Raw genomic sequence first — 144,179 nt, 5'->3', positions numbered from 1 at the left:
TAAGGCCAGATTAAATGAGTGCTTACTTTGTTGTGCACCTGAAACATTGTAAGTCAACTATCCTTCAATTATATTTTTTCTTCAAGGAAAAAAAATGAGTGCAGGCCCTGCACACACCTTTGAGGGGCACAAGCCTACTGTGTCCCTCTTTGCCTGGCAAAGCAGTTGTTGTTCAGTTGCTCAGTCGTGTCTGACTCTTTGAGACCCCATGGATTGCAACACTCCAGGATTCCCTGTCCTTCACCATTTCCTGGACCTTGCTCATCAAGTTGGTGATGGCAAAGCAATAAAGCTATTCTTTTCTATGTCACCCAAAACTCTTGTCTCCAAGATTCAATTTGGCACCAGTGCACAGAGGCTCAGGTTTTGGCATCAAAACTGTGATGTAATAAGAAATATGTATTTGGTCTTCCTCCCTTTCTTGGTACAGAGCTTCTAAAACCTTTGGAAATTCCAGAGTGGTAGGGGTGAGAGGAGGTTGTTATTCATAACAAGCCCCTTTCAACCACACCTGAGTTTATGCTAATGGGGTGACTCCTGAAAGATGTTGGACTGGTTGCCAGAGGAACCAATCATAAGATTAGAGAGGGTTGGAATTTTTGGTCCATCCCTTATCTCTGGGAAAATACAGCAGGGCTTGAGGCTGACTTAATCTTCAGTGGTCAATGATTTAATCAATCTTGCTATGTAATGGGGCTTCCCAAGTGGTAAAGAACCTGCCTGCCACGGCAGGAGACAGAAGAGATGAGGGTTTGATCTCTGTGTTGGGAAGATCCCCTGGAGGAAGGCATGGCAACCCACTCCAGTAATCTTGTGTGGAGAATCCCATGGTCAGAGGAGCCTGGCGGGCTACAATCTGTAGAATTGCAAAGAGTTGGACACACCTGAAGTGACTTAGCACATATGCATGCATGTCTATGTAATGAAACCTGCATAAAAACCCTTAACCAAAAGGATTTAGAGAGCTTCTGGGTTGATAAAAATATCCATGTGCTGGAAGATGGTGCACCCCAACTCCATGCAGATGAAACCCCTGCATTCAGGACCCTTCCAGATCTTGCCTATGTACTTCTTTATCTGGCTGTTCATCTCTATCTTTTATTTTATCCTTTATAATAAACAAGTAAGTGTAAATAAGTGTTTCCCTGAGTTCTGTGAGCCATTATAGCAAATTATCTAAAAGGGGGTTATGGGAACCCTAGACTTAATAGCTGATTAGTTGGAAGTACAAGTGACAACTTGGGATTTGTGACTGGCATCTAAAGTGGTGGCAGTCTGTGGGACTGAGCCCTTAACCTTTGGGGTCTGCTGTAACTCCAAGTAGTTAGTGTCAGAGAACAGGTGATGTAGAAAAAAAATCCATACATTTGGTATCAGAAGTGTGAGTAGAGAGGAAACAGCAGTTTTTTCTTTTACTAGTACTTAAAGACTTTTCTGATAAGATTAGTGATGATAGTAACATATGTGATTTTTCAACATTGTATAGTGAAAACATGCTAAAATTTGGAAGATCTGCATAACTCAATCAATATTTTCCAAATGACAAATACACGATGTTATAAAATCATGCCCATATAAAAGATTCAAAGTGCCAGGCAGAACAAGATATTTTAAGGTAACAGAGGATGAAAAATGTCCTTGCTATGATTTCAGATTCTACATTGCAACTAACCTTTAAGAAACTTCCACTTGTCAAACTTTGACGTGCTATCAAAGAAGAATTTCTGCAAAAGTCTATTAGAAGGTTCCTCCTTTTTCTAGCTATATATCTTAGTGACACTGAATTTTCTTCACTTTCTTCAACCAAAACAATGCATCGCAATAGACTGAATGTAGAAGCAGATATGAAAATCAAGCTGTTTTCTACTAAGCCAGGGATTAAAGAGGTTCTCAAAAACAAAACAAAGCCATTCTTGTCACTAATTTTTAAAAAACCGTTTCTTTTCGTAAAAATGTTCCTTATATTAACAAATAATTGGTTTATTATATTTATTTTTAAATGATTAAATGATTTTTTTAAATGATCATTTTTTAATGATCATTTTTAAATGATTAATATGTAAATATTTAAAAATTTTCTGAGTCCCTGGTGGTCAAGTGGGAAGGAGTCTGCCTGCCGATTCAGGAGGCCTGGGTTCGATCACTGGGTTGGAAAGATCCCCTGGAGAAGAAAACGGCAACCCACTGCGGTATTCGTGCCTGGGAAATCCCATGGACTGAGGAGCCTGGCAGGCTACAGTCCGTGGAGTTGCAAAGAGTCACATGACTGAGCGACTAAACAACAGCAACAATTTCTAAGCCTTCATCAACAAAAGGGCTTTGGGGTTTTCAATAATTTCGAATATAAAAGGGTTCCAGAAAAGTCTGAGAACTGCTGCAAAACAGAGTGAATGTCTTTGTCTCACTCCTGAATCTCAGTTCTGCATCTTGTTCTCCTCAGTAGGAGAATAATGGACCATAGGAACTAGTCCATATCAGTATATACATAGCCGCTATGTTCTTTTTAATGGCTGCATGTCTGCCTATTTAAATTTTTTAAAATAAATTTATTTATTTATGATTTATTTGGGGCTGTGCTGGGTCTCCATTGCTGCTTGGGCTTTTCTCTAGTTGTAGTGAGTGGGGACTACTCCCTAGTTGCGGTGTAGGGGTTCTTACTGCGGTGCTTTCTCTTGTTCCAGAGCACACACTCTAGTGGTGCATGGGCTCAGTAGCTGCAGCTTCTGGGCTCTAGAGCACAGGCTCAATAGTAGTGCTGCAGGGTCCTAGTGGCTCCACGGAATTTGTGATCTTCCCTGACGAGGAATCGAAACTGTGTCTCCTGTGTTGGCAGGCAGATTCTTTACCACTGAGCCACCAGGAAAACTCTTGCATGCCTATTACATGAATGTGATATATTATTAAACTGTTAATTATTAAACTATTAAACTGTTCCTCTATTGCTGAACATTTGTGATTGTTTCTACTTTTTATTTTATTTTTAAAATAATCTAAACAATGATACACTGAACATCCTTAGAAAGGTTTTAAACAACAAAGTCAGGGGCTTCCCTGGTGGTCCAGTGGTTAAGACTCCATGCTTCCAATGCAGCGGGCACGGGTTTGATTGCTGGTCAGGGAACTAAGATCCCACAGGTCACTCAGTCAACAAAACAAACAAACAAAGGAAAACCAAGGAAGTGATATGATCAGGTTCATTTGTTTAAAAAGATCATGTAAAATGCTGAAATCTGAAGACTGTTGGATTGTAACAATTTCAATTTCCAGGGTGTAGCTATCGTACTATTAACAGATGTCATCACTGGTGAAGGCTGGAACCAAATGAAAGAAATGTCTTTATTATTTCTTATAACTGCATGTGAATCTACAATTATAACAAAATAAAGAGTTTAATTTTTTAAAAAAAAACGGACACCATTAGGATGGACACTACCAAAACAAATAAACAAAACAAAACAGAAAATAACAAGTGTTGGTGAGGATGTAAAGAAATTGGAACTTCTGTGCACCACTGGTAGGAATGCAAAATGGTACAGACACTGTGGGAAACAGTATAAAAGTTCCTCAAAAAATTAAAAATAGAGTTACCATGTGATCTAGCAATTCCACTTCTGGGTATACACTAAAAAGAATTTAAATCAGGGTCTCAAAGGGATATTTGTACACTCTTGTTCATAGCAGCATTATTTACAAAAGCTAAAACGTGGAACAACTTCCCTGGTGGCTCAGTGGTAAAGTATCCACCTACCAAAGCAAGAGATCTGGGTTCAATCCCTGGGTTGGGAAGATCCCCCGGAGAAAGAGATGGCAACCCACTTCAGTATTCTTGCCTGGGAAATTCCATGGACAGGGGAGCCTGGTGGGCTCCAGTCTGTGGGGTTGCAGAGAGTTGGACCTGATTGAGCAAGTAAACAACAACAAAACACAGAGGCAATTCAAGTGTGTATCAGCAGATGAATGGGTAAACGAACTGTGGTATATACATCCAAACGAATATCACTCAGACGAAAAAAGGAAGGAAATTCTGACATATGGTACGACTTGGATGAATTATTATGCTAAGTGAAATAAGCCAGTCACAAAAAGACCAGCGTGATTCCACTGATAGGAGGTTTCTAGAGTGGTCAAACTAATAGAAAGAATTGTGGTTGCCAGGGACTTGGTGGGGGGTGGGAAATGGGGAGTTGTTATTCAATAGTGTGTATGGAGTTTTGGTTTTGCAAGATGAAAAAAATTTGGAGACTGGTAACACAACAATGTAGACATATTGTACTTAACACTATAACTGTATACTTAGAAATGATTAAAACGGTCAATTTTATGTTATGTGGGTTTTTTTTTTTTACCTCAATTAGGAAATAAAAATGGAGAACTAGTGAAAAAAAAAAAATTACTCTGACTGAAGCAAAGTTTGGAATAACCAGACTAAAAGGCAGGCAGGGTTCCTAGCAGAATGTTCCTATAGTCCAATGCTGGGGCTTGAACCAAGCAAGCGGCATGGAGCTAAACGGGTCCAAGTCTTTGCTCCCCTGTAATAGAATTCTCCATCCACACCCTTGTCATAGTGGGCAGTGAATTCTTTCCCACTTTTGACTTTGTGTTTGGCTAGGTGACTTGCTTTGGCCAGTAGGAAGTTTGTGAAGCTGACAAGAGAAGCTTTGAAATGTGTTTGCTCAATAGGACATGCCCTCTTGTGCTGCAGTTATCTGTCACGATAAGAACATTCCCTGAATAGCTGCTGCTCCTTCAGTCTGGGTCCTGGAATGAGTGTCCAGGAACAGGCCATCTGCCCTGGGTAGCCACAGATCCAAGGAGAATGAGCAATATGCAGAGCGCACCTGAACTCAGTCTGGCTTGGAGCCTGAAGCTAGATGATTCAAGATACAGCTGACTCACAGACGCATGAGCATGACAGTGTGTGACTATTGCTTTAAGCTTCTGAACCGGTTTGGTTTGGTTTGGTTTTTGGTATAGAACAAGTAATCATTTTATAATGGCACTTTAGGTACACCTTCAACTTTATACGGTGTTGTATATTAATTACATCTCAATAAAGCTGGAAAAAAAATAATGGCATTTAACAGACTTTTATAAATTTAAGCACCATTTTGCTGATAGCAAAGCTTACCATCCAGCAACATCCAATCCCCAAACACAGAAGACATTCCAAAGGTAGTCAGGAGAGTGCCGAGATGGTTTAACAGACAGCTAGCAAAAGCACAGAGTGAAAAATCCCAGGAGATCATTTCACAGATGGGAGTACAGAAGCCTAAGACCTTAGCTGTAGTTCATAACAGGGTGTTGGTATAATTACTGTAGGAAAACACAATCAATGTGTTTAGAATAATCTTTCTGGAGTGACCTGAGTCTGGGGATTGAAATGAATATAAATATTTCTTACTGGTTGGGATTATTTGGTTCAGTTCAGTTCAGTCACTCAGTCGTGTCTGACTCTTTGAGACCCAGTGGACTGCAGCACGCCAGGCTTCCCTGTCCATCACCAACTCCCAGAGTCCACCCAAACCCATGTCCATTGAGTCGGTGATGCCATCCAACCATCTCATCCTTCATCGTCCCCTTCTCCTCCTGCCCTCAATCTTTCCCAGCATCAGGGTCTTTTCAAATGAGTCAGCTCTTCACATCAGGTGGCCAAAGTATTCGAGTTTCAGCTTCAACATCAGTCCTTCCAATGAACACCCAGGACTGATCTCCTTTAGGATGGACTGGTTGGATCTCCTTGCAGTCCAAGGGACTCTCAAGAGTCTTCTCCAACACCACAGTTCAAAAGCATCAATTCTTTGGCGCTCAGCTTTCTTTATAGTCCAGCTCTCACACCCATACATGATCACTGGAAAAACCATAGCCTTGACTAGATGGACCTTTGTTGAAAAGTGATGCCTGTGCTTTTTAATATGCTGTCTAGGCTGGTCATAACTTTCCTTCCAAGGAGTGTCTTTTAATTTCATGTCTGCAATCACCATCTGCAGTGATTTTGGAGCCCAGAAAAATAAAGTCAGCCACTGTTTGCATTGTTTCCCCATCTATTTGCCATGAAGTGATGGGACTGGATGCCATGATCTTAGTCTTCTGAATGTTGAGTTTTAAGCCATTTTTTTCACTCTTCTCTTTCACTTTCATCAAGAGGCTCTTTAGTTCTTCTTCGATTTCTGCCATAAGTATAGTGTCATCTACATATCTGAGGTTATTATTATTTCTCCTGGAATCCTGATTCCAGCATGTGCTTCATGCAGCCCAGCATTTCGAATGATGTACTCTGCATATAAGTTAAATAAGCAGGGTGACAATATACAGCCTTGACATATTTAATTATTTGGTTAAGATTCTATTTAGAATAAACGTTATCCTTTGTAATGAATCACTGGTCCTTGAAGGATGGAAGGGGCTCAAAATAGTTAACTTGCCCCCAGCAAGGCAGTTGGTCTTCTGGAGAAATGGTGTTAAATGGGGGACTTGGCATTCATCTCTGTTGCTGGCAGTTCAGATATTCGTTAGCAACAGTAGCTAAGACAGCCTTGGTTAGTGGGAACCTGCACTTTCTGTTGGGTTCATGCATGGCCTCCATCCCTCTGACTGTGGCTACTTCCTTCATGTGTCCATTGTGACAGCACCAGGGTGGCCAGTGACTGAAGTTGGCTAATGTCAGATGGCCAAGTCATCTTGGTGCCTTCTCCATGGTGAACAACTTCTGCTTCTGAGTTTTAGGGAGTCATTTGTTACACAGCTCCATTTTAGCTCTAACAGACTAATATAGAGGCATTAAAATTTTATTATGAAAAATTTCAGACATATACAAAAGTAGAAGAAATAATATGATGAAACTCTGGTTACCCCTATCTCATACGGTCAGTCTTGTTTTCACCTATACCCTTGCCCACTTTGCCCTCAACTCTGGATTATCTTTTTTTTTAATTAATTAATTAATTTAGTTTTGGCTGTGCTGGGTCTTCCTTGCTGTGCAGGCTATCTCTAGTTGCAGCGAGTGGGGGCTACTCTCTAGTTGCGATTTGCGGGCTTTTCATTGTGGTGGCTTTTGTTGCAGAGCATGGGCTCTAGGGCGTGCAGGCTTCAGTAGTTGCAGCATGTGGCCTCAGTAGTTGTGGCACCTGGACTCTAGAGCACAGGCTCAGCAGCTGTGGTGCATGGACTTAGTTGTCCTATGCAGCATGTGGGATCTTCCTAGACCAGGGATTTAACCCATGTCTTCTGAATTGGCAGGCAGATTCTTTACCACTGAGTCATCAGGGAAGCCACTGGATTATCTTAAAGCAAGCTCAAGAGATTATATTATTTTCTCTGTAAATATTTCAGTATGTAGCTCCAAAAGATAAGGAATTAAACAAAATAATACAAAAATCGATAATAATTCATTAATAGAAACAGCAATCTATTCGGTGTTCATACTTCTTCGATTATCTTATAATTTTCTTCTCTTTGATTTTCTTTTTTAAATTGTTGTTTGAATTGGGCTCCAAATAATATCTGTGTACTGTGCTTGGTTGATGAACCTTAAATCTCTAAGTTCCCCCACCATCTATCTTGTAACGCTGTTTGGTTAAATAAATTGGTTCATTCATCACTGTAGTTTGCCACAGTCTGGACTTGGCTGATTTTATCCCTGTGGCCCCATTTAATATGTTCTTTTATCTTCTGTATTTTCTGTAAATTGAACAAATTAAAAAAAATTTTTTGAAAGATTGCTTCTTAAGTGGTGATGTGTGCTTCCATCAGGAGCATCTAATCTCTGGCTGGCTCTCTTTTTTTTTGACATTTGCAGCCATTAATGTTCATTGCCCGGATTCATGAGGGTCTGCAAAATGGTGATATTTTAACCAAATCATTTATTCTTCCTTTATGGCATACTTCCACAAAGTGAAACTTCCCCTCATTGATTATTTAGTTATCCGGAGGGGGAGATCATATACAAAAGGGAGGATAAATATTTGATGCTTTCTTTTATTTCCCGGTTGCCTAGCAGCCTCCTAAAGGGACTGTGGGGACATTAACAAAATGGCGCCAGTCAGGCTCTCATGCCCTCTTGCCCCACATTCTGTAAATAATGACTTTGCATGGTTATGTAGCAGCTGAGATTACTTGTAGCACTGCACATGCACATCATGAGGTACTCCTTTGGTCACGGGCTACTTTGTGTGGGTATCATGGTTATGTCATGTGAGGTTGTGTTATGGCTACGGTTCAGCTCAGTTCAGCCACTCAGTCGTGTCTGACTCTCAGGCCTCCCTGTCCATCACCAACAGCCAGAGCTTACTCAAACTCATGTCCATTGAGTCGGTGATGCCATCCAACCAACCCATCCTCTGTCGTCCCCTTCTCCTCCTGCCTTCCATCTTTCCCAGCATCAGGATCTTTTCTAATGAGTCAGTTCTTCACATCAGGTGGCCAAAGTATTCGAGTTTCAGCTTCCAAAGAATATTCAGGACTGATCTCCTTTAGGATGGACTGGTTGGATCTCCTTGCAGTCCAAGGGACTCTCAAGAGTCTTCTCCAACACCACAGTTCAAAAGCATCAATTCTTTGGTGCTCAGCTTTCTTTATAGTCCAACTCTCACATCCATACATGACCACTAGAAAAACCATAGCCTCGACTAGATGGACCTTTGTTGGCAAAGTGATGTCTCTGCTTTTTAATATGCTGTCTAGGCTGGTCATAGCTTTCCTTCCAAGGAGCAAGCGTCTTTTAATTTCATGGCTGCAGTCACCATCTGCAGTGATTTTGGAGCCCCCCAAAATATAGTCTGCCACTGTTTCCACTGTTTCTCCATCTATTTGCCATAAAGTGATGGGACCAGATGCCATGATATTAGTTTTCTGAATGTTGAGCTTTAAGCCAACTTTTTCGCTCTCCTCTTTCACTTTCATCAAGAGGCTCTTTAGTTCTTCTTCACTTTCTGCCATAAGGGTGGTGTCATCTGCCTATCTGAGGTTTTTTATATTTCTCCCAGCAATATTGATTCCAGCTTGTGCTTCCTCCAGCCCAGCGTTTCTCATGATGTACTCTGCATAGAAGTTAAATAAGCAGGGTGACAATATACAGCCTTGACGTACTCCTTTTCCTATTTGGAACCAGTCTGTTGTTCCATGGCCAGTTCTAACTGTTGCTTCCTGACCTGCATACAGGTTTCTCAAGAGGCAGGTCAGGTGGTCTGGTATTCCCATCTGTTTCAGAATTTTCCCCAGTTTGTGGTGATCCACACAGTCAAAGGCTTTGGCATAGTCAATAAAGCAGAAACAGATGTTCTTCTGAAACTCTCTTGCTTTTTTGATGATCCAGCGCATGTTGGCAATTTGATCTCTGGTTCCTCTGCCTTTTCTAAAACCAGCTTGAACATCTGGAAGTTCACGGTTCATGTATTGTTGAAGCCTGGCTTGGAGAATTTTGATGGTTGAGTCATATTCTATTGTACATATGTACCACATCTTCTTTACCCATGCCACTGTTGATGGGCATTCAGGTGGCCTCCATGTCTTGGCCACTGTATACAGTGCTGCAATGCAAATTGGGGTGCTTGTGTCTTTTTGGATCATGTTTTTCTCCAGATATATGCCCAAGAGTTGGAGTGCAGAACATATGGTAGCTCTATTTTTAGTTTTTAAAGAAACCTTCATCCAGTTCTCCATAGTGGCTGTATCAAATTACATCCCCATAGGAGGGTTCCCTTCTCTCCACACTGCAGGGCCACTCAATCAGTGGAAGACAGGAGCAAATAATAAATGCTTCTCTAGTCTCCATTTCGCAAAGCTCCCTAGCTGATCCTGTGAGAATCCAGATGTATCAGAGGTCCCCTTGAGGAGGCGATCCTGTATTGCTTTTGTTTCTTTGCTTCACTCTCATCCCTCACTCCTCCTCCCTGGTGTCAAATTAACTAAATGCAAGTTTTTGTCTGAAGCTCTGCTCTTAGGAGAACCCAAACAGAACAGGAAAGAGAAGAAAAGGTCTTAGGTCTAGGCCTGGGAAAGGAGGTTACCAAAGACCCCTCCTCTCCCCCCAATTTGGAACTTTTCAAAAGTCAGTGCTCTAGGAGAGAAACAGGGTGAGAAAGTACCCACTCACTCACAGAAGAGTTTCCTATACTCACTTGGCTTTGGGTGGAGTAGGAACACCGAATAAAAAAAGCCCACTAGGATTCCTGATATAAACCAAATTCATGCAGAGGGAAGCCCTAAATCATATTCTTTGCATACTGCAAAAAAATCCAAGCCGAAAATTTATTTAAGTAGTTCTGAGGTGGAAGTACTCCTAGGTGATGGACAGAAGCAAACAAAAACCCTCTCTGGAAGAACATATTTTAAATATAGATCTCAAAGAATTCCAAAGAATATTAAGCTAATAATCAAAAGTAAAATAACAACAACAAAAAAGTCATGGGAAACAAACCACGAGGATCATGAATCAGCACAAACAGTATATAGAACATATAGAAGGTGAGACCTATGAATACTGCATAAAATGGAATGATGAGATTCAGAACAGGAAATAAATATTTTAATATGTCTGAAGAAGTTTAAAAAGATATTGAAAATATGATGACAGAATAATAACTTAACAAAATCAGCCATGTTTGAATACGAATCAGATAAAATTTCTAGAAATGAAAATTGTAATAATAAAAATTAAAAAAATAATTGAAATTATAAACATCAAAGGACAAGGTGAAAAGCAAAATAAGACACAGTTGAAGAAAGAATTAGTAAATTGAAATACAAAGCTTAAGAAATTACCAAGAATTCAGCAACGAATGATAAAGATGTGAAGTAAGAAAAAGAAATTAAGAGGCATGGAAGAAATTTAACATTTATTCATGATAAAACATCTCAGCAAACTAAGAATTAAAGGGAACTTCCACAACTCAGTGAAAGACATCCACCAAAAACCTACACCTATTGTCATATTTATGGTAAAAGACTGAATGCTTTCTATTCAAGATCAGGAAAAACCAAAGATGTATGCTCTTGGGACTTCCCTGGTAGTTCAGTGGCTCAGACTCCAAGCTCCCAGTGCAGGGGACCTGGGTTTGATCCCTGGTCAGGAAACTAGATCTCATAAACTGCAACTAAGAGTTTACATGTCACAACTTCAATTTTGCATGTCACAACTAAAGATCCCATGTGCTGCAACTAAGACCCACTGGAGCAAATAAATATTTAAAAAAAAGATGTACACTCTCTTCACTCCTATTGAACATTTAACTAGATGTCCTTACCAGTGCAATGCCAAGGAAAAGAGATAAAAGTCATGCAGGTTGTAAAGGAAGAAATAAAACTGTTTCTAATACCACAAAATCATAATGACTGTATATAAAAACACAAATATCTACAAAAAACTATTATAACAAATGAATTTAGCAACCGTACAGGATACAAGGTCATCATAAAAAGAGCTATTGTATTTCTCTCTATTTATTTATTTTTTTGGCTGTTCTGTGTAGCATGTGGGATCTTAGTTCCCCAACCAGGAATTGAACCTGTACTCCCTGCAGTGGAAGTATAGAGTCTTAACCAATGGACTTCCAGGGAAGTCCCAACAATTGTATTTCTATAAATACTAAAATTTTTAAAAATTTATATAGTATCATTTACAATAGCATAAAAAAAACATGAAATACTTGGTATAATTCTTGGTATAAATACTTGGCATAAACCATGCAGGAAACGCAGGTTTGATTCCTGGGTCAGGAAGATTCTCTGGAGAAGGAAATGGCAACCCACTCCAGTATTCTTGACTGGAAAATTATGTCCATGGGGTTGCAAAGAGTTGGATATGACTTAGCAACTAAACAACAACAAAATTTACAATAGCATAAAAACTTGAAATACTTGGTATAAATCTAGCAAAATATATGCAAGCTTGGCATGCTGAAATCAACATGATGAGAAAAACTAAAGAAGACCTAAATAAATGTTGATGGATTAGAAACATCAATAGACCAATCCTTCCCAACTTAACCTATAGATTTAAGGCAATTCCAATAAAAATTCCAGCATGTTCTTTCATAGACATCAACAAGATGATTCTAAAATAAGTATAGAAATACAAAGGACCTTGAATATCCAAAACAGCTTTGAAAAAAAAAGAACTTTGCCACCTTTATTTCAAGATTTACTATAAAGCTACAATATTCAAGAGAGTATAGTATTGACTAAAGGATTGATACAGATGTCAGTGGAATTGTTAAAGTAATTAAACAAAGAGGCCATTAGATTGAGGTGGGTCTAGTGTCTTGTAAGCAAACCAAAATCTAATCCAGAGTAAATTCCTATAAGTGCCTCAAGGTTAAGAAATTGAAACTAAAGAACAACCAATCACAAAGAGCCAAATAAGGCAACTGCTTAAGTTATAGCATATCAAATAATTTCCTTGCTTTGCTTCCATGTATGCTCTACAAAAGCTTTTGTGCATCGCTCCTGCTTGTAGAGAGCTCCTAACCACTTGCGTTGATGCTGCCCAATTTGAATGAATGTTTGCTCAAATAAACTTCCAAATTTTACTGTACTTTATTTTATCTTTTAACAGGTTAGAACTGAGAATAAAAAGATAAGCTCACACATATATGGTCAACTGATTTTTGATAAAGATGTCAAGTCAACTCAATGGACAAATAATATTCTTTTCAACAAATTATACTGGAACAATTGGACATTCATTTAAAAACAAAAAGAAGAACCTCAACCCATAAATCACACCATATTTAAAAATAACTCAAAATGGACCATAGATAGAAATGTAAACCTAAACTATAAATATTCTAAAAAACAGTAGAAAAATCTTTGTGAACATAGGTCAGGCAAAGCTTTCTTAGATATTATACCAAAAGCACAATCCATAAGGAAAAAAACAATAAACTATATTTCATAAATGTTTTTAAGGTTTTGTTTTTCAAACACTATTAAACAAATGAAAAGGCAAGCCTCAGTCTGAGAGAAAATGTTTGCAATATATATATTTGTTATGGGACTAGTATCCAGAATGTATGAAGAATTCCCAAAACTCACTAACAAGAAGGGGAATTTCTGTCTGAGGTGGCATGAAGAGGTTGGCAAATACTTTCCCCAAAAAACAAATATAAAACTGGACACATAAAAAACAAAAACAAAACAAAATAACCTTTGCAGTGGTTCGATGATCAGCTAAAGGCAAACAACAAATTGAGAATCATATATTCATGAAAAAAATGCTACAACTTTGAGCAATAACAGTAGGATTTTGCAGTCTTTTCACCTGGGGCTGCACCCATTGCCCCCTAGCTTGGTCATTGACAGTGATAGTGTTACCAGGGTGTGGATAGCATGAAAATCAGAAATATATCCACAAAAGGGGATACACTTCAACTGAAGTAGGCAAAAACTTAAACCAGCATCACTGCTAATAAAAGTAGGTAACAAATTGGAAAATCTGAAGTTTTGCTAGCCTGGTTGGGAGAGCAGCACACCAGCAAGAAACTTAATGGGGAGATTCTGGAAATCGGACAGCTATAGAAGGGCTAGATCAGTTCTCCATACAAGCCTGGCTGACGGGGAAAGTAAGTGCATTCACAGAGGAGATCTACAAGAGCCCTAGCAGAAAGTGAAGACCAAGGCAGTCTTGAGAACTAGATGAACTTTGAATAAACTCCCCAATACACACACAGATCAACTGGCAGGATGGAAATCTTATGGATTCTAGGGGTTTGTGCACATCCTCATATAAATGGAATAAAAGGACAGTATTTGTCCTTTGGCAACTGATGCATCTCACTTAATTTCTTTTAGAAAGCGTAAAATTAAATAAAGCAGTAATTATAACATTGTATCATCAAGTTCATAACATATGTAAATTACATATAAAACTAGGAACATGCGAGAGGAGAGAAGCAATGGAGCTGTATTGGAGCAAGTCGCTATATTTAAGCAAAATTAAGTCAATATAAAAGTAGATAGTGATAAGTTAGGATCTTAATCCTTAAGAAACTACTAAGAAAATAACATTAAAAATGTAGTTAAAACAAGCAACAGAGAATGATGACAGTACATTAAAAATATTTGTTTAACACAAATGAAGGCAACAAAGAGGAAGAGAGGAACAAAAAGGACATAAGAAAATAAATAGCAAAATGGACTGACATAAATAAAATCATATCAATACTTACATTAAATATGAATGTCTAAACATTCCAGTAAAAAGATGTAGATTGTCAGAATATCTAATAAAGCAAGATCCAGTTGCACACTGTCTACAAGAGGCACATTTTTAAATTTTTTATTTATTTATTTTGGCTGTGCTGGATCTTTGTTCCTGCACACCAGCTTTCTTTAGTTGCAGTGAATGGGAGCTACTCTCTAGTTGTGGTGCACAGGCTTTCTCATTGCAGTGGATTCTCTTGTTGCAGACTATGGGCTCTAGAGCTTGGGCTCAGTAGTTGTGGCACATGGTTTTAGTTGCCCCTTGGCATGTGGAATCTTCCTGGATCAGGGACCAAAACCATGTCCCCTGCATTGGCAGATATATTCTTAACCACTGGACCACCAGGGAAGTCCAGGAGTCACATTACATTCAAAAAATATAAATAAATTGAATGGAAAAGAATGGAAAAACATACATCATGTAAAAAGTATTATTAATGACATTAATATCAGGCAAAATTAGACTTTAAAACAAGAAACACTACTGCAAACAAATAGATACTCCATAATGATAAAAAAATCAATGCATCATGAAAATAAAACAATTATAAACAAATAAGCAGTTAATAACAGAGGACCAATACTTGTGAACCAAAAACTGACAGAAATGAAGGGAGATATAGACAGCTCAACAACTATAGTAGGGGATTTCAATTCACCTCTCTTGGTAACTGATGAACAAATAATCAGAAAGTCAGTAAGGATATAGAAGACACGAACAATGGTCTCAAGCAATTTGACCTAACTTTGATAGAAAATCCAAACAAATAGCAGTAGAATACACATTATTTCCAAGCAAACATGTAACATTCTCTAGTCCCTAAGACTCTATAAATTTTAGTCCAGAAAAAAGACTTAAGAAACAACACAATTTTTACCAGAGATGTATTACAGCCACAGGCATTAATTTCTGCAAAAATCCCCTAGTCAATAATATGTTAAAAAGACTGAGGTCACACAAGGTATGTTCTTCATACACAACAGAATTAAATTAGAAATCAAAAAGAGCAGAAAATTGAGAAGCCTCCAAGTATTTGGAAATTAAAGAAGATACTTCCTGTTTTAGAGACATTTTATTATTATTTATTTTTGGTCACATTAGGTCTTTGTTCTGTGCGCTGGGTTTCTCTAGTTGCAGCAGCAAGGGCTGCTCTTCGTTGTGGTGCACAGCCTTCGCACTGCAGTGACTTCTCTTGTTTCAGAGCACAGGCTCTAGGTACACGGGCCTCGGTAGTTGTAGCACTCAGGCTCAATAGTTTCGGCATGCAGGTTCAGTAGTAGTGGCACATGGGGTCAGTAATTGTGGCACAAGGGTTTAGTTGCTCTGAGGCATATGGAAATTTCCCAGACCAGGGATTAAAACTGCGTTCCCTGCATTGGCAGGTGGATTCCTATCCACTGTACCAATAGGAAGTCTTAAACAAGACACTTCTTAAAAAAAAAAAAAAAGAAAACAAAGTGGAATAAATTGAATTGAATGAAAATTCAAACACAGTATATCTATATTTATTGCATGTCATTGAATCAATGCTTAAAGAATAATTTATAGTTTTAAATGCTTAGGTTAGAATAGGAGAAAAATAAAATATTAATAATCTCAGTTTTTGCTTCAAAGAGTTCAAAAAAGAAAAGCAATTATTATACAATGTATTAATAGAAAAAAGAAGAAAAACTGTATGATCATTTCAATGATGTGGATAAGCCATTTGATAAAATCCAACACTCCTTCATGATAAAAAATACTCAGAAAACTCTAAATAGCAGGGAACTTCCTCATTCTGATAAAGGGCATCTATGAAAAACCCATATTTAGTGGTAAAAAACTGAAAGCTCTCCCCCTAAAATCAGGAACAAGACAAAGATGTTCAATTTCACCATTTCTACCAGGATAATTACAAAAGTAAAGGGTGGAGGGAGAGGAAGAGGATTCTTTTGGAAAGGAAGAGAGTAAAATTATCTCTATTTTCAGATAATATGATCTTGTATATAGAAAATCCTATGGCAGCCACAGAAAAACCTATTTAAAATAATAAATAAATTCAGAAAAATGTCTTTGAACAAAATTCAAGTGAATTCAATAGCAATGACCAATTCAAAAGTGAAACTAAGAAAGCAATTCCATTTACAATAGCATAAAAAAGAATAAATTACTTGCAAATAAACTTAAAGCAAAGTACAAGATTCACACACTGAAATCTATAAAACATCACCGAAAGAAATTAAAGAAGACCTTTATATGTTTATGGAAAGATATCTCATGATCATGGATTGGATGAAGACAATATTCTTAAGATAGCAATACTCCCCAAATTGGTCTACAGATTTAGTGGAATCAAAATCAAAATCCCAGCTGTGTTTTTTGCAGAACTTGAAAAGCTGATTCTAAAACTCACATGGAAATGCAATGACTCAAAATAGTCAAAACAATCTTGAAAAAGAAGAACAAAGTTGGAGGAATCACACTTTCTGATGTTAAAACACTTACAACAAAGCTACAGTAATCAGGACTGTTTAGTATGACATAAGAATAGACGTATAGATCAATGGAATAGAATTTAGAGTCCAGAAATAAACCCTGACATTTATGGTCATCTGATTTTCAGCAAGGGTGCCTAGGCATTCAGTGTGGAAAAATAGCCTTTAAAAAAAGTGATACTAGGATACTGGATAACTACATGTGAAAGAAAAAAATTAACCCCTTCCTTATACCTTACAAAAAAGTTAACTCCAAATGGATTATATTCCTAAGCAGAAGAGCTAAAAATCTAAAACTTTTAGAAGAAAACATGGGCATAAACTTTCATGACCTTGGATTAGGCAAAGAGTTCTAAGATGCAACAGCAAAAGGATAAGCAACAAAAGAAGAAACTCCTCCTGTACTTCATCAAATTTTAAAACTTTGGGGTTCAAAGGATACTGTCAAGTAAGTGAAATGATAACTAAGAGAGAGAAACTTTTTGCAAATCATGTATCTGCTAAGGTACGTGTATCCAGAATACATAAAGAGCTCTTACAACTCAACAATAGGCAGACAAACAATCCAATTAAAAATCTGGCAAAATGTTGAAGAGATATTTCATCAAAGAAATAAAACGTGTACTTAATACACAATCAAGCATTTCTACTCCTAGTTATCTACCCAAGTGAAATGAAACCAATGTTTACCACACAAAAACTTGTTTATGGAGAGTTTCCTGGTGATCCAGTGGTTAAGATTCCATGCTTCAAATGCAGGAGATGTGGGTTTGAGCCCTAGTCAAGAAACTAAGGTCCTGCATGCTGTGTGGTGTGGCAAAAAACAATAACAACAACAAAAGCTTATTTATGAACATTTACGGTAACATTATTCATAATAATCTAAAACTGGTAACAATCCAAATGCTCATCAACTGGTAGATGAATAAACAAAATGTGATATAGCCTTATAATGCATTCAATTCAGTTCAGTTCAGTCGCTCAGTCGTGTCCGACTCTTTGCTACCCCATGAACCACAGCATGCCAGGCCTCTCTGTCCATCACCAACTCCCAGAGTCCACCCAAACCCATGTCCATTGAGTTGGTGATGCCATCCAGCCATCTCATCCTCTGTCGTCCCCTTCTCCTCCTGCCCTCAATCTTTCCCAGCATCAGGGTCTCTTCAAATGAGTCAGCTCTTCGCATCAGGTGGCCAAAGTATTGGAGTTTCAGCTTCAACATCAGTCCTTCCAATGAATATTCAGGACTGACCTCCTTTAGAATGGACTGGTTGGATCTCCTTGCAGTCCAAGGGACTCTCAAGAGTCTTCTCCAACACCACAGTTCAAAAGCATCAATTCTTTGGCGCTCAGCTTTCTTTATAGTCCAGCTCTCGCATCCATACATGACCACTGGAAAACTCATGGCTTTGATTAAACAGACCTTTGTTGGCAAAGTAATGTCTCTGCTTTTTAATATGCTGTCTAGATTGGCCATAGTTTTTCTCCAAGGAGCAAGCATCTTTTAATTTCATGGCTACAATCACCATCTGCAGTGATTTTGGAGTCCAAGAAAATAAAGTCAGCCACTGTTTCCACTGTTTCCACTCTTTCCCCATCTATTTCCCATGAAGTGATGGGACCAGATGCCATGATCTTAGTTTTCTGAATGTTGAGCTTTAAGCCAACTTTTTCACTCTCCACTTTCACTTTCATCAAGAGGCTCTTTAGTTCTTCTTCACTTTCTGCCATAAGGGTGGTGTCATCTGCATATCTGAGGTTTTTTATATTTCTCCCAGCAATATTGATTCCAGCTTGTGTTTCTTCCAGCCCAGTGTTTCTCATGATGTACTCTGCATAGAAGTTAAATAAGCAGGGTGACAATATACAGCCTTGACGTACTCCTTTTCCTATTTGGAACCAGTCTGTTGTTCCATGGCCAGTTCTAACTGTTGCTTCCTGACCTGCGTACAGGTTTCTCAAGAGGTAGGTCAGGCGGTCTGGTATTCCCATCTCCTTCAGAATTTTCCCCAGTTTGTGGTGATCCACACAGTCAAAGGCTTTGGCATAGTCAATAAAGCAGAAATAGATGTTTTTCTGAAACTCTCTTGTTTTTTCGATGATCCAGCGGATGTTGGTAATTTGATCTCTGGTTCCTCTGCCTTTTCTAAAACCAGCTTGAACATCTGGAGGTTCACAGTTCACGTATTGCTAAAGCCTGGCTTGGAGAATTTTAAGCATTACTTTACTAGCGTGTGAGATGAGTGCAATTGTGCAGTAGTTTGAGCATTCTTTGGCATTGCCTTTCTTTGGGATTGGAATGAAAACTGACCTTTTCCAGTCCTGTGGCCACTGCTGAGTTTTCCAGATTTGCTGGCATATTGAGTGCAGCACTTTCACAGCATCATCTTTTAGATTTGAAATAGCTCAACTGGAATTCCATCACCTCCACTAGCTTTGTTCGTAGTGATGCTTCCTAAGGCCCACTTGACTTCACATTCCAGAATGTCTGGCTCTAGGTGAGTGTGAGCGATCACACTATTGTGATTATCTGGGTCATGAAAATCTTTTTTGTACAGTTCTTCTGTGTATCCTTGCCACCTCTTCTTACTATCTTATGCTTCTGTTAGGTCCATACCATTTCTGTCCTTTATTGAGCCCATCGTTGCATAAAATGTTCCCTTGGTATCTCTAATTTTCTTGAAGAGATCTCTAGTTTTTCCTAATCTATTGTTTTCCTCTATTTCTTTGCACTGATTGCTGAGGAAGGCTTTCTTATCTCTCCTTGCTATTCTTTGGAACTCTGCATTCAAATGGATTACTATATATAATGCATTAATGCATTACTATATATCAATAGAAAATAAACTATTGGTAAATGGTATAACATTAAAGAATCTCAAAAACATTATGCTAAATGGAGAAAAACAGAAACAAAATATTACTTACATATTGAATCATTTCATTTGTGCAAAATTCAAATAATGCAACTCTATAAAGATATAAAACAGATCACCAGTTGCCTTGGTCTTGGGGTGGGAGCAGAGACTGAGGACAAATGGGCACAAGGGAATTTTTGAAGTGATGAAAAATTTCTAAAACTATATGGTGGTGATAGTAGTATAAGTTTATTCTCTTTTTTTTCTTTTTTTTTTGGTTGTACAAGTTAAAATGAGTAAGTTTTATGGCCTGTAAATGAAAAATTCTTAATTAAAAGCCCCAAATCACACAACTTTAAAAATGTGGGAAATATTTTAATAGAAACCTCGTCAAGGAAGATATGTAGATGACAATAAGCACAGTTTAAATGCTCAATATCATCATTAAGAATATGAAAATTAAAACTACAATATGATGCCATTACATGCTTGTTGGAATAGCTAAAAGAAAAATGGAGAGAATGAAGAGTATTTGGAATTTTTATATGTTACTGGGTGAAACTGTAAAACAGTGCAATCATTTTGTTGGGTGCACTTGGTGCAGCCACTTGGTGCAGCCACTTGGAACATAATTTGGCAGTTTCTCGTAAAGTAAAATATACACTTACCATATGCCCCAGCAATCTGACTCCTAGGTATTTACTCATGAGAAGTGAAAATATACATCTACCCCTTAAATTCTGTATACTAACATTTATACCAGAGTTGAAGAGAAAGTTGAGAATTTGGGAAGTTGAAGGTGGCTGGAATATGCAGAGTACTGGAATAAGAAATCTTTACAGAGAAAGAGAGCTCCCATAATCTGTAGTCTTCAACTGAGTACTAAATAGCACATTACATGAGGATGCTACCAAAGCAAAGGACAAGAGGAATGATAACCAGAACCAACAAAACTGGGAATAGTTCATGTTCTCAACAGCTGGGTGCAAGGATCTCTTGACAGAGTAGACATCAGAGAGATGTCTCAGAAGAGTATTGCCAAATGAGTCCTAGAATAAAGACTACTCTGACTCCATGAGAAAAAAAAAGAAATCACAAGCAAGTCTCAAAGGAGTCATATTGTTACCAAATAACTAACTGCATGTAAGATCAAAATCAAAGAAATACAAAGAACTCCAAAACACAATTTTAAATGACAATATCTGGCATCCAATAAAAAAGCACCAGATATAGAGGAAGATTCTAGGACGATATCAAAATAGGAAGCACCAGGAATCTGTCTCTCCACCTAGAGTTGCACCAGCAAATTCTGTCTGATGTATCTGTTTTGGAAATCTGGAATCTGTTGAAGGCTTTCAGTTTCTAGGGGAGGACTTGGATGGTGAACTGTAGCTAATTTCAGACAATTTTAGCTCTTAGCACAGTAGCAGCTACCCATCTTCCACCCCACAGCCACATGGCAGGCAGCTGTGCACATATTCCTGCAACAGCTTGCATGCAGTAAGTAGAAGCAAATATCAGAGATCCTGTCCTCCACATATTAGGGTCTCTTTTGTGATGGCTGATTGCTGTTTCTGATTATACAGGTAGAGACAAAGAGGTTGGCAGCCATTGTTGTTGCATCTCTCCTATTGTTGCGAGCTCCTCCCTCTCTAGCCAAAGTGACATCCATAGGATTTAAAGGTATGGCATCTTTTTATCCACCCTTCATTTTTATCTTTTCCCACTCTCAGGAACCAGACATTAAAGACTAGGATATTAAAAAACATATGCATATACAAGGAAAATTAGAAAATGACCATGCATGCCCAGGGAGTCTCAGAAAAGATATGAGAAGACATTGAATTTATACCTCAGGCTGATCCTGAGCACAGAGACAGCCTAAAACAATTAAAAAAATAAGTAAAACAAAAAACCCCAGTAAACTCTTGGAAAAGGGGATAATCTGATTTTCAGAATTATCATATTAATTGATTCAAATATCCAGTGTTCATAAAAAATGACAAGGCACACAAAGAAACAGTAAGTATGGGTGACTCAAAGGGGGGAAAAAATCAATGGAAACTATCTCTGAAAAAGATATAATGGCAGATATACTACACAAAGATTTCAAAACAATTGTCTTAAAGATACTCAAAAAACTAAAGGAAAATGGGATAAAGTCAAGAAAATGATGTGTGAACAAAACGGAAATATCAATAAAGAGACAGAAAACTTAAAAAGGAACCAAAAAGAAATTCTGGAGCTATAAAATACAATAACTGAAATGAAAAACTCACTACAGGGATTCAAAGGCAGATTTGAGCAGGAAGAAGAAAGAGTTAGCCAACTTGAAGATAGGACAATGAAAATTATTGAGTCTGAGAAGAAGAAAGAAAAGAGATTGAAGAAAAGTAAACAGATCCTAAGAGACCTATGGGACACCATCAAGAGGACCAAAATAAGCACTGTGGCAGTCCCAGTAGGAGATGAGAGAGAGAAAGGGGTGGAAAGAATTTGAAGACATAATAACTGGAAACATCACAAATTTGATGAAAGACATAAATATTAACATCCAGGAAGCTCAACAAACTCCAATAAGATGAACTCAAAGAGAATCACATGAAGAGTCATAATTAAACTATAAAAAGCCAGGCAAAGAGAATCTTAAGAGCAGCAAGAGAGAAGCAAATCATCACACACAAAGGAAACTTAATAAGATAATTGTCAGATTTATGACAATTTTTGAGCCATAATACAGTAGGCTCATACATTTGAAGTACTAAAAGAAAAAAGTGTCAATCAAAAGTCCGATATCCACCAAAACTGTTCTCTAAAAGTGAGGGAGAAATCTAGAAATTCCCAGATAGTTGAAAATTGAGGGACTTTGTGACCAATAGACTTGCCCTGCAAAGAAGGGATAGTTGGGGAGTTTGGGATGGGCATGTACACACGGCTATGTTTAAAATGGAGAGCCAACAAGGACCTACTGTATAGCACATGGAACTCTGCTCAATGTTGTATGGTAGCCTGGATGGGAGGGGAGTTTGGGAGAGAATGGATACATGTGTTTGTATGGCTGGGTCCTTTTGCTGCTCATCTAAATCTGTCACATTGTTTATTAATCTGCTATACTCCAATACAAAATAAAAAGTTTAAAAATAGATACATAAAAGAAAAAAAGAAAGAAATGCTCAAGACAGTCCTGCAAGTTGAAAAGAGGATACTAGGCAGTAACTTAAAGTCATAGAGAGAAATAAAGATATCAACATATGTAAATACATGGGCAATTATAAATGCTAGTATTGTTGTAACAGTGGTTTGTAACTGCGCTTTTTGTTTTCTATGTGATTTCAGGGACTAAAACATTTAAAGAAAAAATCAATTGTTACTACAAATGCTAATATTAACATAAATACTCTGTAATTCAAATCAGAGTATCTTAACTTTAAAATGTTAAATGTAATCCTTTGTAACCTTTGTAATCCTTTGTAACCACAAACAATAGCTATAGAATATATATGAAATGAAATGAGAAAGGAATTCAAATATTTTACTACCAAAAAAAGAACTAAACACAAAAGACAAGAATGTAGAAAATAAGAAGCAAAAAGGCTATAAGGCATATAGAAAAAAAATAGCACAATGACAAATAATTAACTCTTATATGTAGTTACATTAATATAAACATTCCAATCAAAGACAGAGATTGGAAGAATGGATAAAAATATATGATCCAACCATATGCTGTCTACAAGAGATTCACTTGAGATCCAAAGACATAAACAGGTTAAAACTGAAAGGATGGAAAAAGATTTTTCATGCAAGTTGTAACCAAAAGAGAGCAAGAGTGGCAACACTAATATCATACAAAATAGACTTTAAATGAAAAAATTATAAGAGACAATGAAGGATGTTATGCATTAACAAAAGATTCAATACAGCAAGAATATGTAACCATTATAAACATTTGTACACCTAATGACAGACCATCAAAATATATGAAACAAAAATGACAGAATTGAAGGGAGAAATAGGTATTATTACAATAATAGTTGGAGGCTTTAATATCTCATTCACCATAATGGATAGAATAACCAGACACAACATAAATAAAGAAATAAAGGATTAAACAATACAATAAACCAACTAGATCTAACACACATATATAAAACACTCTACCTAACAGCAGGATACACATTCTCCTCAAAAGCAGATGGGACATTTTTCAGTGTAGACTATATATTAGGCCACAAATTAAGTCTCAATAGATTTTAAAAAATAGATATCATACAAAGTATCTTCTCTGCTCAAAAGGGGATGAAGTTAGAAAGAGGAAAGTTCACAAATTTGGAGATTAAACAACATATTTTTAAACAACCAATGGATCAAAGATGAAATCCCAAAGGAAACTGGAAAATACTGAGAGGGACTTCCCTGGTGGTCCAGTGGTTAAGAGTTCACCTGCTAATGCAGGGGACATGGGTTCAAGCCTTGGTCTGAGAATTAGGATCCCACATGCCACGGGGCAACTGAGCCTGTGCTCTAGAGCCCGTAAGGTGAAACCACTGGAACCTGTGTGCCCTAGAGCCTGTGCTCTGCAACAGGAGATGCCACTGCTATGAGAAACTTGCCCACTGCAACTAGAGAGTAGCCCTTGCTTGCTGCAACTAGAGAAAATCCCCGTGCAGCAACAAAGATCCCGTGCACTGCAATGAAGACCCAGTATAACCATAAATAAACAAACAAAAATAAAAAGAGAAAATACTTGGAGATAAATGAAAATACAGCATGTAAAAACATAGGATGCAGCAAAAGTAGAGCTAAGGGGAAATTTACAACTATAAATGCTTACATTAAAAATACAAAACAGAAAAGAGTTCAAAACAACCTAACTTTATAATTTAAGGAACTAAAAAAGAAGAACAAACTAAATGCAAAGCTAGCAGAAGGAAGGAAATAATAAAAATTAGAGCAGCAATAAGCAAAACAGAATAGAAAAATAACAGAAAAGCAATGAAACCAAAAGATGGCTCTTTGAAAAAAATCAACAAAATTGTCAAACTTTTAGCTAGTTGGACTAAGGAAAAAATAGAGGAGATTCAAATGACTAAAATCAGTACAGTAAAAAGATTATTACCAATTTTATAGGGGAAAAAAGGATTATAAAATAGTACTATTACAATTGTATAGCAATAAATTGGATAATCTAGATAAAAATTTCCTAGAAACACAAAACCTACCAAGATTAAAGCATGAAGAAATAGAAAATCTGAATAGACCTATAACTAGTAAGGGGATTGAATTAGAAACCCAAAATCTGCCAACTGAGAAAAGCCCTGGACCTGATGGAGTCACTGGTAAATTCCATCAAAGATTTTAGAATATGTGCTGCTGAAGTGAGCACTCCATCAAAGATTTAAAGAACTAATACCAATCCTTCAAATCTTTCCAAAGAAGTGAACAGGTGGGATGCTTTGTAGCTCATTCTATGAGATCAGGATAACCCTGATACCAAAGACAAAGATACTATAAGAAAAGAAAACTACAGATCAACATCCCTATAAACATTCTGCAAAAAGTCCTCACAGAATTCAGTAGCATATTAAAAAGATTATATATCATGGACAAGTGAAATTTATTTCTGGAATGCAAGAATGGTCCAACATAGCAAAATCAATGAATGTAATATCCCACATTAACAGAATGAAGGGAAAAAAAAACAACACATGATCATCTCAATTGACGCAGAAAAGAATTTGAAAAAATCCAACTTTTTTACAATGAAACAAACTAAGAAACTACCTCAATGTAACAATACACAGTAAACATCATACTCAATTGTGAAAGACTGAAAGCTTTTCCTCTAAGATCAGGAATACAGCAAGGATGTCTGCTTTTATCACTTCTATTCAACATGGCACTGAAAGTTCTAGCCAGAGCAATTAGATGAGAAAAAGAAATAAAAGCATCCAAATTGAAAAGGAAGAAGTAAAATTACCTGTTTGTAGATAATATGATCTTATATGTTGAGAAGCCTAATTTTGTTGAGATTTAACAACAACAAAAAATCCTGATAGATTCAATAAGTTGATTCAATAAGTAGCAGGATACAAATCAACACACAAAAATCAATTGTGTTTTTATACACAATGACCAATCTGAAAAAGAAGTTATAAAAATAATTCCATTTACAATTGCTCCAAAAAATAAAATACTTTGGAATTTACTTAACCAAGGGGGAGAAAGATTTGTACAATGTAAACTACAAAACACTGAGGAAATAAACTAAAGATATAAATAAATGTAAATACATCTCATACTCATTGATCAGAAGACTTTATATTGTTAAAATGTCAATATTACCTAAAACAACCTACAGATTTAATGCCAATGACTTCTTTGTGAAAATAGGGGGGAAAAAATCCTAAAATTCATATGCAATCTCAAAAGACCCTGAATGCCCAAAACGATCTTGAAAAAGAAAAACAAAACTAGAGGACTCACATTTCCTGATTTCAAAACTTAAAGCTACAGTCATCAAAACATGTGGTATTGGCATAAAGATAGACCTGAAGACCAATGGAATAGGATAGAGACCCCAGAAACAAACTCTGATATATATGATCAAATGATTTTTTATAAAGGTGCCAAGACCATTCAGTGAGGTAAAGTACAGTCTTTTCAACAAATGGTGCTGAGAAAATTGAATAGCCACATGCAAAAGAATGAAGGTAAATTCTTAACACCATATGTAAAAACTCACACAAAATGGATGAAGGACCCAAATGTAAGACCTGAAACAATAAAACTCTTGGAAGAAAGCATAGGACCAAACCTTCACAACACTGGATTTGGCAATGATTTCTTGGCTATGACACTAAAGGTACAATAAGAAAAGAAAAAAAAAATAGACAAATTAGACTTCATGAATATTTTTAAAGATGCATCTCTTGCCTCTCCTGCATTGGCAGGCGGATTCTTAACTGCTGCGCCACTTAGGATGCCCCAAAGCAACAGGAGGGAATTATAAACAGGCAGACCACCCTCAGTGCATTTTCTCAACCTCAGAGAATGCAGAGTATGCAGGCTGCCCATCCTTCAGTTTGCAGACAAGCAGATCTTCCTGTGCAACGTCATTTCTTGGCTGGAATCCCTATCCGTGCATCACTGTGAGTGCACTGGCGAGGGTTCTGATGCACCGCAGCAGCCCACTTCTGTTGGTTTCACCTCAGTGTGGCTCTCTTCCTGGCAGCCCTCTGTGGTCCATTGCCACTTTCAGGGTGAGGGCATTAAAGCCTCCTCCAGGTCTGGCTCCAGCCCAGATACAGCATCTCTCTCCTGGTGCATCCCTTCTGCGTTCTGGCAGCATACAGTCTCTTGGTGCCAGACACCTTACCTTTCCTCGCGTGATCCCTTCCACCAGCCCCAAGGCCCATACTGGACCCTAACGGTCAGATTCTGTGGCACAGTACCTGCCCTTCCTAAGTATTTAGTGAGTGGACAAGGGAAGAAGGAGAAATGCTTTTACAATGGTATTAGATAAACAGCTTCTCTTCTGAACTCTTGTTGGGAGAGTAGGATTTGATGAGCATGTGTGGGATCCTAAGAACTCTTTTTCTGTTGGTGATGGTCCCTTCTGAAAAATCTTGATTGCTCTCTGCCTTTTTCTTCTGCAGGCCTACCATTTTTCTCTCCCTAAATCATTGCCTCTCTCCCACTCCTTGCCTTCCTTTCTCCTTCCCTTTCCTTTCCTACTTTTTCTACTTCTCTTTCCCCTGAGTTCAGCTTCTTTGTGCTCAGCTTCTAACAGGTTGCTCCATCCACTCCACCTTACATGCTGTATTTCTGATGACCATTTAAAAAATGTCACAACTAGTGATGTCTGCAGAAGCATCTTGCTCTGACTTTGCAATGGAATTTTTGAACCTTTCCAGCCTTACCTCTGTTCTTCTCAGCCTGGCCTCCTCCAGTCTCCCTAGGAGCCAGGCTCTTTCTCTCTCCTTCTCATCATTACTAAATTGTCCTTCCAGACACACATGGAAATCTTCTATGCAGCCCACTGTGTTTGTAGTCCTACAGGGTAGCCCCCAAGGTTCTCCAGTTTTGTGATTTTTTTTTTTATTGTGGTAAAATACCCATAATATAACATCTATCATTTTAACCATGTTTAAGTCCACGGTTCAGTGATATTAAGTACATTCACATCGTTGTGTAACCATCACCAACTTTCATCCCCATAACTCTTTTTATCTTGTAAAACTGAAACTTCAGACCCTTTAAATAATAACTCCTCATTCTTCCCTAGCCCCAACCCCTGGTTAACCACCATTTTACCTCCCATCTCCATGAATTCAATTCCCCTAAGTACCTCATCTAAGTGGAATCATACAGTATTTATCTTTTTTGTGATTGGCTTATTTCATTTAGTGTAATATCCCTGAGTGTCAGGGGACATTCAGCTTTAAGGGATCCAATATGTTGCACTCTCGTCCTTTGTGTTCCTGGAATACAGGAACGAGTAGAGCTGCACACAGTTCTCAGGATGGAGATCACAGGAAAGAGCACCTGCTTGGATTCCCTTCAGCGACTCTCTTCAGCGACCTTGTATGTATTAGACTATCCATTTTGTTGCAACTGGTGGAATTTCATTCTTTTTAATAGCTGAGTAATCATTTTACTGAAGATATATAAGCATGCATTTCTGCTAATAAAATACCCTTGTTCCACTAGAGACTTGGGTCTCCCGCGTCCTTCTTTCTGTCTCTGGCTAATTCTTCGGAGCATGGAAACCTACCAAGCTCACTTTCTCACCCGGGCTTTCAAGACCTCCTTGAGAGGACGCCCTGTGCCTTCGTGAGCGGCACAAGTCCTGTGTATGGGCTTTATTGGTTTTCCACGTAACCCGAGGGATATTGCTCTTTCTCTCTCTTTCTCTCTTTCTTTTCGTCAACTCCAGTCCCCAGGTCCCGGTCTGTAAAAGACTGCAACACCTGAGGTTTATCTATGTTATAGCATATTGCAGAATTTCCTTCCTTTTTAAGGCTGAATAATATTCCATTGTGTGCATATACCACATTTTGGTCATCTATTCATTCATCAGTGCAGATCTGGTTTGCTTCTGTGTTTCAGCTATAGTGAATAAAGCTGCTATGAACATGTGTGTACAAATATAGTTTTGATACCCTACTTTCAATTATTTTGGGTATATACCCAGAAGTAAAATTTCTGGGTCATATGCTTCCCTGGTTACTCAAACAGTAAAGAATCTGCCTGCAGTGCAGGAGACCCAGGTTTGATCCCTGGGTAGGGAAGATCCCCTGGAGAAGGGAATGGCAACTCACTCTAGTTTTCTTGCCTGGATAATCCCATGGACAGAAGAGCCTGGAGGGTTACAGTCCATGGGTTACAGTTGCGAAGAGTCAGACACAACTGAGCAACAGAGCACGCACACACACTTGTTGCTCTGAGGCTGGCTGCTTCTCTGGGGCGACACTGTTTCCTGCCTTCTGCTAATTGCCCAGTGAGACACATCTGGGGTGGGGGGGGAGATGAGCTTTGTGGTTTCAATTCATACACAAATGTGGCTGCTCTTGATGGTAGGTACCTCAGACCACTTGCCACAAAGGCCCTCTCCATGACAATTGATAAAATGATAGAGACCTGATGTTGCTACCATCTTGCCGAAAGACCCCACTCTCTTTCCTGCTTAGGCAACATTCCATGTAGGTGGATGGTCTGTGCCCCTACTATCTCACTCCTCCTCCTCATACCCTCTCTGAAAGAGCGTACTTTGGTCATCTTGCTAGTTCCTTGCTAGCAAGTTAGTAAATTTGACATATTCTCAAGAAAAAAAAATCAACAGGTACATGAAGAAGTATGAAAATATTACCCATAATGATAAGAAAAGTCAATAGAGACAGACTAAAATATGACAGGGACGACAGAATTAGTAGACAAGAACATTAAAACTAAAAACAGCAATTATAAATATATCCCATATCTTTAAAAAAAGTAGACAAAGTCTGAGCATAAAAAGAGACCTGAAAAGTAATTCTAAAAATGCAAATTTAATTACTAGATAAGAAAAATATTATATTGATGTTGTTATTCAGTCACTAAGTCATGTCTGACTCTTTGAAACCCCATGGACTATAACACGCCAGGCTTCCATGTCATTCACTATTTCCCAGAGTTAGCTCAAACTATGAGCCATACTGTGTAGAGCCACCCAAGACGGTAGGTGAACTCTCCACCATGGCGGAGAGTTCTGACAAAACGTGGTCCATTGGAGAAGGGAATGGCAAACCATTTCAGCATTCTTGCCTTGAGAACCCCATGAACAGTATGAAAAGGCAAAACAATATGACACTGAAAGATGAACTCCCCAGGTCGGTAGGTGCCCAATATGCTACTGGAGAAGAGCAGAGAAATAGCTCCAGAAGGAATGAAGAGGCTGAGCTAAAGCAGAAACACCACCCAGCTGTGGATGTGTCTGGTGGTGAAAGCAAAGTTCGATGCTGTAAAGAACAATATTGCATAGGAACCTGGAATGCTAGGTCCATGAATCAAGGTAAATTGGAGGTGGTCAAACAGGAGATGGCAAGAGACATTTTAGGAATCATAAAATCGATGGGAATAGGCAAATTTAATTCAGATTATCATTATATCTACTACTATGGGCAAGAAACCCTTAGAAGAAATGGAGTAGTCCTCATAGCAAAAGAGTCTGAAATGCAGTATTTGGGTGCAGTCTCAGAAAGACAGAATAATCTGTTCATTTCCAAGGCAAACCATTCAATATCACAGTAATCCAAGTCTATGCCCCAACCACTAATGCCAAAGAAGTTGACGTTGAACAGTTCTATGAGACCTATAAGATCTTCTGGAACTAACACCAAAAAAAGATGTCCTTTTCATCATAGGGGACTAGAATGCAAAATAGGAAGTCAAAGAGATACCTGAAGTAACAGGCTAGTTTGGCCTTGGAATACAAAGTGAAGAAGGGCAAACAGAGTTTGCCAAGAGAATGTACTGGTCATAGCAAACACCCTCTTCCAACAGCACAAGAGACGATTCTGTACATGGACATCACCAGATGGTCAATACTGAAATCAGATGATTATATTCTTTGCACCCGAAGATGGAGAAGCTCTATACAGTCAGCAAAAACAAGACCGGGAGCTGACTGTGGCTCAGATCATGAACTCCTTATTGCAGAATTTAGACTTAAACTGAAGAAAGTAGGGAAGACCACTAGGCCATTCAGGTGTGGCCTAAATTAAATCCCTTATGATTATATGTAGAAGTGACAAATAGATTCAAGGGATTAGATCTGATAGACAGAATGCCTGAAGAACTGTGGAGGGAGGTTCATAACATTGTACAGGAGGTGGTGATCAAAACCATCCCCAAGAAAAAGAAATGCAAAAAGGCAAAATGATTGTCTGAGGAGGCCTTACAAATAGCTGAGAAAAGAAGAGAAGTGAAAGGCAAAGGAGAAAAGTAAAGATATACCCATCTGAATTCAGAGTTCCAAAGAGTAGCAAGGAAAGATAAGAAAGCCTTCCAAAGTGAACAATGCGAAAAATAGAGGAAAATAATAGAATGGGAAGGACTAGAGACATCTTCAAGAAAGTAAGAGATGCCAGAGGAACATTTCATGCAAAGATGGGCACAATAAAGGGTAGAAACAGTATGGACCTAACAGAAGCAGAAAGATGGTAAGAATACACAGAAGAACTATACAAAAAAGACCTTAATGACCTGGATAATCACGATGGTATGATCACTCACCTAGAGCCACACATTGGAGTATGAACTCAAGTGGGCCTTAGGAAGTGTCACTACAAACAAAGTTAGTGGAAGTGATGGAATTACAGCTAAACTATTTAAAATCCTAAAAGATGATGCTGTTAAAGTGTTGCACTCAATATGCCAGCAATTTTGGAAAACTCAGCAGTGGCCATGAGACTAGAAAAGGTCACTTTTCATTCCAATCCCAAGGAAGGGAAATCCCAATGAATGTTCATACTATAGCACAATTGATATCATTTCATATGCTAGCAAGTTAATGCTCAAAATCCTTCAAGTTAAGCTTCAACAGTATGTGAACCAAGAACTTCCAGATGTTCAAGCTGGATTTAGAAAAGGCAGAGGAACCAGAGATCAAATTGCCAACATCCACTGGACCATACAAAAAGCAAGAGAGTTCCAGAAAAACATCTACTTCTGCTTCGTTGACTATGCTAAAGCCTTTGACTGTGTGGATCACAACAAACTGTGGAAAATTCTTCAAGAGATGGGAATACCAGACCATCTTACCTGCCTCCTGAGAGGCAGGTTTCCTGAGAAACCTGTATCCAGGTCAAGAAGTAACAGTTAGAACTGTACATGGAACAACAGACCAGCTCCAAACTGGGAAAGGAGTACATCAAGGCTGTATATTGTCATCCTACTTATTTAACTTATATGCAGAGTATATCATATGGGATGGTGGGCAGGATGAAGCAAAAGCTGGAATCAAGATGGCCAGGAGAAATATAAAAAATCTCAGATATGCAAATGATATCACCCTTATGGCAGAAAGCAAAAAGGAACTAAAGAGCCTCTTGATGAAAATGAAAGAGGAGAGTAAAAATGCCAGCTTGAAACTCAACATTCAGAAAACAAAGATCATGGCATCCAGTCCCATCAATTCATGGCAAATAGATGGGGAAACAATGGAAACAGTGACAGACTTTATTTTCTTGGGCTCCAAAATCACTGCAGATGGTGACTGCAGCCATGAAATCAAAAGATGCTTTCTCCTTGGAAGAAAAGTTGTGAAAGCCTAGACAGCATATTAAAAAGCAGAGACATTACTTGCTGACAAAGGTCTGAATAGCCAAAGCTATAGTTTTTCCAGTAGTCATGTATAGATGTGAGAGTTGGACCATAAAGAAGGCTTGATTGCTGAAGAATTGATGCTTTTGAACTGTGGTGTTGGAGAAGACTCTTGAGAGTCCCTCAGACAGCAAGGAGATCAAACCAGTCAATCCTAAAGGAGATCAACCCTGAATATCCATTGGAACGACTGATGCTAAAGCTGAAGTTTCAGTCCTTTGGCCACCTGATGCGAATAACTGACTCATTGGAAAAACCCTGATACTGGGAAAGACTGAAGGTGAGAGGAGAAAGGGGCAACAGAGGAAGAGATGGTTGGATGGCATCACTGACTCAATGGACATGAGTTTGAGCAAGCTCTGGGGGATAGTGAAGGACAGGGAATTCTGGCATGCTGCAGTCCATGGTGTTGCAGAGAATCAGACATGACTGAGCAACTGAACAACAGCTCAAACTCATGACCATTGAGTCAGTGATGCCATCCAACTATCTCATCCTTTTTGCCCCCCTCTCCTCCTGCCTTCAATCTTTCCCAGCATCCGGGTTTTTTCCAATGAATTGGCTCTTCCCATCAGGTGGCCCAAGTATTGGAGCTTCAGCTTCAGCATCAGTTTTTCCAATGAATATTCAGGACTGATTTCCTTTAGGATTGACTGATTTGATCTCTTTGCAGACCAATGGACTCTCAAGAGTCATCTCCTGCACCACAATTTGAAACCATCAATTCTTTGGTGCTCAGCCTTCTTTATGGTCCAACTCCAACTCATATTTGTATATGACTATGGGAAAAACCATAGCTTTGAGAGAGAGAGAGACAAACATTTGAAGAATCCAAATTTGATGAAAATTACCAATAGCTACAAAAACACTCAATGAATCCCAAATAGAAGAAATATGAAGGAAACCACACTAAGGTACATCAATAATTGCTTAAAATCAGTGATCTTCAAAATGCACTATTTACAAAATGAAAAGTCAATTGACAGCCTGGGAAAATATATCAATCCAGTTTCCAATAAATATGTCTAATGAATTTATAAACATCAGCAATAAAGTCAGAAAACACAGTTAAAGATTTACAATAGCAATGAAAAATATAAGGTCATTGAAAATAAATCTAACAAAAGATGTGCAAAATATTTATGTAGAAAACTAAAGGACCTTATTGAAAGTCAATAAGAAAACCAAACGGAGCAACACTATGTTCATGGATACAAAGTTTCAATACTGCAAAGTTGTACAGTATTGTACAAATTGATGTACAGCTTTATTACTTTTCCAATCAAGTCTTAACGGAATTTTTTACATAAAGCTAAAAAAGATTAGTAGCCAGATCCTATAAATCAATTAGAAAGACAAACGATTCAATAGAAAAAGTTTCAAAAATACAAACAAGCATTTCACAGAAAACACAAATGGCCTGTTAAATTTATGAAAATACACTTGGCTTTGTTAGTAGAAAAGGAAATGCAAATAAAACCACAAATTACCATTTCATGCCCACTGGTTTGGAAACATTTTTAAAGACTGACAAAATGTTGGCAAAATGTAACTAGTACACCACTGTGGGACTAGAAATTAGTGCACTCACTTTGAAGAAGAATTTTACATTATTTGTGAAGGTGAACATTCACATAGCCTTTGACCCAGCAATTCCACTCCTGGAGACATGAACAGAATATTCCCAGAAGCACTGCTTAAAATAGCAATAAAAATGGAAACAACCCAAATGTCCTTTACAGCAGAATGAATAAAAACTTATGGTTCAGTCACACAATAGAATATTGAGATGAAACAGAAAACTACAGCTCTGGACAACATGAGTTGTATTTTCTAAGGATGACCGTCACAATATATCCTGTCCTACATGTTCTCTCCTTCTTAGATGCCAATGACATGAATATTAGATCTTTTTTTATAGTCCCCTGGGTTTCTGGGGTTCTTTTCACTTTTTTTCCCAGTTTAGTTCCTTTATGTTGTCCAGATTGGGCAGCTTCATGGATTCTTTCTTCTGTCCCCTTCCATTTTGCTACTGAGCACATCTACCAAGTTTTTATTTTTGGTTATTGAATTTTTCAGTTCTAAGATACCCATTTCGTTCTTCTTTGTATATTTCTTTGCTGAGATTTTCTCTTTTTCCATTTGCTTCAGATGTGCTCACAGTCACTTATTAAAGCATTGTATGATGCCTGCTTTTAAATCTTAATCAGATAACATCCCTGGAATCTTGAGTGTGGTATCTATTAATATTTCTTTTTTCCTTCAGTGTGAGATCTTCTTGGCTATTGGTGTGACAAGTAATTTTCTAATAAAACCTGGGTGTTTGTGCTATTATATTATGAGACTCTGGATCTTATTTAAACTTTTGGTTTTAGCTGGCTTCGTCTAACACTGGTCCCGCAGAGGAGGGGAGATGCTACCTCATTAAGGCAAGGCAGGGTTAGACATCCAGGCTCCCCACTCTGCCTCCATATTAGTCAGCTCAGGCTTCCAGAGCAAAACACCACAGACTGGGTGTCTTAAACAACAGAAATTTATTGTCTCACATTCTGGAGACTGGAAAGTCCAAGATCAAGGTGTTGGAGTTTGATTTCTGGTGAGAAGTCTCTCCATGGCTTGCAGCTGGCCACCGACTCACCCTGTCCTCACATGGCCTTTTCTCTGTGCATTTACATCCCAGGTGTCTCTTCCTCTTCTTATAAGAACATCTATTGGACTAGGACCTCACCTTTATGACCTTGTTTAACCTTAATTACCCCCTTAACAGCCCTAGCTCCAAATATTGTCTTATCAAGGGTTACAGCTTCAGCTTATGAATGGGGGTGGCGCAATTCAGTTCATAACAGCCTCCACTGACTCCGGAGTGGGAGGTATTATCTGTTATTGCTGGGAGGACGTGAGAGTTTCTGGCTTCCACTAGACCTTCCTGGCTACGAGGAGTGGGTGTGTCTCCTACTGCCTCCCACAAGACCTCTGCTTACACTATACTGTTCAGGATAGTGGCAACCTCTGGAGTGGTGAGAGAAGATATGATTTTGGAAAAGACACAGAAGGCTCCAAGGAATTGGATGTGTTTTATTTTCTAGTTGTGAAATAAGTATCTTGGTATTAATTATATTATTATTATTTAAACCTTAAATATGTTATCTATGGCATAGTCTTTTTTCTTTTTAAAATTTATTTATTTTTTAATTCAAGGATAATTGCTTTACAGAATTTTGTTGTTTTCTGTCAAACCTCAACATGAATCAGCCATATGGCTGATTATGTTACAGAACGACAAAATTCTGTAAAGCAATTATCCTTCAGTTAAAATATTCCAGAATTCAAAAAATAGAAAAACCCACCACAACAAAATAGAAATATGGTCTCTCTACTTAGAATATTTATAACATAGCTGAGGTGCTCAGAAATAACAATCTGCCATCTGTGGTCCTAAGCATTATCTATGTGCCAGACAGGGCTTCCCAGGTGGCGCTAGTGGTAAAGAACCTGCCTGCTAATACAGGAGATCTGAGAAACTCAGGTTAGACCCCTGGGTTGGGAAGATCCCCTGGAGGAGGGCATGACAACCCACTCCAGTATTCTTGCTTGGAGAATTCCCATGGACAGAGGAGCCTGGCAGGCTATAGTCCATGGGATCATAAAGAGTCAGACACAACTGATGCAACTTAGCATGCACGCACACATGGGCCAGGCATTGTGCTGAGCACTTCACATATATCGTTTTACTTATTCTACACAATCCATTTTACGGATGAGGACGCTCAGGCTCAAAAGAAGTCAGAATCACAGAGATGGAATTCAAGCTCAGGCCTGTCTGCAGAGCCCATACTCTTCAAGCTCACAGCACCTTGAATGAGGTTAAAACTAACTAATATCATTTATCACAATCGTCATGTGCCACTCACCTGCCACCACTAATAAAATCTGACAGAGAACATTAGACTCCAACAGGATAGATAATGTCTCTTGAGAGAATATTGGGGACAAGTTGACTACAAGTCATGTCTCTACCAAAACTAGCCCAGGTCATCATCTGAAGTGGGTCAGGACCTTCCCAGGTGAGCAGGGATAGGGACTAGCCAGGCAGGCAAAAGCTGTGGCTAAGGCCTGTCAAGACCTGTTGGGGAGCTGTAGGTCCTGCCCTATGCAGCCTGCCCAATAAGTGGGCGACAAAGGCCTGCCTGTCCACTGTGGTGAGGGAAGTGGCTGAGCCATAGTCAGGAGCCTGCATAGTCACTGTCCATGGGAACAGTGGCTAAGGCCAAACAAGATAGGATTTTTCAGGGGCTGTCAACTTCCAGTATAAGGCCACAGGTCCTGGGATGGGAATCCTGGCAAGACTACATTTCAAAGTCAATCTTGGAGTGTTGTACACCCCAGATTCAGGCTGAGATCTTATTAACTGAGTGCCTGCCCAGGGTGAGGGAGGCCTGGTCAGTCACACCTGGGTACCCTTTTGAACATTAAACATGGAGAGGTCAGGAGCAAACCTGACCCACACCTTCCCTCCTTGGAGCTGCTGAAAGGGCAGCTCTCACAAGCCCCAGTACATCCTGGGGATGGGCAAGGGCAGTCAGTTCACAGCTAGTGATTTATAACCTGGTCTGGCTGTCTGTGTGTGTGTGCTCAGTAGTTCAGTCACATCTGACTCTTTGCGACTTCATGGACTGTAGCCTGACAGGTTCTTCTGTTCATGGGATTCTCCAGGCAAGAATGCTGGAGTGGGTTGCCATTTTCTACTCCAGGACATCTTCCCAGCCTAGGGATTGACTGCATCTCTTGCATCTCCTGCATTGGCAGGTGGGTTCTTCACCACTGTGCCACCTGGGAAGCTCCCTGTCTGGCTATATAAGTTTGACCAAATGGATAGTACCTTAGGAATTTGGTTATTATGAAATCGTTTTCTTTTTCTAAGACTTTTTAACTTAAAAATTTCTAACGTTCATGTGTCCATATCAGCTTTTGGGGGGTTAGTATTTATATGACACGGAGAAGGCAATGGCACCCCACTCCAGTACACTTGCCTGGGAAATACCATGGACGGAGGAGCCTGGTAGGCTGCAGTCCATGGGGTTGCGAGGAGTCAGACACGACTGAGCGACTTCACTTTCACTTTTCACTTTCATGCATTGGAGAAGGAAATGGCAACCCACTCCAGTGTTCTTGCCTGGAGAATCCCAGGGACGGCAGAACCTGGTGAGCTGTCATCTATGGGGTCGTACAGAGTTGGACACGACTGAAGCGACTTAGCAGCAGCAGCAGCAGCAGCATCTATATGACATTGCTTTGTAAGCTTTAGCTTTCACCTTCCTGGGTCTTTCTATTTAAAGTGAGCCTTTTGTAAACAGCAGGGTTAGATTTTGGTTTTTATTTAGTCTGATAATCTTTGTCTTTTAATTGACATATTTATATTATTCACATTAATTATAACTACTGGCACAGTTGGATTTACCTTGTTATTTGCTTTCTATTTATCCTTTGTACTTTTAGTCCTCCTTTTTCACTTTGAGTTAATCAACTTTTAAAATTTTTTTATTATTTCATTTTGCTCTACTGTTAGCTTTTTAATTGCTTATTTTATTATTATATTAGTGGTCATCCTAGAGATTATGTCAATTTACTATAAATTAGTCCTTTCACAGTTAGTATTTTAATGCAAATACCTTAGAAGAGTTAACTCCCATCTTTGGTGCTGATATATATATATATATATATACATATATTCTGTCCATGGGATTCTCCATGCAAGAATACTGGAATGGATTGCCATGCCCACCTCCAGGGGATCTCCTTGACCCAAGGATTGAACCTGAGTCTCCTGCATTGCAAGCAAGCGGACTCTTTACCATTTCAGCCACAAGGGAAGCCTCCAAGTTTAGGCTGTGTTGTGAAAGTCGCTCAGTCACGTCTGACTCTTTGAGATCCCATGGATCTCTAGCCTGCCAGGCTCCTCTCTCCATGGAATTCTCCAGGCCAGAGTACTGGAGTGGGTAACCATTTCCTTCTCCAGGGGATCTTCTCAACCCAGGGATTGAACCCAGGTCTCCTGCATTGCAAGCAGATTCTTTACCATCTGAGCCACCAGGAAAGCCCGTGTGTGTGTGTGTGTGTGTGTGTAATTTTATTTATATATTTAAATATATATTTGTATTTTTATATACTGACATGGATTTACTTTTATGTTAAAAATCTTATGAGACATATGCACTACCAAATGTAAAACAGATAGCTAGTGGGAAGCTCCTGTACAGCACAGGGAGCTTAGCTTGGTGCTCTGTGATGACCTAGAGCAGGAGAATAGGGGGTAGAGATTAATTGCTTTACAATGTTGTATTCATTTTTGCTGTACAACAAAGTGAATCAGCTCCAATAAAAACTTAAAATTAAAAAAATTTATGATATTATTGTTAGTTTTAAGTTGTCTTTTTTTTAATTAATTGGTTAATTTATTGACCATGTGACTGTGGAATCTTAGTTCTCTGACTAGGGATTGAATCTTGGCTCTTGGCAAGTGAGAATGTGGAGTCCTAACTATGGGACTGCCAGGGAATTCCCTATTGTTATTTTAGTCAATATTCATTTATAATTATATACATTTTTATCTTTTGTTATGCCCTTATTCCTTCCTGCAGTTCACTCAGGGATCATCTTCCTTCATCCTGAAGAATTCCCATAAAAATTTCCTGTATTGCCAATGTGTACCAGTGACAAACCAAATTCTTTGAATTTTTGTCCACTTGACAAAATTTTGAACACATTTATTTTCTCTTCATTTCTGAAGGATAGTTTTCTGGGCATAGAATTCTAGATTGGTAGGGTTTTTTCTTTAGCACTTTAAAGATGTCATTTCATTGTCTCTGGCTTCCATAGTTAGCCATCAGTTGTACTGTTAACTGGTTAGTAACCAGTAATATGATCATTTTAACAAAGAGCTAATGTGCCTCAGTGAGGACCCAGTGTAGCCAAAAACAAATTAATTTTTAAAAATATGGTTGCTTTTAAGATTTTTGATAGGCCTAGGTATAGTTTTCTTTATACTTATAATATTTGGAGTTTGTTTTATTTAAGTTTAGCTTTGTTTTATTTAAATTTAGGTTTGTTTTATTTAGGTTTCTTTTATTTAAGTTTAATGTTAATCCACGCTGTGTTTCAGTAAGAACAATACAGATTCTGTATCTATGGCTCCAGTCAGATATCCAGTAGTACAAATTAGTTTTAAGTTACACATACTGAATAAAGAGGCTGAGGGAGCAAAGGAGGGAAGGGGTGGGGCCCAGTGGGAGAGGGAAGAAGAAACAAAGAATTGAACATGCATGCTAGCTTTTCCATAATACCTTCAATGCTAACCTGCTTCAGAGGAAGAGTAAAAGTAGGCAAGAATGAGCAGCCACAATTGTTAAACTGTTACCAGCATCGTGTTTTTCAACAACATTTCAACCGAGTTTGAAACACTTTTTAATAGCAAAACCATCACAAAAAACTCCCCAGACAACCTTTAACCACCTCAAGCTAACATCCAATTAATTTTAAACATTGGTTTAAAATTCAATTTAAAGAATTAGAAAAAGGGAAAATGATACCACATACACCTCAGTAGTGTGATTAACCTTTCTCTTAGATGCTTGCATCACATAAAATTCTAATAGCTTTTGAATGTGATTTCCATTGCTAATGGTGATCTTGCCGCATCTGCAAGAGATAATACAGTAATGCTGGGAAAGCCTCTATGCAGTCCTGTTAGTGTTCTTAAAGATCCTAAAAGCTGGGACCAGTAAAATCCAAAGAAATTCACTCTTGCCTTTAAGAACTTTAGAAAACCATTAAAAAAAAAAAAAAAACCCAACAGGGCAGGAACTAAAGTCTAAGGCCACATGTAAAAGTCAGATTTGGTGGTTCTTAGTAACAATGGAGAAGGAAATGGCAATCCACTCCAGTACTCTTGCCTGGAAAATCCTATGGACAGGGGAGCCTGGTAGGCTGCAGTCCATGGGTTTGCTAACGGTCGGACACGACTGAGCGACTTCACTTTCACTTTTCACTTTCATGCATTGGAGAAGGAAATGGCAACCCACTCCAGTGTTCTTGCCTGGAGAATCCCAGGGACAGGGGAGCCTGGTGGGCTGCCGTCTGTGGGTTCGCACAGACTCGGACACGACTGAAGTGACTTAGCAGTAGCAGCAGCAGTAACAATGAGGGAATTTCCAAGATGGGTAGGATGGGAATGTCTGGGGTGGTCAGAGATGGTTTCTCATGTTGGCTTTTATGTTTCACTGATTATCATCTTCCACATCCTGCAGTGCTTCTTTATTCTGCTCTTCACCATCACCCTGCATATCTGAAGTCCACAGTGTCAGATTATCACTAACAACTGTGTGATAAGTGTAGAGTCCTTATAGCTTTGCTCACTCAGTGTGTCCAGTTCTGCAACAGCATCATTAAAAGCTGCTTTTGTCAACCTGCAGGTATGCTCAGGGGAATTAAGAATTTCACAGTAGAATATGGAAAAATTGAGAGCAAGACCTAAATGAATGGGATGTGTCGATGGAGGTCCTGTCATTGCAATAGCACTAGCAGCTTTATAAGCCATCAAGCTGTTCTCCACAGCCTCCTTCCTATCATTTCTTGGGGCAAATTCAGCCAGATACCTGGGGTAGCCCCCTTTCATTTTATAATAGAAAAGCTTGGACTCAGCCATTGTTAGGGGCTGGAGTGAGGTGTTTGTCCAGTATACCCAGAATGTCACAACAGATTAACTGTAGCTCAGTCTCAACCATTTGCCGATATTCCCAAATCATTTTTAATTTGTCTTCTCCTCCCTTGTTTTCCTCTTTGTTGCTGATTATTCTCCAGGAAGCTCTTCTAGTTCTAATCACATTTTTAATATGCACAGATAGGAGGTTTCTTTCTTCAACTGTCGACTCCACATCCATCCTTGCTACTTTCTTCATTGATTTCACCATTTCGTCGTATTGCTCAGCCTGCTCGGCCAGCTTCACCTGGTACACCAGATTGCGAAGGATGGAAGCAGATAGTGTCTCCCACTCTCAGCCTCTCACTCCACGTCTGAGCAACAAAAATGGCAGTGTCTCAATCCTCATTGATATTCACGAATCTGTGGCTTGATGCCTTTCATCATATTTAGAAAATTCTCAGTCATTATTTATTCAAATATTTGAGCATGTCCTACATATCTCTTATGCTCAGCTCCATTTACTCCTCAATTCCTTTTCACTCTGTGCTTCAATCCAGATAATATCTATTGATTGGTCACCAATCTTGTCTTCTGCAAGACTGTATACAGGGTCCTGTTAGACCCATTCAGTGAGTTCTTAATTTCAGATATTTTGCAGTCTAAAACACCAATTTTTTTCATTCTTATAGATTTAAGTTTTCTCTTTAAATACTCAAGCTTTTCACCCATTTTGTCCATCTTTTGCTCTATTCTCTTTAATATATTATCCTTACTTATTTTAAAACCTTTGTTTGAGACGTCACCTCCTGTTTGGTCTAGCTTGCTGCATCTCAGTTTGGAAAATGGCCTCAGGAAGAAAGTTGGTTAAATATGGGGCTCACTTTGTATGTCCTCCATCTGTCAAAGATCATAGCCCTGTGTTGCCTGATGTCTAGTCTCTGCAAACTACTGTTGTTTATACTGCTGTGAGGAAGAGAAAAGTTGAACATATGGCATGGGGTTGGGGATGGGGACTGTGTAAGAGAAGTGGACAGACCTTGAAGGATCAGGAAGTGCCATAGAATTATCCACCATGCCCCGCTGTCCTGACTCCATAGTGCCCTGAATCCAGAGCCATACTCCAGCCCCAAGGCCCACACAGAAGGGAGGGTAGAGTGGCAAGGAAGTGGCGGGAGCCTGGAATCCAAGTCTTATGGCTCCAATGGGCCACAGGGGTCTCTGCAAATGACTGGAAGAGGGAACAAGGAAGCAAGAACAGTCTTTGGGCCTAAGTTTCTCAGCCAGAGGGGCCATGTGGGAGACCCTGGGAGGAGGATGGGGCAGCTTTCTTGGAACTACCATCCAACCAGAGGAAGCCAGTATTCCATGTCTACCCAGAGCACTAGGGCCCTCACTATTGTCTTCATTTATTTGCATCTTTTTGCATGTCATTTGTCATTTGCATAGGGTCTCATTTTATGTCAAATTCACAGTCTCTGCTTATTCCTCCCTATTTGGGTATAGGGAAAAGTGGACCTTCAGCTAAATCTTCCTTGGGGAATTTCATTTTAACTCTTAGTATACCACCAAAGTCATTTAGACTGAATTTTAATTTTTAAGCTCCTTTTCTGAGCAGCTTTAACTATTAATAAGAATTGATTATTTTATGACTTTTATCCTTTCACAGGGGTCTTCCAAAAACCAAAGAGAGATTTCAATTATTTTTTAATAGAATAAAGCTTGTTCTATCTTACAATTACCAAAACGATCCACTGGATTCTTTATAAGTCCAAAATATATCAATTACTGTATTGATCCATTGGATCCTTTATAAATTCAAAATATATCCTAGATCTTAAAACATTTGCTATTTCATCCTCTTAGGAACTATTTTTCATCATCACTCATTAATTATTCTCAACCATGCTTTTTAAAAACAGAGACTAAAGTAATAAGAAAACAGAAGAATGATGGAATTGCCTGGAAGGCAATTCAATGGTGATATGAATCATTGCTATTCTACCATCTTTCAGTTTTCTTATTGCTCTGTCCAAAGCGTTAGATGTCTTTCAAGAAGGTGTAAACAAGTCGGTCTGGAAACATTATCTTTGTTCATTTGTTTGTTTTAGCTTTCATCACACAAGATGAGAGTTCAGAATATTTCATTTTCCTACAAAGAAGAAAGAGAAAAAACCAGACATTTCCCAGTTACTGAGGTATCAGTAGATGAACGCAATGTCAAGCAGCCTCTCGAGACTACAGTGATGATGGTGTGTGTGTGCTCAGTCACGCAGTCATGTCCGACTCTCTGCAAGTCCATGGACTGTAGCCTGCCAGGCTCCTCTGTCCATGGGATTTTCCAGGCAAGAACATTGGACTGGGTTGCCATTTCCTTTTCCAGGAGATCTTTCCAACCCAGGGATCGAACCCAGTTCTCCTGCGGCTCCTGCATCGACAGGCAGATTCTTAACCACTGAGCCACTTGGGAAGCCTAAAGATGATGGTAAATTTATATATAAGCAAAGTTGAAGTCTATGAATCTTCAGATATCTTAGAAGAATTTTCTCAAATTAAAGAATTGCCCCCATTTCTCCAGAGAATGGGGAGCTGGAGACCAGAGAGGAATGGTTCTTTTTCAGGGTCACCCTGTTCTTGGTCTGTCTTGTTTCACAGAAATGCGTGACTCAGCCTGCCTTTATCATAGGCATACGGTAGGTGCTGCCCTGCAAGCTGGAACAGCGCTGGCCCTAGGAGTAAGAAGCCTGGCCGAATCCCCACTCCTGAGACCTGGCACTCGCCCAGCTCATCTGCCACCCTTCCTTGGGCCTTGGGGCTCTTGAAGCTGTGGTTTTCCTCTGGGTGGTGACTCAGTGCCCAAGGCCTCCCCTGCATATGAACCTCCCCTTCCCTGGGCCTCACTGACTGCCCTGAACCAGAGGCAGCTGTGGTTTCCTCTAAAGCAGCAACCACAAACTGCCAAGCCCACCCCACCTACCCTCCACTACCCACTCCACCCTTCAGGGCCCTAGACCCAACCTTGGGGTGTCAAAGGAAAGAGAACGGAAGGGAGGCTGCAGACTTCCATGAGACGTGGGGTTTATGATGAGCTTTGCCTTTTATAGCATGAGTGTCAAAGATATACCCATTTCATAGATGGGGAGAATAAGGCCAAAATGTTTTAGGGGCTTCTTTCAAATTAATCTATTCATTCCTTCAACTAGCATTCCTCAAAAGCCCACAAGAACACAGGACAGTAGACGCTGAGATGTGATGCCCACATTTCCCTTCAGGGAAGGACTTGGTGTCTGGGGACCAGGGCAGGAGCACTGTAGCTGTCAGCCTGTCCAGGGATTGCTTCAGCTACAGATACTTGCTTTACCCTGGGCCATGCCCTTCTCTGGGCAATCTGTATCCAAATACTAATCTAGCTGGGTTGCAAAGGCCCAGCCATTTCAGCTCAGTGTGGGACCGTGAGGGGCCATTCCATGCCAAGCTCCCAGTGAGAAGCCCAGGCTGGGTGGGGCCTGCAGTACAGCTCAGCTTCTCCCTCTGACAGTGATGCCTCTTCCCCCTCCCTTCTACACTCATCAGTCTCCAGAGCTCTCCCTGAAGAACATCCAGCATGCTACACTTTGAGCCACAGACTGCTTCCCGGAGAACTCACCCTGCAATACTTGGCTTTCAAAGAGCTGCCAGCCCAGTGGCAGAGAGACAAGTAAGCAACCAAAGTGCAGGAAGGCCAGCCCCAGGGGGACACAGCCAGCAGAGGCCCTGAAACAGGCTTTGGTGCACAGGCAGGGAGAATCTGGGAGGCCCTGGCTAACAGCACTGAGGCAAGAGCCTAAGTGCCTCTCACTACCTGAAAGCTGCAGCGCAGACCCTTGGTTTGGAGGAGGGACACCTACCTACCACGATTTTCTCTGACCTTATCTGTTCCTGTAAGAAACACTCCCCAAGGTGGCCGTCTCCCAACTTTCTTCCTCAAATACATACTCTAACTGTGGGTCCAGGTGCCTCTTACGTCTTCAGGGCCTTGTGGCCAGCCAGAGGCAGCTACAGAGCTCTGGGGCTGCTCATGGGAGCTGTTCTGGATCTTGAGGGCTCAGAAAGGAGAGCAGGCCCTTAGGTCAAGCAAAGGAACCCTAGGATTGTGAGGAACACTACTTGGTTCCAGTCCCACAAAGAGAAACATGGCCAACAGAGCAAGCAAGCTCCCCTCACTGTGGGCACATTCATACAGTACAGTCCAGCCTGCATCTTGCCACGCATCTGGTGATAAGAAACAGTGACCCTACGTCCCCTCCAACCAGAGGTCCCAGAGCTGACAATTCAGATAATCAGGAAGGTCTTCCTTCCCTGGAGTCTTTCCTCTGTCTCCCCGGGGCCTTCTTCAAGAGTCCTACACTGGCTTTAGGGGCTGTGGAATCTGTGCTGTCTGCCCAAGGCTGATCCTCAGCATAAAGAATCCACCCTTTGGGCCCCTAATCTGATCCCAAGTCATTGTGGGATCTGGGGAACATTCCTCTGCCAGGGACCTCATTTTTCCATCTGTCTGACACAGGGGCAGGAGAGGAAGTCTTTCAGCTTCCTGACTGGCCTGACATTTGTGACCCAGTAGTAAATCAAGTTTATCGAAACCATGATCCTATGCCTGCCCCCCACCCATCCCCTTTGTCTCCCCACCCACCCCCCAACTTTCCCAGGCCCAGCATCTGCCACTGCCCCTTTCCTGACCTTTCACCTCTCCTGGGACTGATAAGAGATGAGAGGGTTTGAAGTCAGCCTTGCTTCCCATATGACCGTAGAGGATGCTCAGAGGAGGTGCCGGTCACTACGTGCAGAGAAGCAGCTACAACAAGCCAGTGTTCCAGGAACTCCTGGAAATCATGTTGGAGAAATGCTTCCTTGGAAATGGATTGGATTGAAGAGTCCAGGGTGGCAAATAGCCAGTTCAAGGCTGTACTTGAACACGTGGATTTGAGACGTTATTCCCTTGCAGCAGAGAAGTCAGAAAAAGTGCTGTTCATGCCAGATTCCTTTGTTGTGAGCAAGTATGACTCATCACAGACAATCTCTGCTCAGAGTGTACCATGGGCCCCACCATCCCCCACAAGGAGGACCAGTGGGAGGGAAGAGAAATGGACTGGGCACAGGCGGTGGCTTTGAGTCTAGTCCAGGATGAAGGGAAACCATGCCAGAGAGTTTAGCCAGGCCGCAGCTGCACCAACCCTGCCGAGAGGAATGGAACCCAGCCATCCATCCTTCTCAGCCAAGCCCAACTTAGGTTTGGTTGTGAACATTACTAAGGGAGTTAGTGACAAGGGATGGAGGCTCAGTCTGCAACCAGCACCAGGGATCAGTCTATGACCAGGGTCAGTGCTCAGAGTGCCGCCAGAATGAGAACTGGGCCTTGATGACATCAAGGGCCCTCACATTAATCTCCCTCCAGGTGGGGCTCAGAGCCAGGTAAGTTGTGGGAAGTTTCGGGTGGAGGGGAGGGTCTCTGTTTTCCTGTGTACAACATGGGGATATTTATTTCTGTCCTGCCTGATAACCACAATCTAAACCATACGCCAGCTTCATGCTTTACAAAACACCATCCTTTTTGACCCTCACAAGAACCCTTATCAATACCTGCCTTGCAGGGTGAGATTGCACTTTATGAGATGGCTGAAAAGATGGGTGGGGTTGTTTGCTCAGTTTTTTTCTTTGCATAGATTATGAATCTTTTTTAATTTGGCTGTATTGGGTCGTAGTTGCAGCTGTGGCATGTGGGATCTTTCCTTGCAGCATGCAGGCTCTCCAGCACGAGGGCTCAGTAAGGAATTGAACCAAGTTCCCTGCATTGGAAGGTAGATTCTTAACCACTGGACCACCAGGGAAGTTCCCTGATTGCTGTTTTGAAAGGAGAATTCAGAGGATGGGAGCATCTCAAAAGGGAAGACCCCTACTGTTACCATGGTTTCTTTTCATCTGTCTTTCAGTTAATTTTTATCTTCCCAAACTCATGTGCAAAAAATGTTTGCAGAGTCAAACTGTGCTAAAGTGTTAGAACAAAGACAGCACTCTCCTATGTCACTCCATCCTGCTCTTTCGAAGTGACCACTTCAACTCATTCAGTTATTTAGGAGATAAAAATCAGAAGACAAAAATCTCTGCAAGGAGATGAAACCAGTCAATCCTAAAGGAAATCAATCCTGAATATCCATTGGAGGGACTGATGCTGAGGCTGAAGCTCCAATACTTTGGCCACCTGATGCAAAGAACTGACTCATTGGAAAAGACCCTGATGCTGGGAAAGACTGAAGGCAGGAGGAGAAGGAAATGACAAAGGATGAGATGGTTGGATGGCATCACTGACTCAATGGACATGAGTTTGAGCAAGCTCCAGGAGATGGTGAAGGACAGGGAAACCTGGTGTGCAACCGTCCATGGGGTCGCAGAGAGTCAGACATGACTGAGCAACTGAAAAACAACAACAAAATGAAGCATTTATTGCTATTATTTCTATCTCAGAGAAGTCCAATTTAGATACCGTCTCTTGGCATTCTTCTCATGACAGATGAGATTCACTTACACTCTTTCCTCTCCTTTTGATATCATAACACCCCATTTCTTGGTTACATTCACAATCAGTAAATAGTGCTCACTGCTAAGCCAAGTAATATGCTGTCTTTTTCTTTCTTCATACCTTTCTTTTCCTTTCTTCATAAATACCTTTGCTCGCTTTGTAAACTTCTTTTCTTCAGAATTAATTGTTGACTCATTTTTTCATTTACTTTTTTTTTTTCTTTTGACACATCCCACACCCTGCAAAAGTCCTGTAAAATGATTCTCGATACACATTTTCATTATAATTCCTTCTTTTTTTAACTCTGACACACCCCTCCTGGGGCCCCTGGTTCTCCCGCCTCCATCTGAACTAATAGCTCTAGATCAGCCCCACAGCTGTCATCCTGTGCTTCTTCCCTTGATGATCTCTGTTTTTCCTGCATTCTATTTCTTCTTTTTTTTCTTCACAACAAAGACCACACCATTTATTTACAAAGGCCAGTGTGGGAGTTGGGTGAGGTAGGGAGGGAAGGCCACACAGACATCCTCTCTGGATTGCTTGGGACCCTTGCCCACTTACAGAAAATTCCATTCTTCTTGGCTCCATATTCTCAGTAGTGGGTCCTTATTTCTTCTTTCTTGGTTTACGCCCTTCTGTGGCCTGGAGCACATCCTCCAGTAGCTTCCTGAGGAAGTTTGCATCTGAGATAAAGTTTTTCAAACCTTGTATATCTGAAAATATCTACATTCTCTTCTCACACTGTATTGATACCTTGGATGGGTATATAATTCTCAGTTGAAAATAATTTTCCTTCAGCATCTTTAAGGCATTGGTTTGCGGACTTCTGGCTTTGAATATTGCTATTAAGAGATCTGATGCTGACCTGATTCCTGATCCTTTGTATAAGATCTGGTGTCACTTTCTGGAAGCTTCTAGGATCTTCTGTCCATTTTAAAATATATGTTTATTGAGGTACAATTCACATATCATAGAATAGAATTCACTTATTTAAATTGTACAATTCAATGTTTTTTAACATATTCATGGAGGTGAACAACTGTCACCACAACTGATTTTAGAGTATTTTAATCCCCCAGGAAAGAAACTCTGTATATTACCAGTCACTCTTTACTTTCCCACTAACCACTCAGCCCTAGGCAACCACTAATCCATTTCTCTCTATACATTGTAGATTTGCCTATTCTGGACATTCAAGTAAATGAAATCATATACTATGTGGTCTTTTGTGACTGGTTACCTTCACTTAGCACAGTGTTTTCTAGGTTCATTCATATTGTGTTAGGTACCAGCACTTCATTTCACTTTATAGCTGGATAACATCGCATTGTATGGATACACCACATTTTATTTATCCATCTATCCATGGATTAACATTTGAGTTTTTCAATTTTTTGGCTATTTTAAATAAGGCTGCTATAAGCATTTCTGTACAAGTTTTTGTATGAACCTATGCTTTCATTTCTCTTGGGTATATACCTAGGAGTGGAATTGCTGACTTATATGCTAAGTCTGTTTATCCATTGGAAGAACAACCAGACTGTTTTCCAAAGCAAGTGTACCATTTTACATTGCTACTAGTTCTAGATGAGGGTTCCTATTTCTCTACATCCTTGATAACACTTGCTACTATCATTTTTATTATAAGTGGATGTAAACTGGTATCTCATCATGGTTTTGATTTGCATTTTTCTAATGGTTAATGATGTTGAACAAGTTTTCATGTTTGCCATTTGTATAATCTTCCTCCTTTGCTTCCTAAAAAATTGGGTTTAACTGTCTTTATTATTGGGTTGTAAGAGTTCTTTATATATTCTAAATAAAAGCCCCTTATCAGATACATAATATGTAAGTACTTTCTCACATTCTATGGGTTGTCTTTTCACTTCTGACAGTGTCACTTCTTTCTTAAAGATTTTTATTTTTGGTTGCGCTGGGTCTTCATTGTTGCACATGGGCTTTTTCTACTTGCGCCAAGCAGGGGGCACTCCCTATTTGTGGTGCACGGCTTCTCACTGTGGTGGTTTCTCTTGTGGAGCATGGACTCTAGGCTGCACAGCCTCAGTAGCTGTAACTTGGGGGCTCTAGAGCGCAGGCTCCGTAGTTGTAACACACAGGCTATACGGGCTTAGTTGCCCTGCAGCACGTGGGATCTTCCTGGACCAGGGATCAAACTGGTGTCCCTGCACTGCAAGGTGGATTCTTAACCACTGGGCCACTAGGGAAGCCCAATAGTGTCACTTCTGATAGAGGTTGAATTGTGCTCACCAAAGACATCTATTGAAGTCCTAACCACTCCACCCCCAGTTTCTCAGAAGGTGACCATGTTTACAAATAGAGTCATTGCAGATACAATTAATTAATTAGCTAGGGTCACATTGGAATTATGCGTGCTTGCATGCATGCTCAGTCATGTCTGACTCTTTGCAACCCCATGGACTCTTTGCAACATGGCCTGCCAGGTTTCTCTGCCCATGGAATTTTCCAGGCAAGAATACTGGAGTGGGTTGCCATTCCCTTCTCCAGGGGATATTCCCAATCCAGGGATTGAACCAGCATCTCCTGCATTGGCAGGTAGATTCTTTACCACTAAGCCACCTGGGAAGCAAGGGCAGGGCTTAATTCACTATGACTGGTATCCTTGTAAGAAGATGTTGGAAAGATACACGTGGAGTCCTGTATCCATTACCAGTCACTGTGATGCCAGAGAGCACCATGTTATGAGAGAGGCAGAGGTCACCATCTTTTTTTTGGTCACCATCTCCTGTATCACACCCAGCGGCTAGCCTCCACCAATTGCTGGCTACTTGCTCTATTGTTTTCAACAATGCGCTGGGGCATAGATTGCTCCACAGTATGATCCAAAGAAATGAAGTCCCTTTGCAGGAGTGAAACAGAGTAAGGCCCTGTGGGGCTCCCAGGCAAGGAGGACTTTCTGTCCCTCATTTCTTGTAGGCAAGACTCCAGCCTTCATGACCTTCTCTGAGTTCCAAAGGGCAAATTTGTACAGTTGCTAATCAAGGGAGGAGAAGCCAAGAAACCACCTAAAGCCAGATTAAAGGGACCACAGAAGCTCTTCAAGATTAGGAGACCTGATCACTTGAGACGGGATTAAAGGCGTGCAGGCCCTACACACACCCTAATCTTGTCAGAGATCCCACTTTTGAATCACTGTTATAAAACCCTTTATCAAATCCTCTCAGGTTGGGACACATAGTTTTTCAAGGCAGAAGCTTAGTGTGTCCTCCTTTGCCTGGCAAAGTAATAAAATTATCCTTTTCTATTTTACCCAAAATTGTCTCCCAGATTGGATTTGGCATCAGGGTACAGAGAGGCCAAGTTTTTGGTGACTGGAGGCTAGTCTCTGAAGTTTGTTCTGATCTCAGGAGGGTTTTTCTCAATTAGCTCTTTGCTTCTCTCTACAAACTTCTAGATGGTCTAATTTTTAGCTAGCTTTTTTCAAAGCACTACCAGACTTAATTTCTTACCACCAATATCTCCATTGTTTGGAGAGCACTGATGTGCTTGAATTTCCCCACACTCTGTGCAAATAAAGCCAGTTCCCTTGAGGAGAGCATCAGAGTTTTTATGGACTTCCTCGGTCTTTGTACGAAACATCTGTATCACTGCTCTGAAACGTGTCTTGGAGTGATAGCCTGCTTTATAAGGATGCTGGGTTGGGGCAGTAGCCTTTGGTCTTCTAAACTAGCCTCTCCTAGAAGTGAGAGAGTCAAGGCCTCAGTATGCTCTGACTTCCATGTCTAGGGTAGACATTCCACCTTGAGTTGGAAATGGGTTGAGGAAAAAGGCCCCAGGCTTCTCAGATACTCTTACCTGGAATACACCTCAACACAGAGGTGAGGGAGATGAGACATGCTGCTGGCCTGCCACTCCCAGGGAGATCCTGTACCTCTCAGCTGGGCACTGGGGATAGAGAGAACCCTGTGTTCTTGACTGCAGCTGCCTAGAGTGCAGCTTCTTTCCCAATGACCTGGGAGGGGAGAGAGAAAGCAGGGCTCTAGCTCTTCTTACCGTTACCAAAAGCTCAGCCTCTCTGTACATTGGTGCCACCAAATCAAATCTCAGAGACATTCCCCTTTTCTGTTGCTCTGGCCTCTCTTACACGTTGAAGATGTCCCTCAAATGTCTGAAAACTAGCTCTCTATTTGGCGGCTGACATCCCATCCTGCAGGCATACTCATAGCAACTGGAGATCACTTTCCATGGAGAAGAAAGAGGGCCAATCTTGGAGTTGGCCACACCTGGCTCAAAACCTATCTCCACCTTTTTTACTCCAATTGGGTAAATCCTCTGTGCATCATCTTCCCTCTTAGTAAAATAAAAATAATAATATACCTGCTGATCATACACAAGCAAGTGCTTGGCACACTGTAGGTCCTCAGGAAATGTTCACATCCTAGCCTCCCCCATTCAGAGGCTGATCTAAGACACCTCAATCCCTATCATCTACACTGACAGTTGGTATGCACTTCTGTTCCTTCTCTTTCTCCTTCCCTATTAACATCATATGCTTGTGATCATGCCTCTACTAATCATGGAGGGACAGCCCATCCCTCATAATAAGACGTTGCCACTATGCTGCCTTAAAGCAAATTTTGGTGTCAGATGGACCTGGGAGTTAACAGATATGATGTAAAATCAGATTCTGACCCTTGAGTTAACAGATATGATGTAAAATCAGATTCACCCAGTATCCCCAAGCCTTGGGTGAGACCCCTGAATATTTATTACAATCAAAAAGATAAAAGAAGACAGGAACAGGATGATCTGAGGGACTCAGAACCCATGCAAGAGGAAGACCCTCAGTGACAACCAGCATCTGGACCTCAGAGAAGAGGTTCCTCTCTGCCCAGAGCAAAGAGGGAGTGAGTCTTCAAGTCTTCCAATAGACTGGAGACACAGTTTTTCAGGACAGCTGTTGAACTTCATGTACCACACCCCATTCCCACATTACCATGCCTCCCACTTCCCTCCAACTCCTTCCTGCTGAGCCTATTTTTCTGCTCAAGCCCAGGCCATGGCTCTGTTTCCTGGAGGACACCATCTCCCAAGGCCTTGAAGCAAGAGGAGCCAGGGACAGACTCCCTTAGGCCAGCAGTGGGGGTCTTGGCCTCCACCGAGAACCTGTGTGTTCTCACCTCCCTCAGAACATTCTGCACCAGGCATCCGACTTCAAAGGCTCCCCGGAGCTGGGCCTGGCCCTCTTCCTTCAGCTATTTGATCCTGCCATGGTGGGTGCTCAAGCCTGAAGTCCCAGGGCCCAGGATGAGAGCTTGGCCAGCCCCATGCTGTGGCCAGTGCCCTCTAGAAAGGGCATTCCACACACAGAGTTCTACACACCTGAACCTTCTGCTGGGAATGTGTGCCTCCAGGCCTACACACATCACACTGGGGTGGCCGGTCACCTGAACAGAACCAGCACATTCGGTGCTCAGAGCTTTTCTTGCACTCCCGTGACCCCATCGTTCACCTGTCACCTCTCCCGCATTTCTGAGGGGGCAACTGAGCACATATGCTAAGACACACCTGGGAAGCTAGACACTCCCCCATCTAATGGGCCTCAAGGGGCACCTCCGATGGGCCTCACACTGTGCTAGGTCAGGCCGGCAGAAAAACAAACAGCTCCCAGAATGCTTCCCCCTCCTGCAGCTAGCTGGAATAAAAGGCAACAGCTGCCAAGTGTCCAATAATAAAGCTGTGGGATTCTAGGGGATCGAGTCATTTTAAAAGGATGGACCTGAAAGTGTTCTCTAGCTTAACCTGGGTGGCATATTATATGTTCTACCTCAATTTAAAAAATCGTGACTGGCCCTAGCCCCTCAAACTCAGCAGAGACTAGACAGGCCAAGCGGAGAGTAGAAGACAGGGAGAGAACCATTGACAGGGCCAGGTCTGGAGGCTGGTGGACGGCAGTGGGAAGTTGCAGTGGACGTGGGTTGGAGCCCTTGTCAAGAAAAAGGGCAAAGTCTGGGGACTACAGAATGTCAGAGACAGAGAGGATCAAGAGTGAGAGTTCTGAGGTGTGAGGGCCAGGGAAGCCCTCTCTTTAGGGAGATCAGGGTGCTCTGGGAAGTCTTGGTGTCCACACAGGTGATGGGGACGGAGGGCAGCAGTTTGTTGGCTTCTCCTAGGTTCTGATTGAGTGGGGACTCCATGATGGGAAGCTGGAAGGTCCAGGGCACTAGAAAATATTCAGCATTCTGAAAAAGGTGACCTCAGATAGGCCAGCAGCGGCCAGTTCACAGGTCCGAGACCTCCACCATTTCCAATGCCTGGTTTCCCCAAAGCAGTCTAAGCAGAACAGCAGAACAAACTGAGCCCAGCCGAAGCTAGGCAGGGTCAGCCTTGCCATCTGTGTGGCCTAAAACCCTGTGTTTGAGGGACATGTGTGGTGGAAAGGTGGACACTATGTGCTCCATCAATGTGAGGCCTCAATCTAGACCACCTGTTAGGCTAGGCAGGAGCCCTCTCCGCACCTCGGGTCCTCCAGCCTCTGCTCCCAGCATAAGAGGCTCACTACCTCACATTTTTCACTCCATTTTCATAATTCCTAAGTTCCAGGATGTTTTTCCCACTATGGGCTTGAACTCTGCCTCCAGGAGATTCCTCAGAGGTCTAGGATATACCAGTCTCCCCAGGCTGCTCCTCCCTGTCCATCTGGCCTGGTACAGTGTGCTGGCTCTTCTGTGGCTATTAGGCAGTGGGGGCCCTGAAAGGATCCTAGCCCTTCAGGTAGAAGGAGGAACAATCCCCTTCTTTGACCTGCATGCCATGTCACTATTTATACAGCCCAAACTTTGGGGGAAGCGAAGTGCATTGTTTTATGTTCACTTCAGCTCATGAGAAAGGGAGAAAGTTCTCATTTCACAGGCACCTGCCTTGGTTTCCCACAGCCAACTGCTATTGGCCCCAGGCCCTGTCCCGTTGGGCCTCTGCTCACCTTATTCCCTTCTACCCACTACCACCAGTTTGTGCCTTTGGTGAGTCACTTCACCTCCCCCAGCTTCAGTTTACTCACCACTAAGACGGGGATGGTAGCAGTGCGCACCTCACAGGATGATGGATGAAGTACAAGTCATGTGTGCAAAGGGCCTAGCACACAGGGCTCAGCACAGGTGAGTCTCCTCCCCCGAAGCTCGTGAGAGGTGCGTGTTCATGGCCCAAGACCTCTAACAGGCAGGTTCTCATCACCAGGTGGGGCTCCTTGGCTGCAGGCAGAGCCATGGGGGCGGGGAAGAGGTTTGGCTCTTACTGCAGGATTCCTTTGGGAATTCTCTGGTCTAGTCTAGTCCAGGACTATCTTTGCTCTCTGATGACCTCAGAGTCCCTTCATCCTCATTCCTCTTTCAGAGCCACAGGAAAAAGGCATACTTTACTGTCTGCACTTTCTAACCAAGTGAGCAAGGCTCTGAGGCTCGGTTGCACGGGGCATTCTCCTCTAATCCGGTCCTGGTGGCTGCCCCTCCCAGGGAGCTCAGGCGCTGCCTCCTGAATGCTGCGGACAGGGGTCCAAGTCCTTGCTCTCCCCGTGCCTTGGTCAGCCTGCTCTATTAGAAAAGGCTTCCTTTTCCTCGTACCCCTCTTTCCTTGGAACTACCACCAGGGATGAATGGAGAAAACCTGACATGATCCGAGAAGCCCTTCTAGGCCCCTGACTTTTGCCAGGTGGACTTTGCTTCCTTGTGAGATGTGAGACTGTTGGTCAAGGCTGTATCTGGGCAGAAGCAAAGCAGGGGTTAGCCCTGGGCCACCAGAAAAACCCATCCTGTTCTCAAGGGGCTGGTACTTGAGGCAACAGTGAAAAACCCTGAAGCATCTTCAGGACACATTTAAAGCCACAAATTGCACAATTCAGTACCTGAGCTTTCTAACTCTTTCAAGGGCCAGTGCTGGCCCCACCCACACTGGTAAGCCCCTCCCACCGACTCTGGCCTACCTGGACCCTTCCTCCTCAGACTAAACCGGTTAGCTGTGGGCTTTACAGAATCTGGGTCAGGTGTGCCTTCTGGCCCCAGGCCTTTGTACGCACTGCATCCCAATCCTGCCATCCCTACTCTTTGCTAATGCCCACACCCTTAGAATTCAGCCCAGGTGGAACCTCCTCTGGGTTGCCCGGTTGGCTCAGATGGTAAAGAATCTGCCTGAAATGCAGGTTTAATTCCTGGGTTTGGGAAAATACCCTGGAGGAGGGCATGGCAACCCACTCCATCATTCTTGCCTGGGAATCCCATGGACAGAGAAGCCTGGTAGGCTACACAGTCCATGGTGTTGCAGAGTCGGACACAACTGAGAGACTAACACTTTGGGAACTCCCTCTGAGGTCCTTCCTCACTCCTCAGACCACCCCTGCAGGCTGGGAGGACTGTTCTGCTGGGCTTCCTTGGCACCCTAGGCCTACTTACCTCCATCCCTTCCTCCCTCCTTGTTCCTTGATGATAGGGCTGGGCCTTTGGTCCAGGACAGTGTGTGGAACACAGAATTTGAGAAATGAATGAATATGGGGAAGTTGTGCGTGTAGAGGAGGAAGGTGTATGGAAACTCTCTGCACTTCCCACTCACTTTCCCTGTAAACTTAAAACTGCTCTAAAAAATGAAGTCTATTAATTTTTTTTTGATCTTTTAATTTTATTTATTGCTCTTATTTTCTTATTGTTCCTTTTTTTTTTATTACCCAGTGAGTAAAATGATTTACTCACTTTTTTTTTTTTAATTTATTTATTTTAGTTGGGGGCTAATTACTTTACAATATTGTAATAGTTTTTGCCATACATTGACATGAATCAGCCATGGGTTTACATGTGTTCCCCTTCCTGGACCCCCCACCCACCTCCCTCCCCATCCCATCCCTCTGGGTCATCCCATTGCCCCGGCCCTGAGCCCTTGTCTCATGCATCGAACATGGAATGGTGTTCTGTTTCACATATGATAATATACATGTTTCAATGCTATTCTCCCAGAATGTCCCACCCTCACCTTCTCCCTCAGAGTCCATAAAATTGTTCTATTAATTTTTTTAAAAGATTTTTTATGAACGAAGAAACATGATCAGCCCTTGATTATGCAACATTAACTTGCAGAGGCCACAGGCTACTGTACTTGAGGGAAGTACCCCAGGCCGACTCATCATCCCTGAGGGCAGGGACTTCTCTTCCCTTATCAGCCCTGCCAGCCCAGGTCTGAGAGCACACAGGTGGTGTGTTCTGACTGGCGGGATGACCAGTGTCCAATTCCCTGCCCATCCACCTGTGATGCAATGAGTTAAGGAGCCTGCAAAGTCATCTGAGGTTTGGACCGGGCCCTCCATTGTCTGTGTTATGGCTGCTGACCCATTCCTGGAATGTCAGGCTGGCTGGAGAACGGAGTAGGAACTAACCCCAAGGCTCACAAACCCTCCACATGTGTGTGACCTTGCAGGCTTTCTGCCCCTGACCTAGAGTATTCCTGCATCCCAGACCCCTACGGTCTCTCCAGGAGGCCCAGAGGGACTGAACTGGAAGGAAAAGGGGTCTATAGACCAGAGGGGACAGTCCTGACTCCAGGATACCTACCATTCAATTTCTCAGTGTTCCTGTTCACTAGTCATAGACATACGGCAACACAACGATGACTTTTTTTTCTTCCTAGTAATTCTGGCTTTGGCCACTGCCCCCTGAAGGTCCAGGAAGATCAGGGCAGGCTGCAGAAGCCTTTGGGGCCTCCACCCTGCCCCAGCACCCCACTGTCCCCAGCCACTGCTCACGTGAAGTCCTGGAAGAGGCCACAGAGAGGCTGTCACATGGTCTGTCACACTCCAAGACCCAAGCCCTTTACCTCTGCTTCTCCAGTTGGCCTCTGTCTCTGGTCTTCCTCCAAAGGCCCTGAGCCTGGGAGGCAGTGTGATTCACAGCAAGAACCAGGACTTGCAGCCAGCCAGATCTTCCCCACTTAAATGTTGTGGGACGTTGAGAAAGTGAAGTGGTGCTTTTGAGCCTCAGTCTGTTCATCTGTCAAATGGAATAATACACTCTCCCTTAGGGATTGCTATGAGGATTACATCATAAATGGTAGCTGTGACTTCACAGGGCGCGGCTTCTGAACAGTACTTCCTTCAGCTGCTCTGTGGTAAGGGGGCCACGCATCCTGGTTTTCCCAGGACAGTCCCACTTGATGCCTATTGTCCTGGCATATTTACTGCCCCTTTTCACTCTCGTAAGAGCCCGCCTTCGACAACAAGATGCGTGGTCAGCCTACCTGCACCTCTCTCCACTCCCAGCTCAGGACCAGCCTATGTGAGCAGCTTCATAACACGTTCTCCTTTCCCTTCTAAGAGGCCATGGCTTGGTATGCAGTTGGGAGAATTTTTATTTCCTTCTCTCTGAGCTTCAGGTTATTATTGTTATTTTTAATGGGGATAGCAATGCCTATCTTGAAGGCTGCTTAGAGGATGAAATGAGATAAGGTAAGCAAAGCATGTGTCTGGCACAGGTCAGGTGCTAGATAAACACGAGCACCCTTCCATGGCCTTCCCTCCCTGGTTCTCATGATGCCAGCTTCCCCTCCTCCCCCCACTGTGGGGCTCCAGAGCTCAACTTCTCCCCTACCAAAGAGAGTGGTTTTCAGAAGCTCCCAGTGACATATGAGCCCCCAAGCCCTGATCTCTCCCCAAAATAAGAAATGATCTTTACCTCCACCCCCAAGCTCTCCACAGGCCCTGAGGAGCATTCCAGCCTCTCCTTCCTGCGTGCATCCACGTGTTTCTGCAGGCGGCTTCCAAGCCAATCGCTATAGCCGGAAACCCTTCAGCCCTCATCTACCTTGTCGACACAAACAAGGCACTTTTGAACTCTCCCCACCTTTTCCAGGAATCCAGAGGCCCCAAAAGGAGTCTGCGGGGCTTCCAGTCTCAGTGACCTGCTATCTGGGCCAGCAGGCAAACAGTAACCATGTCACTGCAGCAGATAAAGCTACCATGAGGCCAGCCTGTTACAGCAAGTAACTGACATGCTCCTAGATCACACCTGGATTAGCAGCTGTCCTCTAAAGGCCCGGAAGTTCTCATCTCCCATCTGGCTCTTGCCCTCAGAGCCACCTACTGCTGGCATTCCTTTGCTATTAGACAGCTAGCAGCTCTCCTGGCCTGCTCCTTCCCCTTGCCTTGCCCCAGGCAGCACCAAGCCTGCCTTGAATATTATGGAATATTTGGTTCCACCAGGAAGCTCTTGGTGTAAACAAGCTGTCAGTCACTGGGAGCTGACTCTAGGGCTCTTTGTTCAGAGGCAGTTGCGTGACATTTCGGATTTTCGTGCTGCCCAAGAAACCACAGTGTATGTATGAGGGAAGCTACAGGATGGGAAATGTAAAGAAGCAGTTGCTAAATTGGGGCTGAAAAAAGGTATCTGGTGGTGGTGGTGTGTGGCGGAGGGGGTGTTTACACAGGTCCCAGGGAGGTAAATGCTAACGAGGATGGAAATTCTGTTCTGAAGCCGCAGCAGCCCACTTACAGGTGGCTTCAGGGCAGAAAGAGAAACTGGCTGGGTGACCTTCACTTTCCTATCTATAAAATGGAATTAAATATACTAGTTGATTCTATTATGAGGCTTTGTGTTTAGGAGGGTGATGTGAAAGCAGTGAAACTCTCAGCAGTATAAGGACCACACAACACATACACATAACCCAGATATAATCCAGGGCTTCAAATGGCTCAGCCCTGCAATGTCAACACACCAGAGAAGCACACATTGGCAAAGAAATGTAAAAGACCTAGTATTCTAGTGATTTCCAAGGGGGAAAGTAGGGAGGGAAAAGATAGGGACAGGGGATGAGGAGGTGCAAACTGAAACTGTAACTCAGATTGGGACTTGGACTCATGGTCTTTTAACTGAGATCACTCCTGGTCTCAGGACTTAATGAAGTTCAAGTTCATGATGTCTCATCACAGAAAGGATTCAGTGAGAGACAAAGTGATAGGTAAGAAGTATTTAGAGAAAAACACACTCTACAGAGTGTGGGCCATCTCAGAAGGCGAGAGCAGCACCAGGATATAGGGTTGTCAGTTTTTATAGGGGTGAGTAATTTTATAGGCTAATAAGTGGGAGGAATATTCCAGCTATTTTGGGGAAGGGGTGGGAGTTTCCAGGAATTGAGCCACCGCCTACTTTTGACCTTTGTGGTTGGCCTTAGAACTGTTATGGCCCCTGTGGCTGTGTCATGTAGCATGCTAATGTGTTCAGTTCAGTTCAGTTCAGTCGCTCAGTCATGTCCGACTCTTTGCGACCCCATGAACCGCAGCACACCAGGCCTCCCTGTCCATCACCAACTCCCAGAGTCCCCCCAAACCCATGTCCATTGAGTCAGTGATGCCATCCAACCATCTCATCCACTGTCGTCCCCTTCTTCTCCTGCCCTCAGTCTTTCCCAGCATCAGGGTCCTTTCCAATGAGTCAGCTCTTCGCATGAGGTGGCTAAAGTATTGGAGTTTAAGCTTCAACATCAGTCCTTCCAATGAACACTCAGGACTGATCTCCTTTAGGATGGACTGGTTGGATCTCCTTGCAGTCCAAGGGACTCTCAAGAGTCTTCTCCAACACCACAGTTCAAAAGCATCAATTATGTGGCGCTCAGCTTTCTTTATAGTCCAACTCTCACATCCATACATGAACACTGGAAAAACCATCCATAGCCTTGACTAGATGGACCTTTGTTGGCAAAGTAATGTCTCTGCTTTTCAATATGCTATCTAGGTTGGTCATAACTTTCCTTCCAAGGAGTAAGCATCTTTTAATTTCATGTCTGCAATCACCATCTGCAGTGATTTTGGAGCCCAAGAAAATAAAGTCTGCCACTGTTTCCACTGTTTCTCCATCTATCTGCCATGAAGTGATGGGACCGGATGCCATGATCTTAGTTTTCTCAATGTTGAGCTTTAAGCCAACTTTTTCACTCTCCTCTTTCACTTTCATCAAGAGGCTCTTTAGTTCTTCTTCACTTTCTGCCATAACGGTAGTGTCATCTGCCTATCTGAGGTTTTTGTTATTTCTCCCGGCAATCTTGATTCCAGCTTGTGCTTCCTCCAGCCCAGCATTTCTCATGATGTACTCTGCATATAAGTTAAATAAGCAGGGTGACAATATACAGCCTTGATGTACTCCTTTTCTTATTTGGAGCCAGTCTGTTATTCCATGTCCAGTTCTAACTGTTGCTTCCTGACCTGCATACAGATTTCTCAAGAGGCAGGTCAGTTGGTCTGGTATTCCCATCTCTTTAAGAATTTTCCACAGTTTATTGTGATCCATACAGTCAAAGGCTTTGGCATAGTCAATAAAGCAGAAGTGGATGTTTTTCTGGAATTCTCTTGCTTTTTCGATGATCCAGCGGATGGCAACTTGATCTCTGGTTCCTCTGCCTTTTCTAAAACCAGCTTGAACATCTGGAAGGTCACGGTTCACACATTGCTGAAGCCTGGCTTGGAGAATTTTAAGCATTACTTCACTAGCATGTGAGACAAGTGCAATTGTGTGGTAGTTTGAGATTCTTTGGCATTGCCTTTCTTTGGGATTGGAATGAAAACTGACCTTTTCCAGTCCTGTGGCCACTGCTGAGTTTTCCAAATTTGCTGGCATATTGAGTGCAGCACTTTCACAGCATCATCTTTCAGGATTTGAAATAGTTCAACTGGAATTCCATCACCTCCACTAGCTTTGTTCGTAGTGATGCTTCCTAAGGCCCATTTGACTTCACATTCCAGGATGTCTGGCTCTAGGTGAGTGTGAGCGATCACACCATTGTGATTATCTGGGCCGTGAAGATCTTTTTTGTACAATTCTTCTGTATATTCTCGCCACCTCTTCTTAATATCTTCTGCTTCTGTTAGGTCCCTACCATTTCTGTCCTTTATTGAGCCCATCTTTGCATAAAATGTTCCCTTGGTATCTCTAATTTTCTTGAAGAGATCTCTAGTCTTTCCCATTCTATTATTTTCCTCTCTTTATTTGCATTGATCTCTGAGGAAGGCTTTCTTATCTCTCCTTGGTATTCTTTGGAACTCTACATTCAAATGGGTTACAATGTGTTACATGAGCCAATGTGTTACAATGAGCTTTTACTGAGGCTCAAGGTCTAGTGGGAGTTGTCTACCACCTTGGACCTATTTGGTTCTAATCAGTTTATGTCATATCCTTGGGCTATGTCATTCTTTTAAAGGTTGTGCTCTGCCCCCTTCCCTCCTGTTTCAAAACTGTAGTGAAAGTCACTAAGTTGTGTCAGACTCTTTTCGACCCCATGAACTATACATACAGTCCATGGAATTCTCCAGGCCAGAATACGGGAGTGGGTAGCCTTTCCTTTCTCCAGGGGATCTTTCCAACCCAGGGATCAAACCCAGGTCTTCCACATTACAGGCAGATTCTTTACCAGCTGAGCCACAAGGGAAGCCCAAGAATATTGGAATGGGTAGCCTATCCCTTCTCCAGTGGATCTTCCCAACCCAGAAATCGAACTGGGGTCTCCTGCATTGCAGGCGGATTCTTTATCAACTGAGCTATCAGGGAACTACAATGTATAAAATAAATTAGCCACAAGGATATATTGTATGGCACAGAGAACATAGCCAATTTAGATAATAACTTTAAATGGAGTATAATCTACAAAAATACTGACTCACTCTGTTGTATCCCTGAAACCAATATTGTAAATCAACTATACTTCAATATAAATAAATACCCAATCTTTACTTGAGTTTCTTGAAGGACATTAAAGTCTGTCAAACTCACAATCCTCAGCAACCATCCTCAAAAATCCTTTTACTCCCCACCCCCACCTCCTTGTACCTCTTAGCAGTTTGGAAACTCTATTAAAGTCAATTCCCAAACTGTAGCCCAATTTCTGGCCAGCCTGCATGGCTCTGATGCCCTCCCCCTCCACTCGGCCCCTCTCAGCTCTTCAGGATGAAGTTCCCCAAGTCTCTGCTCCATGCTTTCCTTTTTTTCTCCCTTTACCCATTACCAGAATTTGTCACAGTAAAGGAGACTCTGGGACCAACCCCAAAAGTAACGTTCCTTCCCCTTTCCTCCCATCCTCTCAGTTCTATATCTCAATCCATTTTTCTTCCAAATTCTACACCACGAAATGCTCAGGAACCATGAGGGCAGGCTGAACAATTCTGAGAGGAAACACTGTGATAAGCCGGTCTGGGGCTGGGTCTTCATTGTGGCGAGCAGGCTTTCTCTAGTTGTGATGTTCTGGCTTCTCCTGTTGCAGAGCAGGGGCTCGAGTGTGCGGGCTCAGGGCTCAGTGGCTGTGGTGTGTTCTCTCATTGAGGCGTGCAGGCTTAGTTGCCCTGCAGCGTGTGAGACCTTGGTTCCTCCATCAGGGATCGAATCAGCATCCCCTGTGTTGGAAGGAGGATTCTTAACCACTGGGTCACCAGGGAAGTTCCAAAGCAAAATTCTTTTTAGTGGGTGCGACTGGGAACCGTTAATAAGTCTTGCACCACCATGAGCACAATTGTCATTAAGTTCTCCTTGCCCCTACTTGCCACAAGGACTGTGGTTTTAACACTTTCTGTGGTGGTGGTTTAGTTGCTCAGCCGTGTCCGACTCTTGCGACCCCATGGCCTATAGCCTGCCAGGCTTTTCTGTCCATGGGATTCTCCAGGCAAGAATACTGGAGTGGGTTGCTGTTTCCTTCTCCAGGGGATCTTCTCGACCCAGGAACCGAACCCAGGTCTCCCACACTGCAAGCAGATTCTTTACCAACTGAGCTACAAGGGAAGCCTAACACTTTAATATTGCTGATTTTCCTTCACGTTATGAAGGAAAAAACTCACTTTTGCATCCCCTCCCTTTCCAGAACCACGGGTGTGGCCGAGGCCTTCAATACAGCCTGGCTTCCCTGACTTAGCCTCTGGCTTCCTCCCTGACTCCAGCTTGTCAAGTCTCCAATCTGTCCTGCATGTACCATGCAGATCTTTATCACACTCCATGCTCACCATGAGGCTGCCCTGCTGTACAGCTCCTGACCCCCCAGCATGCAGAGTCCAGGACCCCACCCAGGTACCTGCATCAACACGTGGCAGCATGTCTCCACCCTCTGCCTCTGTTCTCACTACGCTGGCCCTCCAGGGAGCACCAGCCTGAGTGCCACTCCCTCCAAAAGGCATCGCCTGGCTGCTTCTCAATTCTGAATCACGGCACTTAATCTATGTCACATAGTTCCACTTTTTATTTTCTCCATCACTTGATTGTTTTAACTGTTTTAAAGCCTTGAGTCTTCTTCCCATAAGACCGTTAGCTCCTTGAGATAAGGGACCTCAAAAAATTCTAAGGAGCACCCAGGGATACTCAGAAGTCATCTTCCTCTATTATTAGATCATGACAAGAAAAACAGACCATCTCTACTCCAAAGGCCTTGATGGAAATCTCCAAATACCCCTGCCAAGTCTTTTGCATCAACTCCCTGCCAAGTCATTTTTAAGAACTTCTGGATAAAGGGCAGAGGGAACTCTTTAAAAAATATATGTATTTATGACTTTCGTGGTGGATAATATATTCATCTGGCTCAAAACTTAAAATGAAGTCAGCGGTCTACCTTTGTTTCTCAACCACTCACTCCCCTGCTGAGAGGCAAACAATGGACTGAATTCTTGTTTTTCAATAGGTATTCGAGCAAATAGATCCTCATTTTCTCTTGCTATTTTAATGCACAAGCTAACATGCAATATATATTGTTCTCCATCTTGCGTTTTGTTTAATAATGTATCTCAGACATCTTCCCAGGTCAAGCCTAGAGAGCTTCCTCACTGTGGCTGTGTGATGTTCCAGTGCAAGGATGACCCTGATTTATTTAACCAACCTTTTAAAAAATATATTTGTTTATTTGGCTGTGTCGGGTCTTAGCTGCAGCTCGCAGGATCCTTGCTGCCTCATGTGGGATCTTTTGTTGCGGTATCTGGACTCTCTAGTTGTGGCACGTGGGCTCAGTAGTTGTAGCACTCTGGCTTCAGTTGCTCCACGGCAATGTGGGATCTCAGTTCCCTGACCAGGGATCGATAACCATGTCCCCTACATTGCAAGGCAGGTTCTTAACCACTGGACCACTAGGTAAGTCCCACATTAACCAAACTTTAGTTGTTAGATGGCAAGTGTTTCCAGTCCTTTACCAACATATGCAATGCTTCTGTAATAGCCTTGGTCAGACAAAACATCACACTGAAATGAGAATTTTCAGAATTGAGAAGCAGCCAGGCGATGCCTTTTGGAGGGAGTGGCACTCAGGCTGGTGCTCCCTGGAGGGCCAGCGTAGTGAGAACAGAGGCAGAGGATGGAGACACGCTACCACGTGTTGATGTGGGTACCTGGGTGGGGTCCTAGATTCTGCATGCTGGGGGGTCAGGAGCTGTATAGCAGGGCAGCCTCATGGTGAGTGTGGGGTGTGATAAAGATCTGCTGCATGGTACATGCAGGACAGATTGGAGACTTGACAAGCTGGAGTCAGGGAGGAAGCCAGAGGCTAAGTCAGGGAAGCCAGGCTGTGTTGAAGGCCTCGGCCACACCCGTGGTTCTGGAAAGGGAGGGGATTTCTAACTGAAATGAGGGTTTTCAACTTACTAGGTTGGTGAAGGTGTGAAGAAATGGCACCCTCATACTTTGCTGGTAGGAGTGTAAATTGATATAACTTCTTTGGAGATCTTCCCAATCCAGGGATTGAACCTAGTCTCTTGTGTCTCCTGCATTGGCAGGCAATTCCTTACCACTGTGCCACCTGGGAAACTTGCCTTTGGGCTACTGCTAGGTAGAATTGTTTTTCTGTAGTCAAATTTATCAGTCTTTGCTTTTACGGCTCCTAGATTGGGTGTCAAAGGAGCAAGACAGCCGCTCCTTCATCCCCCTCCGGCCCCCAACACACAGCTTTTAAAAATTCTGCCTGTACAAAAACCTTGGAATGACTTGCCAGGTTTTGTGAGGAACAGGACAACTCCTGCCTTCCAGGAGATCCCAGTTTCAGGGAGACATACACTGACTACTGCAATTCCACAGTATAAGCCTGAGTTGGCCAGGAAAGGCTTTCCAAAGGCAGTGGCATCCAGGTAAATCTGGAGGTGTGCGGGAAGCAGCCAGGGGAAGAATGGTCTTCCAGTAAAAGTGGAAAAGCATATGCAAAGACAAGAAGCAACAGGGCTCAGCCAAGGTTGTCCAGTCTGGCAAGAAGACAGGGAGCCCCACAGAGCTGGTGTGTGGTAGGGGTGGAGCTAGGAAGTAGACAGGGGCCAGATCACAGAGGGCCGAGAGGATACTGCCTGAAAGTCAGGGGGAGGTGGCAGAGGACACATCAGCCATGTGGAGGATGAGCTGCAGTCAGTCCAGGGTGGAGGCAGGGCCTCAGAGGCTTCCGCCTCTTGCCTGGCCACAGCCACAGCAGCCTAGAGAGACTCCAAACAAGAGCAAGAATTTCAGACCAAATGTTCTATCCTGCCAAGCTTCCAGAATTCTATAAAAATCATCAGCGAAGCTAGCACCTTCTCTGAGAAACATGTCTACCCAAGATGATGACAACTTCAAGAGCTTTTTCCTGGGGAAGGCAGTGGTTGTCACTCCCACCTCAGCACCCCACTGGCAGATGAGGGAATTGTAGCCAGGGCCCTAAGTGCCCTCTCCTCTGCTCCAGCGTGGCTCAGGGAACAAGTGGGCTCTCCAGCCCCCGCCCATTCATACAGATCCTCATTCCTTCAGAATGCAGGACTTCCACAATGGAGTGGTGGACTCCCAGCTGGCCCACATCCCTGGGGACATCTCTTTCCTTCCACTCGACAAGGCTCAGTCCTGCTCTGAGCAGTCACAGACAGGCCTATGAACTTCTCTGCTCCCGTGACCTTTTAAAACAGGTATTTTGGAGCAGGTTTCCTGAGCAGCTGTCCTCCCTGAAGTGCCCAGCACAGAGCCTTGCACACAGCAAGCATTCTGCAGCATCTGCTGTTAAAACTGGCAGTCTCAGGGGACGTCCTTCATGGTCCAGTGCTTAAGACTCCAAGCTTCCAATGCAGGGGGCGTGGGTTCCATCTCTGGTTGGTGAATTAAGATCCCACACGCTGCATGCAGTGCAGACAAAAAGATCTTTTTAAAAACTGGAAGTCTCACCATTCATTGGAGGTTGCTGAGGGAAAGGAAGGGAGATGTGAACAGAAGGAAGTCGGAATCCACTTAAACAGAACCTGGGGACTGCCTCTGGGTTTCAGTTATCCAGGGCCCCACCATGCCTGACCCCCACCCAGCAAAAGAACTTGGTTCTTCTCCTTAGTGCCCTAAGGCAATTTTATCCCAAAGGATAACAATAGTGCTAGAGATAAAGGTTCTTGGAGGCCTTGGTTACCACCAGGCCTCCTGTTGTTCAGTCGCCCAGCCGCTCAGTCGTGTCTGACTCTTGGCGACCCCATGGACTGCAGCACACCAGGCTTCTCTGTCAGCCATCTCCCAGAGTCGCCTGGAGCTTGCTCAAACTCATGTCCATTGAGTTGGTGGTGCCATCCAACCATCTCATCCTCTGTCGTCCCCTTCTCCTCCTGCCCTCAATCCTTCCCAGCATCAGGGTCTTTCCCAATGAGTCGGCTCTTCGAATCAGGTGGTCAAAATATTGGAGCTTCAGCTTCAGTATGAGTCCTGTCAATGAATATTCACGGTTGATTTCATTTAGGATGGACTGGTTTGATCTCCTAGCAGTCCAAGGGACTCTCAAGAGTCTTCTCCAACACCACATTTCGAAAGCATCAATTTTTCGGTGCTCAGCCTTCTTTATGGTCCAACTTGGGGCCCTTCCAAGGCACTTCTACCCTTCAGTGGTCTGAGGGCATGCAGAGGGGTACCCACTCACACCAGCCTGGAAGGCAAGAGGGCCAGAAGCCAGCCCCAACCTCAGCTTCAGTCAAACAAACCCCTCCCCACGCAGCCACCAGACAGCAGTTGGGTCAAAGGCAGGGTATCGGAGGGCTCCTGGGGCAGAGCTTGTATCTCTGGAATCCACTTCCCCGGGTGTGCTGCTGTGGGGGCAGGCACAGACACTGAGGCCCCATCTCAGGCATAGCAAAGCTCATGAGGACGACACCAGGAAGCAAGGGGCCTGGGTTCCAGGGCAGGTTCCAACCCTGCTGCCTATGTGCCTGTCACTTATATAAAGTGCACATCAGCTTACGGTCCACGATTTTGTTTTCCCCAAAATGACACGGTCTATTTCAGTAAACATTAGAAAAGCTCACTGGTATGAACACATATCTAGCTTTAACTTCCATTTTATTTGACATTTACTATGTGAGAGGCAGTGAAAGTATTAGTCGCTTCAGTCACGTCTGACTCTTTGCGACCCCACGGACTGTAGCCCGCTAGGCTCCTCTGTCCAGAGGACTCTCCAGGCAAGAATACTAGAGTGGGTTGCCATGCCCTCCTCCAAGGTGAGAGGCAGTAGGGTGGGCATTTTATACACATTATCTTATTAAGTCCTCTCAACAACTCCATGAGGGTAGGATAATACAGATGAGGAAAGTGAGGGTCAGCAAGGCTGAGCCCCAAGCCAAGGTCCCACTGCTGGCACACAGCAGAGCTGGCATTGGAATGAGAGGCTGTCTGCCTTCAGAGTCCTTTGCCCCAAACCACCATATGATGCGAGGACTAAGGAGTGCTGGTCAGTTGCCAGCCTAGACCCTTCCCCAGCCTCTGATCTCTAAAACCACAGACAGGCTGCAAAGGAAAGACAGTCTCTCAGAAGGTCACTTTTCTTTATTCTCAGTCACCCCAATCTCACAGCATGGTCTGCGGGAAATCTCAAGGTCTGGCCAACTCGCAGGCTTCCCTGTGCCCACTGAGGAGCTGAAGCTCCACAGGCCCGGGGTCTCCAGCTGATGCTATGGTGTCGTTGAGTCACTCCTTCTAAAAGCAGGTCCTGGGCACGACATCGGGTCAAGGTTTCTCGGTCACTCCTAGATCCCCTTCCCAGAGCACAGGCACACTACTGCAGCTGGTCCTCTGGCTTGCTATGCGCATCCCAGGAAAAGGTGGGGAGGAACTCGGGAAAGTGGGTGTCTCCTGGTTGGAAGAAGTTGGGACCTGGGCCTTTGGTCTACTTTGACCTGGGGCAGGTCATGGCCCTTGGGAGGCTCCAGAGCAGGCCCAGGCCAGACCACTACTCGGCGAAAGCAGAAGTCTTCACCATATTTTGGCAAAGTCCACTTTCTTCACCAACTTGGCCTAAAAACACCTCCTGAGTTCAGAGGGACACAGGTGACAGAAATCCTGGGTTCAACTCTGCTGGAAGCCACTGTACTGGGAGAGGACTTCTTTCACTTTGTCCACAATGGTGCCCACCTCAGCCATGGCCCCCAGACCTAGGGAGCAGAGTTCTTCTGTGGCCCTGCAGACTGGGGCAGGGGACCATCCCCAACTCACCCCTGCCAGCGCTCCCCAAGTGTGCCACCCAGAGCCCAGTGCCTGAGAAAGCCAGGACCAGGCCTGAGCCAGACCCAGCATGTCCCTCCAGAGACCCCCAGGACAAGGCCCCAAGAATGGTTACAGCAGCCATCGTGAACTGTTCAGGCTGTATGCCAGGGAGAATACTGGGCACGTTACCTAACAACTCCAAGAGGGAGGAGTTACCACTTCCATTTCCCAGGTGAGAGAGCGGAGCTGGAGGTCACAATGGGCTGGGATCTGAGGCTGCGGGAATGAGCTGTGAGCCTGGCCAGACACTCACCTTGGTCTCCACAGACCAGCTTCTTGGCCACACAGGGGATCTCGATGTAGCCGAAGGCCTTGAGCTGGCCCACCTGCTGCTCGGTGATCGGGTGCTCCCACATGGCGGTGTTCATCGCCGGGCAGAAGAGCAGGGGTTTGCTGCGGTCCCAGGCCCGGATGACACAGGTCTGTGAAGAAGGAGGGGCGTGCCTGCTACTCTGCTTGCCACCCCTCCCTAGACTTTCCAAATCTTACCCACAGCTTCCGGGCCACAGCCAGCTGTGGGCCTGGGGTGACTGGGGGCCACTGTCTGCTGTCTCCTTCCTTCAAGGATGTGTCTCTGGGCCCCTCTCATCTCTAGGCTCTGACACAGGGCCCGACATACAGGAGCTGCTCCACTAACGCTGGCCATGACCCAGCCACCTCCAAGCACACCTCCACTTCATGTAGAAAGGGCTCCCGGTGCCCAAGCATCTGTCTTCCCTACAGCCAGCCACACCTTGCAGCGGCTCTCGCAAAGCTGAGGACCAGGCTGCCCGGCAGGTAGGCCCATCTACCCCACACTAGCTCTACTTGAGGCCAACTAAAGCATGGCCATGAGAACTTCCACCAGACCAAACCCTTTCCCACGTGTTATCTCATGAGCCCGCACTGCGACCCTGTAAAGAAGCTGCTGTCCCATTTCACTGAGGGGAAGTTGTGCTTCCAGGAGGTAAGCCATTACCCAAGGTGACACCCCGACAATGATCCAGGGTGAGGCTTTGCACAACACCCATGCCGTCCTCCACCGCCTTGTGCAGTTTACCTCCCCGTGTCAGGCCCCTCCAAGTCAACACCAGAGCAGCTATGCACAGGACAGACCAGCTCACACAGTCTTTAGCGCTGTGAACTTTGCAATCACATGGACCTGGGTTCAAATCTTGCTGTGCTCTCTCTGTGACTAGCCATGAGAATTGGAACAAGTCCTTTCATGACAGGAGTCTGGGGTTCCTCTCTGCAAAAGCCCTCTCCCTGGGTGGTCGTGAGAATGGAGGGTGAGAATGCTTATAAAGCTCTTTGCACAGGCCTGGCACAAATACAGGCTCCAGAAATAGTAGGTCCTGTTATTATTACAGATAGGCTCCCTGGGCCAGGGGCTGCCTCGGAGGGAAATAAGCTCTGGGGCCCACAGCAGTGCACTCCCCTGGGCTCTGAGCACTCCAGGCACCTCTGCCTGGGCAATGGGCCCCTCAGGGAGCCAGTGGCGGGCACACCCCTTCCCTGAAGGGGAGCCTGTCTGGGAAAAGAGGGGGAGTCCAGAGAACAATGTCACAGACGGGCCAGAGAAAATGCCTGCCCTCCTCAGGGCCCCTGCCCTCTTCTGTGACAGGAAGGAAGCGGGTCAGCACACAGCCTCAGGCCCTGGCTGCTCGCGTCATCTCAAACACAGCGCTTGTTTCCCCACCAAGTCCTCGCAGTGAGGCAACCCGGCTGTGAGTGGACAGTTTCAGTCCACACTTCCTCTTGGCCCCATGCCATCTGCTGCATACCCAGAGAAGTCCCCCGACTCCGTGTGAGGTGGGTGGTGGCACGGCTGGGGTTTCTAAATGCCCTCAAAGCAAAGCACACCCACCAGAGCAGAAACTCAACCCTCTGTGCCCCACACCTCTCCAGGTTTTCCCATCTCATCACAAAGCTCAGCACTTCCCGGACAAATCACAGCTCCATCAAACCTTCCGGCAGCAGGAGGACTGAAAGGAGGCATCAGTTCCCACGGTCATTTCTGTTTGGCCAGTGCTGTATGTAGCACCTCAGGCTTTGCCCCTGGGAATCCGCTTGGGCAGAGAGAAGGCCTGGATCTGGGAGAGGAGACCAGCTGCCAGCTAGACAGGTGACCCAGGGAAGTTATCTCCTCTTTCCAGATCTGCTTGGTTATTTAGCACAAAGAAGGGCCAGAGCCTGAGTGGGCCAGAGGACAGACAGAGATGCACGTCACCCAGGCCTAGGGCCCAGAGACTGGGAACGTAGGTCCATACATAGCACATGGCTCCAGTGCATCCCAAGATCTAGACAGTGTGCACCCCAATTTCAGGGAGAAGGTTTGAAGGAGGGGGGAAGCAGGGCAAGCTCCTTTGGGAGAACATAAGGAAAAAACATCTTTCGAGAGAGAACAGAGCCACAGACAACAGCTTCAACTTTGTAGGATTTGCGGTTCTTTGAAATACTTGCACCTTCAAGTGAAACCTTTGAGGCAAAGGGCCTCAGGCCTGGTCTTGGGAACACATTCTACTACTCAGCCAACTCAGTAGAAGGGAACTCCAAAGATTCCAGGGAGCGCTGGTGGCTCTGAAGAAAAGAGGAAAGCAGAGCTTTCGGGAGTGAGCAGGGAGCTCTCAGAGAGTTGGCCCAGGCCGGGGCTTAGCTCCTAGAGGTCAGCCTGCCTTGTCACATCAGCTGGCTACTGACCAGCCAGAGGAAAGCCCGGACATTTGATGAAATGGTGCTGGTTACACACAGCGCTGACGCACTTAGATGAAAGTGACCAGGGGCCTGACCCGTTCTGATGTCCTGTCAGCCAGGCACCAGCCCCACCGGGAGGCGTTCTTGACAGCGTGGCCCAAGCCCGCCCTCCTCTGCACTTCCCCACCCCTGCTCCTGCCACACGATCCGTGTGCTGCTCTGCTTCTGATCACCTGTCCTCTAATTCAAATGATGCTTGAATCACTAGCAGCTTCTTTGAGAAATACCTTAAGCACCTATCAACAAGCAAACAAAGAGACTAACCCCCTATCTAACCCCCCAAAACCTCGACCCAGCTTCGTAAGTCACTTCATCATATTAAACTCTGAAAACCTTCTGCTGTTAGCGGAAGTAAAATTACTGATTACCTTATACATGCAATAAGCATGTACTGAATGCCTACTATATGCCCAATACTGTGCAACGTGGTGATTCCATTGTCAAAGGACTGACATACCACATACCAGAGCACAGGCCAAAAACCCTCTCCTTCCAGACTGTCAGCTCCCTGTGTTCTGTGTGTCTGTCCACACAGGGCCTGGTCCCTGGCAGGTAAAAAAGCTGGATGAATGAGGGAAATGGGATGATACGAAAGAGGTGGGAAGGATAGGGAACACACCTAGTCTTCCCAGGATGCTCATGTAAACAAAGGCTCCTTAAGGACAGCAGCTCCCTGGAGGTCCCTCAGGCCGAAAATGATCCCCACTCTACAGCTGGACTTCTCTTCCTCTCTTCCACCTCGAGCCTCTTGCCATCTCCTTTCTTCCCCATTAATTTTCCACAATTTCAGGGAAACTACCTCTCAGCCTTGTGGCTAAAAGTACAGGAGAGCTAAGTGTGTCTGGGAGATCCATGAGGAGGTAAACACTCTTCTCTGTTTGCCCCTGTGGATATCCAGGTCCTCGTGGGAAGGCAGAGCTAAGGGGGACTGGCAACAGAGCTGGGCAGGGAGGCCAGTGGGAAAGCATGTGGAGGGCAGCCCATGGACATGAGTGCCCAGGGGCCCGAGAGGCGGACACCTCGGAGGGCACTCACAAGCCAAGTCCACCCATCGGGACCCAGGCCAGCTGCCCCCCTGCCAGAGCACAGGTGAGGCCGGGCGGAGGGGGGTCCAGGGGACTGTGTTCCGAGCAAACCAGCCCACCACACAGGGATTCCCAGGTGAGAGGACGGTCTGGAAGAAGCACAGGGTGAGCACGGCCCCGGGAGGGAGGCAGGCCCAGCGAGGCACTCACAAGCAAGTTGTCACAGATGCCACTGGCCACCTTCCCCAGAGTGTTGGCATCGAGGGGCGCCACCAGCATGAGGTCCGCCCACCTCCGCAGGTCAACGTGGAGAACCGGGTCGGATCGGCACTTCCACATCTGGCGGAGTGAAGGAAGTGGGGTCACTTGGCCGGCCGCTCTCAGAGGGGAGGGAGGAGGGGTCGGAGTGGTTTGAAGGCCGACACAGACCTGGGACACTGAGTCAAGAACCCAAGGGAGACCACCCGAATGCCCCCCACCCCAGTTCACTGCCACCCCTCTTGCAGCTAAGCTGGTGAACCCTGGCTGTGGCGCCAATGGCCTGAGAGAAACCAGGCCTGAGGAAACAAATGTCCCTTGTCTCTCTGAGCTATTCCCTTTATGGTTTGGTTTTCAAGAGAACTGACATCTGGCAGGGAAGTCCTGGCCTGTCTGCTTGAGGCGGATGCTTGGGTTGTCCAAGCCAGTGGAAAGGCTCTGGGCGGTGAGAAATGGAGGGGGCGGGGTGGGGGAGACGGGCCAGCCAGAAATGTTCTAGGCTGAGAATGTTTAAAAATGCCTGGCAGGGCACCCCTGTGGGGCCCACACTCGACGTCTGGTGAATTGGCCAGGGCCTGCCCCGGCGCGGGAGAGCAGCAGGGGAGCCCAGCAGCCGTGGGAAGTAAGGCGTTCCCGGCGGCCCCGACGCTGGGAGCCACGTGGATGCGGGTGGTGGGAACAGGGCTCCTCTGTGGTTTCATCAGCCCAGATAAGTACAAGGACACTCAACCCCGGGCACGGGGCCAAAGCTGAGCTCTGCCTGGGGTGGGAGGAGACTGTGGGCCTCCTGCAGGCCAGAAGCTGGACAGATGTTTTCCTCATCGCCTCTGCCCAGAGGCCCTGACCGCGGACTTGAGCCTAGCGTGTCTGCTCCGGCCGCCAGGACTGTAGGCTGCAGGGAGGACTGTCCTGTCCCGTTGATACAGACACGAGGGAACCCAGCCCAGGGGCCCAGCACTGACCTCCCATTCGTCAGCGTCACTGTAGAGGGTGACAGGCACATCCTGGGGGCTGTAAAAATGTTTGGCTCTCTCAGTTGTGACCACGGCTACTTCCAGCTGTCACCAAGAAAAGTGCAGGGGGTGGGGGAGAAGGAAAGAGAAACCGTTACCAGAGCCCCCAGCCTGGAGGCCACAGGGGGCCAGGCCAGGCCAGGTGAGAGCTTTCTTCACAGCCTGGCTGCGGAGAGGGCTTCTCCCTCGGAGGCAGTGAGCCCTGCGTCTGCAGGTACTTCCGCTGTCACCCAGAGGTCAAGGCTCACCAGGTGCGGCCGTTTCACTTCCCCATCCGAGGGGCTGCCGAGGAATGAGTCACACAACTGCCCAGCGTATATAAAGCTGCAGGCTCCAGCCACTTGGGCAGGGACAGACCAGGGCAGGCAGGAGGGGGCCCCCCCAGGAGGCCCCCGGGTCCTGAGCTCTGGGCCACACCACAGGTCTGCCCTCTGCAGGCCAAGGCACTAGGGAGCCGGGCCCTGCACGTGGTGTCTGCAGCCACAGCCCAGCGAGCAAGCAAGCAGAGTCCCTCCCAGGACTTCTAGGAACAGGCTCCATGGGCTCTGGCTACAGACAGGCTCCAGGAAAACCAAACCCGACTCCCTGACACTCACGGGGCAAGAGTGATGGTTACCCTCGAGTTACTCATTTAGTAGATAAAATAATACCACAAACAAGGGGGATAGCTAAGCTGCTTAATAAAACAGAAATAGCACATGATAGTGTGAATGACACCAGACCCATTTCCATGATTGGTAAACTGAGATGCTAGACTAACAAGCAGACAGAGGAAAGGGGCCCAGAAGAGGCGGCTAAGAGGGGAGGGGTGTAGGAAATTATATCTCTGGGGGACATTTACCCAGGAGGGAAAAAAGTCAAGGGTGACGAGGACAGAATTGACTAACCAGGGGGATCACTGGGGACAGTGTCTGGGCCAGACACTGCTTGATGTTGCTATTCAGTCGTTAAGTCATGTCTGACTCTGAGATCCCATGAACGGCAGCACGCCAGGCTTCCCTGTCCTCCACTATCTTCCGGAATTTGCTCGAGTTCATGTCTATTGAGTCAGTCGCCCCCTTCTCCTCCTGCCCTCAATCTTTCCCAGCATCAGGACTTTTCAATGAGTCAGTTGTTTGCCATCAGGTGGCCAAAGTATTGGAGCTTCAGAATTAGTCCTTCCAATGAATATTCAGGGTTGATTTCCTTTAGGATTGACTGATTTGATCCCCTTGCAATCGAAGGGACTCTCAAGAGTCTTCTCCGTGATGGGGTTATAAACATTTTTAAGCCAAAAAATATTGGGTTTGCCCGAAAGTTCGCTCGAGTTCTTCTGTAAGATGTTATAGGAGATCTCACATAGAAAATCCAATATTCTGGCTTCTCTCAAAAACCCAAAAGCTCTGGCACCACGGGGCCCACACTGCTGCTCGATTTGAGTTGGTGCTGCTGGGTAACGGCTGCCTCCTTGGATGGGGTGTGCCAGTGCCATCTCCACCTAGTCCCTGCCCCTCCCTATCATCTTGCCGAGGCTCCCTCTCCTCATTTGTTTCATCTTTTGTGGGTTGTGGGACACCGTTCTGCACAGCATCTGAGAGCGAAGCTGGAAGCAGGGAGTAGAAGTGTCAGAGGCAGACTGTGGAAGAGCTTCAGAAGGTCTGGGGCTCCCAGCCCTGCGGCAGAGCTTGTGGACCCATCCATCCTCCCGCTCCCTCAGTCTTGGAACCTACCAGCCCCCAAACGTGCATAGAACCTCCTGCTCCTGCTGAGCAGGGGAATGCCTTCCAGGAGAGCCCTGAAGGAGCCTGGTCCAGTTCTGAGCAAGGCGGCAAAGGAAAAGGGCTGCTGTTCCCACACAGAATCCAGCCCTGAAGATGTCACAGGACCAGCACAGGTGAAGAGAGCGGATGAAAGGCGGGATGGTGCTGAGACTCTTAAGACCCAAGACAGTAATGAGGTAAGGTATGGGGCCAAATAAGTGAGAAGAAACCACAGGAAGAATATATAACTTTCAAACCAGCAGAAGAAAATTCAATCTACACAATAAAGGAAAGAGAAAGGAAAAAAAAAAAACAGAGAATACATAAGTAGAAAGCATTAAATAAGATGGAAGAAGTAAGTCCTAATAGAATAGCAATTATAGTAATTATATAATTGGCTAAACTCCCTGATCAAGATTCAGACTCTTATATTGGATGTTTTAAAATCCATCAATCACATCAAAATGTCTTAAAAGACACACTTAAAAAGATATATAAAGTTTAAATAAAAGAATAAACTTGCAATTAGATAAAGTGGATTAAACTGTTTCCTCTCAAAAGCCCACTGAAATAAAAGTAAGGGGATTTTTTTTTTAAGGTACAAACACCCAGAACAAAGAGAAGAGGACAAAAACAAAAACCCAGCACTTAAGATATGCTAACATATAATATATGGAAATGGAAGGAGGCATTAACAGATCAGATCAGACAGGACCAAATGCTCTTTTTTTTTTTAAATGAACATTTATTGAACAAAAAAGAGCTCTTGGAAATTAAAATTACAAATAGTCAAAGAAAAAATTCAATGTAAGTTTTGAAGAAATTTTTCAAAAAGTAGAACAGAAAGATAAAGAGATGAATAATAGTATAAAAAAAAAAGAGGAGAAAATCAGAAGACCAACTTAAGAGGTCCAAAATCTGACTAATTAGAGTTCCTGAAGGGGAGATCAGTAAAACAAGAGGGGTGAAAATTACAAAAGAAATAAAATTAAATGTCCCCAAACTGAAGAACTCCGAGGCTAGAACCATCTGTTGTTCCCACAGGGCTCTGAGAAGGTGGCACGCGGTTAGGCTCAAGGAACCTGGAGTGTCATGTCCCGGCCCCCACTGAGGGTCGGTCAGAGGAGCCTGAGCCCACACCAGCTTCTCTGGAAGCCACATCCTCCTGTATTGACGTACACAGGGTTTGCAATCAGCAAAACCTCAGGAGTTCTTCTCCCCCATGTTGCTGCTAAACCACAAGCCCCAAAGTCTACCTGCACTGTTACTTTCCCAAAAGCAGTCCCTCACATTTCCCTGGTGAATTCCACCTTCCCAGAGCTGGCCCACTGTTTTTGCTCAGTCAGTGAAGAGCTCCTAAAATCTCAATCCTGTTCCCCCTGGCTTGTTCTCTGTCAGTACCACTGTCAATAGTCCCAAGACACAAATCCAAATCATGAAAAGAACAAGGTCAAGAGCAGAGGCCTTCCCCAAGGTCCATACTGGGTTTGGTGTGGGAAAGAATCAAGAATGAACCTTGGACTTCCCTGGGGGCTCAGTGGACAAGAATCCGCCTGCCAATGCAGGGGACACGGGTTCAACCCTCAGTCCAGGAAGATTCCACATGCCTTGGAGCAACTAAGCCCCTGCACCACAACTACTGAGCTCACATGCTGCAACTACTGAAGCCGGTGCATCTAAAGCCTGTGCTCCACAAGAGAAGCCAAGGCAACTGCAAATAGAAAGTAGCCCCTGCTTACCTCAACTGGAGAAAAGTTCACATGCAGCAACCAAGACCCAGAACAGCCAAAAATAATAATAAAATAAAATAAAATAAATTTAAAAAAAAAGAGAGAGAATGAACTTTTCCAAGTAGGATCTGTAGGTCACCAACCACAACCTCAGCACACCAGGACAAAACTTGTCCAGTTCAGGAGATGAATCACCCAAACTGGGTCAAGTCTCTTCTACCACCATTTATCCTTTTCCAAGTTCAAAAGAAAAAACTGGAAACAAAGTAGGACTCAAGAATCCCCCACCCCACTCCAGGTTATACCACTGGCCTCCGAGACCAGGTGTTGTTCCATTGTTTTTTCCAAATATGTGTATCAGTCATCTCCGTCATCCTGAGTTTTCACTGCAAGCTTCAGGTCACTCTGGTGACTTCTGGACCATATTCTTGCTTCATCTTTGGTTATATGTCCTCCTTTCCATTTAACTGCTTTCCCATTTTCTTCAACAGAGGGCTTCCCTGGTAGCTGTATCAGCTTCTGGTCACTGCCTTCTTTTCCTCAAGGGACTACTTTCTTTTATTTCTAAGCATTTCCTGACTATACTGGACAGTTTGCCCCTTAAGATCACCCCAATTCATTCTCTCTCTTCTGAAATTTGAAAAGCTGCTTCCTGGAAAGCTAGTTGTCCTGCTCTCCCCTCTCTCCTAACTCTGCCCTGCTCTCCCCAGGCTCTCCAAACAGCCTGCCGGTTCTCAGAGTGAGGGCTGTGCCTATGGCCAACCCTCAGAAACATTCCCAGTTTGGTGACGGCCCTGTTCAGGGCTCCCTCCTCCCTGTCAGCTCCACCCTTCACTTCCCTCTACATGCCCCTCACCATCTTCCCCGGCTCCTGGGGGAGCTCCAACCAGGGGTCCAGGTGGGCCTCCCACCCTGGTCCACTGCTGCTACTTGAGGTCCTTCCTTTAGGCTCCTCCCTCGTCTCTCTGGCTAGCCTCCCAGGTTACACAGTCATTGTTAGGGAGCTTCCTGGGGTCAGTGTCTTTATAGAGAGTTATGTGAAGAGTATGTGATGAGCCATCATTCCCAATGGCCCTCCCTTGACCCCTATAAAGCAGCCACCTCTCCTTGGCAGTGACCCTGACCCCAGTGTTGTCTGGCAGGCCCAGGCTAGTTTTTCTGGTTTTAGAGGGATGTCACTTGATATGATTCTTCATTCCCATGGGCTTTGTTCTTTCATTTTCATTCACCCTGTAAAAAGGTTCTGGGAGCCAAAAGCTAGGCCCTGGGTTTCCATACAGTTTTTTTTTTCTTCACAAAAAAGGTATGTCATGTTACCTTCTGAGATACTAAATAACTTGGACTATTCATTCATTCACCTTGACCTTTCCCTCTGCAAATGCTAAGGAGCCTTGGCAAAGCAGAAAACTCCTGAGGACAGGAACCCTCCTTGGCTTCCTCTTACACCCTTCTGGGTCCTGGGAGAAGCAGGGCTGGACATTAAAACAGTCTCTCACACACTTCAGAGTTCCTGAATGGCAGCTCTGTGCTTGACCCCCTGGTGACACCCCTGCCAACAGTTTCTGTCATAATATTTTTAACCTGAGCCTCTGAGTGATGTGACCAAGGCGTGGCCAGGCCCTATAGTATAAGCTGCCTACATTTTGCTTAGCATTTATGGAGATTCCTTCCTGAAACTAGTTGGAAAGTCTGGCATTCTTTCTCTGTTGAAAACACATCAGCAATCCCATCTGGGGCTCCTGGGGAGTCGGGGGGTGGGGGGAATGGGAAACAGAATTTGGGGCAATTCCTCCACTTCTACTGTTAGGCCCCTGGCCTGGCCAGGCTCCTTCTGGAGCAGGTATCAAAGGGACCCGGAAAAGCATTGTCATAGCCGCAGGATGAGATAAATCCCATGGCTTGAATGTCCACCTCCGCTCTCATCTCTGGCTTCTACTCACTACAACCATGAGCTAGGAGCACCCTTCCTCAAGTCTAACAATCAAAAATGACATTGTCCAGGGTTCACTGGGAGGACCACCACTCTACAGAAATCAGCTAACAGAACTCTCTGCAGCGAAGAAAACATGTCACATCGGTGCTGTCCAGTACGGCGGCCTCTAGCCACGCATGGCTACTGAACACATGAGGTGTGGTTGGTGTGACAAGGGAACTGAACTTCTGGTTTTATTTCCTTTTAATAAGTTAAATTTGAATGCAGCTAGTGGCTACTGTATTATATAGCACAGCTCTGGTATATACAAGTAGAGAAGAGTCCCAACTGGAACCCCCAGCTGAGTGGTTAGAAACGAGCAGGTGCTCCTACAGGGCATGCGACTGTGGCTCCACAGGAGACTGACAAGGACTCTAAAGAGGAAGCACCGGCCATGACCTGACCCGGCACAAGGCGAGGAGTCCAGAGCTCTGGTGGCTTAGTCCTTTGTCACACAGCAGAAGATCATGACACTGGGCCTCCCAGTGTTGACACTGGCAGCGCCTGGGGCCTAGGGGCCAGCCAAGCAGCTGGCATGACCCTGAGCACGGGGGTGGCGGGTATACTATAGACAAAAGGGTTCTGGGTGCAGTCAGCACATGGGGTTGGGGGGAAGCTATGGAGGAGGAGGCCTCATTAATAAATCCCCGAGGGAGTTCCTCTTGGCTGAGTGGGTGTTCCAGTGGCTCACAATGATCTCTCTCCACTTGACAGACATTTACTGAGCCCACTACACACATGGCAGCCAGAGCTGGTAGGGGCTTAGTGTGTCTGTCTAACGAGTGGGGGGGGGGCGATATAGGACCCCTGACTATAAAGCAAGACGGACCAGGCAGGAGTTCACACCTGCCTGGGGATTCTCATCCTCACGGCTGTGGTTAGGTGGAGTAGAGAATGCCCGTAATCTGAGCTCAAGTCCGCTGGCTGATGGTTGTCAAGAAACCTGGTCTTGAGCCCCAGTTCTGCCAGCCCACTGGCTGGGGGATCTCAGGCGAATGCTTTCTCTCTAGCCCGGTTTCCCTCCTGAGCCATGAGCCATCTGGACCACAGGGCCCCCAAGAGCCGCTCCAGCTCACTATACCATCCTAACCCTCTTGTGACCTTGCCCTTTCCCACCAGGTTCTGCCATTCTCTCCTCTGCCTCCAAATTGGCCTCCTGGGGGAGCTGCTATTCTCAGCACATGGCCCTTCCTGCCATTTAAGTAGGACCAGGCTGCCAGTCCCTCTGTGCGTGCGTGCTAAGTCACTTCAGTCGCGTCAGACTCTTTGCAACGCTGTGGACTGCAGCCCACCAGGTTCCTCTGTCCATGGGATTCTCCAGGCAAGAATACTGGAGTGGGTTGCTGCGCCTTCCTCCAGGTAATCTTCCCGACTCAGGGATTGAACCCGTGTCTCTTACGTCTCCTGCACTGGCAGGCAGGTTCTTTACCACTAGTGCCACCTGGAAAGCACCCAATCCCTCTGTGCCCTTCCCCAACTAAAGAAATTTCTCAAGAATGAAGCTAGAGCAGCCGAGTGCAGAGGCTCTCCCTCAGGACGCTGTTCTGGAGTATCAGAGAAGGACCCTGGTGCAGGAGCCTGGGGCTGGCTGCCTCTGTGGCCTGTAGAACTCACTCCCCAAGGGAGGAGGCCAGGGAAGGACGGGGCCAGCCAAGTCAGCGGAAGCCCAAATAAATGCCTCAGAGTGCTACAGCTGAACCAGTTTCCACAGCACGACCACAGAGCAGGCAGGTAGTCCCTGCCTGGAAAGAAAGGAAAACCTCAAACCAGGCCATGCTTCTTCTGCTCTCCTTTCCTCAATGAGCAGTATTAAAAAAAAAAAAGCATAAAATCACAAAAAACATTCCATGATATTCCCAGCAAAAGCTCCACTGATTTTAAAAAATAAAATAAGTACACACAGAGGTTAGAAAATCAAAATAGAACAGAAAGACACAAAATCCAAGTCTCCTGCCTGCCCCCATTTCGCCACAAGGGTAACCACCTCCAGAGGGAAAAATCGCAGGCAGTTAACCTAGACATGTGAACACACAAAAGGAACCATACTATATGACTGCAGTAGGCAAAATTTTCCTATAAAGGTCCAGATACTATTTTAGGCTTTGTCACAACTACTCTACTCTGTAGTAGCAAGACCGTAGCATTTAGCTGTTGCTGTCGGTCAGTTGCTAAGTTGTGTCCGACTCTTTGTGACCCCATGGACTGTAGCACACCAGGCTCCTCTGTACTCCACTATCTCCCAGGGTTTGCTCAAATTCATGTCCATTGAATCAGTGATGCTATCTAACCACCTCATCCTTTGCTGCCTCCTTCTCCTTTGGCCTTCAGTCTTTCCCAGCATCAGGGTCTTTTGCAAATGAGTAGACTCTTCATATCAGGTGGCTAAAGTATCAAAGCTTCTGCTTCAGCATCAGTCCTTCCAATGAATGTTCTGGGTTGATTTCCTTTAGGATTGACTGGTTTGATCTTGCTGTCCAAGGGACTCTCAAGAGTCTTCTCCAGCATCACAATTTGAAAGCACCAAATCTTTGGTGCTCAGCCTTCATGGTCCAACTCTCAAACACATATACGATTACTGGAAAAACCATAGCTCTGACTATACGGACATTTATTGGCAAAATGATGTCTCTGCTTTTTAATACGCTATCTAGGTTTGTCAGAATGAACAAGCATCTTTTAATTTCATGGCTGCAGTCACCATCTGCAGTGATAATGGAGCCCAAGAAAATAAAATCTGTCACTGCTTCCATTTTTCCCCCTTCTATCTGCCATGGAGTGATGGCCATAGGCAATACTTCAATGAATGGGTATAGATGTGTCCCAATAAAACATTACGGACACTGAAATCGAATTTTATATCATTTTATGTGTCACAAAATATTCTTCTTTTGATTTTTTTCAACCACTTAAAAAGGTAAATAGTTTATATTTGTATGGTTTACAGGCCATACAAAAAACAGACTACAAGACTGCGGCCAGCGGGCCACACTTTGCTAACCTCAGCACCTTGCTCGTTTCGGCCGTGTCCTGAGGACTGCCCCACAGCAGCACATGAGATCCACCTAGTCTCCTGAACGGCTGCCTTGGATTCCATCAAGAGGTTGAACCATAACTGGCCCACAGTTCTACTGCTGGATATTTGGGTTGTTTCTGTTTTGTTTGAAATTATAAACAGTGCTAAAATGAACATGCTTGTACATTAGTGAGCTTCCGTACCCCTACAGGGTTCAAGCCTATGGGTGAATCAAGGGCTGTGACCATGTTTGGTTTCTCTAGATATTGCCAAAACAGCCCTCCAGAAAAAGCAGAAAAGATTTCATTATGCACATATGTAGGGCCCTCTTCCCTCACTTCTTAACAGTCCTGAATGTCCTGACAGGCATTCTGGAAACTTAGTGTTCTCTAAGCCCAAGGTCTGCCAACTTCCTGAGTGGGATATTTTCTCCACTTTCAGAAATCCTCTTCTGGCTCTCAGCCCTGCTGACACCTGCCCAGCAAAAGCAGACAGAGGTGTCAGTCTTCTCCACAGTGAGGAGGGTGCCAACCAAAGGGCACAAATTGACTGAGCTGACTGCTCAATTACAGGACAATTACAGAATGCAAAACAGCCAGAGCCCCTACATCCCAGGACCTTCTCTCAGGCTGCCTTTGGGTCCTAGGCCTTTCTGCCCTCACATCTAGAATCTCCTAGCCCCGACGCCAGGAGAGGCCTTAGAGATGTATCAGTTGAGTATCCAGCCCCCACTTTACTGCAGGGATAAGAAAACTGAGGCCATAAAAAAGACCTGACCTGCCCAGAGTCCCAGCGTGAGAAATCCTCTACGCAGGGTAGCCTCTCTCGAGGAAGGGCTGGCCCCCACTGTCCAACTCCTCCTACCTCACATACAGGCTCCAAGGCTTCTCTGCAGGTGGCCACTCTGGATGATGGCTGGTGTATGAGGCAGCAATCCAAATCCCCTCCTCCCCATCATTCCCTCAGTCTCCCTGGTCTGCCTCCAGGTCTGTGGTCCTCCTGGGAAGTCTGAACACACTGATGAATCAGCAGTTGTGAGCTAGTTCTGTAGAATCACCCAGCTCCTTGCTGCCTACAGCCCAGCTGCTTTTGCTAGCTGTTTGCTGGTCAAAATCTAGGGATCCCCAGGGAGCTCAGGAAAGCATGTGAACACATGACTTAGGCAAAGAGTTGGGGAGGACTGCTCCAAGGCACAAAGACTACTCCTGGGGGTGACTCAGAAGGCGGGCACTGGGGAGATCAGCTCCACCAGGGAGTGGGGGGCAGAGTAGGGGAGAGGGAGGAAAGGCTACCACCCTGGGGCCAACACAAAGCAAGCAGGGATCCCCCGTGGGTTACCAACACCTCACAAGGATGCCACTGGGCCACTCTAGGAGACGTCTGCCCACAGGAAGGGAGGGCCGCGGGCCCCTCCACATCAGCAGGTGGATGATGGCTCCAAGGCTCCTCTCACGTGGGCTGCCTCAGCAACCCCAACACCCCACACAAGTGGCTGCCCTAAAGGACATGACAACGAGGGAAGAAGAGAGGGTGAAGGACAGGAAACAAACACCATTAAGTGCTTCCATGTGCCAGGAGCTGTGCCTAATCGTTGGCACAAGATGACAAGTTTCAGCTCGGTCCCCCTCCTCCAGCCTTGACAGCAGCCTGAGGGGATGGGTGACAGTCCTCATCTTTATTTTAAAATGACAAAGGCAGGCTCCCAGAGGCTATCTCCGGGAATCCTCCCTGCTAGGTCACTGCCCTTCTGAAGTTGTTCAACTTCAACTCCAGCCGTAGAGGGGGAGCCAAGTCCCGTTCCAGACGTGGCCTGTCGGCAACAGAGGCTAGACTAAAAGGCCGAGGGCCGGCTGGAGAGCCTCCCTGCTCCAGGCAACCCTCTCCTCACACCGGGATAAATGCTGGCCGTGTGGGATGGCAGGAAGCGGTAGAGCTGCCATTTCCCTCTGCTCTGAGGCTGCCCATCTGTTTCCTGGGATAGGACTCCCTGCCCCCACCCAGCCCCAGGCCGGAAATTCACTTGCTCTGGGGCTATGGGAAAAGGGGACTGCAGGGCTCCCTCCCTCTGCAGAGGGCAGCGGCAGAGGCTGCCTCCCGCCCTCAAGGCTCTCGCTGGCCAGCTGGGTTCTGGTCATGAGAAGGGGGCAGGCCAGAAGGGTTCCTGCCCCACCAGCACCACTGCCCAGCCTCAGAGCAGCCACGACACCCTCCCCTCTGCTGGCCTGACTGGCATCCCTGGCTGCCTAGAGGGTGAGGTAAGGGGGTGACTTTCTGAGTATAAGTTTGTGGAAAATTTAGGGGAAAAAAAAAAGGTTTCCCGCCCCTGCCTGTGAGTCACAACATGGTCATCTGCAAGTGAGCACTGCCCCCTGCTGGACGCTTCCAGTACACCCATCTGTGTCATTCTGACTTGGGTGCTAGGCAGACATAAGCAAGGAAAAAGCACACCCTGTGCCCTAGCAGTTTAACACCCCACAAAACTAGCATCACAAACGGTGTCAAAGGTCATGTATGGTTCCCCAGCTTGGTCAAGATTCTCTTCTTAACCAAACATTAGTCAGGCTCTTTTGAGCCACTTTGCAACTAGGCCTGTCCCCAAGCTTCGTCCTCCTCAGCAAGACTCCTGCTGCTACACTGGTTTACTAGCCAGAATCGTGCACCCTCCCTATGTGATCAGTCTGGATATCTCACCAAGCTCCTCATCCCCCAACACTCCCTAGACGATGTCTGATCACCTGGGCTGCATTCGGAGAGAGTCAGCCAGGACAGTTTTGCTAAAATCTCCCTTAGCCTGATGTTTCCTCTTAATTTTACATACATACACACACACACATACATCACTCCTTGGCTACAAAGCCCCACTTTTCCTTGCTGTATTCATAATTAAACCCAATTCTATACTGCAGTCTAGTTTCCCTTATCACAATAGTTTTCCTGAATAAAATCTCTTTTCCCACTTCTGGTCTTTCTTTAATACATCAAATGAACAAAACCACATGGGCTGAGGCAGGCCAGGAAGGCTTTTATGTAAAGTGTTTGTGAAGAAATCGAAAGGGCAAGAAGAGCAGGGAGGGCGGCACAGCCTGGAAGGGGCTGGCTCGAAGCAAAGGCCATCAGGGGCTGCTGGAGGGGGGACAAACCAACAAAGGGCCTAGGATATATGAAGAAGTGGAGTTATCACTTGTTGGCTTTCACATTTTTTAAACCCTTCAACTTTTCCCACAAAAGGATCTGCCCTGGAACCCCATACATAAAACTGGTCAATGTTGAGGTAATCTGACCAAAGGCAAGGGGCTAAGCCCCCTACCCCTGGCATAGTGTGGTGGCCTCTAGGCATCTCTGAGCACCTGAAGGAGCAGAGTTTGAAACCACAGCTGCAGGCGATGGGGAGTTGCTAAGGTTCCAGTGCATTTGGACTGAGAGGACAGCCACGGTGTCCAACACAGAGGGAGGATAGAGCAGAAATGTCCAGGATGGAGTGAAAGCAGAGGCAGGGAGCCCAAGGCCGCCAGAGGGCGCTGAGAACTTGCCACACTTCTCCAGCCAGCTCTTTTCCACACTAGGACCTGAGGGAACTGAAGGTCAGTGTTTGGGAAGTCAAATCCTTCACTCACCAGTGTTCCTTTTCCAGTCTCCTCTCACTCTGTGTCTACCTAATCTAGTTCCTGGTTATACTGTCCCACTCGTCTCTGTCTGCTGCGTCCCCCACATACCAATGCACACAGAGGACTTCCACAAACACCATGATTAAGGAAAAGAAAACCCCGTGTACTGCACAAAAATGGGCTGGCCCCAGCGCACTAACGTCAGAGGCTGTCTAGTAAGGATACTCACACCAGGAATGTCCAAAAGCTTTGACACCAGAAGAGGCAACTTCAGAGCTGCAACACTCCCAGTAACACCCACGAGAACACGGAACTGTCTTCTCAAGGGTGCAGCAGCTGAACATGTGGTCCTTGGTTCCATGTGAGGCCTGGTGGCTTTGAGTCCTGGGAGCCTGCCAGAACTGGGCTCCATAAAGCTCTGTCAGGATTTAGGATCTAAAAGCAGAACAAGGGGGACCTGCTTCATTCATACATCCAACCAAAATGTATTGAGCACCCTGTGTTAGACGCCAGGCCAGATGCTGGGGTTCCCCAGGGGTCAATAATCCCAGCTTCTGGGAACAGTTTGATGAGGTCAGACGCCCCTACCCCCATCAGTCAGTCACACTGTAATACGGTCAGTGCCATGAGGCTGCACAGACTATGAGTTACCACCTGAGGAAGTAGTCAGAAACCAAAAAAAAGTAACATTCAGGTTGAGTCCTGCAGTACAAGGAAGTTTTTCAGAGACAGGAAGAAAATAACTTTGCAAGAAGAGCAATCTGGCAAAAGTGAAGAGGCCTGAAGGAAGGTGGCAGGTTTGGGGAACAGAGAGTAGCTTAGCAGTGAGGTGAAAGTGTGATGAGGGGGCAGTGGGGTGGGCAGGAGGTCAGGCTGCAAAATCAGGTCAAGGACTAAGTGTTAAGGGCAGTGAGAGCCAGGATGGGTTTTCATTTTAGAAAGATGGTGCCAGTGCTGCTGAGAAGTTTGGAGGGCATCTTGGTGGTGAACAGACTAGAGGGGGCAGACGAAGCAGGAGCCACTGCCATGGGCTGGGCTGACTGAAGACTGGTAGGGCAGGTTCCAGGGGTGCCTATGGGGTGGACCCCTATGCAACAAAGGGGTTTGGGTGCTCCAGGGAGCTGAGGGATTTGCCTCTCTGTCCCTTTCCCTGTGGATTAGGCACCACCCTACAATTCCACGGCCAAGAAGAGACAAGCATAAAAAGGATAAAGGCCACCCCATGAGACTAGCTGCTTGGTTTCTTCCCCTAGTCCCCAGATGTTGCTAGAAGTGATTGTTTATGATAATATGGCTGATGGATGCATTGAAACCTACACTCTGGCAGGCTGCACCAGCAAAGCATATTCATTCCATCAGCAACCAAGGGTGATCCACCACCAAGGGTGATCACACCAGCAAAAGAATTTTGGAAGACACAGCTGCTGCCTTCAGGGAATCTGTGCACGGACCAAGAAGACAGAAGTCACACCTGAAATCATTTGAGATGGTCCTTTTGTGAGATGGACCTTTTCAGTGATCACTGATTCCATTTGGACATCAGTTTCCTTGCCTTTCTGTCGCCACTTTCCCAAGACCACCACCACCAGCAAGCTCCCTGAATGACTGACCTGGTTTAAACACCAACCACTAGGCAGGTATCAGGCCTATGGTAGGTCCTGAACATCTGCTGAATGGATAATCACCTGTACCCTCTGAAGCAGAGCTGGGCAGAGAACAGATGCCTGGCCTGTCAACCAGGAGCCCTGGGCCCTGTCCATGTGCTCTTGACCCACTGTGTGACCTTGGCTCAGGGTCATTCCCTCCCTGCACATGTCTCTTCACTGAATAACACAAAGACAGGACCAGGTGATCTCTGAAGCTCCTCCCATCAGCAACCTTCTGAGTCAATGCATGAAAGACAAGAGGTAAGCGACTCTCTGTACAAGGGTATCCGGGAGATGTACTCAAAAAGGGTAGAATCAACAAGGGAAAGGGACACCAAGGCAGACCTCGAGGAAGAAGTCCAGTGAGTCACTCAATGGCTACCTATGTGGCTGCAACCCATAAGGGCTCCCTCTTTACTCCACAGGCCCCTTGGCTCCTTAGGGCCCCCTTGCCCATTTTTTGCCTTGAAGACTCAAACACATACCCATATGAGTTGAGGATCATGTTTAGGTTGATTATATCACTGTTACCTGGAAGGGTCTCCCAGGGCCCCAGACTCTTCTTAACAGAGGTTAAGCACAGGCCAGTTTCCTAGAACAAGACAGCCCCCCAAAGTTCCATTTGCCAGCAATCTCAATCTCTGCTCTACATCAGGACCTCAGCCAGGGCCATGTTTGCCCACAGCAGAACTGAGTCTACTCTAAGGGAGAGCCGTGTTGGCAGCTGACAAGGCTAGAGGGCCTATCAGCCAGCTTCTTCCCAGAACTAATCTGTGTGCTGATCAGCATCCAGGAGGAGGCACGTTCTCAACACTCCAGAAACACCCACCTGCCAAATTCCAAACCTTAACCCTTGACCCTAGCATCCAACTAGGACTAGGACATGAGAGATTCCTGCAAAATCAGAAACTGAATTTAAAATCTCCTCCTGGTGGCTCAACAGTAAAGAATCTGCCTGCAATGCAGAAGACTGCCTGCAAAGCAGGAGATGCAGGTTCGATCCCTGGGTCAGGAAGACCACCTGGAGAAGGAAAATAGCAACCCACTTCAGTATTCTTGCCTGCAAAATCTCATGGACAGAGGAGCTTGGCAGGCTACAGTCTATGGGATTGCAAGAGTCGGACATGACTTAGCGACTAAACCATCACCACCACCACATCAAATTGATATCATTCCTAAGGAGCAGGTTACTGAAAGCAATCAGTTAAACTTGGGGCAGGAATTCATGCTGGTGACTTCAACTGCTTCCCCACAGCAGGTGGTACAGCCCAAGATTTCCTATTAGTACTTAGCCTGCTGAGGAATCTTTGTTAAGGACCAAACCCTAACTAACTTTCTAGAATAGAAGGGGGAGGGGCGATATGTACTTGAGGAATAGAGAGTGGATAATTTAACCAACATCTGAAAGCAAGGTCAAATCAGCTCAAACTGCCAGTCCCATGGAGGGCAACAGTTGGCAGTTCTTTATGTTTACTCTCAAAGGTAGCTGTAGACAGCACCTCATCTTCCTGAGCTCTGCTGGACTCACAGAAACCCTTGAGCAGCAGAAAGAGCTGGTAAGCAGAGAGGCCAAAGGGCTGAAAGCTGTGATTACTAAGCCTCAAGCTCCCAGGGCGCCAGCTATGCAGGTAGCCACATGCATGCAGCCACAGCCAGAAAAATGACAAGCTTCTCTGTCCTTTAAGAAAGACAAGGCCAGACAGAGTAAAGAGCCTCAACTTGTAGCAGCCTTATGATGTGTAAGTTTCCTTTTCTGATGAGTTTAATTACGGCAGAGTTAAGTAAAAGTTTCCGGAATGCTTGCCAATCACAAGATGGGTAAGGGTGGAGCCAGGGCAGAACCAGGGCTTTAAAAAAATCCAGATCGGGGTTTCAAGCCAGCCCAGCCACAAACAGGAGCTGGGGCCCAGAAAAAAGAACCGAATTTGGGTGAGTGGGCAGGGAATCCAGGACCCTTTCAGCTCAGTTCAGTCGCTCAGTCGTGTCCAACTCTTTGCGACCCCATCAATCACAGCACGCCAGGCCTCCCTGTCCATCACCAACTCCCGGAGTTTACCCAAATCCATGTCCATCGAGTCGGTGATGCCATCCAACCATCTCATCCTCTGTCGTCCCCTTCTCCTCCTGCCCCCAATCCTTCCCAGCATTAGGGTCTTTTCCAATGAGTCAACTCTTCGCATGAGGTGGCCAAAGTATTGGAGTTTCAGCTTCAACATCAGTCCTTCCAATGACCACCCAGGACTGATCTCCTTTAGGATGGACTGGTTGGATCTCCTTGCAGTCCAAGGGACTCTCAAAAGTCTTCTCCAACACCACAGTTCAAAAGCATCAATTCTTCGGCACTCAGCTTTCTTCACCGTCCAACTCTCACATCCATACATGACCACTGGAAAAACCATAGCCTTGACTAGACGGACCTTTGTTGGCAAAGTAATGTCTCTGCTTTTAAATATGCTATCTAGGTTGGTCATAACCTTCCTTCCAAGGAGTAAGCGTCTTTTAAAAAGTTCCTCACCTCTGGCCCCAAGATTCTGCTCTGCCCTTATCTCCCACCAGTCAATAAACTCTGTCCCAGTAATAATGAAACACCTGCAGCTCCGGCACTCTTCCCCCAAACCCAGTCATTAAAAGGAGTGGCGTAGCCACAGGAGTACTTTAAATCCCTTCCTTCAAGTTAAGGGAAGGGACTCTTCAGAGAGAACTCAAGGTCTTGACATTCTGCTAAGACTGCTCTTCTCTCAAACCAGAAGCAGGCAGGCTTGACTCTGCAGCTTCTGGAATCCCATTAGGCACTCTTCCTCAAGGCCACAAGTTGGGGACACATTACATTCAGGCTTCCGAGGTGGTACTAGTGGTAAAGAACCCACCTGCCAATGCAGGAGATGTGAGAGATGCAGGTTCAACCCCTAGGTGGGGAAGATCCCCTGGAGGAGGCCATGGCAACCCACTCAAGTATTCTTCCCTGGAGAATCCCATGGACAGAGAAGCCTGGTCCATAGGGTCACACAGTCCAACAGGATTGAAGCGGCTTAGCACTCACACATTAATATTACGTACACATGTGAGGGCTACCAACAAAGGAGTGACTGGGAACTGCTACCTCTCAGCCACTAGGAGAGATGAGGACAATTTCTGCTCCAAGGTACCCATCACTTCCCCAACTTGGGAATCTCTATTACCTGGCTGCTGCTGTTGCTGCTAAGTCGCTTCAGTCGTGTCTGACTCTGTGTGACCCCATAGACGGCAGCCCACCAGTCTCCCCCGTCCCTGGGATTCTCCAGGCAAGAATACTGGAATGGGTTGCCATTTCCTTCTCCAGTGCATGAAAGTGAAAAGTGAAAGTGAAGTCGCTCAGTCGTGTCCGACTCTTCGCAACCCCATGGACTGTAGCCTACCAGGCTCCTCCGTCCATGGGATTTTCCAGGCAAGAGTACTGGAGTGGGGTGCCATTGCCTTCTCCGGCCTCCAATACTTCCAAGTACAGCACTAAAGTTTTTCTGACAAAATTTGGCCTCACTCTCATTTTTTAATGTCATTCAGCACTTTTAGGTGGAGCCAGGGGATATCTTCAATATCCCAGGGCTTTCCTTTTTCTGTTGTATCAACTTGTAAAATGGTTTGTACTTTGGGCCATCTCCTTTCCTTTTGAAAGTAAGCTCGTGGGTTTTGCTTTTTGTTTTTTTAAGGCAAGAGGTTAAATGTGGGTAACCGATAGGGCTACCTTTTAAACTAGATTAAAGGGCCCTAGGCAATTGCAGAAGAGCATAAAGCAGGGATGGGACGGCACATACAGAAATGCACCACTTCACAGGCACATACAGAAATGCACCACTTCATAGGTATACCTATGGCTGATTCATGCTGCTGTTTGGCAGAAACGAACACAATACCGTAAAGAAATTATCCTTCAATAAATGCCCCACTTCAGGATAGAGCTGGGAACAGGTCCATAGCGCTCCGGACCCACAGACTCCACAGCCTCTACACACACACAGACACACAGACACACAGACACACACACAGACACACACACAGGCACACACACACACAGCTGCAGACTCCACAGCCTCTACACACACACAGACATAGACACACACACACACACACACAGGCACACACACACAGCTGCAGACTCCACAGCCTCTACACACACACAGACATAGACACACACACACACACAGGCACACACACACAGCTGCAGACTCCACAGCCTCTACACACACACACACACACACACACACACGCACACGCACACGCACACGCACACCCCGGCAGACCCGCAGCGGCGAACAAAGCTTCTTGGGCACCAATAGGAGAGCGAGGACACGCATGCACACACGCGCCCACATACACAGAAAATGAGGTCACACAAAGAGGTCAAAGTCACCAACGAAGCTTCCCCAGCCTCCCGCTTGCCCCACCACGGGAAACCAGCCTCCACGGTTCCCCCAGCTTTCTCACCCGCGCCAGGAACGTCGCGGGACAGCCCCCAAATGTCGCGGTATCTTGGTCGCTCCTCCCACTGATTCTGACTGGCACGCAACTTTACGGCTGTCGGAGGAGTCCTCCGCGACCGCGTAGCCTTCTGGGAGTTGTAGTCAACTTCTCAGCCTTCCGGGAACTGTAGTCCACTCGGGGAATCCCACCGGGAACACCGGTTCCCAATTTCTTGGTATTTCCTGTGTTCATCTGGGCCTGCCAGTTGTCTGACCTCCTCATCCCCCCAGCCCCACCCACACTGCTTATCACTGCAGTACTTAATACTTTTACTGAGCCTATCTTCTGTTTTTTGTTTTAATTCTTTTAATTAAATAGTGTTTTTGGCTGTGCCAGGTCTTAGATGCTGCATGCAAGTTCTTTTAGTTGCAGCATGGGGGATCTTTAGGTGCAGCATGTGAACTCAGCTCTCCGTCAGGAAACTCAGAACTCCTCCTAACAGGCAGAAGGCCTCTGTAGCAATTTCAAGGCTGCCTCAGAGAAAGAACTACACAGAAGTGTGTGACTTTTGACCTCTGGGAATGACAGGCGATAGGCCCACTGGATCCACCCTACTTCCATGCCCCACAGCCCATGGTGAGACTCCACACAGGCCCTCATGAAGACACATAACACAGCAGGACACAGAGGGCCAAATGTTCCCCTTTATTATGGTTCACTCAGTTACCACAGATAGACACACTGGCTCAGGCAGGTCAACTGCCAGTTGGAGAATGGTCTGTGTTTCCCAGAAACAAGGAGGGGCAGTGGGCACCAGCAGAATGCAAAAGCAGGTCACTGGCCAAAGACCTGAGGGTTCCCAGAACTGACCTCAGCCTTCCTGTACCCCACCCTCAAGCCAGACCATCCAGCAGAGATGAACCTGTGCCCAGCCCCCACTTCTCGTTCAGTTCCCTCCCCAGGAAAGTGCATAGATGCCTGGAGATGCAGCATCCCAGGGCCTGGACAAGCTGGGCCATACGCAGGTATAGCAGGTCTTCCAAAGGGCAGAGCCAGGGCATGGCCATACAGGTCTGAGCCAGGAAAGAGCAAAGGCGGATAGGACAGGAAGCTGACGGGAGGGAGCATCCAACAGGTCAAGGATGCTGTGCTGGCAGCTAGACCGCAGGCGTCCTGGAGTTACCAAAGAGAGGAAGAGAAAAGGAGCCAGAGGTCTGGGCAAGGAGAGAAGAAAGGGAAGAACCTAGACAGAGGGTCTCCTTTCAGGTACTAGGGGCTGTGACAACTGCTTTCCAAAGAGAAAGTGGTAGAGGAGAGAGTCAATCACACTCTGGCCCAAGCCTAAGGGTCCATTAGGAAGATAACTTCCCGGAGGCCCTGGTTCCCCTTATAGGAAAATGAAGTACCTGGAGCTCAAAGCTCAGATGGCACTTGGAAATCCAGGTGCTGGGTTCTAAGCTGGAGCCACCCAGAGTGGCCAGGGGGAGTTTGGTTTTTCAAGCCAAATCGCCCAGGTGGGAAGGTGGGGGCGATGAGTGAGAAATGGGCAGCTGCTCCATGGGTAAGAACCCACTCCTCTTCAGGCCTCCGAGAGAGCCAGGACCTCTACCAACAACATTCTCACAACGCCTGGGACACAACAGGCCCACAGGCTTCTATCACTGTCCTGGAAAGGAAAGGGGGTTCTAATGGGGGTGAGGAAGGGCCAAGAATCAAGTCCAGTAGACAGAAGGGAGCAAGTAATCTCGATATGATAAAAAAAGAGGAGCCAGAGAACCTCCCCTCCCACCCCACCTAACCTGAAATCACATTCCAGCTATTGTGCTTGCACATAGGGTTGGGCCTGTGCTTCTTCCTAGGCCTTGAGTTCAAGTGCCCAGAACTGCCCTATGCTCAACAGCAAGCTGGGGGGTGGTGGTGCAGGGGGGACACTTGATCCCCTCTCAGTTGGTCCTGCCTACCTTCTCCTCTGAGGAGAAGACTCATCCCTCTAGGACCAGTCCTCTGAGCCTATCCTTTCTATCAGAATCAAACAGAACAGCTATTGCTCCCAGGAATCCAGTGGTCATTCAGAGACACCCAGCACCTGCCCAGTGGGCTTGGGCCAACCAGACATCACTCGGAGACAAGTAATTATTTACAGATCCTTTGTTCCAGCTGCACCTTTGGGCTTCCCAGGTGGCGCTAGTGGTAAAGAACCTGCCTGCCAATGCAGGAGACCTGAGTCAGGAAGATCCCCTGGAGTAGGAAATAGCTACCCACTCCAGTATTCTTGCCTGGAGAATCCCATGGACAGAGGAGCCTAGTGGGCTACAGTCTATAAGGTCGCAAAGAGTCGGACATGACTGAAGTGACTTAGCAAGCACACAGCTGCACCTTTACACCTGAAAACTGCCCAGACACTACCCAGCTTTTCAGGGAAGGCAGTGCAATCTGCCCCTGTGGATGGCAGACATCACCTAGCACACAGTAGGGGGAGGGCAGAAGAATCAGTCCACAGCAGCTGTGCGTGTGGGGAGGGACACAGGCAGAGGGGCTCAAGGGGGCTCTGGGAAGTAAAGGAGGAGAAGGCAAGGCAGGGAAGAGAGGACCCTGCCTTGCATTTCCATCCCCTGCAGGTCAGGTCCCCAGGAGGGCTCCACATCTCTGGCTGTGTGCCCTCCCACATCAGGGCTCAGGCTCAGCTCCCCTGTCCTCTGTCTGCTTCCTGGATCTGAGAATGGGCTTCAGTCACAGGAGCAGATACAAGCGGGACCCTCAGCCTGGAAGAAGACGAAGAAATGCCACATGGGCAAGAGAGGAGCCCTGGGCAGGCAAAGAGACCACAGGAAGCAGGAAGAGAGAAATGGAGGAGGTTGTGGGAGGTGGGAGGGGAGGGCAGAGACCCAGATCCAAAGGAGCAAGGGAAGATCCCCTGCAGGTCTCCACGCTCCCCACCAACATCCCCACGAGTGCTAAATACTGTTGCTTCCCAGGAAGACCAAAACTGGAAACAGTTTCAGCTCATAACCTTGGGAGGGGGCCAGGCTCTCTGCTACGCCTCCGCCTGCCCCATGAGGGGTCCCAGGGCCGAGATCAGACGGAGCAGCCTGATGGAGGGTGGGGGGCTGGTTTAGTTCTAAACGTACATCTAGCACCACAACAACAGAGACCTCCACTGCACACTATTCACAAGGGGACACAGACACAACTACCACTGCACGGGACAGCTCCAAGTGCAGCCCACAGCTCTCAGGGTGCTGAGAGCAGAGTCCAAAGGGTGTGGGGGAGGGGTGGTACATATACATATATATATATATAACTCTGATTCTTTGTACAAAGTGGGGGAGGAGAAAAAGGGAAGGGGGAACCCTGCTTGGTCACCACAACAGACCCTGTGGTTTGAGCCCCCATCCCACCGGCCCCCAGCCAGCTCCCAGTCGGCTTGGCTGGTTCACATCTCATTGGAGTATGTGTAGTTGGGGGTGGCAGAATACTGAGTCTGCGGCTGATTCATGGCACCCTGTGCTGCCCCCATGGCTGCATTCTGGGCCGCCTGCTGCACGTGTGGGTTCTTCCATGCTCCCGTGGTCCACTCCTCCTGAGCTTTGCTGAAACTCCCCCCGCTGCCCCGGTAGAATTTATGGACCTGTAGAAGGAGGAGCACAAGGAAGGGTTAATCAAGGGGAAGAGGCAGCCCATCCAGAAAAGACATGGGAGCCAGAGGTAAGTCACCGTAAAAGCCAGTCCTCCCTCCGACCCGTGCCCTGTGAGCAAAGTCCATCAAGCCATTCCAGAGTGAGTCCCTTGGAAGACCACTGGGTCTTTCTGTAACTTGGGAGAAGGGTTGTTACAGATCACGGTCCCTCCCCAACACCACCCTGTAACTCTCGAGGTGACCACATACCATGCTGAGGGCAATGAAGGAAAAGACAGCCATGACCGTGAACATGACGGTGGGAATGAGCATCACCACTGCTGAGCCAATGTTCGTTCCGAAGAAGGAAATGGTGGCGATCCAGCCGCTGCAGAAACAGGCCAGCTGTGGGGCTGCCTGGCACAGGGACGGGTACCCAGGAGCCACCCCACTAGAGTAAGGGACCATCTCATTGTCACAGAGAGAGACCATAGCAATGGATGGACAGGGTCTGTGTCAGTGGTTTAGGAAGAACCTTTGGCTCGGGAAACAAGCTTCTCAGAACATAAGGCTTCCTTCTCTTGGATTATCTCATGATGCTTGATATCCCTCATCACCCCTAAAAACCACTGCCTCATTCTCCTCTGATGCTATGCTATATCTACTAAGTTATCCTGAATCCCTTCACACTTCCAATAACTCATGGTGTTCCCACAGGCCAGGCAGCTCAGCCCACAGAAGTAAGCAAAGGACATACCCCAGTTGCCACCTGACTAGCCCTGGGTCAGTCCCAGACACCCTGGTCTCTTACCAGACACCCCAGCCTGGGATGCCCACAGCCTGGATGATGCTGATGACCAGCTGGGCCATGAAGGTGAAGAAGAATGCCATGAAGCTGAAGGAGCTGTCAGTCCTGCAACAGAGGAGATGGCTCCTGTCACCTGGGTAGAGGGACATGGCTTCCCTGCCTTTAAGACTTCCAAGTCCTTCCAAGTGTAAGTGTGTACACAGTGGATCTTAGTTAAGAGGTCAAAATGGGACAGCATTTACCCATGGATCTTTGTAAGTTTCCATGTGTTAGACCTGTGTGTACCACATTGCATAGGGAGAGATCTCCTCATGAACGGACCACCCACTGGTACACGGATGGTTGGCACAGAAAAAGATGGGTCTGTTGTGGCAGGAATAAACAACCCCATGTCAAACGGTTGGACAACCCTACTGGCACCAAGACACCAAGCTCCAGTGGTATGTGAGTAGAGGGCCCCACAAGATAGAAAGTGCTGTTGGCACAATACTGGACACATGACTGGTACCAAGAATATAACCTAACTGGCACATCAACGGATGGATCCAATTGGCAAAGATATTAGAGGCCCGATTGGCACTGAGAGGGATACTCCATTGGCACAAAGATTGAAAATCCCATTTGACACAAGGCAGACACCCATTGGCACTAAGACAGCTAGCCCTACTGATACATGATGGGTAGTCCCTTTGGCACAGAGTTGGATGCCCTCATTTGCATGTAAACATTGTCAGTGGCACATGGATGGCTTGTCCCATTGGCATGTGGGTAGGTGGTCTACTTGGCACCAAATCAGCCAGCCCCATGGGTACAGGGGTGGGCAGCTAAAACAAGACAGGTAGCCCCACTGGCAAAATTTATCATGCAGCTAGTTGCCTGGGGAAGGGAAAACAAGAACAAGTCTGGTCTCTATGTTGCCCCACCCAAGGGTAGAGTGAAGAAGGAAGGACCTAAGAGGAAGGCTCTGACTCCCAGCCCTCTCACTCCAGCCTAGAGTTCCCAGGAAGCCTAAATCCTATCTGGCAGTCTGAGCTGAGGATACAGGGAAAGTGAGCTTGGGGGACAGCAAAAAAAAAAAGTGAGAAAAATATGTAGAGACGAGACAGGGGAGATGGGCAAAGATACAGGGTTAGGAGCTGGGTTCAGCACCCATCACTTACTTGAAGGCCTTGTAAATGGGCCGAAACCAGCAGACGTAGGAGCAGGGTGTGAAGAGGATGAGCCAGAGAAAGGCGAGGCCAAAGTTGGTGGCTCCCCCGCCTCCGATCAGCCACGCGAGACAGCCCACCAGGTTCACGGCCAGCGTGACGCTATTCACTGCAGACCCAGGAGTACGTAAACAGACACCAGACAGACAGTAGACACGCACACAGACACCAAGGCCCATGTGGAAACACACAAGTACCCATACAGACATATACCCCCATAACTCAACACAGACCCACAATCAAACAGAAGCAAACAGCACAAGCACAGAAAGATATAAACACTCACAAACACACATGCAAACCACATTTATACAGATGCATACCCACAAGTCACATCAGCCAATACACACACAGAGATACATAAGATGCACGTATAACATACACACACAGAGAGGGTATAGACTGTAAGAAAGATAACTGGGAGCTCAGACCAACCCCACCCCCACACCTGTTCCTGGGGATCTGAGAGCTCCAGAGAACGAAGAGTCTCCCCCGATCAGGAACTCAGAGTCTCAGCCTAGCAAGTCCTGTGGAAGAGCCCCAAAGCCTCAACCTGGGAGAAATGCTCTTCCTATAAGCATGGCCTCAGCCCCTGGCCTTCCCAGACCCACAGCAATCACCAAGCCCATGGCACAGGAAACCCATCTTCCACCTTCTTTTGCAAGTTAGGGCATGAAAAGGGGAAAGGAAAAGGAAATGTCTCTTTACATCGCTGTACCGTCTGCCTCACACTTATATAGGGCAGGCAGCAGTGGCTGGGATCTCAGTCTTTCTTTAATCCTATTACGCCACCTCCTCCAAGAAGCCTTCTTTCATTACTGCAGTCTTATTCACCTCCCATCCCTCTGACCTCCTAACAACTTGGGTGCTCTCATGTTTCCCAAAGGACAAATCCCAGCCCATCAACCAAACCAGAGGTTCCCCAAGGCTGAGACCCAGGCTCCTTCTCTTCCATGCCTATATACTCTATAACTGAACCTCTGAATCACTGTATCCCTGAGTTACAGCCAGCAGGGACCTCAAGTCTCCTCATCTGATGCTGGCACTAACACACACCCAGCTCATTGGACATAAGGGTACTTGCTCCCTTCCTCCAATGTTAGCCCAAGTCCCTTTAAGGCTCCACAAAGACTTGCTGAACAAGGATTCCCCTGGTAGTCCAGTGGTTAACACTCTACCTTCCAATGCAAGGGACGGAGGTTCAATTCCTGGCCAGGGAACTAAGATCCCACATGCCACAGGGCAGCTACTGAGCCTGTGCGCTCTAGAGCCCGTGCTCCACAACGAGAAGCCCTTACACCCCAACGGGGGAAAAAAAGCCCCCACGTGCCGCAGACCCCTCATGCCACAGCGAAGATCCATCACAGCCAAAAATAAAAGAAAAAGAAAAAAAAGAGACTTGCTGAATAAACAAAGGAAGGCATGCTTAATCTTGGCCTCAAACAGCCAGGCATCTATGGTCTTGGCTTTTGAATAAAACTCTTTAAGCATCTCAAGGGTTATATACATTTCCTTAGGAACAAAGCATCTGGCCAGCACCTACTAAGGACTTAGGAAGATATTTATAGCCCTTAAATCCAGCTCCTGGATGAGATCTTCTCAGGGGCAGAGTTCCCAGAGCCCAGGGCCACTGCTCCCCAAGTCTGGCCTGACAACGCTGTCACATGAGAGGTACACCCCTCTCAGGGCCCCTCACAATGAGGGTAAGCAATTCTTTCTGTGAGTTTCAGCTGTATTTCTCTCATCCCTATTTATGTCCACCAGATTTCCTGGAATCATGGTGTTCTCACTGATTTTATTTGCTCTTTACATAGAACACCCATCAACCTGTTTTTGTTTTGTTTTCAGTTTTCGGTTTTTTTTTACCCTGTTTTTCTATCAGTTTACATCTCTCTTCACAGTCCCATCTCTTCTCCAGCTCATTTGATCTAGTACCCTTGTAATTATTCTAACGTCACAGGCCATCAGAAACTGGGGCCTTTAAACTCTCAACCTCAAAATCTTAGAACATGAGAACCCAAGCTCTTAACGCAGATCTATATGGAAGCCCGGCGATCACTAAGCCAGTATCGTCTTTCCTACAAATGAGGAAGCTGCCACTTGGGAAGTGGAGTGACCAGCCCAGCCTGGTCACTATATCCCAACTGAATTCTTTTGGAACAATCTTCCAGAGAAAGCAAGAAAAGTGAGGCTTTGAGGGGAAGATTCCTCTCCAAATCCAGACTCCTGAGGTAATCACCAGAGGTTCCCTGGAAAACCACTCCAATGAGAAGATAAATGAGGAACCTCAGTACAGGCAGAGACCCCTCACACACACCCGGCTGCTCTGTGACTGGGGCATGAGGAGAGGCCTAGAATGGAGGGGAGGGAAACTGAGGCCTAGCTGGGGAGGCGACCCAGAAGAGGAGCCGGCAGGAGTCAGGCAGGGATAGGCTTACTGGCCCACACAGATGCTGTAGGTGAGGCTGAAGGACCCGGGCCTGGGGGCAACCCGTCCCAGTGCCCAGCACCCGCCAGCAGCCCCCTCTCCTACTCCCCAGTTCTGGCCCACCCCCACCCCACAGCACTCACGCATCCAGAGGTAGTAGAGGCGCTTGGTCATGCTGAGATGCTGAGGAGGGATATCGGCCTCGAAGTCTTGGTAGAAACATGGCTTAAGCGGGATGAATTTGGGCAGTGGTGGGAAGTTGTTCACCTTCTCTGCAGGCAAGGCACATTACACAGTTTTACACTGAATATTCCCTCCCCGATGATCTGATATGATCGTTCTTTCCCTGGCCTGGGCTGCCCTCTTGGCCCCTGTGGCCACAGGCCACTTTACCATCCCCACCAGCTTTCCTGCTACCTTGGGTCTCCAAAGTGGCCCTGAGGCAGCGTCACTGTCAGACGAATAAAAACAGTAAACACTGCCCATCAGGCGTGGACACTGGGTCGGAGGTAGTTTTGGGCAGAAGCAGCAGGATGGTGAGTCTGGAGATGTGGGTTCCAGCCTCCACTCCAAGATTCAGTCATCACCCCTCTCTCCAGACCTCCGTTTATCTAGTGGGATGGCGGTCAAACTAGATAGTCCCTACAGGTCTCTCCAGTTCTGAGCCTTTGGAAACCAGACAACCCAGAAACCAGAAGGAAAAGGTCTCAGAGTATTAGAGAGTAATGGTGACAGAAAGGATGGGGACTGAGCTACCCGCGCCACTCATCGGTCAGATGGACAGGAGGGCCAGGGCGTCAGGATGGGCTATCCCTGGTCCCCAGGTTCAGAGGTCTGACAGACAGCTAGACATTGAGGCTCTTTGATGGACAAGTCTCAGCGGGGGACCAGGGGAAACCTAGGGGCAAGGGGACCAAAAGAATCTAATCTTCGAAAACTTTGGGGTATAAACGGACCAGGAAAAGGGCCACCCACCCTACGTCAGTGTCATGTCCTACCCACGTGGATCCACCCTCCCCTTACCTGACATGATTTCACCCGCTGGCCCAGTGGCCTGTCCACGCCCCTTTGTCTCGAACTGGAAGGAAAGAAGGGTCAGCGAAGGTTGAAGATCATGGCTCACCCAGCCAAGTACTTCTTTCAGCCACAGCTGGGCTGGAAACTCCCTGGAGCAGGACCCATCTCACAGAACCACCATTCCACCAGCTCTACCCTTCCAGGGACTCCTGCCCTTGACCTCCAGGCATAAAATCTATTTTCAGAAAATCCCAGGAGAGGGTGGGAAAGGAACCTCGGAGGCCACCTCAAGCAGGTGCAAGTCAAGTGACAGAGAAAGCTTGAGGGAATTCTATTCTTGACCCTGAACGCAGCAGAGCCCTGGCCTCAGTCACAGGCTGGGCTCCCCTCCCCCTGCCTTTGTCTCCAGTCATTCATTCATTTCTTGAACATTTATAATCTGCCAGGCACTGGGGAGAGAGCACGAAGAAGCGGTCCCTGCCCTTGGCATGAAATAGTCAATAACCTCGGCCGTGAACAGTATAAAAGAGAAGGATGGCTATGAAAACACACACAGCATATATTACGTGATCTGGTCTGGGAAGTCAGGAAAGCCCGAAAGGGAGACCTGAAGAATACAGAGAAGTTGCTGGAGGCAGGGCAGCCTCTTGGGCAGGGGGGAAAGCTTGCACAGATCCTGATGCGGGAAAGAGCTTCATGCTTCTGAATAAGGGAAAGAAAGCCACTGTGGCCAAAGCAGAGAGTGCGTGGAGAGGGAGCAGGAACGGAGGTGGGCAGGGTGGGATTCTTGAGGCACTTAGGAGCCCAATTAGAAGGGGCTCCAAGGTGGCTCTGGGGTGTGGCAGGAGGGAGGCCCTCATGAAGACTCTCTGCCAGCTTAAACCACTGAGCAAATGGTGCGCTGTTTACTGCTGCTGCTAAGTCACATCAGTTGTGTCCAACCCTGTGCGACCCATAGACAGAAGCCCACCAGGCTCCTGTCCCTGGGATTCTCCAGGCAAGAACACTGGAGTGGGTTCCCATTTCCTTCTCCAGTGCATGAAAGTAAAAAGTGAAAGTGAAGTCGCTGAGTCGTGTCCAACTCTTCGTGACCCCATGGACTGCAGCCTACCAGGCTCCTCCGTCCAAGGGATCTTCCAGGCAAGAGTACTGGAGTGGGGTGCCATTGCCTTCTCCGGTTTACTGAGAGCCCTGTCATGAGAAGAGGCGCAGGGCTCCAGGGAAGAAGAGAAGCTTCATCGTGAACATACAGAGTCTGAGATGCTGTGAGAACCTCCAGACAGGACAAAGCCTTGTAGGCTTTGGGAATATCTGGGTCACGAGCTTAGCAGGAGGCCTGCACTGAGACAGACATCAGGTAATGGTTGGCGAGTGAAGGTTAAGGAAGCAAATGAGAGCATTTTACCAGAACAGTAACTTTTATAGATAAATTCAGATATACTGAAAAACAGAAAATGGTCTATGGCCAAGCACTAAGGCAATGCAACATCAAAATTTGGGCAGAGGGACTTCCTTGGTGGTCCCAGTGGCTAAGACTCTGCACTCCCAATGCAGGGTACCTGGGTTTGATCCCTGGTCAAGAAACTAGATCTCACATGCTGCAACTAAGAGTTCTCTCTAAAAGATGCCACAGGCTGCAAGGAAGACTGAAGATCCTGCGTGCTGCAACTAAGACTCAGCGCAGCCAAATAAATAGATAAATAAAAATAGTAAAAAGAAAAAAAAAGTGGGCAGAGATTTCTATAAAGTTTAAATCAGGCAAAATGAATCTATGGTGTTAGAAGTCAGGAGAGTAAAGGGAACACAGCATCAAGAGTGCTGGTCATGGTTGGTTCCTGGACCTGGGTGTTGCTGACAAAGAGGTGCTGATTTTGTGAAAATTCCTCAAGCATATGTTTACAATTTGTACACTTTTCTATCTGTTATACTTAAATTAAGAGCTTGCTTTAAAAGAAAGACAAACCTTCCTAGAATTCCAGTCAAATTCCTCTGGCTCTATTGAAGTTTGCTGCTGTTGCTGCTAAGTCGCTTCAGTCGTGGCCGACTCTGTGCGACCCCATAGACGGCAGCCCACCAGGCTCCACTGTCCCTGGGATTCTCCAGGCAAGAACACTGGAGTGGGTTCCCATTTCCTTCTCCAATGCATGAAAGTAAAAAGTGAAAGTGAAGTCGCTGAGTTGTGTCTGACTCGTAGCGACCCCATGGACTGCAGCCTACCAGGCTCCTCCATCCATGGGATTTTCCAGGCAAGAGTACTGCAGTAGAGTGCCATTGCCTTCTCTGTATTGAAGTTTAGGCCATCATAATCTTTTGTGGTCCCTTTGTGATATGAAATCAAATACAGATGTAAAAACCTAACAACATCTACCACAAATGGAAAAGATAGGCATGACAAAGACAAGCATGAAATGGTTCTTTTACATAGCTGCATAAATGGTAACATTGTAATACCAAAAGATTGGAAACAATTGACATGTCTATCAACAGCTGCTGCTGCTGCTAAGTCGCTTCAGTCGTGTCCGACTCTGTGCGACCCCACAGACGGCAGCCCACCAGGCTCCACCGTCCCCGGGATTCTCCAGGCAAGAACACTGGAGTGGGTTGCCATTTCCTTCTCCAATGCATGAAAGGGAAAAGTGAAAGTTTTCCCGCAGACTGGTTCTATTTCTCCTTGGAGGAGGAAATCGCAGCCCATTCCAGTATTCTTGCCAGGAAAATTCCACGGACAGCAGAGCTTAGCATGCCGCAGTCCATGGGGTCGCAAAGAGTTGGACATGACTGAGTGACTGAGCATGCAGGCACAGTTATTTCTAAAAATACTGATATGGAAAGAGCTCCACAATTACAAGCAGTTGAAAAAATGCAATGCATAGAATAGTTTATGCTACCTTTCATGTTAAACAAAATAAAGCAGGGGAGAGGAGAATAAAAGTATTTTTTGCTTTTGTCCCCGGAATCCTACTGCAGTTATTTACCCACAAATAAGAAACAACAAATACATGTTTTCAGGATGATGCTATTTTACAGTAGCAAAATGTTGGAAGCAACTGTTCGAATAAACTTTGTATATCATTCAATAGAGTAACATGTAGCTGTAAAAAAGAATGAAGATGGTATCTCTGAACTTCTACGGAATGATTTCCAGTATATACTGTTAAGTAGAAAAAGCAGGGAATTCCCTGGCAGCCCAAGGGTTAGGACTTGGCGCTTCTGCTGCAGGGGGCGTGGGTTTAACCCCTGGTCAGGAAACGAAGATGCCAGGAAACAGATGCCACGAGCCACAAGAAGTGGCCCCCCAAAATAAAAAGCAGAGTACAAATTATTATAATTAGAATGCTACTTTTTATATAAAAGAAGGAGAAACAAGAACATGCATTTATAAGTTTGTTTCTGCAAGAGAAATACAGGAAGAATAAATAAGAAACTAATGAAATGTTGGAAGGGGTAGGATGAGTAGTGAGACGTTTCTGCATAAAGATTTTTACATATTTTTCTACATACAATGTCTTACGTATTCAAAAACTTACACCCGAAAGAAATCAAAGTCTAAAACTGAAACACAGGGACTTTTCTGATGGCCCAGTAGTTAAGACTCTGAGCTTCCACTGCTGGGGTCCCAGGTTCAGCAGGAACCCAAGACAGGGAACTAAGATTGAAATAAACAAAAACAAATTAAGCTATCTGTACAGCAAATTGATAACACAATCAAACAGGAAAAAGAACTGGCCAAGTGACTTGATCTCAGTACACTGTATTCTCTTAAAGGGATCTGTCTCAACAGTAAAAACAACTAGAAAGAAATCTAAAATCTTAGCAGGTTTACTGTTGGTATTAGTGTGGTGACAGAAACTGTTCGTATGTACTGTAGCAGAGAACATATGAGAGAATGTGTTTGTGTTGTTGGAACCTGGGTTCTCAATGTTAGATACGGAGACAGAATATGGAATATGGGAAGGTAAGAAAGAGTCCCGTGATGTTGGATTTGAATTGGAGGCATCGATGGGAACTCATGTCTTTAAAAATATGTGGTTGGTCCCAAGCCAGGACAAAGAAATACAACATTAGCCCAGAACATCTTGTGGTGCCAGAAATAAGCAGGAATTCAACTAATTAGAACATGTCAGAAGAACACCAGTTTGAAGAGGTTACCAATCAGCCAAATTTGGGAGAATTCAGAGCATCAAAAATAATGACAGTAATATAACATATTGAGTTTAAAAAATAATCCAAAGTGACACTCTTATTTTTCAAATGAGGGAGGAAGTAAGAAAGAAAGCTTTTCTTTGCAGAAGAATGCTAGCTATAAATGTAGGAGTAACAGAATTAGAAAATCTTCTAATTTTGCAATCATGAATGTCATAGCTGATTCACACAAGGATCCGCAATGGCTGCTAAGTCTTCCACTAGGTGAAAGATTGTTGGGGAGGAAGACAGTCACAGAGTCTCAAAGATGACTTACTAATTACAAAGGAGAACAGGCACTTTCACTGTGAAGAAAGTTGGCAGACACCATCTTAACCAGGTGATCAAACTCAAACTCACCAATAATGGGACAAACAGACATTATGGCTTCCCAGTGTGATATACCAGGAGGGGCACAGCATCACCTATGTAGTATTCCTGCCCCTAAATATTTAGCTTGAATCTAGTCAAAAGAAACAATCAATCAAATCCAAGTTTTGGAGCATTCTATAAACTAACCTGGCCAGGACATTAAAAAATGCCAATGTCCAGGACATCCCTGGTGGGCCTGTGGTTAAGAATCCATATGCCAATGCATGGGACGTGGGTTCAACCCCTGGTCTGGGAAGATCCCACACATGCTGTGGGGTAACTAAGCCCATGCACCACAGCTACTGAAACCTGTGTGCCTAGAGCCTGTGCACTGCACAGGAGAAGACGCCACAGTGAGAACCACTACAGCAAAGAGCAGCCTCCACTGCGCTCAGCTAGAGAAGGTCTGCACGCAGCAAAGAAGACCCAGCACAACCATAAATACGCAAATAAAATTTTTTTTAATGCCAACATCATAAAAGACAACAACAAAAAAAAAGATAAGGGATTCTCTAACCTAATGGAGTCTAAAGCTATATGGCAACAAAAACTGAGTGTAAAACTTGATTGGATTCTGATTCAAGGGGGAAACAATGGGATATTAGGAAACTTGAACAGAGACTCTAGATAATATTATTTGGGTCTATGTTACATTTCTTGGGTGTGATAGTGTTCTTGAGGTTATGCAGGAAAATGTCCTTTTTCTTAGGACATATGTGCTCAAGTGCTTAGGGGTAAAGTGTTGTGATATCTGAATCTTCAAATAGTTCAAAAAATAAGGAATAATGAATAGATATAGACAGAATCAAAGCAATGTAGCAAAGGTTAACAATTGGTGAATCTCAGGGAAGTTACATGAGTGTCCCTTGTTTTATTCTTTCAACTTTAAAGTTTTCAAGACAAAAAGCTGGAGGGAAAATATGAATAATATCAGTTAGGGATGATAACACACTGAAAGAAAAGAATGTGAAAGTTCACTATAACACACAAAAGAAAGGGAGGTGGGAAGGAAAAGTTCTAAGACAGAAGGAATGATATAATTTTTTAAATCATCATTTTGTGACCCCTATGTAGAACTGACACAGGCAAGGATTATCAATAGCTGCTTAAACCACTGGCTGAAAGATGGCTGAGGAAGAGGGGAGACACACAGTCTGAGTGTCACCCCCCCCACACACCACATTACTTATTAATCACAAGAGAGAAAAGTTACTTCTATAATGAAAGGATCTGGCAGGCCAAGTGACCAAACTTCTCAAACTTGCCTGATAATGGGACAAAAGGACATTATGTGCTTCCTGACGTGATACACATAGAAGAACACAACATCACCTATGTAGTAGTATTGCCAAAATGTTTAATCTGAAAATAATTATTATAAAAAAGAATCTGACAAGTCCAGATTGTGGGAAAGTCTCCCAGATAAATGTTAATGTCACGAAAGATAGAAATTGGTAGAGGGACTCATCTAGATTAGAGGAGACTTGCAGGAGATTGCAACCAAGTGCAATGAGTGGTCCTGGATTTTTAAATCATAGCTATAAAGGACATTTTTAGGATGAGTAGAGAAATTTGAATATAGACTGAATAGAAGATATCACTGTTAAGTGTTAAATTTCTTAGGTGTTGTGGTTACATAGGGTAATACTTTTGTTCTTAGCAGACACATGCTGAAGTATTTAGAAATATTGTGTCTTGTCTGCCACTTACTTTCAAATTGTTCTGCAAAAAAAGCATCAGGAAATTTCCTGGCAGTCCAGTGGTTAGAACTTACGGCGATCATTTCACAATATATACAAATATCACTATGCTGTACACCTGAAAGTAATATATGTCAAATACACTTCATAAAAATAGATAAATATTTTAAGTCAGGGAAAAAATATATAGATGCATTTGACTATATATACACAAAGAATCAAGAATCTCTAGTAGGACATCAATAAAATAACTGTGGTTCCTGGGGGACAGAGGAACTGCATAGACGTGGAGTAGACAGGAGGAATAATTTTTACTATGTATCTGGTTTGTTTTTTCTTCTATTTTTGGTCACACCATGAGGCACGCAGGATCTTCCAGATCAAGGATCAAGCCTGTGTCCCCTGCAGTGGAAGCACGGTGTCTTAACCACTGGACGGCCAGGGAAATCCCATTTACTGTATAGCTTTATACCATCAAATCCAAGACACCATCAACTTTTAGATCATTATATTATTTACCAAAAGAAAGAAAAAAACCCCACCAATTTATAATGATAAGATGCCAAAATTTTAAAGTCACAGACATTAAAATGTTTTCAGAAATATCAAAATGTTTATTTTAGAATTGATGAAATTCAGGACATCTTTTTGAATTATGAATTGTGTAAATGTATTACCTGTTTAAAAAAAATAAATGAAAAAGAAAAGTCAGGCAGAAGAGCTGGCAAAGAATGAGCAGGAGCAATTGATGAGGCAGGAGGAAAATCAGGAGAGTGTGAAGTCTCCAAAGCCAGAAGGAGACAGTGGACAAATGTGACAGATGCCACTGAGAGGTCCAGCATCAAAAGGGCTGGACTGAAAAATGTTCAGTACATTCAGCAACAGCAAGTCACCTGTGACCCCAGCAAGAACTACTCTGGGGGTGGTAGAAGCTGGGCTGAGGGGTTGGAGGGTGGTAGCAGCCAAACTATAATTAATAGTTGAACATGTAAGCTGAGAGCAGGTATAGCCAACACTTTGAAGAAGCCTGCCTTATAAGAGAATAGAAATAGGGTACTACTTGGGTGAGACAAGTGGTTCAAGGAGGGACTATGGCTCAAGGTTGTTTGTTTAGGATGTTCATAAGGTTGAGATGTGAAAGTTCCAGGGAAGAGTTGCAATTACAGTAGAGACAAAGGTTGATTAATGGAGCAAGCCCTTGAAACGAGAAGAAGCATGGGGTCCAGTGCAAGGAGGTGGAAAGAAATACATGATGCAAGCAATGGGGGAGGTCTGAGACCTTGGAAAGGACAGTGAGAGTCCCACATATCTGCTTCAATTTTCTCTGTAATATGGGAGGGAAGTCTGAGTTGAAAGAGAAGAGGTAAGAGAAGAGGATGTAGCTAAGTCAGTGGGCAATTATAACACATTCTGAGAAGTGCTCCAGGAGAGCAAATATACAAAGCTGTGGGAACCCAGAGGAGCACCTCCCTGGTCCATTCTGGAGGAGCCAGGGAGGGCTTCACAGAGGAGGTGATATCAGAGCTGAATCCTGAAGGATAAATAAGAGTTGGCCAGGAAAAAAAAGAACCAGAAAAACACATGCAAAGGGAAGGTCAGAACTATGGCATGGCAAATTTAAGAAACAGAAAGAAGCAGAGCACAGATAAAGCCTAAAGTGGAAGGAGTGGGAAAAAAAGGCAAAAATAGGGCCAAGAGATGGGAGGGGCCAGTCATCCTGGCCTTAAAGGCCATGAGCAGAATTTGAGCTTTATCCTCTGAGTCTTGGGAGCCACTGAAGGATTCTATTCTTCTTTTAAAAAAATATAACCTCAAAGTTTTTTTTTAATAAAGTGAAATTATGTTGCTTTTTAGCAACATACATAAAAATATCTGCAAGCTAAAAAAAATCAAAGTCCATAAAGGAGAAAATACAAGTTCTTCCAAAATCCACCTTCTCAGAGGTCACCCCTTTAAGTCTGACCTTTAGGTGTCTGGTTTTTATGTATACATAAGCATATATGTATATGGAGAAGGAAATGGCAACCCACTCCAGTATTCTTGCCTGGAGAATCCCAGGGACGGGGGAGCCTGGTGGGCTACAGTTCATGAGGTCACAAAGTGTCAGACACAACTGAACACACACACACACACAAGCATATATGACAAAAATGAGATCATTTTATACATGCTAGTTTATAACCTGGTTTTCTCCACTCAACAATATCTCATGAAAATGTTTCACGTCAATGAATACAGGTTATTTCAACCTTTTAAATGACTGGTCAACCAGGTCAACAATGTCCATGGCCACGGAGCAGTCAGTTGTGACATGGGCTGATTCTGGCAATCAGAAGGTCACAGCTTCAGGGAGTGGTGGGGCAGAGGGCAGTTGCCAAGAAATGAGGGAATATGAGGAGAGGAAGAGGGATAAGTCTAGCAGACTAATTTTTTAAAAAACTCAGCTGAGACTTTAATATAACACAGAGAATATTAGTGTCAAGAATGAAATACCATACATTAAAGGATTAATAGGCATCTCTTAATAGTGAGATTATATTATTGTCTTTCTTTTATCTTTATTTTCTAAAATGTCTACAACAGTCTTATATCACTTTTCTATATCACTATTCACAAAGTCATAGGTTTAAAACAGCAGCAGCTAGAGGAAGACATACAGTTAGATAGGTTTTTCCAGATAGGAGACTTGAGCACATTAATAAGCAGGGCAGATGGTATTGTTAAGGAAAAACAGCGGAGATACTAAAGATACAGTAGAGGGGGAAACAGCCGACAGACACTGGTATCTCAGGAGACAGGAAGGGCCAGCATCCATAGCACAGAGTGGGTGCATTAGACTAGGAGCCCTAGGATTCAAGAAGTAGAGAAACACAGGTATGGTTCCAGCTTCCACATACACCACTCAACTAACCCTCTACATGAGTAAAGGGGCTTTGGGATAATGGTCCAAGTTTGGACTACTCTTCCCAGGAATAGAATGGTCAGCTGATGGGAAGAGGGAAGTGATGACAGTCCCTAGAAGTGATGAAGGGACCGCTGAGACTGGAGACCCTCCATGGAAGCAGAATGAGACTATCCTGGTATGTGATGGCCACCAGAAGCTTTCCACATTCTTAGTGTAGAATCCAGAACTGGCGGTATTGGGGGGGAAGTGGTCTGCTCTGGGGTGGGACACACAGGCCAATGGCATGGTCACTGAGGGCAAGAGCCAGTTAAAATCCAGGACCATGGAGTCCAGGAAGGACATGGTAGGTGTCATGCTCATGAGATAAGAGAAAATGGAAGTGTCAGAGAACTTGAGGTCTCCTTGAGGTCCCAAGGTAGGTAAAGCAGAAATTGGACTGTGGTCAGAGAACAATACTGGGGTTTAAGGTTTCGGAGGTGGCCACATGCCAACGATGACCAGACTTAGGTGTAGCAGGCAGAAGGGGTGGCTGAAGGAGGCATCACCTCGCATGAGACAACGGGATGTGGAATGGGAGACAGCGGTCCAACACTAATGTCCTCCAGAAAAACAGAAGAGAGGCAGAGGGAGAGCGGGCAACAACTAGATTGTAGGAGCCTCAAGGGAGGAGGCTGTAACCCTGGCTCCAACCTGACCCCCATCTGGTCCCAAGCTTTCTCCCAAAGGTGTTACAGAGAAGTCAGTGTAGCAAAGTACTGGTGGTGGGAAAGCCAGCGCTCAGGGCGAGAGCACAGGGCAAGGCTGCCTTGTTTGTACATTGTTAGCCCAGAAAGCAGAGAAGGCAATGGCACCCCACTCCAGTACTCTTGCCTGGAAAATCCCATGGGCAGAGGAGCCTGGTAGGCTACAGTCCATGGGGTCGCACAGAGTCGGACACGACTGAAGCGACTTAGCAGCAGCAGCAGCAGCCCAGAAAGAATTTAGGCTTGGGAGGGCTACTGAAGGCTGAGGTCACAAGAATGGAAGGTTCCGGGATCCTCTGCTCTTCTGTCAGGGATTAGCCTTTATACTTGTGCAGGGGGAGAGCGGAGCAGCAATGACTGGCCTCTGCAAACCAAAGCTCCTAAACTGCAAAATGAGAGAAGTAGCAATTCATTCCTCAACTGAGAGTCTTTCATAATGTTGGGAGGCATTGGGAGTGCTACATATTCCCCTAAAGATGCGGGCCTAAGGGAGCACTTCCTTAGTTATCAGTAAGATAGCAAATACTAACTGAATTTTGTTCAAAAGGCAGACTATAATTTGTTCCATTTCTAACTGTGAAGTTGGGGGGACAGAAGGTCCCACAGTAAAAAGAGTGAGGTCCATGGCAAAAGGAAGGGAGTCAAGCCTGGCCTCAGATCAGGACAGTGACCTGTGGTTTGTTCCAGGGCTCCCTACTCACCAGGATGAGCCCCATGCTTGGCATAGAAATGGTCATTTTCTTCCTGCCCACCCAGAGCTTATCTGCTAAGATGGAAGTTTCCCCCTCCTGCTCTACCTCTGGTCTCCTTACCCCATACCCAATCCCATATCCCCAGCCCTGATGTCCCAGAACTATGATTCTTTCTCAGAAAACACTACTCTCCTGGCATTGCTCACACTGTCCTGTGATGACTCTCCAGTCGTTGAGTCGCTAAGTTGTGTCTGACTCTTTGCGACCACATGGACTACACTATCTCCTGGAGTTCGCTCAAACTCATGCCTACTGGGTCGGTGATGCCATCCAACCATCTCATCCTCTGTTGCCCCCTTCTCCTCCTGCCCTTAATCTTTCCCAGCATCAGGGTTTGAATCTTTCTCATAGAACACTACTCTTCCGGCATGGCTATCACTATCCTGTGATGACTCTCCAGTAGCCCCTACTGATCTTGTGCCTGGCAGTCAAGGCCTTGAGTCAATCAGCTACAAAGCTCCCACCCACCACCTTCTGCTTCTCATCCACACACTGACCCGCTTCCCAGCTTCATGCCGATCATATCGAGGCATCCCATCTGCTTCCAGTGACCCTAAACCAGAGCCCTGCCAATTCCTCTCAGTCCTACCATTTTTCTCATATCCCATCTCTTCTGGAAGCCCTTCTAGACATTCCTGCTGTGCCTCCCACTGTTTATATTCTGAACCAGTTATTGAGCAACAAATGCTCACTCATTCTCATCTAATCTCTTCCTGGTTCCATCATGGATGGGGCTTCCAGGAGGGACTCAGCACAGAACAGAGTACAGAGAACAAGTCAATCACGTTCTTGCTTAAAATGTGGACACAGAGCAGAGGAGCTTGGAACCTTCCATTCTTGTGACTTCAGCTTCCTGTAGCCCTCCCAAGCCCAGGGGTGGGAATGGAGCAATGGATGCCCTCCCCACAATCAGGCTAAGCCCACAGTTTCATGAACCCTGCTGTACCTCACTTCCTCCAGGAAACCTTCAGAAACTCCAGGCTGTCAGCAAGATCAGAAGTGCAGCCTGCAGAGGAACAGCTGGGGGGATGGGGGCAGGGACAGGAAGAGGAAGGCAGAGGGAGAGGGGAGAAAAGGAAGAGGGAGAAAAACTGAGAGGGAAGCGCTAAACTAGAACAAGCAGCTTCCTCAAGGGAGGTCAGTACTTAGTCCTATTATTTCATCCCAAGAGAAACATGCTGGCAAAGAGATCCCCAGAGAGGGGAATCAATTTGTTCAAAGGTGACCAGCCAGCCAGAGAAAAAGTTAAAAAAGGAACAAAGCCCAAGTCCCCTATCCAGAGCTCCTCTCCCAGGATCCTGCTAACTCTCACGGGTTTGCTAGACCTAAGAAGACCCTCTTTCTGTGGCCCACTGATCACTCAGTCCTGTCTCAGCAACTCAGGCTCACCACATCCAGATCAAATCTCAACTAGCAAGATCTGTGAAGCCCCAAACAAAATCTCTCTGCATGAACCATTCCCCTCTTTCAGAGGCCTGCCCCTTGGAGACAGAACAGGTGGGGCATAGGCTGCAAAATTTTCCAGACTTCCTCACCCCATGGGCTCAGTCACATGGCTGGGCTCACAGGCCAGGCTCCGCAACAGCTATGCTTGGTTCCCCCTCTAGGCCTTCCGTTCAGTCCAGTCGCTCAGTCGTGTCCGACTCTTTGGGACCCCATGAATCACAGCACGCCAGGCCTCCCTGTCCATCACCAACTCCAGGAGTTTACCCAAACTCATGGCCTTAGTCCAGACCATTTCCTGAAGTGCCCTCTGTTTCCTCTCTTCTCATCCAAATCTCACCTCCTCCAAGAGGAGGCTCTTGTTCACTGGCTCTTGTCCCCCTTTCTCCTTGTGCTCCTGGTGTCCACAGGAAAGTCTGCCTGGCCCTCCCTAAACTCCTCATCCTGGATCTGGGGCATTACCAGTTTGAACCGCCTGAGATGGCAAATTCTCTGTCCAAGACTCTACTTGGTTCCCCCAACCTCTAGATTGGGGGCTCCTGGAGGCAGGGACCCAGATGGGTTCCCAAGTATCTCCCCCCACCCTCGTGACCGACTCCTGTCAGCGTTACAATGAGCTTCATCTGGGCCCTTAACATACCACCTGGAAGCCCCCTGGACCCCAGGCTCAAACCAATGCACCCATCCCCGAAAACCCGGAGGCAGCTCAGACCAGTGGTCCAAAGGCCCGCCGCCTCGGTTAAGTGGGGGCTGGGGAACACAACTGCTCTTCCTGCAGGCGCCTCTTGTCGGGAAGGACCCTCAAAGAGGCGACAGTCACCCCGCCTTCAGGCGCCCCCCTCCCGGGCCGCGTGCGCCAGGAGGAGGGCCCCAGGAGGAGGACTGTTTGCTGGGAACGCCAGGTGGGCCCAAGGCCCAGGTTCCAGAATCCAGGGGTCTGACGTCATCCAAGACTCGGGTTCCCTCTGCGGGAGCCGGGAATGGGGATGGTGAGGGCTGGGGGAGGCCTGGGGCACCCGAAGCGTTCTTCCCCCGCCCTAACAGGGAAGGTCACCTCGACTCTCCACCTCTCCAGCTCGACCTGCCTCCTGCATCCAAAGGTGAAGCGTAGCAGGTACAAAGCTGGAGATGGGGTGACCCTCTTTCCACCTGCGCCCAACCTCCCTGCAAAGCCCTTCTCTGGGCCCTTGGGCGCAGAACTCACCCGCCGCTGTCGTTCGGCTGCGGAAAAGCCACCGCGCTGCGCTCCACCCAGCGATGCGGCTCGGAGCCGGCCGCGAGCCGCTCCGGGACTGGAGGCGGGGTGCGCGCGCGCTCGCGCACGCGCGCGCCTCGGGCCAGTTCCTCGCGCTCCCGCGCCACCTCTGCCTTCAGCAGCTACTCTCGCGAGATTCCCGAGCTTCCACTGGGCCGCGGCTCCTGCCCTCGCGAGAAGGAAAGCCGGGCCGCCTCTGCACCTTGCAGGAGCTGTCCGAGGTGCTAAGTTCCAGACTCTGGGCCGGATCTGGTGGTGGGCAGGCACTACGCGGACAGGAGCAAGTCGAGAATGTCGAGGAAGAGACCCAGAAATGGGAGTCTGGTACCAACAATCAGAGCCTCAGCTTCCAAATCTGTAAACTGGGAGAACAACCTCCCATGCCAGTTCCAGGAGCCTCTGGGTGTAACAGAAAGGAAGAGTGAGAGGGAGCTTCATAAGCAGGAGACTGACGAAAGTCCTTCGGATCCACAGGGCCAAAGTGACAGAGAGGGGATAGAGGATGGGAAATTAGAGGTGAAACATAAAGAGCCAGAAATGAGACATAGACAAGGAAACAGAAATCCAAAAAAACAGACATAGAAAGACAAGAGAGGAGAGCCATGAACGTAGAGGCATCGAAACACGAAGAACAGAGTCATGGAGAGATTAAGATTTGGAGAGGAAAAAAAGACAAGGAAAGATAAAGGAGAGAGCATGATGAAGTGAGAAAGAAATAAGAAACAGGGACAGACAAGCTACACAGAAGAATAGAAAGGGAGAGGCTTAGAAAGAAAAACAGAAAAAGAAAGAAAGCAAACAAGAGAAAGGGAGAGAGAGAAAATAAGAAAGAGACTATGGGTTTCCCTGGTGGTCCAGTGGTTAAGACTCTGTTCTCCCAATGCAGGGGGCCTGGGCTTGATCCCCGGTTAGGTAACTAGATCCCTCATGCTGAGACTAAGACCTGGTACAGCCAAATAAATAAATATTTTAAATACATATTTAAAAAAAAGAAAGAGGCTGATATGCAGAGATAAACACTGAAAGTGAGTAGACACTAGGGTAAATGTTTTAAAAACCTAGAATCAATGAGAGTTGCCAGAGACCCACTTGGACAGATGAGGCTGGGAGTGAAAGACAGACAGGCTTTCATTGTGACTGATGTTTTCATAGGCTAACCTCCTGTGGGATATCTACAATCAGGACCACCCTCTATCCTACCAGCCAATAAATAGCTCCTGCCCTTCATGGTGCCCTCCACCCACACCATCCTGGGCCTAGAAAGGGGCCTCGGTGGGTGGGAGACACTGGGGGGATTCTTTGCCCAGAATAAGGGCCCATTGTATGCTCTCAGCCTGCTGGGAGTGAGGCCTCACGCCCACAGCTGGGTTAGAAAAGGGGTGGGAGTGAAGAAAGGCAGACAGGGGTTAGTGCAGGACAGGCGAGAAAAGGGAGGGAGCCTCAGAGGCCATGGAGTATTGAGCAGGAAGCATAATCTATGCAGGACAGAAGAGTCATGGGCCACAGAGCAAGACAGGGAGAGTCTGCTTTTGATCCTGTCCCTGGTTCACTCTCATAATCACTGCCCTCTATCTTGCCATAAGACAAGCTTTAACTGGTTTACAGAGTTATGAGAGGACCCAATGAAATGATGAATGTGACCCTGAGGAGGTTATCAAGCATGGATCCTACAGAAGAGATATTGGGAGTCCATGTGGGCCTTAGAAAATATATAAGGGTTCACATGAACCTCCAGGAGAGGGGTCTGAGGTTGAGCCAAAATCTACAGTGGAGATGTTTGGGATCCATGTGGAATTTACAGGAGATATCTCATGATCCATGTAGATCCTACAGGAGAATTATTTGGGTTCCTATCTGATAGGCATAGATGACCTTTCCCCAATTAAGAGAATTAGAAGGACCTCCTATTTGGCTAACAACTGAGGCAGGAAAAGTGCTCAGGTACAAAATCAGAAACGCATCTTTGCCCAGTAGATTGTACCTTCAGAATCTGGGTAAATAGAAGGAAACAGTGTTTTAGAAATTACAATCATTTAACTTAGGAAGCATCACTACAAACAAAGCTAGTGGAGGTGATGGAATTCCAGTTGAGCTATTTCAAATCCTAAAAGATGATGCTGTGAAAATGCTGCACTCAATATGCCAGCAAATCTGGAAAACTCAGCAGTGGCCACAGGACTGGAAAAAGTCAGTTTTCATTCTAGTCCCAAAGAAAGGCAATGCTAAAGAATGCTCAAACTACTGCACAATTGCACTCATCTCACACACTAGTAAAGTAATCCTCAAAATTCTCCAAGCCAGGCTTCAACAGTACATGAACCATAAACTTCCAGCTGTTCAAGCTAAATTTAGAAAAGGCAGAGGAACCAGAGATCAAATTGCCAACATCTGTTGGATCATCAAAAAAGCAAGAGAGTTTCAGAAAAACATCTATTTCTGCTTTATTGACTATGCTAAAGCCTTCACTATGTGGATCACAACAAACTGTGGAAAATTCTGAAAGAGATGGGAATACTAGACCAACAGACCTGCCTCTTGAGAAATCTGCATGCAGGTCAGGAAGCAACAGTTAGAAATGGACATGGAACAACAGACTGGTTCCAAATAGGAAAAGGAGTACATCAAGGCTGTATACTGTTTATTTAACTTATATGCAGAATACATCATGAGAAACACTGGGCTGAATGACGCACAGCTGGAATCAAGATTGCTGGGAGAAACATCAATAACCTCAAATATGCAGAAGACACCACCCTTATGGCAGAAAGTGAAGAACTTTAAGAACCTCTTGATGAAAGTGAAAGAGGAGAGTGAAAAAGTTGGCGTAAAACTCAACATTCAGAAAACTAAGATCATGGCATCCGGTCCCATCACTTCATAGCAAATAGATGGGGAAACAATGGAAACAGTGACAGACTTAATTTTGGGGGGCTCCAAAATCACTGCAGATGATGACTGCAACCATGAAATTAAAAGATATTTGTTCCTTGGAAGAGAAGTTATGACCAACCTAGATAGCATATTAAATAGCAGAGACGTTACTTTGCCAACAAAGGTCCATCTAGTCAAAGCTATGGTTTTTCCAGTGTATGGATGTGAGTTGGACTATAAAGAAAGCTGAGCACCAAAGAATTGATGCTTTTGAACTGTGGTGTTGGAGAAGATTCTTGAGAGTCCCTTGGACTGCAAGGAGATCCAACCAGTCCATCCTAAAGGAAATCAGTCCTGAATATTCATTGGAAGGACTGATGCTGAAGCTGAAACTCCAATACTTTGGCCACCTGATGTGAAGAACTGACTCATTGGAAAAGACCCTGATGCTGGGAAAGATTGAGGGCAGGAGGAGAAAGGACAAGCGTTTGCTGATCAGCAATGAGAAACAGCATAGTGCAGTGGTTAAGAATATGGGCCTAGAAGGCAGACTGCCTCCCCCTTCCCAATTGTGTACATTTGTGCAAGGCAGTCACCCTTACTGAATCTTAGTTTTCCAAATATGTAAAATAAGGATGATAATAATAGTTCCTATGTCTTAGAGTTCCTGGGAGAATGAAATGAATTATTAATAATATGTGTAGACATATGTAACAATTGAGACAATACCTGGTACACAGTAAGTGTCTAATGAGTGCCAGGCTTTGTGGACACCTCTTTCTCATGGTAGAGGGCAGGAGTGAAAAAAAGAGCCAGAGCCAAAACCATGCAGTAACAAACAGTTAAAGCTTCTTCTCATATGTGGTAAATGTCACATCAGCTTACATGCCGCTCACCAAAGTATGTCCTATGGCTAAAGCATGGGCAACAGGGAGACTTGCTTCCTCTAGAGCAGGAGTCCTCAACCCCCAGGCCACACAACAGGAGGTGAACGTTGGGTGAGCCAGCAAATCTTCATCTCCATTTACAGTCACTCCCCATCACTCGAATTACCACCTGAGCTCAGGAAAATAAGCTCATGGCTCCTACAGATTCTGCATAATGGTGAGCTGTATAAATACTTCACAATGTAACAAAGATAGAAATAAAGTGCACATTAATTGTAATGTGATTGCATCATCTCCAAACTATCCTCCATCCCAGTCCATGGAAAAATTTTCTCCAACAAAACCAGTCCCTGGTGCCAAAAAGTTGGGGACCACTGCTCTAGAGGATGCAAGACATGACAAACAGTGGGGATGTTTAATCCAACAGCAGAAAGGCAGCAAGTGACTGGGAATAGTAATCCAGTCACCTATGGGACCAGCTTCAGGCTGCTTATCATTCCTTCCCAGCTATGGCTTAATGAGGTGTGTCTACCCAACAATCTCTGGGAGAAAATCTGTTTACAGGACAATAAGCAATTGGAAAGAAAAGAGGACTAGCACTTACTGAATCTTAAATATACCTGAGTGAGATGCTAAACCTCATGACTACCCTATGAAGTAAGTGCTTTTATCCTCATTTTGTAGATAAAGAAAGTGAGCTTCAGAGAGGTAAGATGATCTGCCCAAGAAAATGGAATGGATGTATCTAAGAAGTGAAAGAACCAGTATCTTTAGGTTGGATTTCCCCAGAAGCAGACACTGGTCTACTTGAGAGATGATCTCAGGAAGCACTAGTAGAGGAGTGGACACAGTTGAGACAAAGAAATGAAAGGAACTCAATTCAGGGTGCTATAATGAGCAGTGGGCAATGGGGGTCTCGATTCCACTGGGGACCTCCAAGACACGGTGCAGAATACCATTGTATTGCATTGTTGTCCTACCAGAGAATGAGGAAACTAGGATTGAGGGCTGCTCCTGAATTTTCAGACTTTCCTGTGTCCTGTGTGCCTTCTGAGCAGAGAAAACCCTTGGGCAGAAAACCCCAGGAGTTCACATACTGTAAGAATAAAAGAATTTACAAGGACTCCCCTGGTGATCCAGCGGTTGAGACCCCATGCTTCTGTTGCAGAGGGTGTGTTCAGTCCCTGGTTGGGGAACGAAAATCTCACATGCCGTGCAGTGTTGCTAAAAATTTATATTTACATTTAAACTATGTACATATTTAAACTATATATACATATATTTAAACTATATTTACATTTAAATATATATACAGTAAGAATATTAGAGTAAGGATATAGGAAGCCACCAGGAATGGCTAAAGGAGCACTGGTAGCCATGTCAGCTATAACCAAGATCTGAATCCAAGCCTGACCGGCTCTTCAGCCATATCATGCTGCCACCAAGGTCACCCATTAGTCCTGTGGAAGTTTGCAAAATGGAATCTCCTTTTTTAAGAAAGAGACTTCTCCCTCTACCCTACTCATGCTTCTGGTCTTACAAGATGCCAAGTCCCTGACGCTTAACATAAGTATATATGCCTAATGGCACAGCACTGAGTATGCTGCTGCTGCTGCTAAGTCGCTTCAGTCGTGTTTGACTCTGTGCAACCCCACAGACAGCAGCCCACCAGGCTCCCCCGTCCCTGGGATTCTCCAGGCAAGAATACTCGAGTGGGTTGCCATTGCCTTCTCCAGCACTGAGTATACAGTGACACATATTCTTGCCTGCAGAGCCAGGGCAATGTCAAAGCAGTCCATCCAACCCAGTCTCTACCTAGGTGGGCAACTTGAAGCTCAGAGAATTCACACTAGATCTCCCCTATAGTGCCTCTTCCCTCAACATCTCCTTCCCATCTCCTCACTCCCCGCATTTGTCTTCTTTCCCCAGCCAGACTGGAACCTCCCCAACCCAACCTACGGAATGGGAAAACAATATTTTTGAATCATATATCTGATAAGAGACTTGCATCTAGAATATATGAAGAATTCTTACAACTCAATAATAAAAAATGCAAACAATCCACTATAAAATACAAAAAGAATTTGAATAGAAATTTCTCCAGAGAAGATATACAGATGGCCAATAAGCACTTGAAAACATGCTCAATATCATTAGTCATCAGGGAAATGCAAGTCAAAATCATCAGGAGATACCATTTCACACCCACTAGAATAGCTATAATAAAAAAGGCAAATAATAACAAGTTCAACAGGGATGGGGAGTAATTAGAACATTTATACATGGCTGGAAGGAATATAAATGGTGCAGCCACTCTGGAACACAGTTTGGCAGTTCCTCAAGGAGTTAAACTGAGAGTTACCATTTAATGTATCCGTTCTACTCCTATGTATACACCCAAGAAAAATAAAAACATATATTCACAAGAGACTCGCAAATTCATTGCAACTTTATTCAGCTCAGTTCAGTTCAGTTCAGTCACTCAGTCGTGTCCGACTCTTTGCGATCCCATGAACCGCAGCACGCCAGACCTCCTTGTCCATCACCAACTCCCTGAGTCCACCCAAACCCATGTCCATCGAGTCGGTGATGCCATCCAATCATCTCATCCTCTGTCATCCCCTTCTCCTCCTGCCCTCAATCTTTCCCAACATCAGGGTCTTTTCCAATGAGTCAGCTCTTCGCATCAGGTGGCCAAAGTATTGGAGTTTCAGCTTCAGCATCAGTCCTTCCAATGAACACTCAGGACTGATCTCCTTTAGGATGGACTGGTTGAATCTCCTTGCAGTCCAAGGGACTCTCAAGAGTCTTCTCCAACACCACAGTTCAAAAGCATCAATTCTTTGGCACTCAGCTTTCTTTATAGTCCAACTCTCACATCCATACATGACCACTGGAAAAACCATAGCCTTGACTAGATGGACATTTGTTGGCAAAGTAATGTCTCTTCTTTTTAATATGCTATCTAGGTTGGTCATAACTTTCCTTACAAGGAGTAAGCGTCTTTTAATTTCATGGTTGCAGTCACCATCTGCAGTGATTTTGGAGCCCAGAAAAATGAAGTCAGCTACTGTTTCCCCATCTATCTGCCATGAACAGATGGGACCAGATGCCATGATCTTGGTTTTCTGAATGTTGAGTTTTAAGCCAACTTTTTCACTCTCGTCTTTCACCTTCATCAAGAGGCTCTTTAGTTCTTCTTCGCTTTCTATCATAAGGGTGGTGTCTTCTGCATATCTGAGGTTATTGATATTTCTCCCAGCAATCTTGATTCCAGCTTGTGCTTCATCCAGCCCAGCGTTTCTCATAATGTACTTTGCATATAAGTTAAATAAGCAGGGTGACAATATACAGCCTTGACGTACTACTTTTCCTATTTGGAACCAGTCTGTTGTTCCATGGCCATTTCTAACTGTTGCTTCCTGACCTGCATACAGGTTTCTCAAGAGGCAGGTCAGGTGGTCTGGTATTCCCATCTCTTTCAGGATTTTCCATAGTTTATTGTGATCCACACAGTCAAAGGCTTTGGCATAGTCAATAAAGCAGAAATATATGTTTTTCTGGTACTCAGAAGTGAGAAATAGATTTAAAGGACTAGATCTCATAGACAGAATACCTGATGAACTATGGATGGAGGTTCGTGACATTGTACAGGAGACAGGAATCAAGACCATCCCCAAGGAAAAAAAATGCAAAAAAGCAAAATGGCTGTCTGAGGAGGCCTTACAAATAGCTGTGAAAAGACGGGAAGTGAAAAGCAAAGGAGAAAAGGAAAGATATACCCATTTGAATGCAGAGTTCCAAAGAATAGCAAGGAGAAATAAGAAAGCCTTCTTCAGTGATCAATGCAAAGAAATAGAGGAAAACAATAGAATAGGAAAGACTAGAGATCTTTTCAAAGAAATTAGAGATACCAAGGGAACATTTCATGCAAAGATGGGCTCAATAAAGGACAGAAATGGCAGGGACCTAACAGAAGCAGAAGATATTAAGAAGACGTGGCAAGAATACACAGAAGAATTGTACAAAAAATTTCTTCATGACCCAGACAATCACGATGGTGTAATCACTCACCTAGAGCCAGACATCCTGGAATGTGAAGTCAAATGGGCCTTAGGAAGCATCACTATGAACAAAGCTAGTGGAGGTGATGGAATTCCAGTTGAGCTATTTCAAATCCTAAAAGATGATGCTGTGAAGTGCTGCACTCAATATGCCAGCAAATCTGGAAAACTCAGCAGTGGCCACAGGACTGGAAAAGGTCAGTTTTCATTCCAATCCCAAAGAAAGGCAATGCCAAAGAATGCTCAAACTACCCCACAATTGCACTCATCTCACATGCTAGTAAAGTAATGCTTAAAATTCTCCAAGCCAGGCTTCAGCAATGCGTGAACCATGAACTTCCAGATGTTCAAGCTGGTTTTAGAAAAGGCAGAGGAGCCAGAGATCAAATTGCCAACATCCGATGGATCATCGAAAAAGCAACTTTATTTGTACTAGTTAAAACCCAGAAACAGCCATCAACAAGAGAATGTATAAATAAATGATTGTATATTCAAACAATGGAATCAGCAATACAAATGAATGAGTAATTAATAACTACAACATGAGTGAATCTCAAAAACATTATGTTGAGCAAAATAAGGCAGATCAAAAAAATACATATCAGGGGGCATTCCCTGGTGGCCCAGTGGTTAGGACTCAGTGCTTCCACTGCAGGTGTCCCAGGTTCAATAGAGAAACTAAGATCCTGCATGCTGGGCTAGCAGCCCAGTGGATTCTATATGATTCCACTGATAGGAAATTCAAAAACAGGAACATTAATGTGATAGCAGAAAAGTGGTTCCTGGTTGGGGATGGGGGTAAACTGACAGGAAGGGATGGAAAAGAAATTTCTGGGTGGTGGAAATATTCTAGATCTTGTTTGGGGTGATAGTTATAAGGTATATAAAAGTACCAAAACTTAACAAACCGAAAACTTACTGATTATAACTCAGTAAAGACTCGGACACGACTGAGCGACTGCTGCTGCTGCTACTGCTGCTAAGTCGCTTCAGTCGTGGCCGACTCTGTGCGACCCCATAGACGGCAGCCCACCAGGCTCCCCCGTCCCTGGGATTCTCCAGGCAAGAACACTGGAGTGGGTTGCCATTTCCTTCTCCAATGCATGAAAGTGAAAAGTGAAAGTGAAATCGCTCAGTCGTGTCCGACTCGTAGCGACCCCATGGATCGCAGCCTACCAGGCTCCTCAGTCCATGGGATTCTCCAGGCAAGAGTACCGGAGTGGGGTGCCATTGCCTTCTCCGGAGCGACTGAACTGAACTGAACTGAAAGGACTGTTAGCATAAAAAAAGGGGGGGGGATCCCTGAGGCAGCCTGAATCTGGGAAACAAAGATGATTGCACACCTCCAACCTCTTGCCTACATGTGAAACCCAGGTCAAGGACCACCCTTCATTGCTTCTCCTCTACCGGCAGTGCCTCCAATAGACCACTTGGGGGCGCCCACGGCTGCACTCGCGCTTGGCATCGGCTAACACTTCTAGGGCTAATTCTCCATCAGCTAGGTTGCTTTGCTGGCAGCTAAAAGTGCTGGGTGTTGGGTAGCCTGCTGGCCTATACACAGCTCATTTTCACCACCACCACCCCTCGCAGCCTTGCCAGCAGCTCTGAATATGCAACACCCACTGCTCACACTCATAGAATTAGAACAGGAGTGCCCCTCCCAGCATGCTCCAGCTAACTGTCCAGATAGAAAAAGTACTCTTCACAAATCCCAGCCTGGGCCTGGCCTGGTAAGCGCTGGCTGTGGTCACTGGTTGAGCCCCTAGATCCCAAATCCACAGCTCACGTTCCAGTCCTCATCTGCCTGACAAGTTAGATATTAATATATTGCAAAGCCAGTCTGGCTTTTACCTCCATGGTCTCCCTTCCCCCTCCTCAGCCTGATACCTTATTCCCTGACAACCTTGCCCCCTGCAAAGTCCTCTGCTACCTTTTCAGTGCCCAAGGCTCCCAGAGCGCTGTCTCTGGTCTGAATTGTCTTCGGCATTCCAGTCCCAACCCAAGCTGGAACCCCAGATATTTTTCCCTCTATTTGTGCCTCCTCCTGTGATCCTGCCTCCAAAATTGACTCTATAATCAGTGATAAGACACACTGACATTGTGTACCTTCTGCTATGCTTCACTGACTGCGATATTCTTACCTCCAAAATGCATAGCCTCAATTTAATCACAAGGAAAACAGACAAACCCAACTTGAGGAATATTCTACACAATAATTGGTGGGTACTCTTTAAAAAATGATGGTGTCAGACCTCAGTTACCCAAGCCAGACCCCTGAAAATTAAGTCCCATTAGTTCTGCTCTCCCATACCCTCTACCCTATTTCATCACCTCTGCGATAGTCTCCTCAAAGACATTACATTCCTTACTGCTTCCACACCTGACACTCTCTCAAACCATTCTCCTCTAAGCAGTCACAGGGATCTCAGCCATACCACTCTCCTACTGAGAACCCTCCTGAGGCTCTCTACTGCTGCTGTCAGCCAGCACTGCTTGCAGTTCTAAGAATTCAGATTCCCTTTACTTCTTTGCCTTTGCACTTGCTGTTCCATCCTCTCTCCCCCTCACCTGACTCCCATCCCCACTTCTTTGCCCAGAAATTCTACTCTTTTAAGGACAGAGGATCCTCCTAGTAGAAGCTGCCCTTACTCCACCCCCAGGTACCACGAGGCCAGGCGGAGCACCCCAGAGCCTGCTGGTTTCTCTCTGGTGGATGCACCATGCCCTGTGTCCCTCGACTTGCCGTCTTCTGTCCTTCATTGTTTCTGTCAACAGCTGGGTTTACCTTGTGTGGTCCCTCTGGCTGGCTGATTCCGACTCGTCCTTTGAGCACCCACATAAGTCTCACGCCTCTGGATGGCTGCCTAGACTAGATACCTCTTCCTGCTGCTTCTCTCTCTGCCACTCAGGGCTGTGTTGTTACCTGGATGCCTTGACTCCTCACAAGCCTATGAGTTCTGAGGCTCTGGGGAAGGAGCGGAGCCCCATATGAACTGCTCACCATCATCCCAGTGCTGCTCTTAGGGAAAGGAGACCTTAGTTCAGAGGCACATTTGCTAAATGTTTAACAACTGGCTCTTTATGAGAAATATATTCATAAATATATACATATATTTATTGTGTTTTACTGATATGTATGTGACATAAACAACACATAATAAAATATACAGTACTCATTGTAAATTTCATTTAGCCAATTGATTCCCACAGAATGCTTTCATTGGTTTTTCTTTAACTCTTGTTTCTACAGCCAACCTATAGCTGCAATTGATGAGTGAGTACAGATAATCAACAAAACAATAAATCAAGTTCTGCAATTGTAGAATTTCAAATTCCTGTGACGTAAATATTTCCATTGTGGCTGATTTTGAATTATCAACATGATGTCACTGGAGACAGAGCTGAGCAAAGATGCACCATAGCACACCATTGTATAGTATTTCCACTACACAGAGATAAGAAACATAAATAATTTTAAGAACATGAGCAGTAAAATGTCATTAAGTTATTTAAAAGTTATTAGTTTTAAATATTTACTATCTTTGTTTTAATATAGTTGACTTCATTATAGGCAATATAATTAAATTTTTAATAATGGCTGTGTTTAATAACCAGATCATAAAACTGAAAATTTAACATTTGACTCCCATGAGCCAGTACAAGCTGCTTCCAGCACATCACTGGCCCCTAACTTCTCCTCCAGGCCCAATCTTGCTGCCAGTGTAGAAGACTTTCTAGTTCATTGGATGACCCACCCACCCTGATCTTATCTATATAGCTGACCTCCTCACTCCAGTGACCTTTGTCTCTCCTTCAGCCACCACCCTGTTCCCATGGCCTCACCATGGGACTTGTCATCCATCACCAGGAACAGTTTTGCCCAAGAATCTCATTCTTCCCTCTGCCTCTTGGACTACAGCCTTCTCTTCTTCCAGTCCTCTCAGCACTGGCAAACAGGTCCTTCAGTCTTGAAGGACGTTATTCCCAGAGCCCTGTTTATCAGCCTCTTCATGATGCCTGAAATATCCCTCCTCTCTGCTCATACTTCTGCTGAAGCTATACTCAAGGCTTTTACGCTGGGCATATAATTATTTTGCAATAAAGCAATTCACATATACTATCATTATTTCAGTAGAAGCCCTCTTATCTGTTGCAACTGAAACCAGGACTTTCTCAATTCAACAACAACAAAAAAAGTCAGTTTAAAAGAAGTATCATAAAAAATGATTTGTATTTGTGCATGTTTTAACTTAAAACATATAAATGTGTTTTAAGTTAAAACTTAAACTTGCCAATCTTTCGATATAATGCAAGCTAAGTTGCTTCAGTCGTGTCCGACCCTATGGACTGTAGCCCGCCAGGTTCCTCTGTCCGGGGGATTCTCCAGGCAAGAATACTGGAGTGGGTTGCTGTGCCCTTCTCCAGGAGATCTTCCCGACCCAGGGATTGAACCTGTGTCTCTTATGTCTCCTTCACTGGCAGGCGGGTTCTTTACCACCAGCGCCACTTGGGAGGCCCCACACAATCATTTTGTCAAGTTGTTCACTAAAAAATCCTCTGATGTAGTGCTGAGGTTTTTTCTTTGAGTATGGGTCTGCTGAATGAAATTCCACGTTTCTTGTAGAACATACCTATAACAAATTGTCTAGACTTCCACATTCTATAAGACGGATAAGAGATTTAGGACACTGCAAAGTAATGTGAGTGAAAACTCAAGTTTTTATAGTTTCCCAAATCTTTTACAGTGGTTTCTCAAGCCAAAATCAAAAGCTTTTTTTAAATTTTATTTTTCATTGTGGTTAAAAAAAAACACGTAAGATAAAATGCCTTTCGTCAAGATTCATGTCAATCGTTTTATGGCCTGGGATAATTCACCTGGTGCCAATGTTATCTTGATGCATGTTGTGGGTGAGGGGCCTGGTGCTATTCTCTGAGTTTTGAGACATTTCCTTTCTCTAGTTAGCAGACTGCTAGTAGCTATATAATATCTGGCTAAAGACTAGCAGGGGAGTACTCTTTCTGCCCCCTTCTGAAGTCTCTGTCAGAAGCTTTCTCTATCTCTTTTATACTTTAATAAAACTTAATTACACAAAAGCTCTGAGCGATCAAGCCTCATCTCTTGCCCTGGATTGAATTCTTCTCCTCCAGAGGCCAAGAATCCTGGCATCTTTCATGGTTCAGCAACTGAAGGAACAAACAGACAGAACAGGCTCCATCTTGAAAGCAGGACTCCATCTTGGGCCTGACTGTGGACTTTGAGCTATATGCCCAGTATCTATGGAAACGACATACCAACTGGAAAACCAGACCCCCCAGATGGAAGAGCCCCAAGGCTCATACCTAGACTCTCCCTCACCTAAAAGAATACCCTAATTATCTGTGTAATGGAATAGAATCATAAATTCTATTATGCTTATTGGAGTATGACCACAGGCCTATTGATAATTGTCCACTGTTAACTACCTAGGCTTAAGGCATATGAATCACAGGTTAACTTTGATTGTATCTTTCTTTTCCTTTGTTCAGACTAGCTTCAGGGAATTTGATGAGGTGGGTTTAGGCACATACACTTAGGGTATATAAGGTTTTCACAAAAGCTGGTTGGGGTCCTTGGCTAAGAGGAGATTCTGCCTTAGGCCTGCTGGTGTAATAAACTGCACTCCACTATCTGCATTGTCCTTCTGAGTGAGTTTGTTTCCCGGAATGCGTGGCTACAACATAACAACTTTTCAAAGTGATTTGTTAGAGAAAATGAAGAGGGAGCCAGGTGAGCCTAGGAGAAACATCAGACCACGCTGCAAGTCTGAGCCTGAGTGCAGGAGAGAGGGAAGAAGGAAGTTGGGTGGAAACATCCTAGACTGCAGTACAGTTCTAAGGAAAGTTCAGCAACGCTACTGGGGAGTTCTCCAGCCAAAGCCACCCATTATCCATCTATCTCCAAGGAATGGGCCTGCCTTAATATCCCATCTGTGCTCATTCATTAGCCAGGAGCAGCCCATGGGAAATTTGGCCCTGGCACAAATGCAGTGATGGATTTCAGAATGCAGCAGCTGGATCCCTTGGTCAATTGTGCTCCCTGTCATCAAAGATGTAAGAAGTCATTCTCATGGCCACCACAGGTAACAAGCACATGATTCTTGGTGTATCATGTATAGATTTAGCTTGGCTACATGTAACAGAAAACTCAAATAACAGTGATTTCAACAAGATAGGTCTTTTCCTTACATAATGAGAAGTCTAGGAATAATTGAGTTGGCTCAGCAACTTGAAGATTCAGGGTAGACAAAGTGGGTATAGAGGGAACATATTTCAACATAATAAAAAGCTATTTATGACAAAACCATAACCAATATAATACTCAGTGGTGAAAAGCTAGAAGCCTTCCTACTAAAATCTGGAATAAGACAAGGATGCCTACTCTCATCACTTCTATTCAACATAGTATTGGGAGTCTAGTCATAGCTATCAGACAAGAAAAAGAAATAAAGTGATTCCAAATTGGAAGATAAGAGGTAAAACTGTCCTTATATGCAGATGACATGATAATATATATTAAAAATCCTAAAGACTCCACAGAAAAGCTGCTAGAACTGATAAATGAATTTAGCAAGGTAGCAGAATTCAAGATCAACATATAGAAATCAGTTGCATTTCTTTATACTAATAATGAAATATCAGAAAAGGAATGCAAAAAGACAATTCCTTTTAAAATCACATTCTCTTCCCCCCCCAAAAAAAATTGCTTAGGAATAGACCTGACCAAGGAAGCGAAAAACTTTTTGGCTGAGAACTACAAAACATTAATAAAGGAAATTAATTGCTCTTGGGTTGGAAGAGTTAATGTTGTTAAAAACAGCTATACTACTCAAAGCAATATACAGATTTAATGTGATCCCTAGCAAATTACCCATGATATTCTTCACAGAAATAGGACAAAGAATACTGAAATTTATAGGCAACCATAAAAGACCCAGAATTGCCAAAGCAATCCTGAGGGTGAAAAAAATGAAGTAGGAGGCATAACTTTCCCAGACTTCAGACAATACTACAAAGCTACAATAATCAAAATTGTATGACACTGGCACAAAAACAGACATATGAATCAATGGAACAGAATAGAGAATCCAGAAATAAACCCCCATACCTATGGTCAATTAATCTTAGATAAAAGAGACAAGAACATACATTGGGGAAAAGACAGTCTCTTTAGCAAGTGGTGTTGGGAAAGTTGGACAGCTGCATGTAAATCAATGAAGTTAGAACACACCCTCATACCATACACAAAAACAAACTGAAAATGGCTTAAGGATTTAAATATAAGACATGACACCATAAAATTACTAGAAGAGAACACATGCAAAGCATTCTCTGACATAAATCATCCCAATGTTTTCTTAGATCAGTCCTCCAAGGCAATAGAAATAAAAGCAAAAAATAAATAAATGGGACCTAATCTAACTTAGCTTTTGTATAGCAAAGGAAACCATAAACAAAAAGGAAAAACAACTTATAGAATAGGAGAAAATATATGCAACAAAGTGGCTGACAAGGAGCTAATTTCCAAAATATGTAAAGAGCTCATAAGGCTCAACAACAATAAAAACAAATAACCCAATCAAAAAATGGGCAGAAGACTTAAATAGACATTTCTTCAAAGACATACAGATGGCCAATAGGCAAATGAAAAGATGCTCAACATCATTAATTATTAGAGAAATGCAAATCAAAACTATAATGAGATACCACTTCACATTGATCAGAATGACCATCATTAAAAAGTCTACAAATAACAAATGCTGGAGAAGAGAATCCCTCCCACACTGTTGATAGGGAATGTAAGTTGGTGCAGGCATTATGGAAAACAGTATGGAGTTTCCTCAAAAAACTAAAAATAGAGTTGCCATATCCAGCAATCCCACTCCTGGGCACATATCCAGACTAAACTGTAATTCAAAGAGATACATGCTCTCCTGTGAATGGCAGCACTATTCACAATAGCTAAAACATGGAAACCACATAAATGTCCGTTGACAGATAAATGGATAAAGAAGATGTGGTGCATACATACAATGGAATACTACTCAGCCATAAAGAGGAACAAAAGAAGACTATTTGCAGCAACACGGATAGACCTAGAGATTATCATACCAAGTGAAGGAAGTCAGAAAGAGAAAGACAGAGACTTCCCTGGTGGTCTAGGGGTTAAGACTCCATGTTTTCACTGCAGGGGGAATGGGCTCAACCCCTGGTCAGGGAACAAAGATCCCACAAACCACAGGGCACAGCCAAATAGAAAAAAAGGAATAGAAAAACAAATATCATGTGATATCACTTATATGTGGAATCCAAAATATCACTCATACGAACTTACCTGTGAAACGGAAACAGACTCAACAGACAAAGAAAACAGACATGTGGTTGCCAAGGGGGTTAATGAGGGATGGATTAGAAATTTGAGTGAGCAGATGCAAACTAGTATATATATATATGGATAAATAACAAGATCCTACTGTATAGCACAGGGAACTACATTCAATATCCTATAATAAACCATAATGGAAAAGAATATGAAAAAGAATGTGTAGGGAGTTCCCCTGTGGCATAGTGATTAGGATTCTAGCCTTTCACTGCCATGGATGAGGTTCGATCCTTGGTCAAGTAACTGAGATCCCACAAACCTCACAGCAAGCCCAAAAAAACAGAAAAAAGAATATATATATATGTATAAGTAAGTGTTAGTTGTTGAGTCATGTCTGGTTCTTGGCGACCCCGTGGATTGTAGCCACCAGGATCCTCTGCTCATGGAAAGCATACTGGATTAGGTAGCCATTCCCTTCTTCAGGGGATCTTCCTGACCCAGGGATCAAACAAACCCAGGTTTTCTACATTGCAGGTGGATTCTTTACCATCTGAGGCACCAGGGAAGCCCCATATATATATATAACTGAGTTGCTTGATTGTACAGCAGAAATTAACACAACATTGTAAATCAACTATAGTTCAATTTGAAGGAAAAAAAAAGATTCAGGGTAGAAATCTCTGCAAATCTCTTGGCCATTTCCTCAGACTTTTGTGATGTCTTCCCAATCTCAGCCATCATGGTTGCACTGAAGACAGGTGGAAGGTAGAAGGGCACAGAGCAAAGGGCATGCCAGCCGAGTCTGCACATCCATTTAATGATCTTTCCAGAAAGCCCTACCCAACAATTTCCATTTATCTCTCTTTGTCCTAAACTGTCACATAATCACTCCTATTTGGCACAGAAGTGACTGTGTGACACATTTTAGCTTTTTAACTAGTCACTTTGTATCTGCCGGTAAAACCAAGGTCGTATTAGTAAGGAAGACTGGGAGAATGGATACTGAGGAGGGTACTAGCAGTGTCCATCACACTAGAGAGTGGCCTGCTACCAACTAGCTGCCTTCAGAGGGCCATGGGCTTCATTCTGTGTGCTGAAGCAATGGGGTTCGGCTCATTCGATGACTCAGTGCCATGGAGGTGGTGATGAGCACATTTTCTGGGCTATTTTTATTTCACTAGAATGCCAGCTCCACTGAGCAAGGACAGTTCTTGTGTTGTTCATTGCCGTATACCCAGCACCAACGTCAGTGTCTGTCACATAGCAGAGACTCCATACATATTTGGAATTAATGAATGATCAATAATAATGTTGCTTTCTTTCCTGGGTCTCCTCTCAATAAACTCCTATCAGCTGATATCCTTGAAAGTGGAACCTGCAAAGGTCCGTTGGGGATGTGCGTGCTAAGTCACTTCAGTGGCATCCGATTCTTTGCATCCCTATGGACTGTAGCCCGCCAGGCTCCTCAGTCCATGGGGATTCTCCAGGCAAGAATACTCGAGTGGGTTGCCATGCCCTCCTCCACTATTGGGAATAATTCCTCCCAATAGTGCCCACTCTGTTTAGTCCCAGCAGTTAACCTCAACTCTTTCAGGGGGAAAAGTTAACTAACATGCCCCTCTAACCTCTTCTCTTTCCTACTTGTTCCCAGAGGAAGAGATGCTGCTATAGGCTGAATATTGGGGCCCCCTTCAAATTGATATGTTGAATCCTGACCCATGATGTGATATTATTAGGAGGTGATGTTTGGGGGAAAAAAACAGGGATTAGTGATCTTATGAAAGAGACCCCAAAGAGCTCCCTAGCCCCTTCCACCATTGTAAGGGTACAATAAACATCTGTATCCCGGAAGAAGACCCCCATACACACCCGACTGTGTGTGATCTTGGACCTCCAGCTTCCAGAAAAATGAGAAATAAATTTTTGTTTTTTATGAGCTGCTGAATCTGTGGTATTTTGTTATAGCAAAACTAAGGGACTGAGACAGATATCTCCCCATCCTCTCCAGGCTAAGGCCAACTCCCCCTCCCCAACTTTACTCTAATTTCCACCCTTCTTATCTCCTCAGGGATTTTTTTGTTGTTGTTGCCACTCTGCACAGCTTTCAGGATCTTTTTCCCAACCAAGAATCGAACTGGTGCCCTCTGCAGTAGAAGCTTGGAGTCTTAAACCACTGGACCACCAGGGAAGTCCCTCCTCAGGGATTTTAATCCATCAATTGTCCTCTTTCTTCAGTGCCCTCAACTTCTTTCTTATATTTATCCTTCAAACATCTCCCTAAAGAAAAAGGAAGTTATTCCTCTGTCTATAGTCCACTTAAACTATTGTTTAACTCATATCCCTGGGTGATTTCAGCCACTCCCAAGGCAGTAAATATCTCCTGTGCGTTGAAGATTCCTTGATCAAACAGTCAACATCGATTCCTTGATCAATCTTGAAGATTCCAAGACAACCAAGGGCTCTTGGCTGTCAACCGAAGAAGCCAACTCTGGCTACTGTGAGCAGAAAAGGTATTCATTGGAAAGGTATCAGATAAGTCATAAGACAAATGCCTTTCTCTGACTCAAGACCCATCAACTATAACAGTGGTCATTACCTGGCCTCCCATGGACATTTTCAATGAGTGTGATTATTAGAGGATGTGACGGCCAGATCCTTGACAATTTGTGTCTGATTCATTCATCAGTCTCTTGTGAGCTAGTTTGTTATCAAGTCAGCCTTCCTTTCATGAATTGATCATTTTATGGCTGCTCATTATATAATAAGAAATATATATATTACTTTCCTTGCTTGGCTTTTAATTTTAGAAACTGAAGCTAATTTGAACCAGTGTTCAAAGATCTGGCTGCTTTATTCTTTTGTTATATATGTAAATGACTATGAAAACAAAAATATTTTGGGTATTTCTCCAAACAAATTAAACCTTTTGGACCAATAATAAACAGTCAATATCATACACGACTGTCCCTAGAATACTTTTGGAGAAGGAAACGGCAACCCACTCCAGTATTCTTGCCTGGAGAATCCCATGGACAAAGGAGCCTGGAAGGCTATGGTCTATGGGGTTGCAAGAGTCGGACACGACTAAGCACACAGCACACAGAATACTTTTGGTCATTCCCGAACTCAGATCCTGTTGCCCTGGCCTTGTTCAAACTCCATGGGCGCAAGGGACACTGTGACGCTCAGCTGTCTTGGCATACATTAACTCTTGCCTGAATCCAAACCCCTTATCTCCTCTCAACCCTCCTCTCTCTGTAGAACTGCTGCTGATCAGCTCCACAATCTCCGGTTCTGCAATATGGAAAACAATTTAACTTCTCTGCTTCCTACCCTCTTGAACATTTTAATCTCAGAACCACTTTACATTCTTAAAAATTATTAACCTCATAGAACTTTGAAAATGTGGATCATTTACCAATATTTACTATTATAACTTAAACATATAAAAATATTTATGTATTCACCCATTCAAGATAATGAAAATAAATTACATGTTAACATAAAAAACCATTTTTATTTAAGTTAATTATATTTTCCAAAACACACATAAAAAAGTAGTGAGAAGGGTGGCATTGTGTTTTTACTTGTTTTGTTTTGGCTTAAAAAACAGATTTATTTCTCACAGTCCTGGAGACTGGAAAGTCTGAGATCAGGGTGCCAGTGCAGTCAAGTTCTGGTGAGGACCCACTTGCCGGTTTGTAGACAGCTGCTTTCTCACTGTGTCCTCACTCAGTGGCGAGCAGAGGGCATTGTTTTGCGATTCTGCAGACCTCTTTAGTGTCTGGCTAAATAGAAGGCAGCTGGAGTCCCATGTCTGCTTCTGCATTTAATTGCAGCAATATCACGTCATGCAATCTTTGGAAAATTCCACTGTATATTCATGAGAGAATAAGAATGAAAAAGGCAAATAATGTCTCAGTAGTGTTACAAAAATGTTTTACCTCACAGATTCTCCCTCCCCCCAGTCTCCCACCAAGATCCAAGGACCTCCAAAGATGCCTGGATCACAGTTTAAGAACCACTGTTTTAGATCACGTCCTGGGAGTGAGTTGCTGATTTTTTCATATCCAAAGAAGCCCATCACTCTACAAATACTGACCACCTTCTGAGTATCAAACACTGTTCTGGGTGCTAGAGATGCAGGCGAGAACAAAACAATGTCCCTGTCCTCTCAGAGCCTTCCTTCTAGTGGGAGGAGACAGGTAATAGACAATTCTAAAAATATAATTATGTTAGGCAATAAATGCCATCAAAAAAAATAATAATAAAGCCAAACAATGGAATAGAGACTGAAATAGGAGGACTAGTGTTTGTTGGCTTATTTATTTGTTTTATTAGAATGGTCAGGGAGGCCTCTCAGAGGTGACATTTGAGCAGGGACTGAAGGATACGAGGGAGAGAGTTAGGGGATATCAGAGGGACAGCATTCCAGGCAGAAGGATCAGCCAGTACAAAGGCCCTGACATGGAAGTGTGTTCATTGTGTTTGAGACCATCTGACCTGTCTCTTGAGAAACCTGTATGCAGGTCAGGAAGCAACAGTTAGAACTGGACATGGAACAATGGATTGGTTCCATATAGGAAAAGGAGTACATCAAGGCTATATATTGTCACCCTGCTTATTTAACTTATATGCAAAGTACATCATGAGAAACGCTGGGCTGGAAGAAACACAAGCTGGAATCAAGATTGCCAGGAGAAATATCAATAACCTCAGATATGCAGAAGACACCACCTTTATGACAGAAAGTGAAGAAGAACTAACAAGCCTCTTGATTAAAGTGAAAGAGGAGAGTGAAAAAGTTGGCTTAAAGCTCAACGTTCAGAAAACTAAGATCATGGCATCTGGTCCCATCACTTCATGGGAAATAGATGGGGAAACAGTGGAAACAGTGTCAGACTTTATTTTGGGGGGCTCCAAAACCACTGCAGATGGTGATTGCAGCCATGAAATTAAAAGACTCTTACTCCTTGGAAGGAAGGTTATGACCAACCTAGAGAGCATATTTAAAAGCAGAGACATTACTCTGCCAACAAAGGTCTGTCTAGTCAAGGCTATTGTTTTTCCAGTGGTCACGTATGGATGTGAGAGTTGGACGGTGAAGAAAGCTGAGTGCCAAAGAATTGATGCTTTTGAACTGTGGTGTTGGAGAAGACTCTTGAGAGTCCCTTGGACTGCAAGGAGATCCAACCAGTCCATCCTAAAGGAGATCAGTCCTGGGTGTTCATTGGAAGGACGGATGTTGAAGCTGAAACTCCAATACTTTGGCCACCTCATGTGAAGAGTTGACTCATTGGAAAAGACCCTGATGCTGGGAAGGATTGGGGGCCGGAGGAGAAGGGGACGACAGAGGATGAGATGGTTGGATGGCATCACCAACTTGATGGACATGGGTTTGGGTAAACTCCGGGAGTTGATGATGGACAGGGAGGCCTGACATGCTGCGATTCATGGGGTCGCAAAGAGTCGGACACGACTGAGCGACTGAACTAAACTGAAGGAAGCTGGAGAACTTCCCTATAGCTCAGATGGTAAAGAATCTGCCTGCAGTGCAGGAGATCAGGGTTCGATCCCTGGGTTAGGAAGATCCCCGGAGAAGAAAATGGCAATCCACTCCAGTGTTCTTGCCTGGTGAATCCCATGGACAGAGGAGCCTGGTGGGCTACAGTCCATGGGGTCACAAAGAGTTGGACGTGACCAAGTTACTAACACACACACACACACACACACACACACACACACACACAAGGAAGATGGTGAGGCTTGAATGGAATGAGTGAGAGGGAGAGACGAGGTCAGAGGAGGCAGGAGAGCAGATTTTGGGTGTAATGGTGATTTCACCAAATCAACGTCTCTTCAAGGCCGTGGAAGATTATATTCTCTAAAAACAGCCACAGTGATATTTCCAATCCAGCATGCTCTTTCAGAACTTTGCTGTTTCCTATGTAGAAATGGAGTCTACTTCCTTTGCCCACAAGCCCAGGAGAAGGCTTAGTGACTTCCTTGATAAACAGAATGTGGCAAAAGTGACCCTGTATGACACCTAAGTTCATAAAAAGCAATATGGTTTATGCCTGGCTCTCTCTGTCATTGGACACTAACCCTGGAATCCACCCCCACGCTGTGAGGAAGCTCAAATGAACCCGAGCAGAAAGACCACATAGAGATCTGAAGCTTTCATTTGGCAGCCTGCAAGAACCAACAACAACCAAAAGAACCAACAGACATGCAAGTAAACAAGCTTTCAGACTATCCAGCCCAAGCATTCATATAAGTCTTCTAGCTGAAACCACAGATGTGGTAAGAAACAGACAAACCATCTTCACTGTGCCCTGCCTAAATTCCTGTCCTACTGAATCTGTGAGCATAATAAATTATTGCTTTACAGAACTCAATTGTGGATAATTTGTCAGTTGGTAACTGGAACAGAGACCTCTTAGCATCCTAAGTGAGCATTTCCAAGTCCTAATCTAATCAAAATGTGCATGTGTCTATGCATGCTAAGTCGCTTCAGTCATGTCCAACTCTGTGACACTATGGACTGTAGTCCACCAGGCTCCTCTGTCCATGGGATTCTCCAGGCCATAATACTGAAGTGGGTTTCCATGCCTTCCTTCAGGGGATCTTCCCAACCCAGGGATCGAACCCGTGCCTCTTATGTCTCCTGCATTGGCAGGCGGGTTCTTTACCACTAGTGCCACCTGGGAAGCCCCAACCTAATCAAAACAGGCCTGATTAAAACCCTACAATGATTTCTTAGGCTAAAGCTGATGCATCCACTAGGGTATTAAAAGAAATCTCAGCAATCATTTGGTCTTCTTCCCTCCAGGTTATAAATGGGCAGCTTTGGGATTCAAGCTCATGGATGGAAGTAGTCACAAAGGAGGTTAATAAGAAAGAAGTAATAATAGACATGGACAGTGCCTAGCCTCTGACTTCTTTTCCTCCAATGAACAAAGGTCTCAGGAACACCAGAAAAAGCCCAAGTCTCCTTCTCTTGCTACACTCCTTGCTGGGAGTAGCAAGTATAAAAAGACCCATGGTCATGGAGGATTTCCAGGTAAATTTCTTAAAAGTTTCAAGTAGAAGTTACATCTGTGGGCCACTATGACCTGCAGATACATGTGTGTGTGTGAAATTAATTTTTACTGCAGTATAGTTAACTTACAATGCTGTGTTGGTTTCTGCTGTACAAAGCGAATCAGTTATATGTACACATACAGATATGTGGGTTTTAATGACATGAGTTAGTTGCTAGACTAGTTAGTGGTAGACTATCCAGAGAGATGGCTCCCATGCCTGTATACACATGTGAGACCTTCCACCAATTTCTTTTCCTGCACCTTGAATCTGGGCTAGATATGCATCTTGGTTTGACCAGTAGAATTCAAAAGAAGTAATGATGTGTAATTTCTGGGCCTAGACCCTAAGAGTCTTTGAAGACCCTATTTTCATCTTTTTAGGATCAAGCCACTCAAAAAATAAGCTTGAGATAGAGACCATGTGAAGAGAGGCCCAGCCAGCATTGCCAGCCATTCCAGCCATTCCATCTGAGGCACCAGACATGCTGGTGAAAGCATCCAGCCCCGCTGAATGCCTTCGAGTGAGTGACCCCAGCTGACACCATATGGAGCAGAACTGCCCAGCTGCACCCAGCCAAATCACAGAAGCATTAGAAACAATAAATCACTGCTATTTTTAACCACTGAACTTCAAGGTGATTCGTTAGTAAGCAACTGTTAACTGTTAATTCCACTTGAGCTATTTCAAATCCTAAAAGATGATGCTGTGAAAGTGCTACACTCAATATGCCAGCAAATTTGGAAAATTCAGCAGTGGCCACAGGACTGGAAAAGGTCAGTTTTCATTCCAATCCCAAAGAAAGGCAATGCCAAAGAATGCTCAAACTACTGCACAGTTGCACTCATCTCACACGCTAGCAAAGTAATGCTCAAAATTCTTCAAGCCAGGCTTCAACAGGACGTGAACCAAGAACTTCCAGATGTTCAAGCTGGATTTAGAAAAGGCAGAGGAACCAGAGATCCAATTGCCAACATCCGCTGGATCACCGAAAAAGCAAGAGAGTTCCAGAAAAACATCTACTTCTGCTTCATTGACTACACCAAAGCCTTTGACTATGTGGATCACAACAAACTGTGGAAAATTCTTCAAGAGGTGGGAATACCAGACCACCTTACCTGCCTCCAGACAAATCTGTATACAGGTCAAGAAGCAACAGTTAGAACCAAACATGTAACAACGGACTGGTTCCAAATTGGGAAAGGAATACGTCAAGGATGTATATTGTCACCCTGCTTATTTAACTTATATGCAGAGTACATCATGAGAAATGCCAGGCTGGATGAAGCACAAGCTGGACTCAAGATTGCCGGGAGAAATATCAGTAACCTCAGATATGCAGATGACACCACCCTTATGGCAGAAATCGAAGAAGAATCTCTTGATGAAAGTGAAACAGGAGAGTGAAAAGTTTGGCTTAAAACTCAACATTCAGAAAACGAAGATCATGGCATCTGGTCCCATCACTTCATAGCAAATAAATGGGGAAACAATGGAAATAGTGACAGACTTTTTTTCTTGGGCTTCAAAATCACCACAGATGGTGACTGCAGCCATGAAATTAAAAGATGCTTGCTCCTTGAAAGAAAAGGTATGACAAACCTAGACAGCATATTAAAAAGCAGAGACATTACTTTGCCAACAAAGGTCCATCTAGTCAAGGCTGTGGTTTTTCCAGCAGTCATGTATGGATGTGAGTGTTGGACTATAAAGAAAGCTGAGCACCAAAGAATTGATGCTTTCGAACTGTGGTGTTGGAGAAGACTCTCGAGAGTCCCTTGGACTGCAAGGAGATCCAACCAGGCCTTCCTAAAGGAAATCAGTCCTGAATTATTCATTGGAAGGACTAATGCTGAAGCTGAAACTATAATACTTTGGCCATCTGATGCGAAGAACTGACTCATTGGAAAAGACCCTGATGCTGGGAAAGATTGAAGGTAGAAGGAGAAGGGGACGACAGAGGATGAGATGGTTGGATGGCATCACTAACTTGATGGACATGAGTTTGAGAAGCTCTGGGAGTTGGTGATAGACAGGGAAACCTGGCCTGCTGCCTGCAGTCCATGGGGTCACAAAGAGTCTGACAGGACTGAGCAACAGAACTGAACTCTTAGCTGAAACATTTGGCAACATTTAAAAACCTAAACTGGCCTTTCCTGGTGGTCCAGTGGTTAAGACTCTGCACCTCCAAAACAGGAGACACACATTCAATCCCTGGTCGGGGAACTAAGAGCCCACGTGCCACACGGCACAGTCAGAGAATTTTAAAAAATTGAAAATAAATAAATACCTAAACTATCACACAAAAATATGAAATTTGGGGCCTGTTTTTGGATAATACTGGACCTGTGTTGCTCACTTGAACTTCAGGGCAGAATGTGAAAGGGGTGCCCATATTTCAGAGTGAATATCTGTGTGTACAACAGGACAACTGCTTCATGGAGGAGAGGAGCTCTGCCTGTTACCATGGCTTCCCTGGAGGCAGAAATGATGGGAGCTAGTGACACCCAATCACAACTATTTTCTTTCCCCAAGCAGGTACACTGGTCAGGTCATTAATCAGCAAGTATGCATGATTTCTGGGCAGAGAGACAGTTCTCCCAGGAATTCAGCAAACAAAATATACTCTTAACCCTTGTTGAAATATGTAAAATTTATCTTCTGGGACAGTATGCACAGGGCGCCTTGTGATTTACTTCAGAACAATAGAGGGCAAGCACACTTGGCTAATTGCATCTTTTGCTCAAAAGAAGGGAAGACAATTAATTACCTGGTGGTGACAGGAGACCCTCGTGGACATAAACAGGATTTGACCAAGCAGTTTCTTGCACTGGGATGAACTCCAGTTCACCCAGCTTGATTTGGGGCTCTGTTTTGGACCAGTAGGCTGGAGGTGGGGGGGACAGGGACATTATATGAAAAAGAGCTATTTCTACTCTCTCCACCACAGGGAGGTGGGGAAGGAATAATTGCCAGGAAGAGAGTCCAGGGAAGAAGAAACTATTTTCTGGCTTCTCCCCAGGGCTCCAATCCTAGGGGCCTCTACAGCAACAAAATTACACTGTTTATTATAAGCCTGACTCTGACAGGATGTGATGGAGGAAGGGATCTATGTATGCAACATTCAGAAAAGCTGATACAGCCACTCCTCACTGCAATGAAGCAGAAAATGTTAAATCACACACAAGGAAAACAAAACAACTGGCTCTGCATTCCTGCTTGTCAACAAACAGCTGGGCCCAGCAGCTCTGGCTGCCCCATGAAGGCTGATCCTGCCCTGCCTCTCTCTCTCTTTTTTTTAACCCCACCCTCCAGGTTTGCCTACAAGCCTCAATGTTCAGTAGCTGAGTCTCTGGGCAAGAGAGTTAGCCTATATCTGCAAAGCGAGAGAGATGATCCCATGGAAGTACTAGAGGGGATAAGATGAGAAAATCCAAGAAGTCCTATTACCATCCTCACAGATTCCATTTTACAGTAGAGGAAACTGAGGCACAAAGAGATTCTCATAGCTTGACCAAGGGCACACAGCTCATAAGTTGCAGAGCTGAGATTCAAACCCAGACAGTTGGGCTCCAGAGTCCATGCTCTTAACCACTCCATGAGCTGCTCCTGGCTATTAGATAGGCAAGCATTTTGTAAGCTGTAGAAAAACTCAGCACATCCCTGAAGGATAGTTAAAATTCTGGGGTGGCATAAACCAAGCACCCTAGCTGTGCCCCAGGTCTGAGTGGGAGGAGGAAGAGTGGCCTTGGTGCCCCCACCCTCACCCCCATCCTAGGCAAGCACCTGACAGAGCAGAATTCTACCCTGGAGTTTCAGAACCTTCCTTGTGGGTAGCTGAGGAGGCCTAGAGCTGATGGCTTTCCATCCTCCTTCCTCTTCCTCCTGTAGATGGTCTAATGCCATGATTAAGAACAGATTCTGGGGGCTCTCCTGGTGGCTCAGTAGTAAAAGAAACCACCTGCCAATGCAGGAGACCCAGGTTTGATCCTTGATCCAGGAAGATCCCACATGCTGCATAGCATCTAAGACCATGTGTCACAGCTATTGATTCTATGCTCCGGAACCCGGGAACTGCAACTACTGAAGACTATGTGCTCCGAAATGAGATGCCACCATGATGAGAAGCCCTCACACCGCACCTAGAGCGGAGTCCTCACTTGCCATAACTAGAGACAAGCCCGTGCCGCAATGAAGACCCAGCACAACCAAAATTAATTAATTAAATTATTAAAAAAAAAAAAACAGACTCTGGAGCCAGACTGACTGTTGACCTGGCTCTACCTCACTTATGAAATGGGTAGTGGCTTCATTGCTGTTTGAAATGAGTTAATACATGTGTCTGGCACCTAGTAAGTGGCTAAGTAAACATCAGCTATAATTGATAATTGTTCCCAAACCTTATCAGCTCTATGCCTTCCTCCTATGCCAAGGTTCTCAAATATCCTGACTCTAATTTTTTTATCAATTCCCACTTTGGAATTAGGAGTATAACCTTATTTTCAGAGGGCAAAACTGATCTAAAGGTGCAAGCAATAATGGGGGGTTTCAGGCATCCCAGCAGGCTCTTGGGAAGACTTTTGGAGACATGAACTCCTGGGAACCTAACTTTGCCCAGGTAGGTGGCTTTTTACTATATGGAATCTGGAAGGAAGATGGAGGACTGACTAGTGGTAGCACCCACTCCTGGAGAGATAAAGAAGGAACTCCAGTGGTTTTAATAATTCTAGGTTCCACACATCCCCTTTCACCTCTCCCTGCCAGGACTCAGGCCTGTTGGCTAGAAAAGCAATTGAATCGCATGCAAGGTTAATGGCTCTTGTCCCCAAGGGAATCCCTCACTGGATCTGCAAGGCAAATCCTTTATTCCCTATCCATGGGATCAGAGCCAACACAGCAGGAGTGGCCTGCAGGTGGACACTTTGCAGTGTTGGGACTCCTGGGTCCTATTCTGGCTGGACCAAGGGAAAAAGCAATGATGAAGGTGAAACATGGCAAGGAGGCTGGACTAGGATGGAAAGAGAGATAGGGAGCTGGAATCAGAGCACTGTTTCAGGCCCCAGGACTCAGTCTAAGGGAAAGGCACCTGGCCTGGGCAGGGACTCTGAAAAAGCAGAGCTCTATCCCAGGCTACATTCAGCTCCAGGCATCATTGCCTAGCAGTGTTAAATTTACAAGGAGCTCTGACAGCCATAATCTTACTCAGCCTCCAGGAGAGCCCTGTCAAATGGTGACTGCTCTTACACCCATGACCAAAGACTTGAAAACAGTCTTAGAAAAGTTGCTTCTCTGGCATCAATTTTAGTTCAGTTCAGTTGTTCAGTCGTGTCCGACTCTTTGTGACCCCATGACTGCAGCATGCTAGACCTCCCTGTTCATCACCAGCTCCCTGAGCTTGTTCAAACTGATGTCCATCAAGTCAGTGATGCCATCCAACCATCTCATCCTCTGTTGTCCCCTTCTCCTTCTGCCTTCAATCTTTCCCAGCATCAGGGTCTTTTCAAATGAGTCAGTTCTTCGCATCACATGGCCAAAGTATTGGAGTTTCAGCTTCAGCATCAGTCCTTCCAATGAATAATTCAGGACTGATTTCCTTTAGGAAGGCCTGGTTGGATCTCCTTGCAGTCCAAGAGACTCTCAAGAGTCTTCTCTAACACCAGTTTGAAAGCATCAATTCTTTGGTGCTCAGCTTTCTTTATAGTCCAACTCTCACATCCATACATGACTACTGGAAAAACCATAGCCTTGACTAGATGGACCTTTGTTGGCAAAATAATGTCTCTGCTTTTTAATATGCTGTCTAGGTTGGACGTAATTTTTCTTTCAAGGAGCAAATGTCTTTTAATTTCACGGCTGCAGTCACCATCTGCAGTGATTTTGGAGCCCACGAAAATAAAGAAAATATTTACAGATGGTCTGTTTTCCCATCTATTTCCCATGAAGTGATGGGACTGAATGCCATGATCTTCATTTTCTGAATGTTGAGTTTTAAGTCAACTTTTTCCACTCTCCTCTTTCACATTCATCAAGAGGCTCTTTAGTTCTTTGCTTTCTGCCATAAGGGTGGTGTCATCTGCATATCTGAGGTTATTGATATTTCTCCTGGCAATTGATACTTCTTCCAGCTTGTGCTTCATCCAGCCTGGCATTTCTCATGATGTACTCTGCATATAAGTTAAATAAGCAGGGTGACAGTAT

General features: G+C 44.9%; 2 protein-coding genes, 2 long non-coding RNA genes and 1 pseudogene across 11 annotated transcripts; 1 reads left to right on the top strand and 4 right to left on the bottom strand.

Moving 5' to 3' along the window:
- Positions 1–3,178: 3,178 nt before the first annotated feature.
- LOC145529328 (uncharacterized) lies at positions 3,179–6,616 on the bottom strand. Its single transcript, XR_014071117.1, has 4 exons — positions 5,402–6,616; positions 5,129–5,313; positions 3,749–3,895; positions 3,179–3,311 (listed from the first exon to the last, which is right to left on the bottom strand). It is a non-coding gene; the product is annotated as an uncharacterized LOC145529328 (long non-coding RNA).
- Positions 6,617–40,666: 34,050 nt separating this feature from the next.
- LOC145529327 (14-3-3 protein epsilon pseudogene) lies at positions 40,667–41,374 on the bottom strand (annotated as a pseudogene).
- A 16,339-nt stretch (positions 41,375–57,713) lies between these two features.
- On the top strand, positions 57,714–59,229 carry LOC145529326 (uncharacterized). The gene is made up of 2 exons (XR_014071116.1): positions 57,714–58,100; positions 58,340–59,229. It is a non-coding gene; the product is annotated as an uncharacterized LOC145529326 (long non-coding RNA).
- Positions 59,230–61,624: 2,395 nt separating this feature from the next.
- On the bottom strand, positions 61,625–92,349 carry PPCDC (phosphopantothenoylcysteine decarboxylase). 8 transcript variants are annotated; one of them, XM_081549506.1, is made up of 6 exons: positions 92,313–92,349; positions 86,435–86,640; positions 74,096–74,191; positions 73,086–73,214; positions 69,371–69,539; positions 61,625–63,026 (listed from the first exon to the last, which is right to left on the bottom strand). In XM_081549506.1, exons 2-6 carry the CDS (start codon positions 86,615–86,617, stop codon positions 62,920–62,922), a joined length of 684 nt encoding a protein of 227 aa, XP_081405632.1. In that variant the 5' UTR covers positions 86,618–86,640; positions 92,313–92,349; the 3' UTR covers positions 61,625–62,919. The 8 variants fall into 8 exon arrangements, 5 of the variants coding, with proteins under 5 accessions (XP_081405632.1, XP_081405633.1, XP_081405631.1 ...); XR_014071115.1 differs by having other exon boundaries at positions 62,603–63,026; positions 69,371–71,676; XM_081549507.1 differs by lacking the exon at positions 61,625–63,026 and adding an exon at positions 63,842–66,787.
- Positions 92,350–92,971: 622 nt separating this feature from the next.
- SCAMP5 (secretory carrier membrane protein 5) lies at positions 92,972–114,841 on the bottom strand. The gene is made up of 7 exons (XM_081549504.1): positions 114,667–114,841; positions 101,372–101,426; positions 100,492–100,620; positions 97,873–98,029; positions 96,716–96,817; positions 96,175–96,292; positions 92,972–95,916 (listed from the first exon to the last, which is right to left on the bottom strand). Exons 2-7 carry the CDS (start codon positions 101,376–101,378, stop codon positions 95,722–95,724), a joined length of 708 nt encoding a protein of 235 aa, XP_081405630.1. The 5' UTR covers positions 101,379–101,426; positions 114,667–114,841; the 3' UTR covers positions 92,972–95,721.
- Positions 114,842–144,179: the final 29,338 nt, after the last annotated feature.

The sequence above is a fragment of the Giraffa tippelskirchi genome, chromosome 12 (genome assembly GCF_054371585.1).
Source record: "Giraffa tippelskirchi isolate mGirTip1 chromosome 12, T2T-mGirTip1v1.2.pri, whole genome shotgun sequence".
NCBI lineage: Eukaryota > Metazoa > Chordata > Mammalia > Artiodactyla > Giraffidae > Giraffa > Giraffa tippelskirchi.
This window is presented reverse-complemented; position numbering and strand designations above follow the sequence as displayed.

What these genes read in the sequence shown, in the direction of transcription:
- PPCDC (XM_081549506.1), bottom strand. Translation starts at nt 86,617, where the DNA reads ATGGAGCCCAGTTCTGGCAGGCTCCCAGGACTCAAAGCCACCAGGCCT. An exon ending in AGCTTTTGGACATTCCTGGT is followed by an intron (nt 74,192 to 86,434) that starts GTGAGTATCCTT and finishes TCTTGGTGACAG; the next exon opens with CTGGAAGTAGCCGTGGTCAC. An exon ending in GCATCTGTGACAACTTGCTT is followed by an intron (nt 69,540 to 73,085) that starts GTGAGTGCCTCG and finishes CCTTCTTCACAG; the next exon opens with ACCTGTGTCATCCGGGCCTG.
- SCAMP5 (XM_081549504.1), bottom strand. An exon ending in CCTCTACTACCTCTGGATGC is followed by an intron (nt 98,030 to 100,491) that starts GTGAGTGCTGTG and finishes CTGGGTCTGCAG; the next exon opens with TGAATAGCGTCACGCTGGCC. An exon ending in CCCATTTACAAGGCCTTCAA is followed by an intron (nt 96,818 to 97,872) that starts GTAAGTGATGGG and finishes CCTCTGTTGCAG; the next exon opens with GACTGACAGCTCCTTCAGCT.